Source organism: Pelodiscus sinensis, unplaced genomic scaffold, assembly GCF_049634645.1.
Source record: "Pelodiscus sinensis isolate JC-2024 unplaced genomic scaffold, ASM4963464v1 ctg34, whole genome shotgun sequence".
Lineage (NCBI taxonomy): Eukaryota > Metazoa > Chordata > Testudines > Trionychidae > Pelodiscus > Pelodiscus sinensis.
Genome location: NW_027465849.1, coordinates 4,112,418 through 4,250,672, shown reverse-complemented (window position 1 = coordinate 4,250,672; position 138,255 = coordinate 4,112,418). Strand labels below are relative to the sequence as shown.

Here is a 138,255-nt window from a genome sequence, read left to right as displayed (position 1 = left end):
CCGACACTCTCTCCCACACACCCACACTCTTTCACACTCAATCTGTCCTCTGCTCTCTCCCCCCAGCAGGGCCAGACAGAGGGACTCCGGCTCCCCCGCAGGGGACAGCTTGTGCTAGGCTAACCAACTTCCCTGAAGCTAACTGCGTGAGTTGTGGGGGGGTTGCTTTACAATAGGTCTGACTGGGAAACTAGCCGCTAGTGCCCAAAGTGACATCCCAGGGCCAAAGAGCCCCTGGGACCCTCTGCTCAGCCTCACCTCCAAAGTCAGTGACCGCCATGCGTCCGGCTCTGGTCCGCCAGGCGGCTCATCCAGCAGCCTTTGCAGGGCCCTGAGAGGCAGGGTGCTGGCCAGGCCAGGCTGGGAGCTGCAGTGTCCCTCTCTGCACCCGTCCATCCCGAGTTATTGTGTTGCTCCCATGTGCCCCAAAGGCATTTCCCCAGCCCAGCAGACAAAGCCTCTTTCAGGCCAGGTGGCCTCCCCTTTGAGCCCTGGACAGATGTTCCGGCTCAGCAGGCGGCCAGCAGAAATCCCATGTCCGGGCCCCTCCCCATGGGGCATCGGAGTCTGTCTTCTGCCGCGTCAGTGTTTGTCACTGTCCTCCCGCTGGCCCCCGGGCCTCGCCCAGAAACCATCGCCTGGATGCTGCTCCACGCAGGGGTGGGGGGAACCGAGTCAGCCACAGCTTTCCTGGGGTGTCCTCAGAAAAACTTGGGGGGAAGCTGTGTCAGCATCTAAACCATGGCATGTGATTATTAGATTGTCGCCAGCTTCGGAGGCAGAGAGCAGTAGTGTAGAGAGGAAGGGGCGAGGGGGGGCAGTTGCCCCCGGGTGCTATGCTAGGTGGGGTGCCAGTTTAGTCCCCCTCTGCTCCCCCTGTCATCCCTCAGCTCGCCTGCTCCTCTTTCGCCTGCTGCCATCTGGAGCGTCCTCCCCGCCTCTCTACCCCCAGCCCGACCTTCCTCCATGTCTGCCGGCAGGTTAGTGCATGTGGGGGGCCAGGCCCCAAACTGGAGGGGGCAAGAGAAGACTCCATACAAGCTCCCCCACCCCCAGGGTTGGGCTTAGCCATGCGCCAGGTTCAGGGCAGTGCGGAGGGGGGCAAATGTTACCTTTTCCCCCAGGTACATAACACCCTCGCTACACCCCTGGCAGGGAGGGGAAGGCAGAATGGGGCCTATGAAACATGGGTGGCTAGCAGGGAGGCAAGAATTGTTCAAATCTCTTTTGAAAATGTCCCGCTGTCCCAGCTGGGTTTTCTTTTTCCAACTGCCTCGATATCATGTTGTAAAAAAGGCAAAACATGGCACATTTGAAATGCTCGCCATTGGACCCAGCCAAGCCTGGCCAACCCTTCCGCACAGGGGGAAGAGAGAGAGAGACCCACTTGCTCACAACCAGCCAGCCGCCAGCCCGACCCGCTTACGGACTTAGCTGGAGAGTGAGCCAGGTGGCATCTGAGCCACAAAGAGGCTACAATCCTTGTGGATTTGCCTTGGTGATGAAGAAGCAGCAGAAAAAAACTTTAAAAATTTTGGTTCCTGAAAAATTTGCAAATTTGGGGGTTTTGTCCCAAATTGGGGTGAATCCCACCCCTACCTCCAGCGCAGTTTGTTTGCAGGACGGACATTCCATTGTCTGGCCAGTTCTCGGCCCCGGGCAGGTGGCAGCATGGGGAACTGCAGATGCCTCTCCCGTCAGTAACGTCTCAATGCATTCCCCCCTTGGGTGTTTCCTCCGCAGGGATGCATCCTGGACGGACATTCACCATCATGGCGCCTCCTGCTGGTAGCACTGGGAATTAGCTTGTTAGTCTGCCGGGTGCCTCCCTCTGGTGGGCATCCCTCCACGTCCTCACGTCATGCTCCGGCTCGGACCTGCGTCACTCTGAGACCGCAGGGCCTTCTTCAGGACTCCAGTGTCTTTCAGGCCCCTTCCGGGGTGTGCGTGTGTGGTGCTGTTTATCAGTCTCTGCGCTCTGAGGTCCTCCCCTCCCAGGGAACCTGCAATTCCCCTACCCACCTTGCCTCAATGACCCACGGCCAGTCTTCATCTACGCCCTGCCTCAGTGGCATGCTGTTAGGGGAGCCTGGACAGCCCCGCCTTGACCACAGTGTGGATCCCTAAAAAGCAAAACCCAGGCCTGTCTCAAGTCTGGGGCACATAAACACACAGGCAAGGTTTGGGTTGGGGAAGCTTTGACAGACAGGAATGTTTTGCATAGCAACGCAGATTAAATGGTACAGCAAGACCACATCAAAAACACATGACAAGCAACCTTGTATTGGTCCGTCTGTTTCTGATAAGCAAACATTACAGATGCAGCCATAAAACTGAGAGAGGCTGTTCTCAGTAGTGACAGATGGCAGAACAAGGAGCAATGGTCTCAAGTTGTGGTGGGAGAGGTCCAGGTTGGATATTAGGAAAAACTATTTCCCTAGGAGGGTGGTGAAGCACTGGAATGGGTTACCTAGGGAAGTAGTGGAGTCTCCATCCCTAGAGGTGTTTAAGTCTCGGCTTGACAAAGCCCTGGCCGGGTTGATTTAGTTGGAATTGGTCCTGCCTAGAGCAGGGGGCTGGATTGATGACCTTCTGAGGTCTCTTCCAGCTCTATGATTCTATGAACTGTCAACTAAGCACATAGTTTTTGCATCATCCTGAGTAGCAGCATGTACCCCAAACAGGGCATTGGGCATTTGAGGTGTCTTATACACTATAGAATCAACTGGGAAATAGTATTAGAGCGACCAAGTCTCACTGGGCTATAACATAGCTTAGTAAGAAGAATCAATAGGAGCGAATGAGCAGGATTAACCCACAGGTCCTGGTCGATGTAACTAGAAGCAAACATCAGAGGGGTAGCCGTGTTAGTCTGAATCTGCAAAAGCGACGAGGAGTCCTGTGGCACCTTATAGACAAACTGAAGTGTAGGAGCATAAGCTTTCGTGGGCAAAGACCCACTTCGTCAGATGCATGTAGTGGAAATTTCCAGAGGCAAACAGACCCTTCACACTGGCTACAGCAGCACATGGCATTCCGACACGTGGGAATCAAAGGAACCACAACCTCCTGCCTGGTACTGTAGGTAGCATACGGGTGACGTGTAAGTGAATTAGGCTTAATTTTGTATTATGATAGATCTTCTATGAATTGCTTTTGCATTGCTTTGCACTGTATTAAGTGCTTTCGAATTGATAGTATTTAAGGTTTAAATTGTATAGTAATTGTTTTTAAGGCTTGTGAAACTTAAACAACTGCAGCATGCTTGGGCTGGGCGTGGCCCCCTTGTGCTGTACCCTCACCTTAGCTAGTCTGCCCTGGCAGGCAGTGTGGCCCCAAGGGGGCGCTGTGCTGCAAGGAGCGGGGTGGAGGTCAGTAGGGGGCGCTCTGCCCTGGCAGGCAGTGTGGCCCCAGTGCAGCGCTAGGGGGTGCTGTGCCGCAGGAGGTGGGGTGGGGGTCAATAGGGGGCGCTCTGCCCTGGCAGTCAGTGTGGCCCCAAGGGGGCACTAGGGAGCGCTGTGCTGCAAGGAGTGGGGTGGAGGTCAGTAGGGGGCGCTCTGCCCTGACAGTCAGTGTGGCCCCAAGGGGGCACTAGGGAGCGCTGTGCTGCAAGGAGTGGGGTGGAGGTCAGTAGGGGGCGCTCTGCCCTGACAGTCAGTGTGGCCCCAAGGGGGCACTAGGGGGCGCTGTGCTGCAAGGAGTGGGGTGGAGGTCAGTAGGGGGCGCTCTGCCCTGACAGTCAGTGTGGCCCCAAGGGGGCACTAGGGAGCGCTGTGCTGCAGGGAGTGGGGTGGAGGTCAGTAGGGGGCGCTCTGCCCTGACAGTCAGTGTGGCCCCAAGGGGGCACTAGGGGGCGCTGTGCTGCAAGGAGCGGGGTGGAGGTAAGTAGGGGGCGCTCTGCCCTGACAGTCAGTGTGGCACCAAGGGGGCACTAGGGAGCGCTGTGCTGCAGGGAGCGGGGTGGAGGTCAGTAGGGGGCGCTCTGCCCTGGCAGTCAGTGTGGCCCCAAGGGGGCACTAGGGAGCGCTGTGCTGCAGGGAGTGGGGTGGAGGTCAGTAGGGGGCGCTCTGCCCTGACAGTCAGTGTGGCCCCAAGGGGGCACTAGGGGGCGCTGTGCTGCAGGGAGTGGGGTGGAGGTCAGTAGGGGGTGCTCTGCCCTGGCAGTCAGTGTGGCCCCAGTGCAGCGCTAGGGGGTGCTGTGCCGCAGGAGGTGGGGTGGAGGTCAGTAGGGGGCGCTCTGCCCTGGCAGTCAGTGCTGGCCCCATGGGGGCGTTAGGGGGCGCTGTGCTGGAGGCAGCAGAGTGGGGGTCAGTAGGGGGCGCTCTACCCTGGCAATCAGGAAATATCGAGGACCAGATGGGCAGGGCTGGAGCACATCAGAGAGAAGGACAGGGGAACAGGAGGGGGTAAATGGTCCCCCTCAGACTCCAGGGGACCCCAAGGTCACGGTCCAGCCACTGGGAATAAACAAGAGCAGTAGGAAAGGATGGGAACCATACTAGCTGCAGCATTCCACTGAGGACCTGGCTGCAGCCCTCCCCCCCTCACACCAGCTGTGAGGGTCATAGACCCCTACTGTGAGGGGAGAAGTGCCAGGATCTGACCAGAATGCAGACCCAGGGCATCATGCCAGCCCCCCACCCGAAAGTTAGCTGCTGGGTTTAGGCTGGGCACACTGGTGTCACCTCCCTTCCTGAGCTCCCCCTCCAGGTCCATGGTCATGCTCCCCTCCCACTGGCTCCCAGAGCCAAGGGTAGAACCCAGGAGACATGGCACCCCAGCCCTGCTCTAACCGCTGCACCCCACTCCCTTCCCTGAGGCTGAAGGAGGAAACCCTGTGCTTCAGGAGTTAGCTGGCAGCCATAGCGGAAGAGATGAAATAGGTGTGCTGCCCCTTTAAGAGAGCCAGGGGGCCCAGGCCTGCTGTTGGCTATTAGCCAGGCCAGCACATGTCTTCAGTGCTGCCGGAAGGGGCCCTAGGGAGGCACAGCTGTTGTGATAGAGTCTCCCCCCCTCACCCCCACCCTGCCTGTTTCTTCATCCTCATGCAAGATAGATAGTGGGAGGGCCAGTGGGGGGGATTAGCTTAGAAACCCCCCCCCCCCGCCAAACCTGGAAGGCTCCCCAATTATCAGCCCCTCCCACTCCCCCATGTGGGCGCCAAGCAGTGCCCAGAGATGCGTGAGGTACCCGTGGCCCTGCCACATCTGGAATCCCATGCAGGGGAAAGTATCTAGCTACAGGGCTGAAGTGGCTCCTAACATCCAGAGGAGGGAGCAGGGCACGCTCCCTGCCCAGAGGTGGGGACAGCACTCCAGCAGCCTGGCTCCCGCCCCTCCCTCCCCTCTTCTCTCCCTGCTTCTAATTCCCCGGAGCTGGATCCGAATCCAGAAGTCCTGATCCCAGCCCTCCCCCGCTCTAACCTACTAGAACCTCCCCCCCCCCCACTCCCCTGCCACAGCTGGACACAGAACCCAGGAGTCCTGGCTCAGAGCTTCTCTTACACCTACTACCCTCTAGGGGTATGTTTACACTACAGAGTGTGTCGAAAAAATGGCCGTTTTTCCAAAAAAAACTTAAATTATGTCCACACTGTAATTGCGTTCTTCCGAAAGAAAATCGGAAGAACAGAGGGGTTTTTCTGTCATTGTTAATCCTCATTCTACAAGGAAGAAGCCATTTTCCGAAAGAGCTCTTTCGGAAAAAGGCATGTGCGGACGGGGAAGAGGGAGTTCTTTCGGAAGAAGAGGAAAGAGGAAAAAGCACAGGTGCCCTGGTGGCCACTCCATCCATAGAAATCACAGCTGAAAGGCGAAAGAGTGTCCATTCAGTGTGGACACTATCTTTCGAAAAAGCAGATGGCTTTTTCGATGCGCTTTGGCAGTGTGGACGCTCTCTTTTGGAAGACGTTTTTCTAGAAGATCGCTTCCAGAAAAGCTTCTTCTGAAAGAAGCCTGCAATCTAGATGTAGCCTAAGTGACTAGTTGAATCACTACTCACCTACTCGCGCCCCCTTTCCTTGCTGCCTCTGTATCAGAGGCAGCAAGAAGGGGAGAAGCAGGAGCCAGTGCTGGGGGGAGCCGGCTTAAAAGCCAGTTCCCCCCAGCACTGTCTCCGTGATACAAGGGGGGAACAGGCGAGGCAGAAGCATAGGGGTCTGGGACCCGGAGGGAGCCAGGACTTAGCAGTGCCAGCTCGCACTGGGTCCCGGACCTACCCCACTGCAGCTCTGCAGTTTAAAGGTAGGAAGAGCCAGGCTGCCTGCGTGCCCAGCTCCTACTACATTTAAACTGCAGAGCCACAGTGGGGCCCCTTATCAACTAATCGTGCAGTCAATGCAAATTGTATCAACAACTTGATTAGTCATATACCCGCTTCTTAACACCCTTACTTCCTTACTTCCCTCCCTCCCATAGAGCCCTGAGTCCCATGTGGACTCTCGTATTCAGTTTAGTTTAAACCTGATCCTGACAGATGGAAGCACGCGGGATGCGGATGCTGGAAGGAGGACACTGAAGAGGGAGGGGAAGGCTCAGAATCCACCCCCGGGGAGGTGGAGGGGTGATTGGTGCAGGTGTCGCTGAAGCTCTGGTAGGAGCCGTTGGGTTCTGCGGTCGAGCTGGGAAGCCCTTTGCTCTAATCAGGAAGTGCCAGAGCATGGCTGGTGCTAACTGCTCTGAAACTCTCTGGGCTCTGAGCCAGACCATGCTCCACCACGCACCCACGGGCCCCAGCGGGCCCCGGAGCTTTGCCATGGTCCTGCTACATCTGCCCAGCAGCTGGAGATGTGTGCGGGGGAAACGCGGAGCTAGGAGTGAGTCCTGGCACTTGTGCCAATCCTACCATGCTCCAGGCAGGGAATGCAAATCCTGCCCTGCAGACCTGGTGTGCAAATCCTGGCACTAGTGACCCGGTGTGCAAGAACTGGTGTGCACATCTGTCTGTATTGTGGGTGTGCAAATCTTGCCCTACTGAACTGGTTTGCAAATCGCCTGCACTGGAGATGTACATATCCTGGCACTAGAGTCAGATGTGCAAATCCTGCCCTGGTGAACTGGTGTGCAAATCCACCTGCACAGTGCGCATGCAAATCCTGCCCTACTGATCTGGTGTGCAAATCTGTCTGCACTGTGGATGTGCAAATCCTGGCACCAGTGACATTGTGTGGGTGCACAAATCCTGCACTACTGACCTGATATCCAAATCCACCCGCACTGTAGAGCTGCACATCCTGGGGTTAGTGAGTTGCTGTGCAAAACATTCCTCGTTCCAGGGCTGGGAATGCAAATCCTGCCCTGCAGACGTGATGTGCAAATCCACCATCGTGTGCAAACAGTAACACTGCTGTGCAATCAGCACTAGCACACTGCACTTGTCGGGAGTGAAACCCCGGTGCTAGTGCACTGGTGTGCAAATGCCTCCATGCCCATGAAGCTGAGCATGGGGATCCCAAGCACTGGGAGCATGCACCTTGCAGCACACAGACCAGCGCGAGCAAACACGCAATGCACCCCCAAGACTGGGTTAACCGCTGCAGCTCTGCCCCAGCACGTGCTCTCGCTGCACACCCTCCAAGACCTGCTTGTGCACGTGCATGGCTAGCAGCTCAGCCCCGCTGGTGGCCATCAGGCTGGTGGGGGAAGCGCAGGAGAGACAGGATTATGACATGCTGTTTACATGTAGCCAGTTCTTAGCCCCTCCTTCCCCCCACTACTTTTGGGGTGCCTAGGAGCTGCACCAGGCTCTGGGAATTTGCGTGGGTCACCCCCTAGCTATGAGACTTGGATTGAGTGGACAAGAGAGGCAGGGACACTGGGTCCATCTAGCTTAGCACTCCTGAATCCAGATCAACAGGCCCATCAGTCTGGTATCAGCCCTTTCCTGCTGCCCCGGCTCCTACTAGAGAGGCATCTGCTTCACAGTCACACCCAAAGGGTGCCAGGAAGAGGGGCTCGGGGGAGGGGCAAGCCCTGGATAAAGGACTTGAATGTTGGTGGTAGCAGAGGTTCAAATAATCTCTGGGTAAAGCATGGATTGGGACTGGGTTGCTTGTGGCTCTGGGAAGGAAGTGGAGCTGAACGGGTTCAAGCTAGAGGACCACAAGGCATGAGGGTCCTGTTCCCAGCTCTGGGAGAACAGTGGGCCTAGTGGTCAGAGCTAGGCTGAGCGCTAGAACTCCTGGGTTCTATTCCTAACTCTAGGAGGAGTGTGGGGTTAGAGCAAGAGATTATCTAGACAAGGGGTTTGCAACCTATGGCTCTTGACCCAAATGGGGCTCTTTGGTCATTCCCAAAATACATGCAACTTTTAGAATTAAAATGGAATGGTCAAAATTTAAAAAGCGTGTCATTACTCATGATGTTTGCATTCCTGCGTGGACCTGGATTTGACCAGTGATGATGTAAACATCAAAGAAATGTGCAAAAGATGCAGCAGCAGAAATCCCATTACATAAAGTCTGCGAGTACAAAGTTTCGTTGATGCTCTTATTAATCCTCATGTCAATGATCAATAATATTATGTTGGATATTTTCAGCCCTGCAAATGGGCGTTCTTCTCCGGCTCTTTGCTGACTGCTTGTTCTGAGTTTGGATGTAGTTTGGCTCTTCGGTTTGAAGAAGTTGCCAACCCTGACCCAGACTCTCCCAAGGCGGGGTATCGGGGGAGGTCATGGGGGGGTGGAACCCAAGAGCTCTGCCTCCAGATGCCTGCTCCAACCACGCTGCCTCCCAAGACTTTCTCCTCAACCCTCAGCCGCAGCTGCCTGGGGACGTGGCGGGGCTGGGGGCTTGAACGTTATACAACTGTGGGTGCCAGGCGCCGCAGAGTCATGGCAAGGGACTAGCTGAGCCTGCAGCTGTTAGCCAGGAGGGGAAGCGGTGGGGAAGGAGGGGCAGAGGGGTTGGGGTGGGGGAGATGCTACATGGAGGGGGATGTGGGGTTGGTGGCAGAGATGGCAGAGGGCTCTGGGGTTTGCCTCATCAACTGTATTTTCAGAGTAGCGGTGAATGAGCTCTTGAGAAAGAGCTGGGTGGGGCACATGTGCGTGCATGTGCATGTGCATGCGCTCACGCGTGTGCTTACCCCTCCCAGCAGCCCCACAGCCGTGTCCCCTTTCCTGCTTTTTTTGCCAGACAGGCAAGATGGCCCATCGTTCGAGGTGCCAGCCGGGGACTTAGAAGACCCAGATTCAGTCAGACTCCACCACAGACTCCTTCCATGCCTTTAAGCAAGTCATTTAGCTGCCGTGTGCCTCAGTTTCCCCCAGCTGTACAAAGGAGGTTTTGGCATGGCTCTGCTGCAGAGGGAGACTAAAAACCATGACACTTCCACATAGGACAGTGACCAGAGGAGGGGAGGCAGGTTATACAGAATTTCATCACCTGGTGCACAGCAAAATTGACCCCTCCACAACCAACCATGGTGGGATGCAATTTACTCCTGCTCTGCCCCCTCATGCCCCTGCTGGCACTGCTAGAAAGTCGGCACCAAATGCTTCTTGCCCTGGCCCTGAAGTGTTTTGCGCTCGCTTTGCCCTGGTGTACATGTCTGCTCCAGGCATAGAGGCTCAGGTCCGAGACCCAGGAAAGGGGGAGCGCGCCATGGTGTGAAAATACCTGATTTCCTGATCCCTGGCTCACCCTTGGAGTCACTGGCATTTCTCCATTGCAATTAGACCCTGCAACTGGACTGTGTCCTTCCACTTCCTAGAGTCCCTGTCCTGGAGCCTGGTATCCATCCCCAGCCAATGTCTACACCACAATTGAGCCATAACACAGGCCAGCCCTGGGCTTTCTCTGGCACTAACTGAACCCATGGCCAGATCCCTGGTTGGTGTCAATTGGCCTTGGAGTCAATGGGGCCAGAGCCCAGTTGCATAAGCCAGCATAGACATCCGACCCATGGAGGAATTGGCTCATGACTCTGCCCTGTGTTTTCAAATATGAGCAGGACAACCCCATACAGGGCCCATACAATGCTCTCTATTGGGGGCGCTGCCGTCCTGCATATCCATGACTCCCACGCTGCCCCCACATTCTCCACTACTCACCCTCAATTTCCCGAGCGACAGTGGGCTTAGTCCCCACCACCCCTAGGGAGCCCCATGGCTCTGGCTGAATGGGACTCTCCGTTGGCAGTACAGGGGGCCTGGCACAGCTGTGGTTCCACCAGGTAGATGGCAGCAGTCCACAGGCGTGCCAGCCAGTGGTGGCGAGCTGCTGCCTATCCGAGGAGCCTAAACTGCTTTGCAAAGACTGGGAACCCATCCCATTTACAGGTGGGCAAACTGAGGCACAGCGCAGGGGGACAAGACTGCAGCTCCAGGGAGAAAACCTAGGAGTTTTCCTGCGCCCCTGCCTAACCAGCAAGACCCGCTCCCCTCCCAGCCCTTGGAACAGACCCCAGGAGTCCTGGCTCCCGCCCCGCTGCTCTAACCACTAGGTCCCTTCCCCAGCCCTGGGAAAAGAACGTGCGGGCTGCATGCATGGGAATGTGGCTGCGTGGGAATCCCCCCCCCCCTGAATCCCCCCCCCCGCTCTGCTCCATTGACCCCGCCCCCACTTTGGCCACGCCCCCCCGGGGCGGGGCGGGGCTCCAGGGCCGCCGGGCTGCACGAGAGGCTCTTTAAAAGTCCTGCAGCGGGGGCATGGCCCGGCGCAGCCCCGCCGAGACGCGGCAGTCGGGGCCGGCGGAGGAGACGATGCCCTTGGCGCTGCTGACCCCCTTTGGGGAGCTGGACGAGCCCCTGTGCCAGGTGGGGGTCACTTTCGCGGGAGGCTTCCCTGCCCCTCCCTCCCGTTTTCCCGCCCTGCGGCTACGGGGGGGGGGGGGCGATTTCTCGGGGGGAGGCAGGACCCGCAAGAGGCTGGAGGGGGCAGAAGACCCAGACGCGGGGAACTTTTGGGGGAAGTTTCTCGTGGCTCACCACGTGCGCCCCTGGGGGGCTGGCAGAGCGACGTGTGCCTGGTCGGGTTTGAGTTCGTGCCTGGCTTTCCCTGCCCGGGGGGGCGGGCAAACCTCTCCTCTTCCAGCCCCTCTCCGCGGGCAGGCCTCGCCTGCCCCCCCCCCCCACCCTGGTAGGGTTCCCGCGGGAGGCGTGACACGGCCGCTCACCCGCTTCGCTTTCAGTTTTACTCTGGGTTGCTGCTTCTTGGGGAGGGGGGGGGGTGAAAGCGACCCCCCTCCCCCCCGAGCAGGAATCGGGAAGGGTTTGCATCTAGGCTCTCAGGCTGCAAGAAGATCCCCAGCTGGAGGGGGCCTGCCCCCCCCGAAGGAGTTTCCTCCTATCCAGGGTCTGCAGCCTGGTTCAGTGTCTTTAGCACCCCGGTGCCCCTATCTCCGGTTGTCTGCAGCTGCTCTGCGCTGGGGTAGTTTTTGGGGTCCTTTGAGTCTTTCCTCTCCAATGCTCCAGCCAAAGGCTGGGTCCTGAGTGGGTGTATCTGGCTCAGCACCCTATGGGAAGACTATGTTGATTTACACCTGCTGAGGATCTGACCCTGCCTTTCTGTTTCTCTGGCTTTTTGCCTGGCTTCCCCTCACCATTCAGGCCCCTCTGTGTGGAGCCATTTCAGTTTTGGGGTGTGCATGGGGTTGAGCATTTGCTTGGCTTGGAGGAGAGCAGCAACATACCAGAGCTGTGTGTTCAATGCCCATACTGAAGTTGGCCTGTTAAGAGGCTTTGCATCCGAGCCAGGCTGGTCATGGCGTAGGTGGGTCTGGAGCATGGGAACTGTGCTGGAGCTGTGGGGCTCCTCTTCTTCAAACCATCTCCCTGCTTCAGGGGCAAGTAGGTGTGACACCCCCTGACTTTGATTCAGGCCATGCCTGGCCAGATGAGCTGAAATCTGGCCTCCCCTCTGGACGAAGTCCTGGCAGAAGTGAGGTTGTGTACACCTGGCCCTCGCAGAGACCTAGAATGCTTCATGCAAGCAGCTCAACCTTTGCGTCTGTGGCACTTCCCGAGGAGGTAGAAAGGGGACTCAAACTCCCCTGTTTAGATACAGAGTGGGTTGGGAAACTGAGGCACAGAGCAGTGTCTTGCTCAAGATGGCCCAGCAGCAGAACTGAGACTAGAACCCAGGTGGCTTAACTCCCAGCCTGGTGGGTACCCCCCCCCCCCCCACCTGGACTCAAACTGAGCACTGCGGGGCGGGGGAGACTTCCCTCCAACACATGCCCCTAGATCCAGGGTAGGCAATAATTTTTGATGGGGAGGGGCACTCTAAGATTTTGTAAAGTGGCCGAGGGCTGCACTCTTCCATGATATTAATGGAGATGCAGGCTCTGGTATGGAGGGTGGGTGCAGAAGGGAGCTTGGGGTAAGGGACTTGGGTGCAGGGTTTGGCATGTGACCTAGGGCAGGAGGGGATTGTGATCTGGGGCAAGAGATGGGGGGGGGGGTGTAAGACAGAGGGTTTGGGTATGTTGAGTTGTGGTAGGAAAGGGCTGGGGTGCCAGAAGCAGGCTGTGGCCAAGAAACTTACTTGCCAGCTGCCAAAGGAACCTGCCCGCCTGCAGAGCTTAAAAATGTTTCTTAGCCCGCCAGCCTGCTTGCCTGGCCATGTGCTTCAACTGAGCTCAGGAGAGGGGGCGTGATTCTTCTTAGCTGCCTGTTAATCTAATAAACTGGCCAATGGGAGTGTGCTGAGGGCGGGGTGGCTCCTAATCTCTCCCCCCCCCCCCCCCCCTTCCAGTTTCAAAACAGAAACTGAGCCCTGCTGCTGCTTTTCTGCACAGGGCTGTGGGGTAACACCTGGGGCTCCCTGCTGGATCCAAGGGCTGGGCGGGCTGTACTTTGCACAGGCCTGCCCTAGATGGTCAAGCTTCCCGCGGCAGCTGCTTGCTCCCGCTCCAGTGAATGGTTATTCCCAGCTTCTAAGGGAGCTGCAGTTCCACTAGCCCTCCCCAGGCCCGCCAGCCTAGCAGGCCCTGGACAGAGTAACTGGCTAATGGCACAAGCCCGCCGGGAGCCCCTGAGCTGGAGGCAGGTGGCTCCGTTTCCTCTCCTGGGCTTGGGCGTGACTTGCGGTGCTGTCTGATCCAACCCTAAACTGTTTGGCTGCTGAGGTCTTGTGTAGCTGGCTCCCTGCCATAGCACAGGGCCTGCTAAGGGCTCCTCCAGCAATTGCCTGGCTACATTCCTCTCCCCCCCCCCCCCCCCCCGCTTTCAAAACCCCTTGGAAATCCCTCCCAGCTGCGTAGGGGGGGTCTAGGCACACAGCTGAGCAGTTGAGATTCCATCCAGCAGAGGGCAGTGTGCTATCTTCCCATGCCCTGCAAGCATCTGGATCAACGCTGCCCTTTGCTACCTGACATCCCTGCAGTGAAGGGAAACAGAGGCACGGAGCGGAAAGGAAACAGCTTGCCTTCTGTGAGTTGGGTGGGGGAGGGAACCCATGAATCCTAATGCTGCTTCTGTGCTGTAACCACTAGGCCATCCAGTCTCATGCTTTACAGTCCCCTATCCCTTGCAGCTCACCATGGAAACTTAAACTAGCAGATGGCATGCTTAGGGGGTCCTCTGATTTCCCCCCATGGCTCCCAAACAGGGTTTTGGTTACTGATGCCCAGGAATGTGTGTATTCAGCATCCCCTTTCTCAGCCTGTCTGCTGATGGCTGTTCCTTGCCTCATGGGCACCTGGCTGCTGGGCTGCCTTCTTTCTAACCAACCCCCCTCTCTGCCCTTACAGGCCTTCCTGAAGTTAAGTTTGGGGCAGGAGCCTGGCACCATGGCGAGGAGCCGGGGGGGTTACCAGCGTGCCTTCTCCGCCTGCCCGGTGGTGCTGTCTGATGGTGCCGAGCCCCTGGAGGAGGATGCTGGTGGCACAGAGGTCCTGTGGTCCCTCCACAGCCAGTGGGGCTGGGCACCAGCGCTGCCCCGCACCAGCCTGCAGCGCATCCCATTCCAGGCAGAGCGCTCGGCCAGCATGATTGAGAGCTGCTGGGAGGGTGCGCACACCTCGTCCCGCTACAAGACCGAGCTGTGCCGTACTTACGAGGAGAGCGGGGCCTGCAAGTACGGGGCCAAGTGCCAGTTTGCCCACGGGGTCAGGGAGCTGCGAGGCCTGAGCCGCCACCCCAAGTACAAGACGGAGCTGTGCCGGACCTTCCACTCGGCCGGCTTCTGCCCCTACGGCTCCCGCTGCCACTTCATCCACAACGCGGAGGAACAGCGCCAGCCCCTGCGCCTGGGGGGTGGCTCCCCCGCCCACTGCGGCTTCTCCCTGTCGCCCCCACCCTCCGCCTCCCATAGCCCCTTGCTGCCCGTCCCAGTAGGGCTGGCTGGGCCCTGCTGCTGCCACCACCCAGCTGGGGATTCCCCCTGTCTGGCCTTTCAAGCTAGTGCTGCCACCACCACCGTGAGCCAAGATGGAGCAGGAGGGACCCTGGCTGCCCCCAGTGCCTTTGCCTTTCCTGGGCAGCTGTTACAAAGAAGCTTGTCGTGTGACTCCCTCTCCGATCAGGAGGACTCGGGAGGCAGCAGCGGGTCTGAGTCGCCGGGTCTGAGGCCCGGCGGGCACCGGCTCCCCATCTTCAGTCGCCTGTCTGTCTCTGACTAGCAGGTGCTCAGTGAGCCTTTGGCACTGTGGTCCTTGCTTCCCCCTCCTCTGCCCCCTTTCCTGGGGGTAATGTTTAAATTGCGGCTCCCAGCCTGGACTCGGGGACCTGTGGGTGGGTTGGAGGCTATCGGGTCAGAGCAGAAAGGGTTAATAGACTCCCAGGCTGTGAGATTAACTGGGTGGGGGGCCAAACCTAAGCCCCGCCTTTCCCTCTGGGATCAGTGATCACTAAGCCATGGGCTGGACCACCTCCCTCTGGTGTAAATGCGTTCCACTCCTGGCGGAACTCACCAGTGCGGCAGAAGAGAGGAGAACAAGGCAGGGGAAAGGGAGTGTGCTTTCCCCATCACCATGTGCCACAGACCGTTGCTTATACCAGTGCATGTTGCTGCTCCATCTGATCCAGCAGCACCTTGCGCTGGTATAAACAGCCAGGCCAGGTGGGGGAAAAAACCCCTCTCCTGGGTGGCGAACAGAGTCTGGCTATTCCCACTTCTGTGCGGGGAAGCGGAGGTGGGGTGAGGTGCTGACAGCTGCATCTCCTGCTGGGGGTGGATTCTGGGTCAGATGTGACCCGCAGGGCGCCTCTGGGAACTCGGCTGGGTGACTTCTGAAAAGACAGCTGACCGTGAACAAGCCCAGTTGCTGGGATTAAGGGTTTGTGGGGGGGGCCAAGTCTGTTGCTCTGCAGAAGGGGCGGTGAGACGTGAAATAGATGAGGTGCCGAAACTGACTGGTGACCAGTCACATGAGGCGGCCTGGGGCAGGGGAGGTGGGGAACAGAAAGGAAACTGCTTTCCAAAGACTTTCCCGCTTCTCTTGGGCAGGCGGGCTGCAGGAAGAGGAAGAGGGTTGTAAACAGATGATTGTGATCTCTGCCCTGGAGCCCTTGTGAGTGTCATGAGCAACCCCTGTGGCCTTGCTGCCTGCCTGCTAGGTGCTGCTTCTCCCTCAGGCTCAAACATCCAACTGCTGTTGATCCTGCCACCCTGTGCTGCCAGCTGTGACTTCAACTTGCTGCTCAAACTCTATACAGCCGGGCTGGGCCGTAGGACTCCCCCTCCAGCAGGGGTGCTAGCTGGACACCCCTCTCCCCTTTCTGGAAGCCTGATCAGACCCCTCCCTGGGTGCTAAAATGAAAGCAAACTCCCCTCCTCCTTTGCTCGTGAAATCCCAGTTTGGGAGGCTTTGGCAGGCAATTCCTGGCTTTCCTGCCGGCTTTCTGCCCCCGCCCTCTCCTCTCAAGTCCTCTGGATCCCCCACAGGGAGGAGCTAGAGGCTGCCTCTTGGCATAGCAATCAGGTGGAATATGATAGCAAATTAACTAGCATTTTGGGCAGGGGGTCCAGCATCTGGCAAGCAAATAGAGCTGGTGTTCCCCAGCTCCACCACTGTACCCCAGGCTAGATTTCTCCAGGTAGCTGTCCCTGTCCAGGCTCGAGCTCCTGGGCAAAACCTGCCTGTTCTTAAAGGCCTCAGCTCCCTACAGCAAAACTGACCCTGATCTTTGGGGCTGAATCACACCAGGGCCAGATTCTGTAAGAGGATTTAGATTTAAATTGGGGCTGCTGACTTTCTTCCTCCTCCTGTTTCAAATCCACCTGCTATTCTCTGCCCCCGTTGGGCTGGGAATGGCGCAATATTCGGCTAGGGATTAATTTCAGTCTGTCCCTATAAGAAGGGTGGACCCTCACCTCTGCAGGATCCGTATGCTGGCTGGCTGCTCTAGATGTCTTTCCCTCTTTCAACCATCTTCTGCTCTTTTGAAGAAAGCTATTCCTCTTTAAAGGTAGCAGGAGTTCTCTGTTAGCAGGGCTAGTGGTTAAGGTAAGGAGTTTTTAGGGAATAATGTAAACTCCATGGAACTCATCAAACCCGTGCATCTAAGGGCTATTTTAGGGAATAGTGTAAATTCCATGGAACTGCTCAAACCTGTGCATCTAAGGGTTAATCTATGTGGGAAGGAGATGGACTAGAATCTCTTCTTTGGAAGCTCACAAATTATTCCAGCATGACAATTCTGGAATAAAGTTTGCTCTGGAATGGAGCAGGGATGTAGGGAGCCCATCCCCAGACAAGCCTGTGGTCAAATGTAAGATTGTGAGAGCCTCAGTCTGAGGGGCTTTTATTATTTTAAACTATTTATTATCTTTAAATCTATTTCTAATATTTGGAACCAAATTCTTTTAGAGGAGCTTAAACTTATTTTAGTTTATCCTGTGCACTGAAATCTCAGGACCAGTGCTTGCCTTGTGTTTCTGACTAAGCATTCTGACTGTAAGCATGCTGAATCTAACTTATTGTAAAGCTGTATTTGGTTTATTTATAGTGGTTTCACTCTGCTTTTTTGTATGGTTCTATAAAATTAATATAATGAGTGACTCTTATCTATTGTACCTATTACCTGACTGGAATAAAACTGTCTTTTTTGTGCATCTGGCACTCTGCTTAATCTTTGAGGTTGTAATGGACAGGGGGAGTGCTGTCCAGGACCCAGTAACTAAGGGGTTAAACTCGGGTAGCTAGCAAAGGGGTTGGCAGGGAGCCAGAGAATCAAGGGGCATATGGTGTTGAATTTTGAGTTGTAGAAGATTCCTTGCCTGCTTTCTTTTGGGGGGAGGTTTAAGCCAGGGGTTGAGACAGGATGATTTAAACTCAGGCAGGAATACCCTGCCTCCCAGGAATTCAGGGCATGGAAGTGGTCTGAACAAAGAGGACTATAAGTAAGGGGCGGGGGGGAGTTAATTTAGTTGCATTCAAGGTAATTTTTTCTTTATTTTTGTGGCTTGGTTTGAGCTGCTCTGTGAATCGCTGTATCTCCTCTCCCCATTTACCATCTAGCATTGTTTCCAGCGACTTTTTTTCCCTCTGTTTTAATATGTTTTCCTTAGTTGCTCTGTAACATCTAGCAACCAACTATACTTTATCCAGTATCTTTTATTTTTGTAATAAAAATCACTTGGGTGGTTTGATTCTTGTGCCCTGGAAGGTCGGTCTGTCTGCATGCCTCAGACTAAGTGGTCAGCTACCCGAGACTGCAGCTTGTTTTCCTCTTTCCTTTTTTCAAGCTCTTCTAGGACAAAAGAGCTTGGGGTACCCCCGGGGGCAGGTTCAAGTGTTCACCCCTGGCTTTTAGGGATAAAAATCACTTGCTGGTGGCAGCAGTCCCCCAAAATCTGGTGTGATTCTGGGGGGGAAGACTTGTGTAACCAGTGCCTGTAAGGTTTGAAGCTCTTGCTGGCCCTCCCCTTCTACACTTGGAGTGCCGGGGTGGGGGACAGCCCTGACGGAGGCAAAGGCTGGATTTATTTATTGGCAATGGTTTAGTATTTTAGTAGCAACTTGCAGAGGAAGAATATCAATTTTGGCCCTGATCTTGCACATGCATAATGGGAAGCTTCTACAGCTAAACCCATGTTGAATTTTAAGCGAGAGTGGGTGTCCAGTTCCATGTTTCAGGGGCCAATCTCCAATCCACTGACCCTTGGATTCTCCAGACTTTACCGAGCAACAGCTATTTAAACACCAAGCAGCAAACGTTACAGGGATGTTGGCCTGTCATCTGGAAAAAGGGTAGCAATTCTCACTTGGGCTGGCCGGCTGAATCTGGCCTTCTGAGACTGGGTGCTGCTCCTTGCACCACAACCGGCCCTGCTGCATGACCTTGGGCAAGCCAAGTCACGGCTCTACCTCGGTGTCCCAAACTGGCGATGCTGCCATATGTTGAAAACTTCTTTTGACAAACATCTGGTCTTGGGGTTATCTTCCACTGTCGTGGGGGCACACCTGTGCCCCACCCCCTCAACAACTAATTTGCTTAACACTTCACCCCTACTCTAGAATTTTCTTTGATGGGTGGACCCCCGTGCTCTAGAATTTCCCCCAACTTATAAACAATGGCTATTTAGCCCATGCTGGGACTAAAGCAACCCCCTGTGGGGCTATAAGAGTGTCCGCTGCACAATGCTGTGCTGTTTTGTCTTGTCCTCACCACACTGCCTCAGGCAGGGCTGCCTGTCCTGTTTTCTCTCCAACACATTTTGGTGACAGCTCTCCTCTAGCCACTGGTTTGACCAACGCTATTGCCAATGTAACTTGTCTGGCCTGGTAGCATGAGTACTGGAATCAAAGTTGTTCTGTGATCAACTGGCAGCATGGCCATAAACATAAGAGCTGCCAGGCCGGCTCAGACCAGTCTTGCCGATATCCTATCTCTGCCAGAGCTTCTGGGGGAGTGTACAGAGCAAGGCATGTCCCGCTCCTGGCTCTTAGCACTCAGAGCTGTAGGGTCATACCAAGCAGGGGTATTAGCTGTTGATACAGCTGTTCTCCAGGAGCTTAGCCAGAAGTCCTACCCAATTACTGGATATCACAACATCCTGTGGCAATGAGTTCCACAGGTTAGTCAGGCATGTGGAAAATTTTGCTCTTGTTTATATTAACCTACAGCTTCAGGTGATTCTTTCTGCCCCCCCCATGATTTATTTTTTTAATAGCTGTCTATCCTCATCCCTCCTTTCCCAGCTGAACAGCCCTGATCCTTGTAGCCTCCACACCTGGAAGCTGTTCCATATCATTGGGGCTGATCAGCTGGCTGGTATTTGAATCTTTCCTCCGGGTGTCCCAAGCGCTCGGTTTACTGGTAACACTGCTGGGGTTTCGATAATTGTGTGCTCTTCCCAGTTTCCAGATGACGGAGAGTTCTGCCCTATGACTAGACTTGCTTTCCAAACACCCTCAGCTGGCTGCCCCGGGCAGCTAACCTCCATTTAACCCCTGCTGGGTGGGGTTGGGTCTGACCTTGAGGGTGGTGAGTGGCTTAGAGGAGCCGGGCAGTTTCCAGTCACATGGAGTTGCCTGTAGGGTTTGGCCAGCCACAGCCCATGCTGCTGTGTGACACACGTCACTCCTTGTGCAGGGCAGCTCCCTGGGGTGAGGGTTCAGAGGGGCTCTTGTGAACAGACACGGCATTGTTCCTGTGCCAAGGAGCACTGTTGGCAAGGGAGCAGGAACCGAGCCTTCAACGTAACAGGCCAAGCGTCTCTCCCCCCAGGCCGGGGGTTACAGTCGTGCAAAGTGAACTAAACTGGGAGCGCTCCTGTTTGTGCTGTCAGGTGCTGCACTGCCTCTAGGGTACGGGGGCAGAGGTGGAGGGATTATTCTGTGGAAGCGGCTAGTTCCTAGAGGCCACATCAAAGAGGACCCTACTAGGCCAACCCCTGCCTAGAGACAGGCGGTGCCCTGAAGAGCTTGCAATTAAAATAGATGAGGGGAAACTGAGGCATGGGATGGGGACATGAATGGCTCATGGTCACTGGGGACACCGAGGCTGCCTTCACTACAAATTAAAGGGATGGTATTAGCAGGCACAAAGTCCCAGGAAAGCTACAACTTTCCTCGTCTTCATTTCAGTTTTGTCCTGGATTGGGTGACAGTGAGGGAACAACACCCCCAGCAGAACCCAGGAGTCCTGGGGTTTGCCCTAAGGCCGTGGAGGAGCACAGGCCCAAGGGCCCTGTCTTGTTTGAAAACCAGGTGGCTAAGGGCTGCTCAAAGCCCCCTCCCCAATTGATCTTAAAAAAAAAAAAAAATCTTTCAACACCAAGTGCTTGTGCCTGAAATTTCAAGGTCCTGAGCCTATTCAGAGCATCCCGGCCAAGCTAGCGGATAGAATTGACCCGCTGCCCAAGAGGGGAGGTCTCCACTAGCCTTCAGTGAACCCCATCTCCCCCTCCTCCCTCAGCAGAGATTAGGGGTGGGCCAGCTGGGAAGGGGGATGGGTTTGGGCCCCATATGTCCCTGTGATGTGCCGAACCAAGCCATCCGCGCCCAGTCACCTCCCCTCAGTCCCTGACCCCATGGCTCAGTTTTAAAGAGCTTATGTGGCAGCCTCTCTGGAGAGGGGGAGGCAGCTGTTCTGTTTACATAGTGGGGTGGGGATGGGGGGGAGCCCTCTTAGCTGTTTGCACCAGTGTCTTGGGCCCTCTGGAGATTGGGCAGGATCGGGGTTTGCCCCCGCAGAAGGGGTAGGGCAGGGTTCTGCTCGGAGCCAGCCAAAGGCTGGCGTGTTCACACCTTTGAGTCTGGTTTCTGCACCCCCCTACAGCCAGCCCCCTTCACCCATCTGCTCGCAGCCCCTGCGGACGTGCCAATGGAGGCTGTCCCCTTCCACTGGCAGGTGGGAGCATAGCTGGGGACACTTCCAGCCAGCTTTTGGGATCTGCCAGCCTTTGAAAGGCCCCACTTCCATCCGCTTCGGCCTGGCCCCCCTCTGTACTCGGGCCTTGACTGCTCCAGCTGGTCCCCTGGTTGCAGCCAGTCCCAGAGGTCTGACACAAAGGGGTCCACTGTTACCATAATACAGCTAATAACCCTAAAAGTGTACAGCACCTAGCACAATCGGGCCATGACAGGCCTCTTAGGTACTACCATAATACACCTAATTTTAACACAACTGTACAGCTCTTGATACAAGACAGGCCTGGTGTATGATGTGTGCCTAGATGCTACCGTAATACACCCAGTAGCAATAAAAATGTACAGTGCTTGGCACAAGAGAGACCTAGGCCTGACCAGGGGCTGCTGTGGTAGAAAAGCACCATGGGACTGATTAAAAGGCCAGGAAACCTATCTTCTGGCAAAAGGCAACAGGTCCTTTGTGAGGCCTAATAGATCATGCATGGTGTGGGGCTGGGCTCTGTTGCTGGATGACGCTGGGCACATCATGGCCCTGTTCCGTGCCTCAGTTTCCCTACCTTTAAAATGAAGATAATTCTACCAACCTCTTTGGGAGCAGCAGGTGAAAAGTGCCAGATGAGCTAGGACCAGTGTTCCCTCTAAGCTGGGGGGGAGCCCAGCTTCATAGGTGGTTAATCAGCCCCGCTCTAGAACCCTGAGCCTCTGACTGGGAAGAGCTGATTAATCACCTGGGATGCTTAGTGGGCCACTGGCTAGGACCCTGAATAATTTGAGGAACTTCATGGCTGTTACTGGTTAAGCAGCAATTGGATCCTGGCCTAGAGGAGGAGATTTCTAGCTGAGTTCATCAGCCGTCTAGCAGCCCAATGAGAGCCTGGACATGGGGGTGGGAGCACGTGTTTCACAGAGAAGGAGTTTAACCAACAGAGCAGCTCCCCAAGGGACAGGGTGGATTCTCCACCTCTCAGGGTCTTTAACTCAAGATGGGGTGCCTCTCAGTGACAGCCACTCTAGCTCACCCACAAGATAAGGGCTGGCATGAGGAGGCGGGATGAGCTGGCTTAGTCCCCAGGCAGCAAGGAGCCGCCTTTTCTACTATGTTGGAACTCTGGTGCTGGTTTTGCTGCAGTGGAGGGGTTAGTAAAGTTATGTGCTTGTTCCCGTAATGTAAGAACTAGGGGTCACCACATAAAGTGAACAGGTAGCAGGTTCAAACTAACAAAAGGAAGTTTTTCTTCATGCAGCGCACAGTCAACCTGTGGAACTCCTTGCCAGAGGATGTTGTGAAGACCAGGACTTTAAGTCTATGTCTACACTCGCGGCTTCTTGCGTGAGAAATATGCAAATGAGGCTAGGCGTGGAATATCGCCACGCCTCATTTGCATACCTAATGAGCTGCCATTTTTGCAAAAGAGGCTCTTGCACCAGAAGGAGCTGTCTACACTGCCCCTTCTTGCGCAAGAAAAACCCTCTTGCGCAATGCCGCTACGCCGATTATTTTCAGGAAGAACGGCATTGCGCAAGAGGGTTTTTCTTGCGCAAAAAGGGGCAGTGTAGACAGCTCCTTCTGGCGCAAGAGCCTCTTTTGCAAAATGGTGGCTCATTAGGTATGCAAATGAGGCTCAGCAATATTCCACGCTTAGCCTCATTTGCATATTTCTCGCACAAGAAGCCGCGAGTGTAGACATAGCCTAACAGGGTTCAAGAAAGAACTAGATAAATTCATGGAGGTCAGATCCACCAACGGCTACTACCCAAGACGGGTAGGAATGGTGTCTCTAGCCTCTGTCAGAAGCTAGAAATGGATGACAGGGGAGGGATCACGTGAGGGTTACCTGTTGTGATCCCTCCCTCTGGGGCATCTGGTATTGGCCCCTGTCGGCAGTGAGGACGCTGGGCCAGATGGACCTTTGCTCTGACCCCGTATGGCTGTTCTGATGTTCTTATGGTACTGGGGTGAAATATGTTGCCCAAGCAACTGTTGCCACTAGTCCCATGGTGGGTCTGATACAGGTTCTAGCCAGGACCCAAAATGACCTTCCAATCGTTGAAGAGTCAGAGGGGACCAGCCTGATCCAGGACTGGGATGCTCTTCCGCCTGACTGCTTTTATGCTAGCCTCCTTGTGCCAGGAGGGGAAACGGAAGCACAGAACGGCAGCGCCATGGGGGGGGTTTCAGTAGGCAATCAGTTTTATGTGCGTCTATGGGTGCGTGTGTCTCTCTGAAGCTCCGCAAATCAGAGAGAGAGAGAGTGCTTCTTCCAGCAGCAGACCACTTGTGTGTGTGTTTTCAGTAGATGATCAGGTGTGTGTGTGTGTGTGTGTGTAGGCACCATCAGCATGTGTGGAGTGTGCATGTCCATGGAGGGCACAGGGGCAGATCAGCTTTGTGTGTGTGTGTGGGCGCCAGCAGCAGACCAGCTGCATGAGTGGAGTGTGGGTCCCAGCCGCAGATCAGGCCTGTGCTGTGGGGTTGGTCTCCCCTTCTCCCTGCCCCAGGGGTGGGCAGAAGTGTCTTAGTTGGGGGAGGGGAGCTGAGGCCCACTGGAGGGCCCTGCTCCCATTGCAGACAGAAGGCTGAACCCCAGGATGCGTTCCTCAGCCCTCCACCTGGTAGTGCCCCTGGAGGCAGTGGGGCCGATTTCCTGTGTCAACCAGCAGGTGTTCCCCTGACACCCAAACAAGGGGAACTGCCGCCACCCCCCAGGCTCCACCGCCGACAATGCTCGTGACCCTCCCTTCCTCCAGCAGGGGGCGCCCTCGGCCCACTTTGCCATCAGGCGGTTTCTGCACCCTGCAGGCGCCTCCATAGCTTCGCTTGAGGGTTGATTGGCGCCAGGCCAGGAACGCGTTCACACCAGCCTGGCTCAGGGCACGTTTCCTCCGGGCCCGCCCACCGGCGGAGCTGCTCTCACAGCCCAGCCGCTGGCGTGCAGCCCGTGACGGTGAGTCACGCCCGTGTTCCCCCGCCTCGTGCGTCTTCCTTGGAAACAAAGCAGAGGTCCCTGGGTTCAGTGGCGGCGGCCCAGCCCCACGGCCTGGGACGTATGCAGCCCGGGGCACAGGGAGCAATGGGAGATGCTGGCTCCGGCGCTTCATGGGCAGAGGGAAACCGCAACCAGCCAGCAGGGCTCTAGCATGGCCACGAGTGGGCGTGGCCCAAATGCGGCGCATCAGGATCCCAGCGGGGATCAGAGCTAGATTGGGTGGGGCACAGACAGATGCTAACTGAGATGACGGGTGCTGCTCAGACCCCCACCGAGATCTGGACCCCATGGTGCCAAGCACTGCTTAGACTGAGATCTGGGCCCTGTTGGGTCGGGCACTGCGCAGACCCCAACAGAGATCAAGACCCCGTCGTGCCGGGCACTGCACAGGCCCCCGGCCGAGATCAGGGCCTGTTGTGGCAGATGCTGGCTAAACACATAGGCTGTGTCTAGACTGGCAAGTTTTTCCGCAAAATCATCTGCTTTTGCGGAAAAACTTGCCAGCTGTCTACACTGGCCGCTTGACTTTCCACAACAACACTGACGATCTCATGTAAGATCGTCAGTGTCCTTGCGGAAATACTGTTCTGCTCCCGTTCGGGCAAAAGCCCTCTTGCGCAAATCATTTGCTCAAGAGGGCCAGTGTAAACAGCACAGTACAGTTTTGTGCAAAAAAGCTCCCATGGCTAAAATGGCGATCGGGGCTTTTTTGCGCAAAACCGCGTCTAGATTGGCCACGGACGCTTTTCCGCAAAAGTGCTTTTGCGGAAAAGCGTCCTGCCAATCTAGACGCCCTTTTCCGAAAATGCTTTTAATGGAAAACTTTTGACTTTAGTAAGGCATTTGATACGGTCTCGCATGATATTCTTATTGATAAACTAGGCAAATATAACTTAGATAGGGCCACGATAAGGTGGGTGCATAATTGGCTGGATAACCGTAGTCAGAGAGTTGTTGTTAACGGTTCTAAATCCTGCTGGAAAGGGATAACAAGTGGAGTTCCTCAAGGGTCTGTTTTGGGACCCGTACTGTTCAATATCTTCATCAATGATGTAGATATTGGGATAGAGAGTACTCTTATTAAGTTTGCAGATGATACCAAACTGGGTGGGGTTGCAACTTCTTTGGAGGATAGGGACATAATTCAAAATGACCTTAGCAAGTTAGAGAAATGGTCAGAGGTAAACAGGATGAGGTTTAATAAAGAGAAATGCAAAGTGCTCCACTTAGGAAGGAACAATCAGTTCCATACATACAAGATGGGAAGCGACTGTCTAGGAAGGAGCATGGCGGAAAGGGATCTAGGGGTCATAGTGGACCACAAGATGAATATGAGTCAACAGTGTGATGCTGTTGCAAAAAAAGCAAATATGATTCTAGGTTGTATCAACAGGTGTGTTGTAAGCAAAACTCGTGAAGTCATTCTGCCGCTCTACTCTGCACTAGTTAGGCCTCAGCTGGAGTACTGTGTCCAGTTCTGGGCGCCACATTTCAAGAAAGATGTGGAGAAATTGGAAAGGGTACAGAGAAGAGCGACAAGAATGATTAAAGGTCTAGAGAACATGACCTATGAAGCCAGGCTTCATGAACTGGGCTTGTTTAGTTTGGAAAAAAGAAGATTAAGGGGGGACATGATAGCGGTTTTCAAATATCTAAAAGGGTGTCACAAGGAGGAAGGCGAAAATTTGTTCCTCTTGGTTTCTGAGAACAGGACAAGGAGTAATGGGCTTAAAGTGCAGCAGGGGAGGTTTAGATTGGACATTAGGAAAAAATTCCTAACTGTCAGGGTGGTCAAATATTGGAATAAATTGCCAAGGGAGGTGGTGGAATCTCCCTCTCTGGAGATATTTAAGAACAGGTTAGATAGACATCTGTCAGGGATGGTGTAGACGGAGCTTGATCCTGCCTTGAGGGCGGGGGGCTGGACTCGATGACCTCTCGAGGTCCCTTCCAGTCCTATTATTCTATGATTCTATGATTCTATGATTCTATGATTTCTGGAAAATCATGCCAGTGTAGACGTAGCCATAGTGAGCAAGATCAGGGCCCTGTTGGGCCAGGCACTGCACAGACCTAGGGTTGCCAGATGGTTGAATCAAAAATACCAAACACTCTCCCCTCCCACCCACCCCCAAAAAAACGGGAAAAAATTCTGTTGAAGGGGAAAAAAAAGGGGGGGAGACCAAAGTTGTGCAAAAAAAAAAAAAAAAAAAAGGACTTCAAGGACTTATTAAGCCTAAAAATTTTTTTTTAAATAAAACAACTTTAAAACAGCATGTCTCCTTTAAGAGTGAGTGCAGGGATAGGAACGGTGGGGGGGGGGGGGAGATGTTGAGCCCTAAGATCCAGGGGAAGCATTGCTTCCCCTAGGTCTTTTGGCCAGCAGCCACTTTGTGCTGGCAGCCTTGGGGAACCAGGTAAGCATGGGGGCTGGGGGTGTTGGAGGCCGGGTGCTGAGTGTTTGTAAGCTTGCCAGGTGCCCGGCATTTTCGCCTTCTGGCCGGGGAAAAATTCAGAAAATACCGGACATCTTAGGTGTCAGATATTCTCTGAATTTTTTTACCGGACAGGAGGCAAAAATACCGGACTGTCCGGGTGAATACTGGACCCTGGCAACCCTACACAGACCCCGGCCGAGATCAGGGCCCTGTCGGGCCGGGCACTGCACAGACCCTGACCAAGGTTTTGGATCTAGTCAGTTTGAAAGCGAAGAGCCTTCTACACCGTCTGGACCTGAATTTGTGTTTCCACCAGCCCAGAGTTCAAAGCAGTGTCAGGCTGGGCCCCCACACGCTGACGGGAAAAACCAGGCTGCAAACCAGGCTGGGCTTTGATGGGCAAGGGTGCAGCTAGAGTAGCGGGGGAGGGAGGGAACCAGGAAACAGCCAAGGGAGCGCTGCTGCAGCTAAGCTGCAGGCTGGCCTTGTGGTGACAGCGCGGGCCTGTGACTCAGGTGATCTGGTTTTTAGTTCTGCCCTTGCCTCCCTGTGCGACTTGGGCCAGATCACGTTTCCTCTCTTTCCCCCGATCTTTGCTCAACCCATGTAGCTGGTGACCTCTTGGGGCAGGGACCTTTGTGGCTTTGTGAGGCTCAATCCTGGGGTTTTCCCCTTAGCGCCCTCCGCTTCCCCCTGCCTCTAGGTAGGGAAACGCTCCCTAAGCTAGCGTTCCCTGCGAGGCAGCGGCAGCGTGTATTGGACAGGCCTTGTGTCCACTCGGGGTTCGACGTCCATGTCGGAGCAGTGTGGCAGCGGAACTACACCCGTGCTCAGGGCTTCCACCAGGTCTGCTCGGCCCAGCCCTGCCCCACGCCGGCAGCCCTGACTCTAGATCTCCGCAAGCCCCCCTTGCTCAGGGACTGGGCCAGCTGCAGGCGGGTTTTCAGTAAGAGACGGTAACCTCGTTCTTCACCTCCCCTGCCAGTGACTCATCAGAGCCTTGCAGGCCGGAGCTCGGTTCACTTCTTGTTTTCGTTTGACTCATTCGCCGCTGCCTGGAGCGTGCTGACTTTAATAAAATCTCGTGCTTCGGGGTTTCACCAGCTCCCCTCTGTCAGGCCTGGTGACTTCAGTTCCACCAGAGAATTTCAGGCCCCCGGAGATCAAATTATTCTGTACTGTGGGCAGACAGCAGGCGAGATCCTGGAGCTGCCAACACCCAAAGCCCCTGCAATGATAATCCCGCCTGGTGCCTTGCAGAGGAAGGTACAACCTTCCATCTCCCAAGGCCTTTGCCAGTCTGACTCGCAGGAAAATGCCCTACTGAGATGACCCCAATCCTGGGATCACTTGGATGCTGAGAACATGAACAAGACCCACCAGCCGGGCATCTGTGAAAGAGAATTCTCTGCCTCACCCTAACCCGCCTTGCCCCATGTCCCATCTCCTGCACGGCCTGATCTCTGCTACTTTAAAGAAAAGCCTCCAGGTTACAATTGTACATTGGGGACTGATGGGGGGGCGGGGGAGAAAATCCTTCCTGACCCAATGTGGTTGAAGCCCTGACTCTATCAGCATACACATCAGCAGAAAACAATGAATTACAGAAACCCTGGATCTTATGCACTCAGCAGTCTGGGCAGCAAGCAAAGTGGGGCAAGAGGAAAGGATTTTAAAGCCTCGTTCTTTTCCACCTGCCCCAGTTTGAGAGGTTTGGATGAGTCATACCTTGGCGTTCCGGTCTGCAAGGCATGAGAAGTGATTGCAGCCCATGCAGCCATACCTGAGCAAGCTTTGATCTAACTAGACTGCTTGACTGGCAGTCAGGACTCCTGGTACCACCCTAGCAGTAGGAGGGAGTGGTGTCTAGTGGTTAGAGCAGGGGGGCCTGGCAGCTAGGACTCCTGGGCTCTTGCCCCAGCTCTGGGAGGGTGGTGACTGGTGCTGGAAATCAGGTCTCCTGATGTCTCACTAGCTCAAAGCCAGGTGGGGTAGCATTGCCCCCCCCCACCCGCACCCCCAGCAGCTGCTCGTGGACCCAGGCTCTGGGGTGGGCAGAGCTAGGCTGTGGCTCTGCCTCCATATGCTGCCCCGGCTTCCCTGCTGCTGTTACTTGTGCCCGCTTTGCTCCAGCGCCAAAGGGGAGCCCTTCCAGAGGGGTGTGGGGGCTGCAGGGCTTGGCCTGTCCACTCGCCGCTGGATGAGAGACAGGGACCCCAGACAGGAAAGGCTCCCCTGTCCTGTCCCTTGCCTCCCTGCGCCAGCCAGTACCCTGCCCTGGGGCCTGATCAGAGCTGGCGCCCGCCCCATGTCCTGTTGCCTGCCCTGTGAGCTGCCAGCACCCCCGACTGCCCGTGGGGGGCCTTGTGACCTCCCATGGGATGTCCCCAGCAGCAGAGCACGGGGCAGTGGCAGGGGACGGTGCTGTTCGCCTGTTTCCCCGATATTTGACGCGGGTTTACGAAGGCTGGTTGAGATGGCGATCGGGTGTCACTGAGCAACGGGCCCCAGTTACCAGGCAACAGGAACCTGTAGCCTGGGAGACCAGCAGAGCCCTCTGCAGCTGGCTGAGCTCGGGGACTGGTTCAGCGACTTCCCTGCCTCAGCCTCTGGGCCCTGCCTTGTCTTGCCCCTGCTCCCTGTGAGTGCAGGATACGGCCAGGACAGGGTTAACTCTGGGGACAGGGGGTGTTTCTATCCCAGGTTCTAGTCCCAGCTCTGGGAGGGGAGTGAGGCCTAGCGGTTAGAGCAGGGAGCCAGGCCTCCTGCGCTCTAGTCCCAGCTCTGGGAGGGGAGTGAGGCTTAGCGGTTAGAGCAGGGAGCCAGGCCTCCTGCGCTCTAGTCCCAGCTCTGGGAGGGGAGCGAGGCCTAGCGGTTAGAGCAGGGAGCCAGGCCTCCTGCGCTCTAGTCCCAGCTCTGGGAGGGGAGCGAGGCCTAGAGGTTAGAGCAGGGAGCCAGGCCTCCTGCGCTCTAGTCCCAGCTCTGGGAGGGGAGCGAGGCCTAGCGGTTAGAGCAGGGAGCCAGGCCTCCTGCGCTCTAGTCCCAGCTCTGGGAGGGGAGCGAGGCCTAGCGGTTAGAGCAGGGAGCCAGGCCTCCTGCGCTCTAGCCCCAGCTCTGGGAGGGGAGCGAGGCCTAGCGGTTAGAGCAGGGAGCCAGGCCTCCTGCGCTCTAGTCCCAGCTCTGGGAGGGGAGTGAGGCCTAGCGGTTAGAGCAGGGAGCCAGGCCTCCTGCGCTCTAGCCCCAGCTCTGGGAGGGGAGCGAGGCCTAGCGGTTAGAGCAGGGAGCCAGGCCTCCTGCGCTCTAGCCCCAGCTCTGGGAGGGGAGCGAGGCCTAGCGGTTACAGCAGGGAGCCAGGGCTCCTGCGCTCTAGCCCCAGCTCTGGGAGGGGAGTGAGGCTTAGCGGTTAGAGCAGGGAGCCAGGCCTCCTGCGCTCTAGTCCCAGCTCTGGGAGGGGAGCGAGGCCTAGCGGTTAGAGCAGGGAGCCAGGCCTCCTGCGCTCTAGTCCCAGCTCTGGGAGGGGAGTGAGGCCTAGCGGTTAGAGCAGGGAGCCAGGCCTCCTGCGCTCTAGTCCCAGCTCTGGGAGGGGAGTGAGGTCTAGCGGTTAGAGCAGGGAGCCAGGCCTCCTGCGCTCTAGCCCCAGCTCTGGGAGGGGAGCGAGGCCTAGCGGTTAGAGCAGGGAGCCAGGCCTCCTGCGCTCTAGTCCCAGCTCTGGGAGGGGAGCGAGGCCTAGCGGTTAGAGCAGGGAGCCAGGCCTCCTGCGCTCTAGTCCCAGCTCTGGGAGGGGAGCGAGGCCTAGCGGTTACAGCAGGGAGCCAGGCCTCCTGCGCTCTAGCCCCAGCTCTGGGAGGGGAGCGAGGCTTAGTGGTTAGAGCAGGGAGCCAGGCCTCCTGCGCTGTAGCCCCAGCTCTGGGAGGGGAGCGAGGCTTAGCGGTTAGAGCAGGGAGCCAGGCCTCCTGCGCTCTAGTCCCAGCTCTGGGAGGGGAGCGAGGTCTAGCGGTTAGAGCAGGGAGCCAGGCTTCCTGCGCTCTAGCCCCAGCTCTGGGAGGGGAATGGGACTGGAAGCCAGGGCATCCCTTCTCTGTGCCCCACTTTCCACCTCCTGTGGACGGGTGCATTCCCAAGCCCCAGCCAGCGGCTCCACCCTGTTCAGCTGAGGGCGGGTGGCCAGGGCCTGGACTCCATGCCAGCTCAGGCCTGTGTGGGGAGACAGAGGCCAGGCGGGGTCGACCGCTCCCCGCAGGGCTGCTGCCGACGGTGGCGTCAGCGCCCCAGCTGCTTGCCTGCCCAAAGAGCTGAGTCCTGCGCCACTCCAGCTGCCCTTGACTCCTGGCCGCATTCCACAGGCGCGTGGCCGTGACGCAAGAGTGGGGAGGCTGTTCCCTGCCAGGGGCTTGGTGCCAGCAACCGGCAGGGGTGGCCGCCACTTTTGGATAACAACCCCCCGCTCCCTGCGGCCTCCTGACTTCCTGCCTGGCCTGTTCCCCCTTCTCCTGCCTGCCGTTCGCCACACCCTGCCCCCTGGGCCTCGCCCTGGCGCGATCCAACAGGAAGTGCCATTCAGGGGTGCTCCTGTCGGCATTCAGGGTGAGGTCCCCGCTGGGCTTGGATGGAGGGAGCGGGGTGGGTGGCTCCAACGGGAGGGGTCTCTCTGCCTTCAGAATCGCTCCTGACCCAGCTCCTTGGTGCGCGCTTGGCGTCCAGCCACTTCCAGAGCTGTTTGTTCGAGTCTCGTGCTCGGTGCACAGTGCCCTATAAGTGGAATACTGCGTTCTCCTTCACTTCCTGTCCTAAACTTGTCTGCCACATTGCGGGGCAGCCACTAACCCGCTGCTGCGTTCCACCCCAGAGCTGGCTGCATTTCAGCCCTGAAGTTATTCCCAGGGCTGCGCAGGCCACACGGCATTTTAACAAGCCCCCACTCCAAAGGGGTTGGGCTTTTTAACCAAATTGTGGGGCTGTACCTCAGTGTCTTTCATTACTTAGTGTCCTTTTGTAACTCCAGGACATGCAGAGACAAATTCCTTGCTTGGTTGGAACCAGCAGAGAACTTGACCCACTTCTTTTTTTTAATTAAACGTGGTGGAATTTAGCTGCTGGAACTCACTGCCACAGGATACCAAGTGAGGCTCAGACTTCAGCAGAGTGTAGCAGCTGTATGGCGAATTCGCATCTCCACAGGTAACTACAGACCAGGGAAGAATTTCTACAGCCCATGACCTTCAGAACCTGGGCCAACGTACAACTTAGCTGGTGATCCATGCAGCTCATTGGACTTTGGCACCAGGTCATGTTCCCTTCGTTGCTGCAGCCTTTATCGAGCTCAGAACCCCTGTCGCAGTGGCGGCTCCCATGCTCCCGCTCCAGCAAGACAAAGGGAGGAGAAACTGAGGCAGAGAATAAATGGCTTGCCTGCAGGTCAGGCAGCGCACCAGGCGCCCTGACTTGTTACGGCTCTGGGTGCGAGGGCAGGCTGGCTCTGTGGCTGGGGCGGGGAGGCACCCCGCTGGCTGTGAGCTGTGGAGCGCCCCCTCCTCGCCCCCACCCAGCCACTCTGCTGGTGTCAGTTCCTCAAATTGCCTTATATGGCTGGCCAGCCGGAGTTGCGCGGGAGGGCGGGCAGAGGAGCCGGAATGGGGAATGTGTGTGGATGGGAGGGAAATCCTACTCAGCCGTCCCAGTGGGCCAGGGGTGGGGGAGCCTGCAGTTGCGTCACATCGCGGGGGATGGGTTTATTTGGGACAGGGGCCCCGCTGCAGGTTCGGGGCAGAAAGACACAATTTGTTGTGACCCCCCTCCCCATCCTAGACCTCCACCCTTGTGCAGAACAGCACTGAGCCCCCCACCAGCCATGCTTGTGCAATCCAGTGGGGGGAGGCTTATCACCTTGTGTGGGCTGTAGAGCCCCCCCCCAACACCCCCGTGTGGCTGTATGGCCCCTGTGTCCTCCAACTTCCCCTTGCATAGTGCCTGCACAGCACCGCCCCAGTGCTTGCCGAATTCCCCCACACACTGTGGTTGCATCCCCCCCCCCCACAGACCCCCCTCCAACTTCCTCTATGCACCATCTCCACAGCCACCCCAGTGCCCCCAGCCTTGACCACATGGCGCTTGCGTCGCAACACCCCCTCCCCGCCCCCCCCCGCACACACAGAGTCTTGTGAGTTTCCTACCTGGGACGTCACTCGCTCAGCTGCAGTAGAAAAACCACCGGTCAGAGCCACAGACAGACAACGTGAGGCGCTGGGCTAGGGAGGGGGAGCACCACAGGGAGGGGATTTCTGATGGGGTTGTGACAGCCCCCAGCCTGCCCTGGAGGACTGGGGGGGGGGGCAGCATTTTCAGTGCGAGCTGACACGTGGGTATTGATACATTACAAGCCTAGAGGGGCTCACTGTGACCCTCTCCTCTGACCCTCCTCCCTGACAACACAAGCCGGAGAGGATGTGGGGAAGGCCAGGACTTGACCAGGGTTCAGAAAAGAGCTGGATAGGTTCATGGAGGTTAGGTCCATCCATGGCTGGGTAGGAATGGTGTCCCGAGCTTCTTTCTCTGGAGGGGGGTGACGGGAGGGATCGGGTGAGGATGCCCTGTTGCGTTCCCTCCCTCTGGGGTACCTGGCATTGGCCCCTGTCAGGGCTGGATGGGCCGTCGGTCTGACCCCCTCTGGCCGTTCTCTTCGGAAAGCGGCCCCCCACTAATGCCGGGGCAGATCTGTTAGGAAAAACCAACCACTTGATTTAACAGTCGCCAGGCGTGTGGAGCCTCTGCTCTCAGCCACTTGTTCCAGTGGGTAATTCCGCTCCGCACTCAGACTGACACCTGTTTCCACTCTGACACTGTCCCAGTGTCAGCTCAGGTTAGACTCGGTCTGCTCCATTCCCCCCGAGTTCTTTCTCCAGTTCTTGGAAGCCAACGGGGATCGGGCGTGGGGGTCCGAAGCCAGGCACTCAGCTGGGGCTCCCAATGGCTTGTACCTGGCTGAGAGGCTGCCTTCTCCCCAGCCTCCCAGACCAGCCGCAGCCGAAACTTGCAGCCTGTCATCTGGCTCAGACTGAGACCCTTGGCGCCTCAGTTTCCCACCTGGCCAATGGGACGACCGGCCCTGCCCTCCCACAGAAGTGGTGGGAGGAGGAACCCACTCCAAATTCGGAGGCACCAGATAAGAGTGTTGTGGGGGCTGTGGAAGTAACGAGGAGGGGGGAGGTCAGCGACTGTGGCCTGTTTACTCCTCGCCTCGGGCAACCCTCCTTGAGGCTATTACCCTGTGTGCAGCAGGGACACTCGGCACCATGCTGAGCCCCGCTGGACTCGTCTCACCCAATGGGCCTGGGTCGAGTTTGAACCGGCAACGGAGAGGTGTCCCATGGAGACGGGAGAGGGTGCTGAACAACTTCCAGAAGCACACAGGCTGAGGCAGGGTAGGACTGGCGGGGGGAGGGGCAGTTTAAAGGCCCCCAGCTGTGAAGTAGGGTCCCTAACAGACAGGCTGGCTTGGGACAAGAGCCCTGAGACAGAGAAGGTCCCTTCCTGCCCCCCACTCCCACCCCACTGGCCTGGCTGGTCTCTAGCAGGCCCAGAGTCATTCTCCCAGGCCCAGCCATCTCTGGGTGCCCCCCGCCCCAGGCCCAGCCAGTCCCTGCATTTCCTCTCCCTCGCCAGGCCCTGACTGGTGCTGTGGTTTCCCACCTCAGCCCATCCTCTAGCAGGGAGCAGTGCCGTGGGCTGGCTGCCCCACCAGCCTCCTTCCCTTGCCAAGGCAACGGAACCGCCCTCCCCCCCAACAAGCCTGGCTCCCCAGAGGCAAACGGAAGCCCCCCCCCCCCCCGCCCTCGCCGGCCGTAGCCAGGCCCCCACAGTTGCACCACTGCAGGAACTGACTGTGCGGAGCTGCTGCAAAGAGCAAGGGACCACTTCCCCTTTCCATTACGCCGGGGAGGCCGCCGGGGGGGCCAGCAGATGTCTCTGCACCGGGCACTTCCACGCGGTCACGTCACTTTCTCTGCTTGGAAAGAGTCAGCAGGTGGTAAACACGAGACCCACAGGCCTCCGGGTGCCCGGGTTCCATTGCTGAAGCTAGGGGGAGGGAGCAGGGGCTAGTGGTTAGAACGGGGTGGGGGAGCCAGAACTCAGTGGTTTCTGTCCCTGGGTCTAGCAGGGGAGCAGAGGTTAGTGGTGAAAGTCGGGTGGGAACCAGCACTCCTGGGTTCAGTCGCTAGCTCTGGGAGGAGAGCAGGGGCTAGTGACTAGAACATGAGGTCTGGGAGCCAGGACTTGGTGGGTTTTTTCCATGCTCTCGGAGGGCAGTGGGGGCTAGGAACAAGGGGGCCGAGAGCCAAGACTCCTGGGTTCTGTTCCCAGCTTTGGGAGGAGAGTGGGAGGTAGTGGTTAGAGCAGTGGGGTTGAGCGCCAGGATTCCTGGGTTCTGTTCCCAGCTCTGGGAGGGGGTGTTCAGTGGATATAACAGAGTGATGGGAGTGGGCGAGGTAGACGCCCATCAGTCACCGGCACAGGTCGACCGGAGCAGCACAAACTGCCACGCCTCCTCTCCAGGCCCCATCCCTTGTCAGGCAGGCAGAGAGAAAAGCCCTCAGCCTGCAAGCTGAGAAAGGGGCCGAACTGTCCTGAGAGAGGGGACCAGGGCAGGAGGAGAAGCCCTGTCTCGGCCAGCCTGCCTAGAGGGGGCGCAGGGATGGGCCAGAGCGGGCAGGACTTTGATCGTGGCTCAGCTGTGCTAGCTGCACAGGTGTTCTTGACAGCTACAGGCAGTGCTTTGGCTGATACAATAGTCACGTTAATACTTGCTCTGTGAAATACAAATTACTTATCTGAAGCAAGGCAGAGGCCAAGGACATGGGGGAGGGGGGATTGATCCCCAGCTGGAAGGAAGCAAGAACACAGGGGGGGCCAGGGTCAGCCTCTGGAGTGAGGGAGGGGCTGGGGGTAAGCACAGCAGGGCTGGGTAGGGGGCAAGCAGGATTCCCCACACACTGGTCCTACCCAGTTGCCTCCTCCAGCAGTAGCTTCCTGCCCTCGGGCTGGGAGTAAGTGTGAGGGTGGGGGTGGGAGAAGGCAAACTGCACTTTATTCCTTTTCGTTTCCGGCCAGCGCTGCTAACTCGACCAGGCACTGCCAGGTCCCTTTGCTAATGGAGTTTACGACTGAAACCTGGATACCTGGCAACAGCCAGAAAAGCTGGCCTGAGGGGGGAGGGAAGAGAAGTGGACCATCATTTTCAAAGTGTGTGTGGGGGGGCGGGAAGCAAGTGGGGGGGGAGGTCTGCTGTGCTGCCCAGGTAAATGGGAACCCTTGGGATCAGCTGACAGTGTCCCCAGCCCATACTAGTCAGCACAGGGATCCCCGGTCACAGCACATTGCCTAGGTGGGTCCCCCAAAATCAGTGGGGAGGAATAGTTCAGGTTTGAGCATTGGCCTGCTAAACCCAGGGTTGTGAGTTCAATCCTTGCGGAGACCATTTAGGGATTTGGGGCAAACATTTGTCAGGGATGGTTCTTGGTCCTGCTGAGAAGGCAGGGACTGGACTCAATGACCTTTCAAGGTCCCTTCCAGTTCTAGGAGATAGGCAATCTCCATTAATTTAGTGCTTCCCCAGCCTCCCGGTCTAGCACCTGGTACCAACAACGGGCAAGTGGCTCTGGGCCTCAGCACCCCACCCCCCACTGCAGAGCTGGTGGCAGCAGGGACCACCCACCCATCAGCACAGGCTACCTGCTTCCTCTCCAGGCCCCCTCCCTTGTCAAGCAGGCTGCCTGAGCTGGAGGGCCAAACTGACCTGAGAGAGGGGATCAGGGTGAGAGGAGAAGCCCTGACTCAGCCAGCCTGCCTAGAGGGGGCGCAGGGATGGGCCAGAGAGAAGAACCGGTGCTGCAGCTGGGTCTGGCCATGCGTGGGCCCAGCCCCATTGCACCTTCGGAGTCATGATTATGAGGGTTAGCCAGCAGCCTGGGGACTAAGGGGTTAACTACACCTAGCCAGGTGGAGTGGCCAATAGGAATGTAGGTTGGACTTTCAAACTAGGACAAAGGAATTTGGTTTTGGTTTTTTTCCTCTTTTGTCTCTGTGTGGGTTCCTCTACAGCTAGAGAGAGAGGCAGACAGGCATGCCTCTCTCCCCAAGAAACAGTCGCTAGCTCTGGGAGGAGCGCAGGGAGCGCAGGGGATAAAATAAAGCACAGCACGGCCTGGGGAACATTCAACAGGGGTCACTAAAGCAGCAACAGCAAGTTCACCCCCAAGACTGTTATGGTCCCAAGCACCTGACAAGTGTCCAGGTGACAAGTCAGTTTCTAAAAGGGATCCTCAAACCTGCTGCTGGGTCCCAAATGGGCCAGGTCCTCTAGTCCCCACGGCCGGTCTGTTCTGGTGCAGTTTGCCCAACTCAGCAAGCGTTAGCCAGGCAGGGAAATGGCCAATTTCAAGCGCTGAATCGCAATTTGCAAAGAGCTGGCAAGCTGCTGGGATAAAAAGAGGAATTGGGCCACACAATGCAGGAGACAAAAATGAACCACAGACACAGGCGAGAAAGGGAACCTCGCACAGATGCCTCTGAGGGGAGAGGAACCCGCAGAGACAGGGCGCTGCCATGTTAGGCAGAAACGCCACTGCATCTTAGTACAATATCCCCCAGCAAAAATGGGTGAAAGTCAAAACTTCCCCTCCCTGCAGCGTGAGCGAGGAGAGGGCAGGCAGGGACTTCTAGAGACAAACCCAGCAACTGCTGAACAGACCAGCGACCAGTGCCTGCCAGCTCCTGCCCACGCCGGTGTCAGGGCAGGGTGTAGCCAGTGGTAACTATTTAAAAATATGGTTGAATATTCCCCTGATCTGGTGTGAAAGGCCCAGGGGAGGTTCCGGCCACACTAGCCAGTGCCTTGAAAGGAGAATCCAGGCAGCAGGAGATCCTATTTCTCTGCAGGCTGCCTTGCATAGGGGTGGCATCTCCTGGCATTCCAAATTAATCTTCCGTTACAGATTAGGTCCTGTAGTACAATCTCCAGGAACATGTCCCACCAAAACCGGTGACCCCATCTGGCACTCAAGAGAACAGACAGATGGCTTCTGAGCAGTCCAAACAAAGAGCAGACAGCTTCCCGGAGTGGGAACTGGGAGGTTAATCTATAGGCCGCTCCCAATGTTCTGGTCCAATAAAGGAATATTGGAGGAGAACCCTGGCCCGATTCCCCAAAGCATCTAACAGCTGCAAAGGACAATGATGCCCGCGGTCAAAGGCCTTCTGGCCCTCTGAGACAAGCCCCCCCTCCAGATTATCACTTAAGACATCCCATATGAAAAACAAATGATCAGACAGGCAGCAGCTAGCCGTGCAATGTCGTGGATCGAGGCATGTCAGGCATTTGACGAAGGCTCTGGATAAAATCTTACCCTCAAGGCAGAGGAATGCTCTAGTGCTCTAACCACTAGACCTTGCTCCCCTCCCAGAGCATGCCAGGAGTTACAGAGATTCCCCTTTTTGTATGGCAGGGAAACAGACGGCAGCCCTTTCAGACACGCTGCTATGGCAAGATAAGATGCCTGTAGGGTTGCCAGGTGTCCAGTATTGGCCTGGACAGTCTGGTATTTGTGGCCTCTGTCCAGTAAAAAAAAACCAGAAAATACCGGACATTTTACATGTCCGGTATTTTCTGTTTTTCTCGGACGGAAGGAGCATGGGGATTTAAAGGCGCAGTGTCCCTTTTTTTGGCACTGTTGAGTTTTTTTTTTTTTTGCTCAACAAGTTTGGTCCCCCGTTTTTGTTTTTTTTGTTCAACAACTTTGGTCCTTTTTTTTTCTTCCCCCGCCCCCCACCATGTTCGGTATTTTTTGTGAAAGTATCTGATAACCCTAGATGCCCGAGGCTTGTAGAATTCAGGGCCTGGGGCTTGGTCTGCAGAAAGCTGGATCAGAACACTCCTGGCATGCCAGCGGGGCACCTAAGCATCCCTGGTCCTCGCCAGTGAGACAGGGTAACCCCAAGCACCGCACCCCCATTGCCAGCTTATCCCAGCTGCACGGACAGTGCTGAAAAAGGGAACAGCTGCTTCCCTAGATCTCAGCTGCTTCCCTAGATCTCAGCAGGGTCACCCAGCAGCCAGGAGCGGAAAAACACCTGCAGACGGCCTGTAGGCTTTGTCTCCAACCCAGAAACCCTCGTAGGAGCCTCGGTTTCATGCAGCAACACAGTAAACTGGGCTGGGCCTCCTTGTGTCTTCTCTTCCAGGCAGCTCTTCTGGGGCTACGACACCTCCCCAATGGCGTGGGGGGGGGTCTGCACTGGGCTTCACACATCAGGGTCACCACAAAGGCCTAAGAGCTCTCGTTCCAGGGCCTGAGGGCCGTATGGATATGCAGCTGGCCAAACTGTGGCTCTGGACTTTGCCGCTATCCCCCCGCTGACTCAGGGACTCCTATGGGGGCCTGTGCGGCTCCCGCCACCCCCAAATACAGCAAATGCCTGGCTGAAATTCATGCCCTGTAACAGCTGGGTATTATGGCTCCAGCCGGGGACACACAGACACATTCACATGATGCCTTCGTGGTATAAAAGTGAGCCAGCCTTGTTGCTAAGACCTAGCTGGGAAGCTGAGAAGCCGCACCTGCCTGATCTGGCTCACCCTGCCGTTCGCCCCCCGCCTCTCAACCTCCAGGACATGCCTCCGTCCCAGCCCAAATGATGGGGGGCCCATCAGAGGGTTCCTGTGCGGGGCTGCTCGCTGGACAACAGCAGCCCACAGGCAGCAAAGAGGATAGAAGCTGGAAACCCGGTCTTCTGTTCGCCTCAACACTGTAGCCCTGCCTCCTGATCTTGGGGTCCCACATACTCAGTGGAGGCCCCCAAGCCAGAAGTGCATGAGCAGGAACCCACAAACGGCCAGGGGCACCCCACAACTAACATTTCCTGTTTTCAACGGGAGCAGCCACCATGTCATCTGCCCCATCTATGCCTGCAGGATTATTCGAAACCACCTCAACCCGGTGCCATAGCCTGCCTCCCAGCACAGGTCTTGCAACCCACGGGAGTCCTCTTACCCGCAGAAACCACCTTCCCATAGTGGGCAAAATCAGCCGCTAGCTCTCATTGGAGGAAATCACTGTCAGCCACAGAGTCCCTCCCCCGCCAGCTGACTTCCAAACCGCTCCTGGGCCAGGAAACCTTCCTGAAGATTTGTTCACCCAAGAGGAAGATTTTTAGTAGCACTCAGCAACTCCCCAGCAATCGGCAGGCCCGCCCCCAGCAATCCAGCTGCAGTGACCCCATGGAGACCCCCCCCCAGAAAAAGAGGCACCAACACCACAAAGCAAGTCACACCAAACCCAGCAGAACCGAACCCCAAATCTCAGCCCTTCCCCCCCCCCCAGCCTCCGAAGCTCCTGCAGTCCTTAGCAAGAGTGAGATCTCTGCCGTCAGCCTGCAGCCACAAACCCAGCCCCTCCTCCCCAAATGTCAGAAGTAGGAGCCCCAGCCTGGCTGCCCAGCCCAAGCCTCCCCCCTAGGATAGCCAGCTGTGTGAGGGTCAGGCACAATACGCCTTTGAACGGTGCTGGGGCCTCTCTGTGCTCCCTTTACACCACTTGTTTCCCATCAATATGCAGGTGAGCAGCCCATCGCGGGGAGGTAAAGCAGATGAGCCAGCGTTCCCCGGGCTCTCAGCATGGCCTTGGCCCATCAAACACCGGCCAGAGCAGATGAGATTCAGCAACCGCCCCGTGGGATGAAACTGACAGGGAGGGACTCGGCTGCCTGGTGCCACAGTGGTTGGGGCCCCACCTTGGATGGATTTTGATGGAGGCCCAACCACTCAGAGCTTCTCCCTGGCGCTGGCAGCTGAGTTTCCAAAGCTGGCTTGTTTACTGGAAGCATTGGGCGGGGGCAACTCAACTGGCTGGTTCCTCCAGTCTGGGCGGGGACAGGCCTTGCGCAAAGAGCCTTGATATGTCCTTGGCAGGGACGGGCCGCACCCCGCCCGCGTCAGCCATGACGAGAGCAGCCGGTCTGAGCTCAGCCAGCGGGGTGGGAAGGGAAGGCACCTGGCCTGCGAACGTGTTGCTGCTCACGGCTGCCACCCAGACGTGATCAAGCTTCACCTGAGCGGGGAGGGGGGAGCAGGATTGCAGCAGGCAGTACCTGTTCTAGCTTTACCCTAGGCAGCCCAGAGCAGCAACCCGATGGCTTGAGGGAAAACCTGTCCAGGCCCTGCGTTAATTACTCAGCACCTTCAGTGCTGTAGGGCAGTGGCCCCCACTGTGGTGCCTGTGGGTGCCATGGCGCCCGGCAGGGCATTTATGTGCACCCGCCACATGATCTGAGCCCCCCACAAGCGCGCAGCACGGGCATGACCCTTGCCCCGGGCGCGTGGCGTATGGGCAGCGCCAGCCCCAGGCTCCTGCCAGCCCCAAAAGATTGGGGACCACTGCTCTAGGACCTCAGGCAGCTACACTGAAGCTCTCACAGCAGGTCAAACCATGACAGCAGTCCAAGCGGACAGGAATGCAGAGATGCCCTTCCCCAAGCCAGGCATGCTAGACAGTCTGGTGGTGCAGTTCAATCCCACTACTGCCACCTGTAAAATAGGAGCTGTACTTTCCTTGCCCCCACAGGCAGCTGGGAAGATTAACTCCCTCAGTTTGCCAGACTGGAGCAAAACAATGGGGCTACAGGGCAGGTAACTTACCAGCTCTGGCTGCTTCAGACACAGGTGGTCACGAGTCCCCCCTGCACCTATAGAAAAATACCTTCTCCCAAAGCTTAGTTATGAAATGTTCACCCCTAGCCTTGCATCCTAAAGGAGTTGGTACCAACCACAGTTCCTCAAAGGAATCTGGGCACTTAATGTTATGGAGCCATGCTTCTGTTCCCCTCTGGCAGTTTGGACAGTATGCTCTTTGGGGGGCAGAGACCATCTCCCACTCAGCCTCTGCACAGTTCCATGCTCAATGTAAGTTAGGCCTACGGAGACTTCCCCCTACCCTCCCCCCAAGTTCTTAAAATCCCACCAGCTTTGAGGTGGGGGGGAGGGGGAGGAGACAGAAAAAAAGGACAGGAGGCCCATGAAGACATGAGGATGTGCCATAATAGAATTTCAGCCTCTGTGTCTGGGAACTCACAGTAGGAGTTGCAAAGAACATCAGGGTCTGGTGTGACACACACACACACACACACACACACACACACACACACACACACACACACACACACACACACACACACACACACACACACACACACACACACACACACACACTTTCTACCATCTTTCTTTTAAATCCTCAAGATTCAGCAATAAAAACACCACAATGATGATTAAAAAAAAAAAAAGCATTTGTCACTGATAAACATCGTGCTTCTTGGTTACATCAGGCTGGGTTTCTTTTTTAATTAATTTTAATAACATGGAAAATATATATTATTTCAGCATATTACAAAAAAGATAAATACAATATAAAATTCTGTCGAATAAATAAGATTTGTATAAATAATTTTGGTTTCTGTTCTCTCATCGCCACCACAGTAAACAGCTTGTTTGGTTTTGCTTTCAACAGCAACAGAGTTAAAAAGCAGGGAATTGTTAGCACGCAAGCGGAACATGAAAAATCTCCACCGGGCCTGAGCTGGAAAGAAAGGGCCAAGAGGGCAGCCAGGAGATCCCAGCAGCATACCAATGTTGCTGAAATATTTAGTGCAGGTCCCAAAAGCCCAAGCTGCAGGTGTCATGTGACCAGACCCATAGCTTGCCTTTAAGAAAAAGTATGTTTTTAGCCTGGGGGATTGGGGGGGGGGGGGGGGGGAAACGGAGGCAAAGGGGAACCCTGAAGGTGGTTCTAAAGAGCTGCAGCCTCTTTAAGACTTTGGGGAGGGGTCCGGAGTTTGACCACATGCCGGCAAGCAAGAGGGGAGCACTCTGCAGGCTCACTTTGTGCAAGAGGTAGGCAACGCAAACTCGGCATCCCCTCCCCCCACCGCCGCGGAGTCGGTCCCTGGCACAGGCAGACCAGCACACTGTGACTTTAGAGACCGACCCGACCCGCCCATACAGCCAGGCGAGTCTGAGTGAGCTTCACATGGGGAAGTGGCACAGAAGCCCCGCCCTCCCGACCCGCGTGGATACTGGGGGAGAGCCACACCTAGATTGCAAACTGCCAGCTCTCAGTGCTGCCTTACTCCCCACTTCCGGGCTGGTGGTCCGATTGTTATCCCTTTAAGGCCTCAGACCTTTCCTGCTCTAAGTAATTCCCCTTCCCCCCTTTTGCAACAGAGCTATCACCCCCTCGCTAAAATAAATACTCCACATATGCCACAGCCTTACGTACTGCACTAACTCGGTCGGCTGTCTTGGGGACTAGTGCATTCCCCTCCCCCAACTTAAAGAGCTGTTTCATACAAGCCAAGTCCAGCAGTTTTCACAGGCCCCAGGATGACGGCAGACTGCGTAAGATTCCCAAAGGGATCTGCACCACCAGTCAATCGGAGGGGTCCGGAAGCCAGGGTTACTCTGTCCCAGCCTGGGGGAAGTTCTCCAGTAACACATACAACGCCCCTTGCTTGTTAAACGTTACAGTCGGGGTGGGCTGTTACTGGAGTATCTTTGTGATGCAGAAGCTAGGTTGTATATGTGGCTACTTAGCATCCAGGCTTCCCACTGCACAAGGCTACAGCTCTATCCGTTTACTCCATTATTTCAAAGATACTGGAGGATGCTTTGGCTGTTGGGCTGGGACACTACCCCCACCGCTCACCCTGCTCAGCTCCTCCCGAAAGGGGATTAAAAAAGAGGATGGATCTGAGCCAAGAAAACAATCACCAGATCAGGGAGCCCTTTCTGAAATATTCACAGCATGAAATCAGGGCTCCCCATAAAGGTGGGGGAGCAAAGCAGCACCATGAGAGCCAAATGTTCCCCCCCAGAAACCCCATTTGCTGAGGCAGTCCTCCCCCAAATCTGCTACATACAGCACATACAAGGGCACCCCCCACTCCGCTTGCCCCAGAGTCAGTCTGTTTGAGGATGCACACTGGCCCCGAGGGGCTCCCCTTCACCCTCCGTACTGAAGGCAAGTCCAGAGGAAAGACTGAAGTGGGGGAGGCATGGGGAGCAGCAGGTGAGCACTCCCGACGGATTTTGGGGAAGGCACTTCGGCAGCATCAGCTGGCACTTGTAGGACAATCAGTGGGAGGAAGGCAGGCAGGATGACGGTCTGTAGACGGAAGGGGCACGTGGCCAGGGCATTTAGGGCCCCTCCCCAGGCACAAGCAGAGCCATCAGTGCTAATGCTCGGCAGCAGAGACAAGTTCCTTTAAGCATGGCTACAGCCAGCCAGGCAGGGAGCTAGCCTTGCCTGGCAGGCATCTGGGTGCTTGTCCTACCCCCACTGTGGGGAGCTCATGTCCCACACTGGGGGAGGCCACCCCAACCCCCTTCCACCACCTGCAGACAGGAGTAGCTCATGCCAACATGTGGCTGGACAGTTGTGCCCAATGGGCACCCACTCCCCTAATATCTGGGCCAGCAGCCAGAGGGGTTGGGTTGTCCAGAAGGTGTCTTGGAGGCAAGCCCAGAGGGTCACCCAGGAGCAGATCGCAAACTTGCCCCATCAATGCATCTAATAACGCCCCCAGTCTCTTGTCCTGCCCCCCCCTCCTGGGCCTTTATCCGATTCCGCCCTCCCCTGCTGGGCAGCAGGGCCACTCACTCCGACACGGAGATGCGGTTGAAGATGGGCAGACGGTGGGCACTATTCCGGGTCCCAGCAGTGGGCAGCAGCTCGAAGACAGGCGATTCGGAGCCACTCAGGCTACCCGAGCTGCTGTAGCAATCCTGGTCGGAGAGCGAGTTGGACGAGGGGGTCCTGGGGAGGCTGGAGGCAATCAGCGTCCCCGGGGCGGCAGAAAAATAGTCCCGGGAACTCTCGAAGATGCTCTGCCTGGTGCTGCCCCCACAGCGGCAGGTGCAGCACCCTCCAGAGTGGGAGGTGGCCACGGTTTCTCCCAGAGTGGCCATGCGAAACACGGGCTCCGAGCTGAGATGGGTGAGCGAGGATGCAAGGAGCTCGCTGGCGGGAGGCGGGGAGATGGACGGAGCCCGGGTGAAAGAGGCCGGGTCGGGGATGCTGGGCGGCGGGGAGCCCTGGCGGGCTGTGGGCACCCCGGTATAGCTCAGACTCTGTCGCAGAATCTGCGGGGAGGCGGACAGCCCTCGCTCTTCCGGGTAGTGGACAAAGTGGCAGCGGGAGCCGTAGGGGCACTCGCCGTTGAGGTAGAATTTGTGACACAGCTCGGTCTTGTACTTGGGGTGGCGGCTCAGGCTCCGCAGCTCCGCAGCCCCATGGGCAAACTGGCACTTGGCCCCGTAGCGGCAGCGGCCCGTCTCGCTGAAGGTCCGGCACAACTCCGTCTTGTAGCGGGACGAGAGGGCGGGGGCCGGCGGGGGCTGCAGTGGGGGGAAGCCGGGGGGCGGGGGTGGGAGGGCTTTGCCCTCGATCATGCTGAGGGAGCGGTCGGTGCGGAAGGGCGGGCGCGGGGCTGCTGGCTCAGGCAGGGAGAGCAATTGCTCGGTGCTGGGGCTCCAGAGGGTGCGCAGGGGCCAGATGTGGGTGTCGCTGCCCCCCAGGTGCTCCGAGCTGGCAGAATGGCGGCGCTGAAAGGACTCATCCCGCTCCTCACCCAGATTCAGGTTGCGGAGGTTCTGTGGGGCAGAAGGAGAGGAAAAAGGGGGCATTAATGCCCAGCTCAGATACCCCAATCCTGGAGGCTAGGGACACACGGCTCTGCCATGCCCTCCACCCCCCCCCCCACAGGACACAGACACCCATGGGGCTGGGTGAGAGGCCCCTGGGCACGGCCCTGTGGCCTACATCGAACTGAGCACCTGGCTCTGCTCAGTGCCAGGCCCCCTCCCAGGAGGCCAAGCTCTGTGGTGACTCAGCCCCTGAATGGCACCGTGCCAGGGTTATTTATAAGCATCCAGGCCTGGCCACAACTAGGCCTTTTATACTGGCAGGCCCCCCCCCCCCCGCCCCAAGCAAGGGGCCTTCTGCCAGCCTAGTATAAGGGGCCAGCCCCCAGGAGTGCTGGGGCACTGGGAGCAGAGAGTGAGGTGCCCCAAGAAGTCCGCGGGGGGGGAGAAATACAGAACTGGTGGAGGCAGACTCCCAGCCTCTGTGTATGCACCATCCCGGGGAAACCGCCCTCTCTCCCTGACTCTTTCCACTCCCCCCACGGCTTCCCCACTGCCCCCCCCCACTCCAAGGGGGGGGGCGCACCACTGATCCAGAGAGGAGCCCTGTTCAAACACCGCCCCCACGCACAGCCTGCTAGATGCACCCCTCCCTCACTTTCCACTGCTTCCCGTAGTTGCCAAATCCCCCCCCCCCCCCGCGCCCCTCCCCAGCCCCTCCGTCTGCCATGGGGGCGGGGAGGAACACCATTCTAGGTCACTGTAACCCCTCCCTAGCCGCTGGGAAAGTCTCGGCCCCCCCCCAACAGGGGCGAGGGGCACCTTCCCTGGAGCCCCACCCCAGCAAGGCGCAGGGGTCGCTCCCGGCGCGAGGAGCTGGGGACGGGCATGGAGTTCACACGGCCACACCCCGCTTCACTACGCTTCGTTTACCGAAAGCGGAGTAGTGGGGAAGCGGCGGGTGAGTCGCACAAACATCGGGGGGGGGGGGGGACGGGACAAGTTCTGATTCCGCCCCGGGGGTGGCTCGCGAGGGTCCTTCGGTCCCCGAGCCAGCCGCCAGCCAAGCGGCGTCACTTCGGGAGGAGCTGGCATTAGAAACAAGGGACCGCGCCAGCGGGCGGGCCGGGCGCTGCTCCGGATCAGAGTCCCTCGCCTCCCGCCCGCGCGAAAACTCGCCCGTGGAGACGCAAATCGCGCCGAATTGGCAGCTCCGGAGTAGAGCCGGTTTGGCAGCTGCCTGGGCCTTTTCCCAGGGGAGGGATAAGGGGGGAAAGGAGTTTCTTTTAGAGGAGGGGGCTGCTTCCTAGCCCCCCCCCCGATTTTGGGCAATCGGGTCGCCCAGCCCGCGAGCAATTGGGGGCAGCGCAGCGCTGCCAAGTCCCGCCCGGTCCGCAGCCGCTTACCTCGTACAAGGCTTTTACATCCATGATCGAGCTCATCGCGATGCTGAAGAGGCGGCGGGACGACGGGCGGGCGGCGGCTCCTTCTTGCCTTCCTTCCCCGGGTGGGAGTCCGCGAATACCCCCCAGGGCTCAGCCGAGCTTTGTGGCAGGCGGGCGGGCTGCAGGGCCTTATATAAGGCGGCCGCGGACCCGCCTCCCATGACTTCATCTCGTTACAATGGGAAGCGAGAAACCCGCCCTCCGGGGGCCCGGGGCCCCGCGCCCGGCGTGGGAAAAGACCAACCCGGGCGCTCGGGGGCGGGCGAAGCCGGGGGGGGGGAAAGGGGGGGGTGGAGTGAATTGCTGGGGGGGGGAAGGGAGTGAACTGCTGGGGGGGGGGGGGCTAGGAACGGGCCTGGGAGGCCACCGTCCTGATACTGGGGGCTTTGTCTCTGCTCCCCCCCAACAAGCTGCTACCCGCTCACCCTGGGAACGGGGGTCGGCCCTGCTGGGAATCCCCCCCCCCCCGGCTGAAGGGGGCTGCGTCTTTTCTGCGGGGGCACCAACTTTGGGGGGGTTCTGAGGCCGGGAAACAAACTTTTCCGCAGTTTCCATTCCTCCCAGCAGAGGCCGCTCTGTCCGCGGCCCAGGCCGCCACCCCCTCCTGCAGGCTCCAGGGCCGGGGGGCCGCAGGGCGAGCGCCCGGGAGCGGGCGGACTCGCTCCTGCAGCCCTGCCGCCCAGCCCAGGCAGCGGGGCACCGCGCGCCCAGCCGCTGGCGCACACGGCAGCGAGGCCTCTGGGCTGCTCTAATGCGTGTCCGGGCCCTGCACAATGGGAGCGGCGAGTCCTGTCCCCGGCCAGCCAGAATGGGCTGGCGACGCTCCCTGTCCTGTGGCACAACTCTCTGCCATGGGCCCTGGGGGGCAGAGAACAGCCACAGCGCAGGGCGCTCCAGGCATGGCCCCGATCTGCGCCCTATGGGCCCTGGGGGGCAGAGAACAGCCACAGCGCAGGGCGCTCCAGCCATGGCCCTGATCTGCGCCCTATGGGCCCTGGGGGGCAGAGAACAGCCACAGTGCAGGGCGCTCCAGGCATGGCCCCGATCTGCGCCCTATGGGCCCTGGGGGGCAGAGAACAGCCACAGCGCAGGGCGCTCCAGGCATGGCCCCGATCTGCGCCCTATGGGCCCTGGGGGGCGGAGAACAGCCACAGTGCAGGGTGCTCCAGCCATGGCCCTGATCTGCCCCCCTATGGGCCCTGGGGGGCGGAGAACAGCCACAGCGCAGGGCGCTCCAGCCATGGCCCTGATCTGTGCCCTATGGGTCCTGGGGGGCAGAGAACAGCCACAGCGCAGGGCGCTCCAGCCATGGCCCTGATCTGCGCCCTATGGGCCCTGGGGGGCGGAGAACAGCCACAGCGCAGGGCGCTCCAGGCATGGCCCCGATCTGCGCCCTATGGGCCCTCGGGGGCAGAGAACAGCCACAGCGCAGGGTGCTCCAGCCATGGCCCTGATCTGCACCCTATGGGCCCTGGGGGGCAGAGAACAGCCACAGCGCAGGGCGCTCCAGGCATGGCCCCGATCTGCGCCCTATGGGCCCTGGGGGGCAGAGAACAGCCCCAGCGCAGGGTGCTCCAGGCATGGCCCCGATCTGCACCCTATGGGCCCCGGGGGGCGGAGAACAGCCACAGCGCAGGGCGCTCCAGGCATGGCCCTGATCTGTGCCCTATGGGTCCTGGAGGGCAGAGAACAGCCACAGCGCAGAGTGCTCCAGGCATGGCCCGGATCTGCCCCCTATGGGCCCTGGGGGGCAGAGAACAGCCACAGCGCAGGGCGCTCCAGCCATGGCCCAGATCTGCGCCCTATGGGCCCTGGGGGGCGGAGAACAGCCACAGTGCAGGGTGCTCCAGCCATGGCCCTGATCTGCCCCCTATGGGCCCTGGGGGGCAGAGAACAGCCACAGTGCAGGGTGCTCCAGCCATGGCCCTGATCTGCCCCCTATGGGCCCTGGGGGGCGGAGAACAGCCACAGCGCAGGGCGCTCCAGCCATGGCCCTGATCTGCCCCCTATGGGCCCTGGGAGGCGGAGAACAGCCACATCACAGGGCGCTCCAGCCATGGCCCTAATCTGCCCCCTATGGGCCCTGGGGGGCAGAGAACAGCCACAGCGCAGGGCGCTCCAGCCATGGCCCTGATCTGCCCCCTATGGGCCCTGGGGGGCGGAGAACAGCCACAGCGCAGGGCGCTTCAGCAATGGCCCTGATCTGTGCCCTATGGGTCCTGGGGGGCAGAGAACAGCCACAGCGCAGGGCGCTCCAGCCATGGCCCTGATCTGCGCCCTATGGGCCCTGGGGGGCAGAGAACAGCCACAGCGCAGGGCGCTCCAGCCATGGCCCTGATCTGCGCCCTATGGGCCCTGGGGGGCAGAGAACAGCCACAGCACAGGGCGCTCCAGGCACGGCCCAGATCTGTGCCCTATGGGCCCTGGGGGGGCAGAGAACAGCCAGAGCACCGTGGGGACTAGGAGAAGGTGGGAATTTTCCCCAGGTCTCCAACACCCATGTCCCTATGTTGAATCCACCTTTCGGCCCTCAGTTTGCTAGCCAAGGACTGTTTCCAGCGCCCATGAAGCAGGTGGTTTCCGGAAGCAGCGAATTCGGCTCCGGGTTCCCCTTTCTTGCAGCAAGGTGCATGGTCAACATTACCGCTTTTGGAAACAAACAAACGAGCAAGTGGGGAAGTCCCTCCCTCCCTGTCACGGGTGGTGGGTATAAGAGTCAAGGGAAGACATGGCTTTCCCTGGGTCTTAGTGTCCACTGTCTAGGGTTGATCCTTCTTGCAGGCTTCCACATCTGGCTGCTGCCTGGGGAATCTTCAAATTTAAAAGTGAAAAACCTTTCAGCTTACCGGACTTATGAGCAGAACATTTATATTGTTGAAGAGCCGTTCAAATGGCAGTGGAACCATTTAACAGGCAGTTGTGCATTACAAGTCCAAGATACGTTCCAAAAAACTTGGATTTATAGTGAAACAAAGCGGGGAATTTTTTTCCCCGTGGCTGACTTCCATTTAAGCAAATTGGAGGAAAGTGTTTCGCATGACTTGTAGCAGGGAATGAGAGGACTTATAGCGCATCAGTTCCTTCAATCGTCAACGACTTCAGTGTGGAACGGATGTATACTAGGGTGACATAGTGGGGATGCCCTGTATTGTAATATTTACTCAGACCATGTTAGTCTATAAGACCTTAGTTTAAAATTTGCTTTAAAATATTTCATTAGTGTATTTCTGATGATTATAAAAGTCACATCTCTAAAAAGTCCTTGCATAGATATTTTGGGATGAAATCGGAATATTCATCTTTAGCCTTACATTCGTTGATCATTAGACATGTAAATTTTTAAATACACCATTCAAAAGACCACCCTTATCTAAAATACACATTTTAGTTTTAATTACTATAGTACAAAAAGCTTGCTTCTAAAGTCTCCCTTCTTTTCTGTCCACCCCTGTAAATTGACATGGGCATTTGATGGCCTTGTCTACGCTGGCATGTTTTGTCACCAAAATCTGCCATTTGGCGACAAAACAGTGAGCGCATTTACACTACAATGCAACTTTTGTCAGTAAGAACACCCAGTTTTGGCAACACAAAGCTGCCACCCCCAGGAGAGACTTTTGTCTTTTCCCTCCCTTTATTGTCAGCGAAGACCCAGCGTGGCCTCTGCTGTTTGTTTTGTGGAGAGAACTGGTTTCTGCCAGGAGCCCACAGTGCCTGCCGTGATGGATGTGCTCAGTGGTTTGTGAGCGCTGCTGCCCTGCAGACGTTAGCCCCTCCCCTTTCAAAGCTCCAGGAAGTATCTGACAGCTGAGTGAGCTGCTCCCTTTGGGGAACAAAGTGCAAATGATTTAAATGCTCCTGTTCTGCAGCTGATGGGGGGCTGGAGAGAGGGCTGTGCTGCCTTGACATTCCTTAGCACAGATTGCTCACAGAGCTAGGAGGAAATCCCAAGAAGCACAGGGATCAGCTCTGCCTTCCTGCAGGACTGCGCTGTGGGATGCTTACCCACAATGCTTTGCTCTATCTGTCCACAGGGTGCTAGCCACATGGTCATAAAATGTTGACAATGGGAGGCAGAAAAACCTGTCTGAGTGGTTTTCACACTTTTGTCACCCAACCTTTCTTCACCCCTGCTCCCATGCCCTTTTAAGACAGCTTTTAAAGTAGGGGTGGGGAACCTTTTTTGGATAGGGGGCCACTGATCCACAGAAAAATCAGTTGGGGGCCACACACAAGTGAAAAGTTAAAAGCAAACAAGCAAACAAATGCAACCCACCTGGCCCCCAAGAGAAGGAGGAAAAAACTCCCCTGAAGTTCCCTGGGGGCTGGGGAATAGTAGATTTTGTGGGGCTGCTTTTGGCTCCAAGGTAGGGCCCAAAAGGAGGGGTTTAGTGTGTGAGGGGGGCTGCCAGGGACCAGTATGGGTGGGAGGTAGGGGTCAGGAGTGGTGTGGGAGTGCAGGGTCTGGGTGAGAGAGAGGGTGCAGGAGTATGCTAGGGGAGTGCAGGTTCTGGGTGGGAGGCATAAACAAGGCAGAATCTAGCTTCCTGTGTATACCAGAAGCCGTCCTGTCAGTGTTACAGTGCAGCTGCCTCTCAGGTGGAATGCAGCAGAGGTGAATAACAGCCAGGGAGCAAGAGATGAAGACAGGATGTGGCCAGCAAAGCAGGTTTCGCTGGCTCCCCAGGAATCCCCAGCGGCACGTTCTAAACCTGTGTTTATGTTGTCTGCACCGCAGCTCTTCCTCTTTTCCGGGAAAGCCCCTGGGACCATTTGCAACTGGGCCTCGAGCAGAGTAGCCACTGTGCTGCTCTATTTTAGGGAGAGGCAGTGGGGAGAGCCCCACACAGCTAAGCCATTCTTGTGAGATGACACATCTGAGGAGCCGTCTCAGCTGGAGATGTCGCTAGAGGAGGGTTTGGAAGACATAAACAATCGTAAGTCGCTGGGACCCGTTGGCACTTACCCAACAGCCTGGGAAGGACTCCGATAGGAATTACTAGCTGCGGTTTGCACCCTGTTGCGGAAATCAGCCACTGTGCTGGGTTCTCTAAAAAGGCTCCCCCAGGTGATCCCAGCAGTTACAGGCTGGTGAGCCTGACTTTAACACCAGGCAATTTGGTTGAAAGTAACCCACAGAAGGCCCAGACACCTAGAGGAACCCCCTCAGCTGGGGAAGAGTCCGCCTAGTTTTTGTAAAGGGAAATCATGCCTCACCAATCTACTAGAATTCTCTAAGGGGGGCAAAAAGCATGTTAAAAGACAGGCACCAAATGGGGAGTTTAGAGTGGAGAGAGGTAAATAGAGGCACTTCCAGGAATCTGTACTGGAAGCTGGCACTTTGCATAGGCATCGATGATAGCGGGGTGTAGAGGAGATCAGTCAGGGGAAGGTGTCAAGCTAGGCTGGGAGGGAACCCCGATGCATCCCTGGGAAGATGGAGAGCCCCAATGGGCTTCCGGTTAGGCTCTGCCTCAGGGCCCCGGGTTTCCAGGGAATGAATCACTGGCAACATGCCCTGATGATGAGTTGGGAAATCCCTCTGAATCAGCTATGAAAGTCCATGGATCAACAACAACAGCCGGGACCGGGGAGTGCCAGCCCCGTCCCTGGAGGGGATGTCCCAGCTCTGCGAGAGGGGTCGAGACAGGAACAGCCTAGAGGTGGTAAGGAGATGGGAAGAGCTGGGGTTACACGGCGGAAGTGGAGTTAAGCTGGCTGTGAAAAGGGATGGGGATTTCCTGGCTCAGAGAGGCATCGGATGGAATGGGGGGATGGGGACCGTGCCTGGTCTAAGAGGTCCAGGATGGGGAAGAGGGATTTCCTGGCTCAGAGAGGCCCAGGATGGGATAGAGGGTGAGGAATAGGGACTGTCTCAGCTCTCAGAGGTCCAGGCTGGGGTGGCCAGGGCAGAGTATCTGGGTTTCACAGCTGTGGTCTTCTCACAGGAGCCAGCAGGTGCCTTTGCCCCTGCTCAGATCCAGCCCACCCTGGAGTCTGACCCACCCAAACAATCCCCCCAGGGGCAGAAAGATAGCAGGGACCAGAGGTTCTGGGTTCTAGTCACAGCTCTGTTGAGACCTTACACATGGCTGGTTCCCTGCCTCAGTTTCTCCTCCCACGCAGCTGTAAGCTTGCTGGTGCTGGTGCTGTCTGAATGTTCTATTTCAAGCCACGAAGTGCAGAAATAAGCTGAAATCTTGTGTTTAACTTCCCCAGATTCCTGGAAGCCTCGGCTCTATCAGTTCTTATTCATTTGGGAGGAGGTTCAGATCCTCTGTTCTATGGGTTCTGATTTGTCTTTCTGGTTCTCTGGATCAGTGTTCCCCCTAATTTTTGCCATCCATGCGTGGAATAATTTTGTTCTGTGCACCAAGGCATGTGAAGATGTGTACCACCTGTAGAAACACCTACTGCCGGCTGTGGGCACTCTGCTTATCAGCTGGGCGGCGTTTGAATCTCTCCTAGGTGGCTGCCCAAGTGCTCAGCTTGCAGGGAATACCCTGGATCCTCTGTTCTGTGGGGTTTGATCCATTGCTTTGGGGGCTCCAGTCCTCAGTTCTGAGCTATTTTTTGGAAGGAGGTTTCAGATCCTCTCTTCTGAAGTGCGGTGCAAGAAATTGGCTTGTCTGGCGTGAAATGGGCAGCCTGGCCCAGTGTGACTGCGCTCAATCAGGGATGTTTTCTAACCGCACTTTCTTGCTCCCAGCAGCTGGCCAGACTGGGAGGAAGGTCTGCCTCCCTTTCCAGGGAACTATGGGGTCATCCTGGCCTGCTGCCCATGCACGTTTCCTCTGCGTGCTGGAAACAGAGCTGTCCCAGGCTGTTGCACAATGGGCCTGCCTTTCCAGGAATCTCCCCGTGTCAGGAGGCGATGGGGACGGCCTCAGGCTGGGGATGAGCAGTCTGAGCAGGCTGGGGAATTTACCCCTTTGGAGATGGGTTGCACAAGGCTTCACTAGCTTAAGGCAGGATTCCAACGATCAGGAGAGAAGCCAGGTCAGCCCCCCAGCCTTTAACCACTCAACTCCACTTCCCTCCCAGGGCTAGGAAGAAAACCCAGGAGTCTTGACTCCAGAGCACTCCCACACCTTCTAGCCATTAGCTCACATTCCCCTCACTTCATGTGCCCTGGCTTTACACGTGTGTCACTTTAGTAACACTGGTAAGAATAAACTATGCGGAGGAAAATCAATGGAATCCGGTAACCCTGCACATGGGGAACAGTGAACAATGTCTCGAGGGGACACATAGACCCCCTACTAGGCCACAGGTGACCCTCAGGCTGCCCACCACTGCTGTAGGATGAAAGACACACACACACACACACACACACACACACACACACACACACACACACACACACACACACACACACACACACAAAGCCAATTCCCAAGTCTCCCCTCCTTTAGCTGTAACTTATTGCAAGATGTGTTTCTTGGACCCTTCTGTAATAAATACACATGGCAATAAGTCTGGTTAACAGCCAGCCAAAACGACAACCCTACCAAAATAAGACCCTCCACCATGCCACATGCGTCTCCCTCTGGGGAGTGCATGAGAGAACAGCTGCCTGTGCTCCCCATGTGTAACGCCTGGTTGGAGGGCACTCATACAATAGGCTGAGGAGCAGGGTATCAAAGGCCTCCAATCAGCTGACTCCAGCATGCAAAGGGGGGGCTGAGAATTGCAGGGGAGACGGAGCCATAGAGTTAAAGGACAGGGAGGATCAGCAGGTTGTCTACTCCAACCTCCTGTGCAATGCAAGCTCTGTGTTGATCTCAGTAACTCGTGTCTGCACCACATACCAGGCCTCTAAGAGGGTGATGGCAAGACCCAAGGTTCCAACCCTTGTGTTTTACAGACTACCACAGCCCCCACAGGACTCATGCTCTGGGAAGTTCCCCAAAGTGTCTCACGGACCAAATGGTCCTCTGCAATGTTCCCTCTAACGTCTTCCCTCTGAGTGCGGAATATGTTGTATTAGGTGCACCAAGGCATGTGCGGATGTGCACCACCAGTGAAAACACATACTGCCAGCTGTGGGCACAGAAGGCACCATGCTAATCAGCTGGGCAACATTGGAATCTCTTACTGGGGACGCTGGTGCTCCAGTCAGTCAAGTTTGGTGGACAGTCGGATTTCCCCACATGGCAGCACCAGCCAAGGGCTGGAGCGGCCACGTTTTAGGAAGGTGCTAGGCAGTCTGGGAACTGAGGGGAGGGGGAACTCAGGCCTGCATAATGCCAGGCAGCTGCTGCAGCCCCAGACTGGGCCCCAGCGTTTGACAATTCCTATCTTGGGGGTTCAAATGAATGTAGACCAGTGGTGAGCAGCCCATGGCCACTTGCAGCCCCTCGTGGTTCTCTCTGTGACCCAGAAGGCACTTTGCTACCTTTACCCATGCAGGGGGTTGCAGATCCTGCTGGTTTCTGTCCGCATCGGTTTTTCCCACCCGTGTTACTCAAGTGACACGCACGTAAAGCCGAGGCCCGGGCCGGGAGGTGTGTGCTGACACAGCACTGCCTGTGAGAGCCAGGCGCCCGCTGCAGCCAATCACAGCGCTGCCACGGTCCCGTGGACACCCCCTCCACTGCACATTGCCTGTGAGAGCTGGGCGCCCGCTGCAGCCAATCACAGCGCTGCCACGGTCCCGTGGACACCCCCTCCACTGCACATTGCCTGTGAGAGCCGGGTGCCCGCTGCAGCCAATCACAGCACTGCCACGGTCCCGTGGACACCCCCTCCACTGCACATTGCCTGTGAGAGCTGGGCGCCCGCTGCAGCCAATCACAGCGCTGCCACGGTCCCGTGGACACCCCCTCCACTGCACATTGCCTGTGAGAGCTGGGCGCCCGCTGCAGCCAATCACAGCGCTGCCACGGTCCTGTGGACACCCCCTCCACTGCACATTGCCTGTGAGAGCCGGGCGCCCGCTGCAGCCAATCACAGCACTGCCACGGTCCCGTGGACACCCCCTCCACTGCACATTGCCTGTGAGAGCTGGGCGCCCGCTGCAGCCAATCACAGCGCTGCCACGGTCCCGTGGACACCCCCTCCACTGCACATTGCCTGTGAGAGCTGGGCGCCCGCTGCAGCCAATCACAGCGCTGCCACGGTCCCGTGGACACCCCCTCCACTGCACATTGCCTGTGAGAGCTGGGCGCCCGCTGCAGCCAATCACAGCGCCGCCACGGTCCCGTGGACACCCCCTCCACTGCACATTGCCTGTGAGAGCCGGGCGCCCGCTGCAGCCAATCACAGCGCTGCCACGGTCCCGTGGACACCCCCTCCACTGCACATTGCCTGTGAGAGCTGGGCGCCCGCTGCAGCCAATCACAGCGCTGGCCGGTCCCATCGGCACCTCCGCACATTCTAGCTACGCCAGCACGGTGAGCGGACAGCCCAGTCCTGGGAGATCACCAGGGTTCCCACAATCTTGTGGCCCACGGAGATGAAGGAGGGTCACTCTTGCGGCCCACTCACTAGTGTAGACGCTTAGGTACTAGGTAACAAGCCCAGATCTGTACATTCTGGCTGTGTCTACATTGGCTTTTGCGCAAAATCTTGCCTCCTGTCTACACTGGCCGCGAGTATTTGCACAAGAACACTGACGTTGTAATGTACAAAATCAGGGCTTCTTGCGCAAATACTCTGACGCTCCCGCTCAGGGATAAGCCCTCGTGCGCAAGTGTTCTTGTGCAAGAGACCAGTGTAGACAGGCAACGTGAATTTCTTGCACAAGAAAGCCCGATGGTTAAAATGGCCATCAGAGCTTTCTTGTGCAAGAGAGTGTCTACACTGGCACGGATGCTTTTGCGCAAAAGCAAATCTTTTGTGCAAAGGCACATGCCAGTGTAGACGCTCTCTTGTGCAAATACTTTTAACAGAAAAACTCTTCCATTAAAAGTATTTGCGCAAAATCATGCCAGTGTAGACTCAGCCTCTGGGTCTACTAACCCTGGCTTGCATTGCTGTGTAGACATGGCTAGGCCTGCCCCATCTTCCTCGGGATTTAGATTCCAACTAGGGTTGCCAGGTGTCTGGTTTTGAACTGGACCGTCCCATATTTGAGCTTTCTGTTTGGGAAACAAATTGAGAAAATATAAATGAGAAAATATCAATGGTCTGTATTTTCTAAATAAGATGTCGTGTAGATTGTGATGTAATGTCAAGTGTGTCTGGTATTTTTGTTGAAACCACTGGCAACCCTATTTCCGACAATCTTTGGTTTTCAAATTTGATTGCACATGATTTTATACTTACTTCCGGATTGCTACTGAAAATACTGACTCAAGTCAGACCTGGTGCCAGGTCTGAGGGAATCCTGCTAAAAACACCCCCATGGCCAACTGCATTTTGAGATCTGTCTTCACCCATTCTTCAGCCCTTTCACATGGGTTTCACCAATACCAAGAGTGTCTGAAACTTAATTGTGCAAGGCGCTGTTTTTGTTTCAGATGGTTTCTCTAGCTGCTCTTGCTTGAAGTTCAGAGTATACAGCATCCGGTCCCCACTCGATACCTGACCTGTCCCCACTTCCCCTTGTTAGTTTGATGGCTTTGTTGCCTGTTACATAAATGTCCCTTCATTGTCAGAACGTTTAGTCCAGTCCCTGTCACGTTACTGAATTTGAGGGAAGCAGACAGATCACTGCTGCACCCATAGGTGGGGGTGTCAGCCCCAAAAATTGTATAAAAGGGGGCCATGTGGGGTGTAGAATAGAAGCTTACTGTCTGCTAATCCTATGTTCGCTATTCATGTGATTGTATAATGTCTATATGTGAAATTATAAGCATGTACTTTGTATGGATATTGAATATTTCTCTGCATGTGGTTGAGCATTGGGAAGAGCCTGGCCTATGGACATGCTAATTAGCAAGGCTATGTGGGACAATAGCACTCAATGGGCCAAGGACACACCTTGGGGATGAGGCCTGACACCTAAGGGCTACCAGCAGGGAACACAGGGATAGGCCGCTGGCCAGGTGACCTGCTGCAGCCAAGAAGAGATCAGGAAGGAAGTATAAATATGCCATGTGGTCGACTCCATCTTGGTACTCAGCTCAGCACTTCATCCCAGAGTCAGCAGTGCAGGGATCGAAGAGCCGGAAAGAACTGTGGACCCATCCTAACCTAGGATGTGCAACAAGGACTTTTGAGCCCGCAGCTATAACATCTCTGCTAGAGCCTGCATCGAGAACTGGGAGATTCGATGCATGTAATGTATGATTCTTTAGCAACCTTACTCCCATGCTTTTCTTTCTGGTAGCAATAAACCTTTAGATGTTAAGATGCTAAAGGATTGGCTCAGCGTGATTTGTGGGTAAGATCCGGAGGGTAAATTGACTTGAGATCTGTGGCTGGTTTCTTGGAACCGGACAGAACTTGTTCGGGGTAGGTGGGATTGGGTGCTAGGACTCCCCACCGGTGTATGAGGCCCGGGGCCATCTGGGGCATGGATATGGCTGGAGTGTAGGAGGGGTTTTGCTCGTGAGGCTTCAGGCAGGCAGCTGAAGCGCTCTGGGGGACTGGTTTGTGGCCTGTTTGGGAAGGTCTCCAGTCTGGGGGCTGTAAGGAGCCCCGGATTTGAGCAATTTGCCCTGAGTGGACGCCCTCAGCTGTGCCCAGTCCAGCCCGGTCCATCACGGTCCCCTCCTCTGCAGCAGGCCGAAATAGACTCTCTAGAGCAGAGGGTCCCAAACTGTGCTCTGTGGACCACCACTGGCCTGCGAGCTCCGTTCAAGTACTCTGTGGATAGTTCCCTCTACGGAGCGCACCTAGGCAAACTCACATGGGAGAACGAAGGGCGGCTCACCTAATTAGTGGCTCACAGGACTGGCTCCACTAGTTAGGTGGCTGGACCCTGGACCCTCACATGTCACGTGGGGTAGGTGGGAGGGGTGGAGTGAGGGAAATAGGAGGTAGGTGGTGGGCAGTGATGTGAAAAGAGGCAATGTGGGAATTTGGGACGTGCAGGGTTGTGGTGGCCAGAGAAAGAGACCTCCTGCCCAGCTTCAGCTCTGCAGCAGGGGAGATGCTGACTGCTATTAAAATAGGAGTGGTCAGTTTTTATTTGTAGATCCAAAAAGCATTAATTATTGAGGAGGGGGGGAAGTTAGATAGCACATTTGTAAAGTGCATCAGCAGGTGGAATTGAACTTGTGACTTCCAAAGCTTAGAGCAGTGGTCCCCAACACGGTGCCCACAGGCCATTTCCGTGCGCCTGCCAAGTGATCGGGGCCAGCCCCGCGCCCCGGTGCACGGCACGAGGGCTGTGCTGGCCCCAGGCGCGCGGCGTATGGGCAGCACTGGTCCCGGGCATGCGGCGTATGGGTGGCCCCACCCCCGGGTGTGTGTGCAGCCCTGCCTCCAGGTGTGTGTGCAGCCCTGCCCCCAGGGGCCCGGCACGTGAGTGGCACCACCCCCGGGCGCCCGGCATCCCCAAAAGGTTGGGGACCACTGGCTTAGGGCATGAGCCACTACCACAGGGCGGCTGAAAGCCAGCTGCCTGCTAGGTAAGGCCCTAGAGCAGACTCATTGCTTTTTCTGACAGTTGCTTCGGTGCCACTAACCGGGCCAGTTCACCACACTCAGGCTATGTCTAGTCTGCAGTGCTTTTCGGTATCCCGGAAAAGCTCTGCCATGTCCAAGGAACGTGTCCGCTTTTTCGGAAAAGATTTCGAAAAAGCGGACGCGCTCTTTCGCCATCCCTGTCAACCTTGTTCTACGGGGCATAAAGGGTGTGTCGAAAGAGCACTTTTTTCCCAAAATTTGGTGCCATGTAGATGCGCCAAATTTCGAAAAAGCCTCTTTCGAAAGTAAATCGGGAAAAGCTACACAATTTGCATACTAACTGTATCTTTTTCCGATTTAACCCTGCAGTCTAGACGTAGCCTTAGATAGAGTGAGGGCTGCACTTTTATCCAAAGCACTTTACAATTGCTAACATCTGGGAGGTTCATTACGTGATCCGCCGAGACCCTCAGCAATTTTTAAGGGATCTGAGAAAAACATTTGAGAATCTCTGCTCTAGACCATCCCTGACAGGTGTGTGACCTGTGCTTAAAACTTCCAGTGATGGCGATTCCACCACCTCTCTCGGGCTACGTCTACACAGCTTCTCTCTTCCGCAAAATCCTATGCAAATGAAGCACAGATTAGCATATTTCTGCAGTTCATTTGCATAACGAATTAGGGGCCATTTTTGCACAAGAGGTTTTTGTGCAAAAAGGCCCTATCTACACAGAGCCTTTTGGAGCAAAAACCGCCTCTTGCGCAAGAGTCATTCTTCCTAATTTTTTCAGGAAGAACGGCTCTTGCGCACGAGAGGGGGTTTGCGCAAAAAGGCGCTGTGTAGATGGTGCCTTTTCGCGCAAAAACCTCTTGTGCAAAAACGGCACCTAATTCATTATGCAAATGAAGCATGGCAATATGCTAATCTGCACTTCATTTGCATAGGCTTTTGCGGAAGAGGGAAGCTGTGTAGAGACATAGCCTAGGTGATCTGCTGCCAGGGTTTAACTACCCTGACAGTTAGGAAGACTTTTTCCAATGTCCAGTCTACGTCTCCCTTGCTACAATTGGAGTCCCTTATGTCATGTGTTGGTCTGGGTGGTTAAGGAGAACAATGTCTCAGGCCCCGCCAGCACTGAGCAGTGTGGAAGTGACATCACCTGCCTTGCTCACCACACGCCTGCTAAAGCAGGCCACAATCACGTTCGGCTTTTTTTTCCCCTTGCAGAGGGATTACAATGTTGACTCAGACGTTGCCTATGACCCAGTTGCGAGTTTCGATGGGGCGTCTTACTGCAGAGGTACAGGGCAATGTCACCGGCTGCTCTGCTGCCTTTGGCTTCACGAACCGGACAGCACTGCTCCCTACGTTGCTCAAATACAGCCACCAGCAGAGGACAGCCAGCCCCCCACGCCTGCCACGTTGTCACCTTACAGCCGCTGTGAGATTATTAACCACAGGTAGTTTTCAGATGCTGCCTCACAAAGCCTGGTTGGTATAAAAAACTCAGCAGCGGTGTGTCGGGTGTGAATACAGGCGTGTGTAGAGTCACAAGCACCCTGACCCCCCACCCCGATCCCCGCAGCCCAGCGCCCCCTGCAGGGACCTCCCCGCTCCCTGCAGTCCAGCGCCCCCTGCGGGACCCCCCTGCTCCCTGCAGCCCAGCACCCCCTGCGGGACCCCCCCTGCTTCCTGCAGCCCAGCACCCCCTGCTAAACCCCGCCCTGCTCCCTACAGCCCAGTGCCCCCTGCTGGATCCCGCCCTGCTCCCTGCAGCCCAGAGCCCCCTGCTGGATCCCGCCCTGCTCCCTGCAGCCCAGCGCCCCCTGCTAAACCGCGCCCTGCTCCGTACAGCCCAGCGCCCCCTGCTAAACCCCGCCCCGCTCCCTGCAGCCCAGCACCCCCTGCTGGACCCCCCACCCCGCTCCCTGCAGCCCAGCGCCCCCTGCTAAACCCCGCCCTGCTCCGTACAGCCCAGCGCTCCCTGCTAAACCCCGCCGTGCTCCCTGCAGCCCAGCGCCCCCTGCTAAACCCCGCCCTGCTCCCTGCAGCCCAGCGCCCCCTGCTATACACCGCCCTGCTCCCTGCAGCCCAGCGCCCCCTGCTGGATCCTGCCCTGCTCCCTGCAGCCCAGCGCCCCCTCCTAAACCCCGCCCTGCTCCCTACAGCCCAGTGCCCCCTGCTAAACCCCGCCCTGCTCCCTGCAGCCCAGCGCCCCCTGCTAAACCCCGCCCTGCTCCCTGCAGCCCAGCGCCCCCTGCTATACACCGCCCTGCTCCCTGCAGCCCAGCGCCCCCTGCTAAACCCCGCTCTGCTCCCTGCAGCCCAGCACCCCCTGCTGGATCCTGCCCTGCTCCCTGCAGCCCAGCGCCCCCTGCTAAACCCCGCCCTGCTCCCTACAGCCCAGCACCCCCTGCTGGATCCTGCCCTGCTCCCTGCAGCCCAGCGCCCCCTGCTAAACCCCGCCCTGCTCCCTGCAGCCCAGCACCCCCTGCTGGATCCTGCCCTGCTCCCTGCAGCCCAGCGCCCCCTGCTAAACCCCGCCCTGCTCCCTACAGCCCAGCACCCCCTGCTGGATCCTGCCCTGCTCCCTGCAGCCCAGCGCCCCCTCCTAAACCCCGCCCTGCTCCCTACAGCCCAGTGCCCCCTGCTGGACCCAACCCCGCTCCCTGCAGCCCAGCACCCCCTGCTGGACCCCGCCCCGCTCCCCGCAGCCCAGTGCCCTCTGCTAAACCCCACCCCACTCCCTGCAGCCCAGCACCCCCTGCTGGACCCCACCCCGCTCCCTGCAGCCCAGCGCCCCCTGCTGGACACCCCTCTCTCCTGCTCCCTGCAGCCCAGCGCCCCCTGCTGGACACACCCCCCCCTGCTCCCTGCAGCCCAGTGCCCCCTGCTGGACACCCCTCTCCCCTGCTCCCTGCAGCCCAGCACCCCCTGCTGGACACACCCCCCCCCTGCTCCCTGCAGCCCAGTGCCCCCTGCTAAACCCCACCCTGCTCCCTGCAGCCCAGTGCCCCCTGCTGGACCCCGCCCCACTCCCTGCAGCCCAGTGCCCCCTGCTAAACCCCGCCCTACTCCCTGCAGCCCAGTGCCCCCTGCTGGACCCCGCCCCACTCCCTGCAGCCCAGTGCCCCCTGCTGGACCCCGCCCCACTCCCTGCAGCCCAGTGCCCCCTGCTGGACCCCGCCCCACTCCCTGCAGCCCTGCACCCCCTGCTGGACCCCGCCCCTCTCCCTGCCACCCAGCACCTTCTAGTGCTGCACTGGGGCACTGAGGCCAGCACTGATTGCGGCGAGCGCTCTCTACTGCCTCCCAGTGGCTGGACAGGCCCAGTCATGGCTGTAGCTGCGTGAGGAATGGGCCATGTCAGTCCCACCATGGCACGGGCCCTTCCTTGGCAGCAGTGTGCACGTGTGTGTGTGGGGGGGGGGATGCAGCTCAGGCCCCAGGGGTGAGCAGCAAGCCGAGAGGCGATGCAGTTGCAGCTAGGGCAATGCATGGGTGGGGGGAGGGCTGGTAACCTGAGGGGCGTAAACAGGGTGGCCAGGAAAGTGAGCGTCAGCTCAGCTAAAAACAGCAGAGCCGGCGAGAGCTTGGACTAGCCACATCCAGACTAAGGTGGGGAGGAGGGTGAGCAGGCCTGAGTGCAGGGGGGAGGGTGGAGGAGAGGTGCAAAAGCATCCAGGTTTGCAGGCAGGTGGCTCTGCATGTGCAGGGCTGTTTGACTGCAGCCCCCAGGCCTGATCACTTCCCACCCACCCGTCCCTTGGCAACCTCTATGCCCTGATCCCTGCCCTACCCAGTACAGGCTCCCAGCCCTCAGCTCCTCCTCCCCAAGGTGGAAGGCTAATTTTATTCCGGTATGGCAGGAGTGTGCTGATAAGGAGAGGCAGCTGGGGGGCAGGGTGAGGGGGACATGGTGGATTGATTGCCATGCTCCCCGAGCCCTGGCTGGCTTCCCCATGCTCAAAGCCGCCCAGGGCTGAGTCAGCATCCGGCTGATCACACAGCTGGCTGCCAGATGTGCATGGCTATCGGCAAGAGAGCGGGGGAAATTACCCACCCCCTTCCCAAGCCCCAGCTTACGCCCTCTGCCTGGGGTCTCACATTGTAACAGACGCTAACTGGTACAGCCCGGCTAGCATCACTGTGCCCCTCTCTCGCAGAGGGGATCCAAGCCACAGAGAAAGCCAGGGACTCCTCCCTTCCCTGGTTACCCTGGATCCCACGCGACTAGTCCACGGGCCATTAGATCCCACTCCCGTCGCTGAGCTGGCCAAGTGCCCAGTGCTCCCTTCGCTACCCACTAGCACCACTGACCCACGGACAGAACAGAGCCAAGACCGTGGTCAGGACTCCCGGGTTCTACGCCCCAGCTCTGGGAGGGGGGTGGGGCCTGGGAGTCCAGGACTCCTGGGGTCCATTCTCGGCTGTTCCACTCACTCACGGGGTCGCCCCCGTTGTGACACGCAGAGGAGGCGGGGAGGGGTTCTCAGGTGAGCCAGTTCTCAAGTCCAGCTTCGTCCACATTCCATGGACCCCCCCCCCCACTGGCCATCCCCCCCCCGCCCAGCAAGCAAAGGAGAAAGTTGTTTCCTTGTCAATGTCAGATCTCTCAGTGACAGTACAAGCGTGTGTGTGTGTGTGTGTGTGCGCGCGCGTTTGTGAGAGAGTGAGAGTGTCACATCAGTAGTGGGGTTTGTGGGTGTTACGTGGGGTGGGGCGTATATGGGCAATGGTATCGGGGGGGGGGGGTGTTACACTAATAGTCAGATGTTGTGCATGTCTGACATTACCAGTGTAGTGTTGTGTGGGCGTTATGTGACTAGTGTGGTAGGGGAGGGGTGACATTAACAGTGGGTGTTTAGTACATTAGAAAGTGAGTGGGTATATTAACAGTTGTGGGGGGGGTGACATTTATAGTGGGGATTACACCCGTCTGGACCTGGCCTGCATGCGTCTAGCTGTCTGTTTGGGCGCGTGTGTCCGCGCAGGCTGGTGCTTGTGCGACTGTGTGTCTGTCTGCGCCCGTGCGCCGTGCCACCTTCTCCCGGCTGGACTCGGAGCAGCTCGGCTGCATTTCCAACTCTCTTCTCCTGCTCCCCAGCGAGATTCCCGGGGCCGGTGCAGCGTGGAGCTGGCAGGAGCCCTCAGCCCTGAACCGCTGCGACCTGCAACCTCCCTCCTGCCCCGGGACCGGCTGCTGGTGCTGACCAGTCACTGCTGCAACCCTGTTCTCAGGTCTGGGGAAGGGGCAGGTGGGATGAGGTCAGGCCAGCTAGCTCAGTCCGAAGCCACATCGCCCACTCACACACAGCTGTGCCGGTGCCCCATAGCTCTGACGCAGCCTCTGCCAGTGCCCCTCACGCCTGACCCACAGCCCCTGACAGCCCAGCCCAGCCCAGCCCTGCCGGTGCCCCTCACACCTGACCCACAGCGCCTGACAGCCCAGCCCTGCCCAGCCCTGCCGGTGCCCCTCACACCTGACCCACAGCCCCTGACAACCGAGCCCAGCCCTGCCCCCCTGCTGGTGCCCCTCACGCCTGACCCACAGCCCCTGCCAGCCCAGCCCCCCTGCCAGTGCCCCTCACGCCTGACCCGCAGCCCCTGACAGCCCAGCCCTGAGCTCCCACAGCTCTGCCAGTGCCCCTCACTCCTGCCCCACAGCCCCTGCTAGCCTAGCCCTGCAGGGCCCCTCACACCTGACCCACAGTGCCCTGCTAGCCCAGCTCTAAGCTCTCCCCAGCTCTGCTGGTGCCCTGATTCCTGAGCCCAGCCCTGTGCACTCCCCTTTGCTGCAAACCCTCCATTATTCAAGCTCTGCGCTACCCAGAATGCACCTTCTCCCACGAGTGGCCCATACTTATGGGGGCAGGATCCTCCCCCTCGTCCAGGGACAGCGGGCTGGGTGGGACGTGGGGCAGGGCTGTGCAGATCTTCCCACGGGCCGCCTGGGAGGGAGCCCAGAGGGCCGGCAGGAGCCACGGGTGATGGGGGCCCAAACCCAAGCTGCCCAGGGTGCCAGTTTCCCTACAGTCCAGCTGTTTGGAGCTGCCCCATAGGTTACAGGCGCAAGGAGGCCTTGTCCCTGCTGGAGCTCTGTGAGATGAACCGGAAAAGTTGCACAAGTTAGAACAGGGCCAGGCCCTGGCACACAATGTGTGTGTACGTGTGGGGAAAACAACAGGGAAACTGAAAGCTCAGCAGTGCTCATCTGCCCAGCTAAATCTCTTCCCCCGCCCCAGACTGACAGTTGCTTGAGGAGCCCTGGCTGGGAGCTGTCTTTCGCAAGAGTTTGATGCAGTTCTTTGAGTCAGACGGGGGTGGGGAGCCGTTTAGGCACTCAGTTTCCTGCTCTGTTGAGAAATGCCTGGGCCATATCCCTCTCCTGAAGAGGTCTGGTGCTGGGGCGGGGGGTTTGTTCCCAGCTCTGGAAGGGGAGTAGGGCCTAGGGGTTAGAGGGGGGCTGAGTTTGGGAGCCAAGACTCCTGAGTTCTGTCCTTGGTTCTGGCTCTATTGGGTGAGAGCACGGGGGTTGGGAGCCAGGAGGCCTGGGTTCTATTCCCAGCTCTAGGAGGGGTGAGCGGAGTAGTGGCTTGAACAGTAGGAGGCTGAGTGGGTTTTGTTCCCAGCTCTGGGAGTGAGAGGAGCCAGCTGGAACTTGCCTGGACCCCTCCAAGGTTCTCAGCTTTTGTTCATAACAAACAGGAAGCCTCCAGCTGTTACAGCTGAAAAAAAACCTGAGTGCAGCAGAGGAAGTGCCATGCACTTGAGTTTGCAGAGAGCCTGAAATAGCAGAGCCCTTCAGGGTGGACTGTACGTCTCTCCCGCTGATCTGGGCTGGCAGAGGGTAAAGGAAGGAAAATACAGGATCTGAATTGTCCATTCCCGTGAGGCCCTTTGCAGGTATCAGACTCTGGTGCAGTGAGAGTCACATCATGGAAAATCCCTGAGCCTCTCGACTGTTTGGCACCTGTCCCTGGCACAGTTCCTGGGGCCAGTCATTCTATCCAGGTGTGACAAAGCAGGATTTCCTGTAATATTCTTCAGGTGCCTGTGTGTGCCTCAGTTTCCCCTTGCCCTATGCATGGCTCCCTGCGGTTGCAAAAAGAATTAAAAAACCAGTTCTTGGCCACAGCAGGAGACAGGAAACGTGAGTCCCCCAGAAACTGAGCCAGGGCAGCAGAGAGTCTGGAGAGGCAAGGACCCAAGTGCCAACTAACGCAGGTGAAAGGTGTGAGCTCGGGGGCGGCAGCTCTCCCGTGGGACTGAGAAAGGATGTGGGAGCAGGCCACACGTGGACTCCCCCGCAACTTGGCTGGCCAGAGCACTGGACCATAGCGGAGCCTTTGCTTCTCTCTGCTGTCAGAGCAAGAGTCATCTCAGTCAGACCCACTAGGAAGAGCTTGGGGGGAGGAGAGGCCTGGAGGGGTGTTGAGGCTGTGTGCCCAGCCCTTAAGATCTGGCATCAAGAAGGGAGCGTTTCCATGCTGGGGGCATAGCATGATGCAGGACGGAGACTCATACTCATAGACTCATAGACTTTAAGGTCAGAAGGGACCATTATGATCATCTAGTCTGACCCCCTGCACAGTGCAGGCCACAGAATCTCACCCACCCCTCCCAGAATAATCCTCTCACCTATATCTCAGATATTGAAGCCTTCACATACTTTGAAGACCCCAAGATGCAGAGAATCCTCCAGCTGTGATCTGTGCCCCATGCTACAGAGGAAGACGAAAAACCTCCAGGGTCTCTGCCAATCTACCTGGAGGAAAATTCCTTCCCGACCCCAAATATGGCGATCAGCTAAACCCTGAGCATGTGGGCAAGACTCCCAGCCAGACACCCAGAAATTCTCTATAGTAACTCCTATCATCCCTCCATTGACCTATTCCCACTGATAATGAATGGTCAATTAGTTACCAAGATCATGTTCTCAAACCATCCCCTTATCATAGAACCATAGAGCTGGAAGAGACATCAGAAGGTCATCAAGTCCAGCCCCCTGCTCTAGACGGGGAGGGAGACGGGGAGGGAGAGGATCACTGGCCCATCAGCAACACTTATTGAGAAGTTACCCAATGTCCTTTCCCCCTCCCCCCCACCCCTCCTTCCCTTATGTCTGAGTAACATACGAGGAGTCATTCTTCCGCTCTACCCTGCGCTGATCAGGCCTGAGTTGGAGTCTTGTGTCCAGTTCTGGGCACGAGTTTCAAGAAAGATGTGGAGAAACTGAAGGTCAGAGAAGGGGAACAAGAATGATTAAAGGTCTAGGGAACATAAGCTATGAGGGACGACTGAAAGAACTGGGCTTGTTTAGTTTGGAAAGGAGAAGACTGAGAGGGGACATGAGAGCGTTAGAAGGAAGAGTGGGAAAAATTGTTCATCTTGGCCTCCGGGGACAGGACAAGAAGCAATGGGCTTAACCTGCAGCAAGGGAGGTTTAGGTTGGACATTAGGGCTATGTCTACACTGGTGGCTTCTTGCACAAGAACATCTTGCACAAGGGTTCTTGTGCAAGAACTATTAAACGTCCACACTGCCATGTGTAAGCTGTGCTTTGGCGCAAGAGCATCCATGGCTGTGTGGATGCTCTGTTGCGCAAGAAAGCTCTGATGGCCATTTTAGCCATAGGGCTTTCTCGCGCAAGAAATCCCAGCCGAGCGTCCACACTGCCCTCGTGCGCAAGAGCTCCTGCACAAGAGGGTTGACACCTGTTAAAAAAGAGCATAGCTCTTGTGCAAGAAGCCCTCCCTTACCACGCCGTCCTGTACGTCTTCTTGTGCAAGAACGGGTGGGCGGTGTGGACGCTTTCCAGAAGAACGGCCGTTCTTGCACAATAACCCGCCAGTGTAGACATAGCCTAGTGTGTCCCGGCACTTTGCGGCTTGGCCAAACCCTCTTGTTCAGTCCAGACACTGGCTGACAGGTTTCCCCATGCAGATGCCAAGCTCCGTTCCCAGGGCAAGGTTGTTTGCGAGAACTCGTTCACTGCTTCAAGTTAGTGGATCTCGCTGGAGCCTCCTCAGCTCCCTGGCGTGGTGGGTTGGTGTTGAGGCTTATCGTTCGCCTGAAGACTTGGCAGGCGTTGGAGAAACAGTCCATTCGGCTTTGAAGAGGAGCGTTTGCGTGGGTTCTCACTGCTGCACCCTCAGCAAAGGAGGTGTTGAGTAAGGCCCTCCCGAGTCTTGGGTTTAGAACCGAGTCGGGCACGACCGAACAGCTTCCCATCGGAGCTTGTGTGCAAGTCGGTTCCTGCAGCTGAAGAACAAAAGCCTGTTTCAGTAGCAGGGAGAAGAAAATCCCAAACAGAGAGGGGGCAAATACACGACCTTGCTTAACTCCACTGGGTACGTCTACACTACAGCGCTAATTCAAACTAACTTAGTTCAAATTAGTTAATTCGAACTAAGCTAATTCGAGCTAACGGATCCAGAACTAAAAACTAGTTCGAATTAGCATTTTGCTAATTCGAACTAGCATGTCCACATTAAGTGGACCCTGAACCGGGCTTAAGGATGGCCGGAAGCAGTGCCGGCAGGGCATCAGAGGAGGACTTAGAGCGTGGAGCTGCTGTCTCAGGCTAGCCGAGGGCTGCACTTAAAGGGTCCCGACCCCCACCCCGGACAGACAGTTCTCAGGGGTGCCCCGCTTGCAAAGCAGTCCTGGCTTGGATTGCCCGGACTACCCACACTGGGCACATCACAGCACTCGGCCATCAGCCCGACTGCACTTGCCGCAGGCTGCCATCTGGGGAGAGGTGGCAATTGGGGGGCTGCATGAGAGCTTCCAGCCCCAGAAGCCCGCAGAGCCAGCCCAGTCCTCCCCATCAGGGGCTCGTACCCCATTCCTCCCTCACCTCCTTCCACTTACCCTTCCCTAGCCCCTTTTCTTGATGTACAAAATAAAGGACAATTGTGTTCAAAAATGGAATCTGTCTTTATTGAACAAAACTGGGGGAGACTGGGAAAAGGAGGTGGGAGAGGGGAAGAGAGAGGCTGGGAGAGGGGAGGGCAACTACAATGATCAGGGGTTGGGAACAGGTCCCATATGAAGAGAGGCTAAAGAGACTGGGACTTTTCAGCTTAGAAAAGAGGAGAGGGAGGGGGGACAGGATAGAGGTCTCTAAAAGCAGGAGTTGGGTGGAGATGGTGCATACAGAAAAGTTCTTCATTAGTTCCCATAAAGAAGGACTAGAGGACACCAAAGGAAAGGAATGGGTAGCAGGCTTCAAACTAGTAACAGAAAGTTGTTCTTCACAAAGCAAAGAGTCAACCTGTGGAACTCCTTGCTGCAGGAGGCTGTGAAGGCTAGAACTAGAATAGAGTTTAAAGGGAAGTGAGATCAAGTCATGGAGGTTGGGTCCATGGAGTGGTATTAGCCAGGGGGTAGGAGTGGTGTCCCTGCCCAAAGTTTGTGGAAGGCTGGAGAGGGATGGCACGAGACAAATGGCTTGGTCACTGTCTTCGGTCCATCCCCTCCAGGGTCCCTAGGGTTGGCCGCTGTTGGCAGTCAGGCTACTGGGCTAGATGGACCTTTGTTCTGACCCAGTACGGCCATTGTATGCTCAGGGCTCAGGGTCAGGTGACTCACTGGACCAACTTGATTTTCATGCACACCTGCTCCTGGGTGGCCAGGCTGGCAGCTCTCCTGCCCTAGCCGGCCACTTTCCTGTGCCTAGTGCGGAGATCGTGGACAAGGTTCACGATGTCCGCACTAGCCCAGGCGGGTGCCCGCCTCTTGCGGTCCCGGGCAAGCTCCCGGGAGCCGCTAGCCTGGTCCCGGGAAGAGGAGGAGGGCTGGGGGGCATCAGGTGGGTGGCTCGTGCCGTGCCAGGTGCAGGGTCTGCTGGCTGGGTTCTGGCAGGCTTGCACCTGGCACGGGCACCGTAGCCAGCCCGTGCCCCTTTAAGGGGTCCGGGGCCGGGAGGGGGGCAGACGAGTTTCCCTGGTGCAGGCCAGAGTGGCCACCAGGGAAACCTGGGGAGGGCTAGCCTCCCACTAGTTCGAATTAAGGGTCTACACAGCCCTTAATTCGAACTAGTAAGTTCGAACTAGGCTTAATCCTCGTGGAATGAGGATTACCTAGTTCGAACTAAGCGCTCCGTTAGTTCGAATTAAATTCAAACTAACGGAGCGCTAGTGTAGCGCCTATAAAAGTTAGTTTGAACTAACGTCCGTTAGTTGGAACTAACTTTGTAGTGTAGACATACCCACTGTGAATCTGGAAAGCCTCAGAGACGGAGCCATCCTTGTGGACCATGACAGACATGTTTTCACAGAAGGAATGAATCAGGCACAAGAGCCTGACGGAGAATTAGGGGGACATTTTTTCGAAAAGTGCGTAGAGTTCTCTTCTACTGACGGAGTCCAAAGCCTTTGTAAGACGGTGTAGGCTGCGTCGAGTGGTTTTTCTTGTGCCCTGCATTTCTCTGCAGTGAGACTTAATCCATGGCAGGCCCACATCTGGAATACTGTGCGCAGATGTGGTTGCCTCATCTCAGAAAAGATCTTGGCGTTAGAGAAAAAGTTCAGAAAAGCGCAACAAACTGATGAGGGGTATGGAATAGCTGCCCTATGAAAAGAGATGAATAAGACTGGGACTTTTCAGCTTAGAAAAGAGAAGACTAAGGGAGGATATGATAGAAGGCTATAAAACCATGACTGGCGGAGAGAAAGTCCATAAGGAAAAGGTATGTACTCCCTCCCATAACGCAAAAACGAGGAAAAACTTAAAAAACAACAAATAGTCTCTCAGCACCTTAAAGACTAACAAAACAGGGAGATGGCATCATGAGCTTTCGTAGGCACAACCCACTTCTTCAGATGACCGGCGTATGAAAGGTCCAGTTCCAAAATAAATAGGAGCTGGGGGGAGGGGGAGGAAGGGGAAATAGTGAATTAGAGTGCTCATGTTACATGAAGCTGATAGAGAAGGTGCACCAAATGACAAGTAGCAGGTTTAAAACAAACAAAAGGGAGTATTTCTTCACACAGCGCACAACCTGTGGAACTCCCTGCCAGAGGATGTTGTGAAGGCCAAGCCTTTAACAAAGGTTAAAAAAGAACTAGATACATTCATGGAGGATAGGCCCATCAGAGGCTATTTGCCAGGGATGGTGTCCCTCACCTCTGTTTGCCAGAGGCTGGGAACGGGATGGATCATTGATGATTCCCTGTTCTGTTCATTCCTCTGTCTTTGGCCATTATTGGACGTCAGGACACTGGGCTAGATGGACCTTTGGTCTGACCCAGTCTGGCCGTTCTTATGCTCTCATGACAAGGCCATATGGCTTGTAGCCCTTTCGGCCCTGAAGCTGCCCTGCGATTCACAACAGATTCGGTGGGTGAGGATCTGGGTCCGTGGCCCCTTGTTTTTAGACAGTGATGATCTTGGTGTCTCTCCCATCTTGCGGCACTTGGCCTTCACTCCAGCATGGGCAGAGCAGCTGGTGATGCTGTCACAGTAGAACTGGTCTGCAGGCTCTTCCGGGGGCCTTTCCCTGGCAGGTTTAGCCCTCGACGCTTGGCCAGTGCATTCCCAAGAACCAGGCGTCCAGGGCGTGAACGGCTGCGTCTGCAGCATGCTCCTGAGAGTAAAGCTGGGGGTAGTGTGCTACCCAGCTCCCCTTGCAGACCAGCTCCCACCTGGCCCCCTGCGCTGCTGCCTCTGAGACAGAGGCAGGGGGCTCCTTAGTCCTTGCCCGGCTCCGCTCTTGCTGATTTCCATGGAGCTGTCTTCTCTGAGGTCGGGTCCAAGAGATCTTTGAGCCCAGCACACGTGATCCTGACGCTGCCTCCCTCCGCAGCGCCTTGGACTCCTGCCCATAGGGGAAGTGCAAAGCCCTGGGTGAGGCTGCCGGCGGGGGTGGGCAAAGGGGGCAGTTGCTCTGGGGGAGGGCTCCTGGCTGCTGCCGCTGCTTCTACAGCGATGGTGGCAGCTGGAGCCCCGGGCCTTTTGCCGCCCCACATTGCTCCAGGCCCTCCCCAGGAGTGGGGATCTAGGCCCCTCCTCTTGCCCAGGGCCCACAGAGGCAGTTGGCTCCCATCATGTGCACAGCACTGAGCACTGGAGTCAATGCACTGGAACTGGGGATGTTAAATATCGGTTCACTGAGCAGGCGATTCACCTCGTGAATTCCTATCGGCGCCTCAATTATTCGACAGTCCCCAGAGGTGGGGCCGGCAGCCAGTGAGCTCCGGCCCCGCTCCTAAGGAGCCCCCTGGCACTCCGCGCTGCTGCCTGTCTCAGGCGTGGGGTGCCAGGTGGGAGCTGGTCTGCAGGGGAGCCAGTTTAAAAGGACCTGCTGGCTCTGTCACCCTGCGCCGCTGCCTCTGATACAGTGCAGGGTGGCAGCAGCCCCTGTCCAGAGGCAGGGCTGAGCTCCTAGACCCGGTGTGAGCCGGAACTGAGCCAGGCTGCCTGTCCATTTGAGTCCTAATACACCTTAAATCAGTGGTCTCCAACCTTTTTTCACCCAAGATCACTTTTTAAGTCTCAGAACAGGCGAAGATCTACTGCCCCGCCCCTTCCTTGAAGCCCCGCCTACATTACATGAGGAAATCTAATGTAAATGTCCTGCGCAGGTGCGCAGTTCAGAGAGGGCTCAAGAGCTACTCTTAGAGCCCCTGAGATCTACCGGTAGCTCGCGATCTACTGGTTGGTGACCATGGCCTTAAATGTAGAGCCGCAGTTGGGGAAGGTCCTGGACCCAGCATGAGCCAGGACTGAGCTGGGCTGCTGGCCAGCCTGCTATAAAATTCACTGGGGGCGGTAATGCATGTAGTCTATAGCATTAACATATACGCTTTTGCTTATCAGTGAATTGGTTAATCGACTACCCGATTACATCCCTCGCTGGAACACGCCTCACACCAACCATTGGGGTTGTTTTGCCAAGACGACAGCGCTGCCTCACAGATCGCCTTCTGCAGTTTGCTCCCACTTCCGCTGGGCGCTTGGCGATCAGGTCGGCGCGCCTTGTCAGGAGACGATCCCGTTGGTGCCACTGGGCAGGTCTGCAGTGCGGCCGAGACACTGTGTTGCGGCTGTGTGCGGAAGAACAAGTGTGTTACACAGAGCTCGTCATCCGAACAAAACTCCAGCAGCCTCTAACGGTTTCCATTCATCTTGTTGACTGAGATATTTGTCAGTGAAGCCGCCTGGCAGGAAAACACATCTGTGGGTTGGAGTGGTGCTGACGGGGTCGTAGGACTGGTCTTTGGCGTCAGAGGAGGAGGAGTGCGTTGGGCCTCCATGCTGGGCCCTGGGAAGTGAACAGGCATGGTGCCGAAACTCCCCCATCCATTGGAAGGTGGCTCGCTCATCCCCGGAGGTGAGCTCGGGAAGGCACGCCCCACTCCGGGTCCCTTCTGCGCTTTTCTCCGCCAGAGAAACGTGTCGTCTTTTTCTCCAAGGGAGCCGCGTGGTGTGAGCTGCGTTTCGGAGGGAATCATTTCAGCTCGTCCTCGATCTCAGCCATTGGTCAGGGGAAGGCCCTCAGAGAGTCCAGCTGTCCTGGTGGGAATGTCCCAGTCCCCATCTCAGGGTGTTTTACTTTTCCGTGGTTTGCCAGGCGCGTTGGTCATAGTACACAGACCCAGTTCTAAACCTCTAAGCAGCCATTGAAGCAGGCAGGCTGTGGCAGGACAGCACCCCATTGTCTGGGGGCGGCCCAGTTTTACGACAGGCAGTAGTTGCCCAGTGAGATACGATGGTCACGCCCACCATTGGAGGCAGCTTCTGGTGCTCAAGTTACACCAATCGAGAAGGAGCTTAGAACCAATGACCTATGTCCCCTTGAATGTTCTCTTCCATGTGCGGAATGAATTTTGTTCTGTGCACTGAGGCATATGTGGACATGCACATGCATATGCTGCCGGCTTTGGATGCTCTGTTAATTGGGTGGGCAGTTTTGGAGTCGGGCCTGCCCAGGCGCTCAGCTCAGAGGGAACATTGCTGGTGAATGCTGCCTCCTGTGTGGTGTCAAGCTTCGGGCAAAGCTGGAGAATTTTCCAGGCGCAAGGACGGCCGAGGCCTGAATTGCTCTGGCATCAGGGCCCCCTCTTAGCATCCCTGGCAAAATCCAGAGAGAGGAAGAAGCAAGGAGCCGGCCGAGCTGACGTAGGAGTTGCTGGAAAGAGACTAAGAAGTTACGGTCCTGACAGTCCTTGTGGCTCCATTCTGGACTTTTTGTCTGGGTTTACTCACAGCTGCTCCCACAGTGGCTGAGATGCCCCAACTACTCTCATTGTGGCAGCTGGAAGAGCCAGACCTGCCCCGGGCTTACGAAGCCGAGATCCATCAGCACTGGTGTGATCCTGTGGGCTGTGGCCCCCCTGAGTTAGCAACTCCCCCCGCACCTCTACTGTCCCCCCCAAGCCCCTCGCCTAGCCCATGTGGGTAGCTGCAGCAGCCCCCCTTGTCCCCCGGTGCAGCCCTGTGGTTTGTCTTTGCTGGGAAGATGCTGACGTGGTCAGGCCAGCAAATGCATTTTTGATGATCCAGCAGGCTCCCAGCCTGGCTTCCTTGGAAAAGCAGAAGCGGATGAATTGCACAAGCTGAAGGATCGTAAACCCAGCGCACAGCTCCGAGCTGCAGCCCTGCCATGCATGGCTCAGTGCTCCCCACCCTGTGGTGCTGGGAACGTCTCACCAGGACACGCACGCTGGCTAAGCCCTCTGAGCCCCACACCACTCCTGAGAGACCCTGGCAATTCCTGCCTCAGCTACAACTGCCTTTGGCTTTGATCCCATCCACTCGTTTTCTTCAAAGGGCCCCATTGTGCCGGGCGCTGCCCAGGCCATGACTGAGATCAGGGCCCCATCGGGCTGGGCGCTGCCCAGATGCCAACCAAGACAGGGCTGTTGTTCTGGGCGCTATGCAGAAACCAAGCGACAGAGTCACCAGCATTAAAAATCACACACCAGCTCTTCAGAAGTTCGTAACACCTACCCCACCATGAATTCCTGTCGGGGAGGGGGAGTGGGGCAAACGGCTGGATAGCCATCTGCCTATGGAGATGGGGGTCAGGACAAAGGTTGTGTAGGGGAATAGATGGTGGGGTGGGGTGGGGTGGGGACAGACCCGTGGATAGAGGTATGTTTATGGAGATGGATAGTTCACCCCAGAGCTGTGCCCACGGAAGCTCATGGCACCATCTATATATCTTGTTAGTCTCTCAGGGTATGTCTACACTACAACGTTAATTCGAACTAACAGACGTTAGTTCGAATTAACTTTGATAGGCGCTACACACGCGAACTGCTAGTTCGAACTTAATTCAAACTAGCGGAGCGCTTAATTTGAACTAGGTAAACCTCATTCTACGAGGTTCGAATTAACTAGTTTGAATTAAGGGGTGTGTAGCCCCTTAATTCGAACTAGTGGGAGGCTAGCCCTCCCCAGCTTTCCCTGGTGGCCACTCTGGCCAACACCAGGGAAACTCTACTGCCCCCCTCCCGGCCCCGGAGCCCTTAAAGCGGCATGGGCTGGCTACGGTGTCCGTGCCAGGTGCAAGCCTGCCAACACCCAACTAGCAGACCCTGCACCTGGCACGGCACGAGCCAGCCACCCGCTGCCACCCAGCCCTCCGCCTCTTCCCGGGACCAGGCTGGCGGCTCCCGGGAGCTTGCCTGGGTCCGCAAGAGGTGGGCACCCGCCTGGTCTAGTGCAGACATCGTGGACCTCGTCCACGACCTCCGCACTAGGCACAGGAAAGCGGCCGTCTAGGGCAGGAGAGCTGCCAGCCTGGCCACCCAGGAGCAGGTTTGCATGTACACCTCATTTTAAAATGGCGCCTGCCGGCATCATGCAAATGAAGCCCGGGAAATTCAAATCCCGGGCTTCATTTGCAACTCCGAATGACTACATTACCCCCCTAGTTCGAACTAGGGGGGTAGTGTAGACATACCCCCTGAGTTTTGTTCAATAAAGAGAGTTTCTATTTTTGAACACACGTGTCCTTTATTTTGTACATCAGGAAGGGGGGGCTTGGGAGGGGTAAGTGGAAGGAGGTGAGGGAGGAATGGGGTACGAGCCCCCGATGGGGAGGACTGGGCTGGCTCTGTGGGCCCCTCGGGGTGGAAGCTCTCCTGAAGCCCCTTGATTGACCCCCCCCTCCGGATGGCAGCCTGCGGCAAGTGCAGCCAGGCTGATGTCCGAGTGCTGTGATGTGCCGAGTGTGGGCACTCAGGGCACTCCAAGACAGGACTGCTTTGCAAGCGGGGAACCCCTGAGAACTGTCTGTCTGGGGTGGGAGTCGGGTCCCTTTAAGCACAGCTCTCGGCTAGCCTGAGACAGCAGCTCCATGCTCTAAGTCCTCCTCTGATGCCCTGCGGGCACTGCTTCCAGCCAGCCTTAACCCCGGTTCAGGGTCCACTCAGTGTGGACATGCAAGTTCGAATTAGCAAAACGCTAATTTGAACTAGTTTTTAAGTCTGGATGCGCTAATTCGAATTATTTTAGTTCGAATGAACTAATTCGAACTAAGTTCAAATTAGCGCTGTAGTGTAGACATACCCTCAGGTGCTGCAAGACTATTGGTCGTTTTTTACGTTTTTTCAGCACTAAGATGCAGCCACTTCTGGGGCAGGGCGCAGCAGCTGTCTATACATGGATCCAGCAGAGCCTAGCCTGGAATGGGCACCCAAGAGGGCCCATCTCCCCTTTCTGAGCCAGCTGCGTGCTGTGGGGTCACGCTGTCTGTCACCCTGCACTGGCATGGCAGTAGCCACCCCCCATGCCCCAGTGAGCCACCCTCGCCCAGACTTAGCCTTCCTTGTGTCAATGCCTCTGCCTCTCACCCTCCTTTCCGAGCAGCATCAGGGCCAGAGCCGGCATGACCACCAGGAAGTGTGGCAAGCAGCTGGCAAGAGCCATGTGGGTGACTCTGCAGGGTTTCCTGGCACATGCCAGGCCCCGGTTCTTCCCCTGGCTCCTGCTCGCCCTGTCCCCTGGCAGCGGAGGACTGGAGGGGGTGGTGGGAACACAGATGCAGGTTGCAGAGCTTGCACTCCCCATGCCAGGCTGCCCCCTGGACCTCATGGCTTCATGAGCGAGGGCCCCAAGGCAGCGGTGGCATCGCACCCTCTCTTTTACAGAGCGACAGAACCTAGAGCACGGAAGGGCCTGCTTGAGGTCAGAGTCAATTGGAGGCAGAGATAGGAACAACCCTGGTCCCCAGTCCCACACTCTCCTCCCCCCCCCCCCGCATCTAACCACTAGACCTCACTTCTGTTCCAGCGACAGGGCAGAACACAGGAGTTCTGACTGCCAGCCTGCCTTTGTCTAACCACTAGCCCACACGCCCTTCCCAGAGCCAGGGGAAGAACCCCGGAGTTGTGCCACCCAGTCTCCGGTCCTAAACTCACCCCTCCCTGTGAGAAGCCAGGCCCCCTGCCAGGTGTACAGAAGCACCTGGGGGGCGGGGGAAGCAGTGCAGACAGCGTGCAGCGAGCATGCACGAGGGGGGGGGAGAGAGGGGGGTGGTGCCGGGAATGGATGACAGGGTTTCCCTATGGTTACATAAGAGCCTGCAAGGGTGACCTCAGAGTCACGCGCTTCCCCTCCCCCCCTAGTCCCCCGCCCAGCCTGCTGAGTCACCTCCTGGCCAGGCAAGGGGCTGAGCCAGGCCAGGTGATCAAAGACGGGCGCCATGAGCTCATTGTTTTTCCCTGGCACCCAGAGCCGTGAGCCAGCCACGTGACCCGTTCTCAGCCTGGCACCCGCTCCTCCTCAGACTGGAGCGCATTACCCTCCCCCACTCACGCAGAGGGGGCATTGAGGTGCAGAGCTGCTAAGTGACTTGCCCAGGGGCATACAGGAAGTCAGGAGCAGAGCTGGGTCTCATCCCACCGCTGCCCGGCCGTTGCTGATTAGTTATAGCAAGCCAGCCCCTAGGAGCCCCAACGTAACCACAGGCCCATTGGGCCAAGCGCTGCCCCTCCCTGACTGAGATCAGGGCCCTGACTGCGCCGCGAGCTGCAGGTGCAGAGTGAGAGACAGGCTGCACCCCAACAAACGCACAAAGGCCAGGCCGGTCTCCCACTGTACAGAGAGGGGCACCTGGCCCCTCCTGAGCTGCTCTAAGGCTTGCTCTGTATGGACACTGTTCAGTGCTCCCCAGCCACGCCCCCGATCTGCACCCTATGGACCCCGGGGGGCAGAGAACAGCCACAGCGCAGTGTGCTCTGGCCACGCCCCCGATCTGCACCCTATGGACCCCGGGGGGCAGAGAACAGCCACAGCGCAGTGTGCTCTGGCCACGCCCCCGATCTGCACCCTATGGACCCCGGGGGGCAGAGAACAGCCACAGCGCAGTGTGCTCCGGCCACGCCCTCCCCATTCTGCCCCCTATGGGCCCTGGGGGGCAGAGAACAGCCACAGCGCAGTGTGCTCCGGCCACGCCCTCCCCATTCTGCCCCCATGGGCCCTGGGGGGCAGAGAACAGCCACAGCGCAGTGTGCTCCGGCCACGCCCTCCCCATTCTGCCCCTATGGGCCCTGGGGGTCAGAGAACAGCCACAGCGCAGTGTGCTCTGGCCACGCCCTCCCCATTCTGCCCCTATGGGCCCTGGGGGTCAGAGAACAGCCACAGCGCAGTGTGCTCTGGCCATGCCCCCCCATTCTGCCCCCTATGAGCCCTGGGAGGCAGAGAATAGCCACAGCGCAGTGTGCTCCGGCCACACCCCATAAACCCCCTATAGCTCTGGGGAGCAGAGAACAGCCACACTGCAGGAACCGTCCTTTGCACGTGGCAGGGTGGGGAATAAATGTCAGGGGCTTGTTTGCAGCCCAGGAGGGCTGGAGAAGCAGGGGGCCCTCTGGCTGGCTGCCCCAGGATCCCCTCACCTGTCTCAGGGTCCCAGGTGGGCAGCGCGGGGGCCTGGGGCAGGAGGGGGTTAAGGAATCAGCAGCCGGCAGAGGAGCTCAGGAGGGGCAGAGAGAACAATGGGCCCATTGTAGGCCGAGGCTCAGACAGTTCAGGGCTGGCTGGTTACCTGCCGGTGGAGCAGGCCCAGGCATGGAGTTATAGATGGAGCAATATTATGGTAATTATGATAGCGCCCTAGAGACCCCAGTGGAGCTCAGGACCCCCAACTGCCAGGCACTACAGACCCCAAGCACAAGCCAGTCCCTGCCCCAAAGAGCTTCTCGTTCCACTAGACTAAAGCAGAAATATTCACCTTGTTGTACAGGTGGGGAAACTGAGGCACAGCGCACTGAAATGACATGCCCATGGTGCCACATGGAGTCAACGGCACAGCCAGAATAGAACCCAGCTCAGCTATGTTCAGTGAGCACAGAGCAATCCAGCCACATGGCTCATCTGTGGAACTCAAATGACTCAGGAAATGAATCATTGGAGCAGCAGGGTCAATCAGATCGTCTGGCCTTCCATTGGCTATAGCCACAACTGCAGATTAGTGTCACCAGATTAGTCCACCCAACTGTGCCCTGTCTCTGGGATATTTCCCGCTGGGCTAGAACTTAGGGCTTGGTGAGGTGTGAAGATATGGGGCAGATTTATAAAGGGGATTTACTGCATATGGCAACTCAATGAGTGTGTCAATATCTTCGTTACCTTTCATGTCAGAGCCCTTGTAGACTATGCATGGAGAGCACTTTGCTACTGCTAAAATGCAGCCACAGCTGTTTCTACAGCTCGCTCAGTGACGAAATGCAGCCTCCTCTGAGGTGGGGCACAACAGCTGTTTGTACAGGGATCTCCCATGCGGCACTGAAATGCAACCACCTCTGGGGTGGGACCTAGTAGCTATTTATACAGGATTGCTCAGCTTGTTCTGAGACGCAGGCCCTGCCTTCACTAAGGCATGGCCCCCATAGCACAAGGGAGAGCCGTGTATTTGACTGGACGTGTGGAGGGGTCTGAGGTCGTTTGGACAGGGCGACGGCTCAGGACGGATCACACCAGCTCTGTAATAGCAATGGTAATTTTATCCATTTCACTGGTGCGATGGCACCTAACAGGGCACTGACTCTGCAGGAAGAGCGCCCCCTACTGAACCACATGGCTTGCCCACCCTAGGAGCCAGGCATGGCCAGGTCAGCCGCCCCTGAATGATTTCTAGCCTTGCCTCCGGCAACCAGGGGAATTTTTCAGAGACACTGGTTGCCTGCCTCACCTGCAGAGCCGCCACCCTGGCAGCTGCCTCTTGCATCAGCCTCTGGTAGTGCAGCAGGTTTCCCAGCTGATAAGGGGACCTGGAGGGAAGGTCTAGCCTGGAGACCTGTCAGCTGATGATGGCTCATGCCCTCAGGCAAACCTGGGACGTGAGCATCTGTGAATCAACACAAGAACAAATGGATAGAAGCTGGCTAGTAGGAAGTTTAGATTTGAGATTAGACGAAGGTTTCTAACCATTAGAGGAGTGAGGTTCTGGAACGGCCTTCCAAGGGAAGTAGTGGGGGCAAAAGATCTATCTGGCTTCAAGATTAAACTAGATGGGTTTATGAAGGGGATGGTTGGATGAAATAACATGATCTTGGTAACTAATTGACCATTTATTATCAGTGGGAAATAGGTCAATGGAGGGATGATAGGAGTTACTATAGAGAACTTCCTTTGTGTCTGGCTGGTGAGTCTTGCCCACATGCTCAGGGTTTAGCTGATCACCATATTTGGGGTCGGGAAGGAATTTTCCTCCAGGGTAGATTGGCAGAGGCCCTGGAGGTTTTTCGTCTTCCTCTGTAGCATGGGGTACAGATCACAGCTGGAGGATTCTCTGCATCTTGGGGTCTTCAAAGTATTTGAAGGTTTCCGTATCTGAGATATAGGTGAGAGGATTATTCTAGGAGGGGTGGGTGAGATTCTGTGGCCTGCACTGTGCAGGGGGTCAGACTAGATGATCATAAACTCTATGAGTCATGGGGGTGGACAGATCCTTCTGACCTTAAAGTCTGAGTCTATGAGACATGGGGGTGGACAGATCCACCCCTTCTGCCCTCTACCCCTAGATCAGAACCAAGCTAGAATTGGCCTCCCTAATAGGCGAGATTCAGGATTCCTGGGTTCTGTCCCCAGATCTGCCTGGGCTTGGGGGAAAGTTACTAAACTTCCTGGAGCTCTGAAGTAGGTAGGTCACCCTGCCTTCCCCTGATCCCCTGCAGCCACAGTCAAAAAAGCAAACATGAGGTGGAGAACCATTTGAAAGGGAGCAGTAATAAAACCGACAGTTTATATGGCCTCCATACAAATCCATGACTCATAGACTTTAAGGTCAGAAGGGACCATTATGATCATCTAGTCTGACCCACTGCACAGTGCAGGCCACAAAATCTCACCCACCCCTCCTAGAATAATCCTCTCACCTATATCTCAGATATTGAAGCCTTCAAATACTTGGAAGACCCCAAGATGCAGAGAATCCTTCAGCTGTGATCTGTGCCTCATGCTACAGAGGAAGGCGAAAAACCTCCAGGGTCTCTGCCAATCTACCCTGGAGGAAAATTCCTTCCTGACCCAAATATGACGATCAGCTAAACCCTGAGCATGTGGGCAAGACTCACCAGCCAGACACCCAGAAAGTTCTCTGTAGTAACTCCTATCATCCCTCCATTGACCTATTTCCCACTGATAATGAAAGGCCCATAGCTTGAATTCGGCCTGCAGATGTGGGCGCCTCATCTCAAAAAAGGATATGTTGGAAAAGGTTCCCAAAAGGCCCACAAAAATGATTAAGAACAATGTTCTCTGTAAGCTGTGTGCTTGTGGCACCCACAGAGGAGAGATTCAAATGCCACCCAGCTAATTGGCAGAGTGTCTGATTGGCCTGTGTGTCTACTATGGTGCACATCTGCTCATGCTTTGGTGCATATAACACAATTTATTCCACACACAGGTGGAAAAAAATTACAGGGCACATTCAGGGCCGGCCTGAGCCCTTTTGGCGCCCTAGGCCTGAGCGTGCGGTGTCGCCCCCAGGAGCAGGGCGCATGCGCAGGCCCGCCCCCCCCCAGGGTGCGCGGGCCTGCCCCCGGGGCACACAGTGCATTGCTCACCGGCCATGGCCGGCGGCACGAAGCCCGGGGCCCGCCCCCGGAGCACACGGCACATACGCTGCCCAGTCCGGCCCAGCCAGCGCTGCTGGTGCACGCGCCGGGCCGTGCAGGGCCCTGCAGCCGTGGGGGCAAGGGCGCTGCTGTCCGGTGCCGCGGGGCCGGCGTGGTGGGAGCCAGGCGCGCAGCTCCTGATGGCAGCTGTAAGGGATGCCGCGCACCCCTTACAGCTGCCATCAGGCGCCCCTGCCTCCGTCCGGCCCTGGGCACATTGATTAGAAGTATAGAATGGCTTCTGGATAAGGAGAGATTAACGAGATGGGGCCTTTTCAGCTTCGAAAGGAGGTCTGTAAAATATATAAAATCATGACGTGTGGAGAAAGCAAATAAGGAAACATTATTTACTCCTGTGCATAATATCAGAGAGCTACGAGTCACCAAACGAAATGAATAGGCAGCACATTTAAAGCAAACAAAAGGAAGTATTTTTTTCATATCACACACAGTCACCCTGTGGAACGCCCTGCCAGTGACTGTTGTGGAGTTCAAAAAAGAACTGGATACGTTCACGGAGGTTAGGTCGATCAATGCTTATTAGCCAGGGTGGGTGGGAATGGGGTCCCGAGCCTCTGTTTGTCAGGGCTGAGAATGGGTGACAGGAGTGGGATTATGGGGCACCTGGAGGACAGAACCCTGGGCCCTTTACTCTGACCCAGTCTGGCCATTCTTACGTGCTTATGATTAGACTTGAGAGCAAGGTCTCTCTTGTCTGATCGCCATGTCACAACGGGGCCCCAGTTTTGTCTGGGGGCACTGATGTACCAGCCTAATAACAACAAGGGGGGTTGCTGACCCTTAGTCTGTACCAGGCAGCGTTCAGGGCTTTGGACAGAGGCAAATCTCCCAGGCATAGAGCGAGAACTTTCCCTCCTGACCCGGGGGGAGGATTAAATGGAGGACCCGGAGCATGACTGTGATCTGTCCTCATGTTGGCATCTCAGTTCAGAGCTGCCGAGTTAACGAGGCTTCTCTAAAACCCTGTATTAGCCATGCTGTCCCCCGGCTGATACAGGCGAGGACGGGGTGTCCGTGCCTCAAGGCAAGGATTTGCACAAGCAGCCACCAGCCCTTGGCATGCGTGGAGCGGCTGTACGGCTTGGCTGATCCTCATGCTGCCAGTTGTACTGGCCGTGGAGCCATTGCCCCAGCGGCAGTAGGTCACCGACTGTAGGGGCAGGTGATGGTATTTGTGGGGCAGGTCTTAGCTGGGGCCCAATCCCATGCCTCTCCTCATGTCACCCGCTCTAGGGCGCCTGTAGACAGTTAACAAGATCAGCCAGGTTGGCCCCGGAAGCCAGGCTGGGCTGATTTCTCCAGCACGGGTGGGCACAGAGACGGAGAAGAAGCTACAGGCAGGGTCGGGCTGGCTTGAGGGGGATCCCAGAACACAGGGGAAACCACTCAAGTGGGAATAGAGGTGCCACACACAGACCCCCTGAGAAAAGCCACAATTAGGTGCACAACACAGTGACACCCAGATAGCTGCACAATAACACCCTTGACATCCAGGGTGGGGAACCTCCGGCCCTGAGCTGCCCCCCAGAATTGGAGCTCACAAAATCCAGGCTCGGGTGTGTGAGGGGGATGTGGGGAGGGGCTTTCGCCTTCTCAGCTGGGGGCCACGACAGTGGGGTTGGTTTTTATTTTTGTTTCTCATTCGTGTGCAGAAACCCCAACTCATTTTCCTGTGGGTCAGCGGCCCCTCACCCAAAACAGGTTCCCTCGCCTGCTGTGTCTGCACACGCACACAGAGACACAACAAGCACCACATTTTTAGAGCTGCGCCTTGACAGATGTATTATTACAGAGGCCCAGTGACACACCCGCACACATGCAGGCGCAACAACTGAAGTTATGCTCACGTGCACACAATGGCTTGCATGAACTGCGCCACCATTCTGCATGCAAACAGTCTCACAACATGAACCTACACAATCTGGCACACAAACACAATAATTGCACACACATATGAACCCACTCAATCCTGTGCACCTCATTGCACACGTAAACCCAAGCTGTGGCACACACAAATCTACACAATTCTACACAATTCTGCAAATCTACACACATACCATACACACATACATGAGCCTAACCCAGCTTTGCACACACACGCAGTTTCACACGCCCATGAACAGACACACCCGCGTGCATTGCATGCTCTGTCTTTCACCAGCTTACTCGGCTTTTGGCCTTGCCAGTAGCGGATTCAGTGACAGCGCAGAGCGCTGCTGTTTCACGGTGCTTTTCGCCAGGGCTGCGTTTGCACCGTCACACAAAACTCACGCCAATCCCTTTTCACTAGTGTGCACTATGAATGGTGCCTGCTCCCCCTTTCTCACTAGCATGTCCCCTCAGCGCTACACACGCCCACACGACACGTCGCTTAGACCGTGTACCAGGCCACACGTCTTGCTGCACCCTCCCTCCTCACCTCTCACACTCGCTGTCTCCATGCCTGGTTTTGCACACACACAAGTGCTGTGGGCACCACCAGCTCTGCCCAGCACCCCGCACCCTCCCAGCCACTGCCTGAAGCCCTGACACAGGCCCCTGTGTCCTTTGGCAGCTCCTGATTCCAAGAACTGTTGCGTTCCCCTCCCCCTTACGCAACCCAACAAACAGCCCTTTGACAGAGAGCAAAGGGCACATGCCTCCGTCTCTCTCCAGGCCAGCCAGCCGGGGGAGGCGCCGCGTCGCTGGGGCCCTCGGGGGCCCTCCATTGCCCCGGCGCTCCCCCCTGCTCCTCAGGGGGCGGGGGCTTTGCCTTCTGGCCTGGCAATCCTTGCATGGTGTTGCACAAGCCAGAGTGGAGATGGGCAGCCACTCGTGCCTTGCATGGCAGGCGGGGCCCGGGCCGGCGAGCGGGAAGGAACAACCGTGCCCCCGGCGAACGCAGGACTCCCATGGCAAGGCTGGGAGCAGGGGCAGCCGGAGAGCCCGGGTTATTACTGGTGGGTGGCGCCCGTGCATCCACGCACAGGGCCAGTTCTCAGCTCCCAGCAGCGTTGCACGGGGGCCTACACACTCCCCCACCCCCGATGCGGGCAGGCCCCACTTCCCTCTGACCTCCTCTCCCCCCGCCCCTCCGCCTCGTTCAAGTGAGTCATCCTGCAGCAGCTCAGCAAAAGGACTCATCTGGCGGCAGCTGGCGCGTCCTGCGGATGCCAGGGCTGCCCTGCAAGGGCGGCGGGGGGGAGGCGGCTGTTGAGAGAATCCAGCCACGGCACAAAAGATCCGGCAGAAACCCCCCACCCTGAACTGCCCCCATGGAAAGCCAGCCTCCCGGCGAGCTGCCAGAGCCACTGCCCCAAGGCAGGACGCCTGGGCTCCGGCACGGGACCGGGGAGTAGCGATCCCACAATGCTCTCTCTTCTGCCTCTCCCACACTCAGGTGTGCCAGAGGCTCGGGCAGCGGGGCGGAGGGGGCACAGGAAAGGCTGCCGGGACCTGGCTAGGGGAGGGGGTTAAACTGCACAACGCGTTCTGAGGAGCAGCTCTTGTGCAAGGAGGCTGGTGGGCCAGGATCCATGGGCTCTGGGCTCCGTGATTGGCTCTGCCGCGCCCCGCTAGCGCCGTGCCTCAGTTTCCCCATCCAAATGAGTGTCTCTCGGCTTGCTTGGACTGAGAGCAATTTGGAGGAGGAGCTGCCTCTCGCACAAAATCTGTACAGCACACAGTATGATGGGGCCCCAATACTGGTCGAAATCCATGCAGTGCCTGGCACGACGGGGCTCTGATCTCTGTTGGGGTCCGTGCAGCGCCTGGCACGACGGGGCTCTGATCTCGGTTGGGGTCTGTGCAGCGCCTGGCACGACGGGGCTCTGATCTCGGTTGGGGTCTGGGCAGCGCCTAGCACGACGGGGCTCTGATCTCTGTTGGGGTCTGGGCAGCGCCTGGCACGACGGGGCTCTGATCTCGGTTGGGGTCCGTGCAGCGCCTGGCACGACGGGGCTCTGATCTCTGTTGGGGTCTGGGCAGCGCCTGGCACGACGGGGCTCTGATCTTGGTTGGGGTCCGTGCAGCGCCTGGCACGACGGGGCTCTGATCTCGGTTGGGGTCTGGGCAGCGCCTGGCACGACGGGGCTCTGATCTCGGTTGGGGTCCGTGCAGCGCCTGGCATGATGGGGCTCTGATCTCGGTTGGGGTCTGGGCAGCGCCTGGCACGACGGGGCTCTGATCTCGGTTGGGGTCCGTGCAGCGCCTGGCACGACGGGGCTCTGATCTCGGTTGGGGTCTGGGCAGCGCCTGGCACGACGGGGCTCTGATCTCGGTTGGGGTCTGGGCAGCGCCTGGCACGACGGGGCTCTGATCTCGGTTGGGGTCTGGGCAGCGCCTGGCACGACGGGGCTCTGATCTCGGTTGGGGTCTGGGCAGCGCCTGGCACGACGGGGCTCTGATCTCTGTTGGGGTCCGTGCAGCGCCTGGCACGACGGGGCTCTGATCTCAGTTGGGGTCCGTGCAGCGCCTGGCACGACGGGGCTCTGATCTCTGTTGGGGTCCGTGCAGCACCTGGCACGACGGGGCTCTGATCTCGGTTGGGGTCTGGGCAGCGCCTGGCATGACGGGGCTCTGATCTCTGTTGGGGTCCGTGCAGCGCCTGGCACGACGGGGCTCTGATCTCGGTTGGGGTCTGTGCAGCGCCTGGCACGACGGGGCTCTGATCTCGGTTGGGGTCCGTGCAGAGCGTGGCACGACGGGGCTCTGATCTCGGTTGGGGTCTGGGCAGCGCCTGGCACGATGGGGCTCTGATCTCTGTTGGGGTCTGTGCAGCGCCTGGCACGACGGGGCTCTGATCTCGGTTGGGGTCTGGGCAGCGCCTGGCACGACGGGGCTCTGATCTCAGTTGGGGTCTGTGCAGTGCCTGGCACAATGGTCCTGGTGCAAGGGGAGTTGGGAACAGAACAGGAGAAAGACCCTGGGTCTTGGCATCACGGGACAGGAAGCCAGGGATGGTCTAGACAGTTTTTGGTTCTGCCGTGGGGGCAGGGGACTGGACTCGATGACTCTCGAGGTCCCTTCCAGCCCTAGTATTCTCTGATTCTAGGGATTCCCCAGGTCTCTTGGATTCTTGGCCAGGATCCCTCTAGGACTTGGGAACAATGTGTTTCCGGGAAGGAAGGGGTGGGGCAGTGGGGGCGGACTAGAGCCTGTTCCGTTGGCAGGACAGAGGCTTCGGAGTGCTGGGGAGCCTGCTGAGAAGACAGGCGGAGCCGTGGGTGGAGGTGGATAGTGCGGGGGTATTTCCCGACCCTCTACCACCCTTCCAGGAATCCAGAGGAACCCAGCTTTCCTTCCCCTTCCGCGGAGGAGGAAGGACCAGGCCTGGCTGGTTCCTCCAATAAGCATATAAATATCTGCTCCTCCGGTGGGGAAATTCCTCCTGGTCCCGCACAGCCTGGCAGGGAGCCATGCACGGCGCGGGGCTGGAAATACCCCTCCAAAACCAGCCCCGCTAGCCTGGGGGAGGGGAAGCAGGGTTCTGTCCATCCCGCAGTTGATCCTGCGGGAAGCAACCCACAGCACGTGTCCCCCGGTACGCCCTCCCGCCCAGATATCTGACAGGAGATCCCACACCCACGGCCCCCTGCCCCAGAATCGCACACTCCTGGTGGATTTCAAAGCACACATATGAAGACACAGTGACCGAGATCAGGGCCCCGTCGGGCCGGGCGCCGCCCAGACACACAGTGACCGAGATCAGGGCCCCGTCGGGCCGGGCGCCGCCCAGACACACAGTGACCGAGATCAGGGCCCCGTCGGGCCGGGCACTGCCCAGACACAGTCACAGAGATCAACCCTGTTCAGAATAAGCCATGTAAACAAATGGTAAAGATATGCAAATTCTGTGTGTGTTTATGCTTGTTTGTGTCATGAGTTTGCTGCTGCGTGTGTGTTTGTCCCTGTCCATGACTCTGTAGTGTCTGTGTCCCTGCATCGTGGGCAGGTACGTGGTTGTGCATGTTTGTAGTGTCTCATGGGTGTGTACACAGTGAGTGTCTGTAGCAAGCGGGAGTCTATAGTGAGCGGGTGTATTTGCAGTGTGCATAGCAGAGGTTATAGTGAGCTGGGTGTATCTATGGAGTGCATGGGGGGGTTATAGTGAGTGGAAGTGTCCGCAGTTTTGCAGCGAGTATGCGTGTAGTGAGCTGGGGTGTGTGCAGTGTGCACAGAGATTGTTTGTAGTGAGCAGGTGTGTGTACCAGCAGGGGTTTGTAGGGTTTGCGCAGGGGGTGTCTGTAGTGTGCACAACAGGGGTTTGTAGTGAGCAGGTGTGTCTGGCAGCAGGGGTTTGTAGGGTGTGTGCCGGCGGTGGTTTGTAGCGAGGTGTGTGTGCCAGCGGGGGTTGTAGTGAAGGGGGTGTCAGTGGGAGGTCTGTCACTGTGTGCCAACAGGGTTTGTAGTAAGAGGTGTGTGCCGGGGGGGGGGTTGTAGTGAGGGGTGTGTGCCAGCGAGGGTTGTAATGAAGGGTGTGTGTCAGCGGGGTCTGTCAGTGTGTGCCAGCGGGGGTTGTAGTGAGGGGTGTGTGCCAGCGGGGATCTGTCAGTGTGTGCCAGCGGGGGTTGTAGTGAGGGGTGTGTGCCGGGGGATTGTAGTGATGGGTGTGTGCCGGGGGGTTACAGTGATGGGTGTGTGCCAACAGGGGTTGTAGTGAGGGGTGTGTGCCAGGGGGGTTGTAGTGATGGGTGTGTGCCAGGGGGGTTATAGTGACGGGTGTGTGCCAACAGGGGTTGTAGTGAGGGGTGTGTGCCAGGGAGGTTGTAGTGAGGGGTGTGTGCCAGCAGGGGTTGTAGTGATGGGTGTGTGCCAGGGGGGTTATAGTGACGGGTGTGTGCCAGCAGGGGTTGTAGTGATGGGTGTGTGCCAGGGGGGTTATAGTGACGGGTGTGTGCCAGCGGGGGTTGTAGTGAGGGGTGTGCGCCAGGGAGGTTGTAGTGAGGGGTGTGTGCCAGCAGGGGTCTGTCGGTGTGTGCCAGCGGGGGTTGTAGTGAGGGGTGTGTGCCAGCGGGGGTTGTAGTGAGGGGGACATGCCGGGGGGGTCGTAGGGTGTGCACAGCGGGTGTCTGCAGTGGGAGCTCCACATCCCAGGCAGTTGGGTTGGGCAGCCAGGGTGGGGGCGCAGAGGTGTCATGTCCCATTGCGCAGGGCCCAGCCCCTGCTCGCTCCTTGTGTGCCAAGCACAGCAGCCCCCCTTCCCACCTGCCCCCAGCGCGCCCGGCTCCCCCACTGCGGCCGCTGCCTGCAAAGATTCCGGTGCCCATCACCGGTGCGTCTGGCCGGCGCTAACCAGCCCCAACGCGGGGGAGGGGGAAAACTTGTGCCACAAAGAAGAAGGACGTGGCCCCGCCCTCGCTTCTCGTGGGGCTGTTTTTCCAGGCCCCGCTGGCTGACGCAGCCGCCTCGCGTGTGAGGCCTGCGGCTCGCCCGGCCTGGGAAGCTGCTGAATGCAGGAAGCTCCGTTTCTCTCCCACCGGGGGAGGGGGTAGGCCGGGCCAGGCTCGCATCTTGGCCAGGCCCGGCAGCCCGTGTGCTCCGGCAGAGCCCCCGCCCCGAGCAGGGTGCGAGCTGCCACTGCTGCCGGGGCGCAGGCTTCTCTGAGCGCCACCCCACCCCACCCCACCGCGCCCGCCGCTCGCTCGGAAACAGTGACGCGTGTGCTGCACGGGAGCGGGCACTGTTTGTAAATAGGCGTGGTGGGGATGGGGAGGGAGCTGTGCGCACTGCGTGGGCCCGGAAACCCCCTTCCTCAGGCCACCAAGACGTTTCTCTCCATGGGCAGGCACAGGCACAGGCGTGCAAAGACACGAGCACAGCATGTATGTACACACGTGTGTAACACACACGCGCACATCCCCGAACAAACACCACATGCATGTACACCCAGGTTGGGCGCACACCGGATCTTGCACACATGCCAGCACACACCGGATCATGCACACAACCAACAGATGTACACATGTGTATACACACATAGGCATGAACACAAATGCACATGCGTAAACAACCCTTCCCCCCACCCCCTCCATACTTAGACATTTAATCCCCCCATCCTCCCATTGGTCTCTCTCAGACCAACACATCCCCTGACGGCCCCGCTGGACTCGTGTTGCTCTCATGTTGAACACTGGGAGGATCCAGTCTGCACTCAGCCCTCAGCCCTAGTGCAGCATCAAGGCCTGTTCACTCGGTTGGTTCTGCTGATCCTGTGAGTGCAGCCTGCCCCCATGCTTCAGGGCCCCAGGGGATTACACTGGTGCGGTCAGGAAGGAATTAGGGATGTTAAGAAGCATGTAACTCATTAATGGTGTCATCAAATATTTTGTCAATTACACAATTAATCAATTGTGGTTAGCACTCCAAGCACTCAGTCCCGGCTCGTGCCGGGTCCCGGCAGCTGCCGCTCTGCGGCTCTGCATAGAGAGGATTTTCAGAGCCAGCAGGCAGGCACCCTGGCTCAGTCCTAGCTCATGCTGGGTCCCGGCAGCTGCTCCTCTGTGGCTCTGCATAGAGAGGATTTGCCCAGGATATGTCCCAGGCTGGAGCTGGCCTTCGGCATGGAAAACAGGAGAATCCCCGTCTGAGGGGCTGTCTGGCGGAGCCCTACCTGGGGGGCTTTCCCGGGCTGCAGCCTGCCACAGAACTGAGTCAGCAGGAGCCAAGCCCAGCTCTGAGCTCACCAAGGCGCCTGACCTCAGCCACTCCTGGAGGTGAACGGGAAGTCCCAGGGGGCCCGGGGCCACCATAACAGCAAGGGGAGGTCAGGACTGAGGCTCTGAGGAAGCTTTGATGCTCCACTCAAGGGGGAGACAATCCCTCCCTGCCCGACTCCCCTCGCACCCCAGATTCTATGGGGGGGCAGCCAAGTAGATTCTGTGTGCGCCGGCCCTGTGGTGGGGCAGTGGGGGGACTGGAGTGCCAGCGCTGGGGGGGGAGGGGGCTGAGCGTCAGGGGCTGGATCCAGGCAAGCTGGGGGCTGCATCCAGCCCCCCAGTCCTGAGGTTCCCCACCCTTACTATAGAGGCTCATGAACTAAGCTTCAGAGGTCCCAGGTTCGGTTCTGCTGTGGGTGTTATACTATGGCCATGGGTGTGTATGTATGTGTCTGCATGTTTGCCCATGTGTCTTCATGTCTGCGCAGGCATTAATGTGTGGCTGTGGGCGCGCATATGGGTGTATGCATATGTCTGTGTTAGTTTGCATACGTGTGTGCATAGGTGTGTGTGAATGCTTGTGTATGTGTACAAGTATGTGAGTGAATGTGCGTGTGTTTGCATGTGTGCAATTGTTTGTTTGTGAATGCATTTGGTTGCACACATGCATGTTTTGCACATGTGTGCATGTATGTTTGTATATGCATGTCCATGTGTACACATACATGTACACGGGATTTCAGCTTTGCCAAACCTGAGCATTCAAAAAAAAAAGGGGGAACTCAAAGCAGAGCGTGCACAGGTGTGCGTGTGGAAAGCACCCAATACGCCAGAAGGGCTGATGCCCCTTGGGCCCCCAGAAGGGGCCAGGGAGGGTTCCCATGGAAGTTTCAGACTTGCTTTGGGGGTGGGTCCCTTCTAGGAAACCCGTGGGGGGGAATGGGGAGGTGGAGGGGCTTTCTTGCTACTGCTGGGGTGATTCATCTGCCAGAAGGCAAAGCAAAACAAACGGCCATGGTGCGGTGGGGTCTTGCCCCCTGCGGTAAATAGCTCTGCTAGGTTCCTACGCCAACCGGCAGGTCCAACCTCCTGTGCAGAGCTGGGAATAGAACCCAGGGTACGTCTACACTACAGCGCTAGTTCGAACTAACTTAGTTCGAATTAGTTAATTCGAACTAAGCTAGTTCGAACTAGCGCATCTAGAACTAAAAACTAGTTCGAACTAGCGTTTTGCTAGTTCGAACTAGCGCGTCCACACTGATTGGACGCAGGGGGGCATTTAAGGGCAGCTGAAACCGGTTCTGGCAGGGCATCAGGTCAGCAGTTGCTTTGTGTGGCTGCTGTCTGAGGCTATCTGAGGCTCGTGCTTAAAGGGACCCCCCTGGACAGCCAGTTCTCAGCTTTTCCTGCTTGCTTGCCAACCTCGCCGAGGGACAGCAAAGCGTCGGTCTCTGTGCCCGTCTGTGTCGGTGCTTCCCTTCGGGGGGGCCGCCGCAGGTGGCAACATGGAGCCACGGCTCGCCCTGCACCTTCTGGTGCACGTTCTGGACTTGCTGCTGCAAGCCTGCCAGCAATGGCTCGAGGCTGCCTGGCACCACCTGGGGAACGTCAGCCCCCTGCCTCTCCGCCTGGCCGCCCTGGGGGCCGTGGAGGAGCCGCGGCGGCGCCCCGGCACCGGCGTGCCCCGCCGCATCTGGCGTCTGGACACCAGCAGCGACTGGTGGGACCGCATCGTCCTGGAGCGCTGGGACGACCGACAGTGGACCCAGAACTTTAGGATGAGGAGGGACACCTTCCTGGAGCTCTGCGAGTGGCTCGCCCCTGCCCTGCAAAGAAGGGACACTCGCATGAGGCCCGCCATCCCCCTCCAGAAGCGGGTGGCCATCGCCCTCTGGAAGCTCTCCACGCCGGACAGCTACCGATCCGTCGGGAACCAGTTCGGCGTGGGGAGATCCACTGTCGGAGCAGTGCTCATGCAGGTACGGCGCTCGTCGGCCACCGAGCCGGGGGGGAGGGGGGCTGCGAGGAGGGGATGGGCCGCCCCAGGGACAAAGGGGGGGGCGGGAGGAGGCGAAAGCGCCCCGCACCGGAGGGGTCGGGCTGTCCCGGCCGTACTACACGCCGCCAGGGGGGTTGCTTCCGGGAGTGGGGCGCGGGGCACTGCCAGGGCACGCACGCTCCCAGCCACCCGGGCGCCCCACTGATTGACGCTTTGCTGTGTCTCTCTCCGCAGGTGGTCAAGGCCATCAACCGGGTGCTGCTCCGCAGGGTGGTCCGCCTCGCCAACCCGGATGCCGTCATCCGGGGATTCGGCGCCCTCGGCTTCCCCAACTGCGGGGGGGCCATCGACGGGACGCACATCCCCATCCGTGCCCCGGAACACCAGGCGTCCCGGTACGTGAACCGCAAGGGGTACTTCTCCGTCATCCTGCAGGCCGTATGTGACCACCGGGGACAGTTGACGGACATAAATGTGGGCTGGTCCGGCAAAGCACACGACGCCCGGGTGTACCGGAACTCCTCCGTGTGCCAGCGGCTGCAGGACGGGACCTTCTTCCCCGACCGCCACATCAGGGTCGGGGACGTGGACATGCCCGTCTGCCTGGTGGGGGATGCCGCCTACCCACTGCAGCCCTGGCTCATGAAGCCCTACACGGGACACCTCAATCCCTCCCGCCAGGCCTTCAATAACAGGCTGAGCAGGGCCCGCATCGTGGTGGAGGGGGCCTTCGGGCGACTGAAAGCCCGCTTTCGATGCCTCCTCACCCGTCTGGACCTGGCCGAGCACAACATCCCTCCCGTGGTGGCGGCATGTTGTGTGCTCCACAATTTGTGTGAGCGGAAGGGGGAGGCTTTCTTGCCAGCCTGGATGGCTGAGGCTGACCGCATGGCTGGACACTACGGTCAGCCCCGCACCGCCGCCGTCCGGGAAGCCCAGCGGGGGGCCATCCGGATCCGGGAAGCCCTGCGGGAGAGCTTCCAGGTGGAGGAGGAGGAGGACTGACCTCTCCCTGCATGCCCCACCGGGGCCTTCTTCCACCCTACCCCCCCCTTCCCCTTTCCCCTCCCTACCTACTGTCAAATAAAGACACCTGTTTTTCCAACAAAAACGTCTGTTTATTTCACAGAACTGGGGTGGGGGAGGGAGGAATGAAGGTGGGAGAAGGGAGGGGGAAACCTGGGACGAGGGAGCTGGAAGGGGAGGGGAGGGAAGGGAGGAAGGGAAAGGAAAGCTCAGGGGTGGGAGTCTGGGTGCCTCTCCCGTCTCGCCACACTGCGGGTCCGGGGGCGTCGGTGGGGAATGGTTGTGGAGGGGGGGGCAGAGAGGACAGGGGGTGTGGAGGAAGCAGGAGCGGAAGCAGGAGGAGCAGGAGGAGCAGGGGGAGCAAGAGGGGGAGCAAGAGGGGGAGCAGGGGGAGCAAGAGGGGGAGCAAGAGGGGGAGCAGGGGGAGGAGGAAATGGAAAGCGGTCTAGCAGGCTCTGGAGGTGGCCTCGCAGGGCACGGCCCTGCTCCTCCAGGGCCTCCAGACTCCTCTGGCGCAGCCTGAGGTCCTCCTGGACCCAGTGGTCCTGGAGACGGAGCTGTCGGTCCAGGAACCGGAGATGCCGCCTCTGGTAGTCCTCCTGGTTCCTGGCTGTCCTGCTTGCCCGGGCGCGGGCGGCTGCTGCAGGCGGGGTGGTGCGCCCTGCAGTCCCCGGTGCTGCAGCTGTGGTGCAAGAAGACCAGCGGTCAATTACCCCAGGGGCCCAGGTGTGTGAAACCCAGCTCCCCTCTGCAAGGCCAGGGCCCCTGCAGGATCCCCAGCTGCTGCTCCGTAGTGGGCAAGGCCCAGGCGCACGGTCCCGGGGCTCCCTCTCGCCCCAGCCCCCCGTACACATAAGGGGAACACGAGGGTACTCACAGGTGGATGCCTCCCCGGCCTCTGATGATGCAGGCGAGCGGCTCTGTGGGGTGCCTCGGGGGTCCCGGGTCCTGGGAAGGCTGGCAGCAGGCTCCTGGCTCTCAGAGCCCTCTTCCTCCTCCTCGGTGTCCAGGAGCGGTCCCTCTGCCCCGGGGTCAATCACGTCCCGGGGGGCAGGGACGGCATGAGGCCCCAGGATGCGGTCCAGGGCATGGAAGTGGGGGCAGGCCTCCGGGTCAGCCCCTGGCAGGCAGGCCCGGGAGTAGGACTGCCGCAAGTCTTTAATCTTGCAGCGCACCTGCTCCCGGCTGCGCTGGTGGCCCCTGGCGGCCAGGCTGGCAGCCATGCGTCCATAGACGGCCGCGTTCCGGTGGCTAGTGCGGAGATCGTGGACATTTGAGGCTTCCCCCCAAACCTCGATGAGGTCCACGATCTCCGCACTTGACCAGGCGGGCGCCCGCCTTTTGCGCCCCCGGGCAGGCTCCCGGGAGCCGCCAGGCTGGTCGTGGGGAGCAGTGGAGGGCTGGGAGCCCTCGGATGGCTGGCTCATAGTGTGGCAGGTGCAGGCTGTGCAGGCACGGGTGCTTGCAGCCTTGCAACTGGCACAAAGTGAGTAGCCAGCCCGTGGCCCTTTAAGGGCTCCGGGGCCGGGAGGGGGGCAATAGAGTTTCCCTGGTGTTGGCCAGAGTGGCCACCAGGGAAACCTGGGAAGCCTTAGCCTCCCACTAGTTCGAACTAAAGGGCTACACAGCCCTTAGTTCGAACTAGCTAGTTCGAACTAGGCGTTAGTCCTCGTAAAATGAGGTTTACCTAGTTCGAACTAAGCGCTCCGTTAGTTCGAATTAAGTTCGAACTAACGGAGCGCTAGTGTAGCGCATAGGAAAGTTAGTTCGAACTAACGTCCGTTAGTTCGAACTAACTTTCTAGTGTAGACATACCCTCAGGAGTTCTAGCTCGCCCCCGGCCCCACCATAATAGCCTGGCTGGCCAATTTCTGGATGAGCGGCAGGGGCTGCAGTGCGGAGGCCCTCACACCTTGCTCCAGTGTGAGACAGACAGGTGTCTATGCCTGAAAATGCACAGTCAGCCCTCGCTGCACACCCCAGCCTATCCTCCATCCCCCGCTATCCTCTCACACCCACCTATCCCCTCGGGAACCCAGCCTGCCCCCACGCATCCACCTGTCACCCCCATGCACCCACCAATCTCCAGCCAAACAGCTAAAATATCACTGCTAATAATTAGCTGCTAATTGGGAATTATCTCCATGCACTCCAATTCCTCTCTCGCTTCTGACACACACGCACAGTCGACCGTCCATTCACGTGTCCCCATCAAACCCCCGCCCCCAACATGGTGGCTGGAAGAACCTTCCCCCAAAGGCAGGTCAGTTCATCTTTGCCCTCAGAGGTGTCCTCTGCAGCTCCCTTCCTCCTAGGGGTGCCAGTTGCTGGAGGAGATGGGAGACTTCGGGCAGATGAGCCCCCGTCTCTAACAGTCCCTATGGCCCCTGCCAGGTGGCTAGACAAGCCCCAGGTCGGCAAGCAATGTGCATTGAGTGAGCTGGAGGATAAATGGTTCCTAAGACCAGCACACATGTACCGCTCCTTGCACGATGGAGGCTAGCCAGGGTCCCTTGAGTCTACCATATTACACCTAATAGCAATGCAAATGTACCACACCTAACACAACGGGGGCTGGTCCATTACTGTGGTGCCTAGATTCTACCACAATACACCTACTAGCAATGCAAATGTACAGTGCCTACCACAATGGAGGCCAATCCGTTGCCACGGTGTCTAGATTAAACGGTAAGACAACAAATCACAATACAAACGTACAGCACCTGGCACAATGGAGCCCTCGTGTGTGGCCAACAAGTCTAGATTCTACCGTAATACACCTAATAGCCATCAAAATGTACATGTCTTGCACAGCCCGTACCTCTGAGATGCCTAACACCACCACCAGTAAATGATCATCATGAATAATCACCACAGTCATCGCTGTCTGACGAGAATGCTGTCGCCAGCAAGAAACCACCACGGAAACGAGGAGAACAAAACGTGCCTCCTGTCAAGGTCACTGGGTTTGCAGTCACTGCTGTGCCCCGCCCGTGACAATATTACCCATTTAGAAAAAGAAAGAGAAAGAACAGGCCACCCTCAGATCCTACCTGCCACCCTCCCCAAGCCCCAGCCGTCGGGCGCCCTTTCCCCCCAGCCCCGGGGCAAAGTCTCCGAATTTCCCCATGTGGCTGCTGCTGGGGGAAGATTCCAGGCGGAAGGGGGCATGCATCCTGAAGGACACAGTGGCAGCTTTCTGGGACAAGCACCACTGTTTGGGGATTAAAACCTGACTCCTGGGTTAGGGATAGGAATGAGTCCGAATGGCTGGAACAGAGGCTGAGTTCTAACCCCAGCTCCAGCCGGAGAGTGGGGTGTAGTGGTTAGAGCAGGCGACTGGGCGACAAGACTCCTACCTTTCGCTCCCATCTCTGAAGCGAAACGGGCGGGCGTGGCATCTCACAGCTTATAGATAAGACTTGTTAATGCGGCCTCTTGGGTTCTGCTTCTGGCTTGGAGCACAACCAGACACCTGGGTTCTACAGTTGTCTTTGCCCTCAGTGACGGAGGGCAAATCCCCCCCACCTGTCTGTTTGTGCCTCTGTTTCCCTCCCCCTTATGAAATGTGGGGGTGAGCCCGACACCAGCCTCACTCATGCTCCGAGGGGGTTTTGGAGTCCTGCGGAAGGTGCCAAGGACACACAGCACATTACCATCACCATGGCGATAGCCATGTGTTTTGCAAATACTCATTAAGCCTGCGAGCTGGAGTAATTACCCTGACTTGACAGACGGGGAAACCAAGGCACAGGCTGAGTCAGTGGCAGGGCTGGGATTTCTGGTTCTGTTTGAAGTCACTAGAGCAGGCTGCCTCCCTGAGCCAGGGATAAAACCCAGGCATGCAGGCTCTCAGTCCCGTGATGTAACCACTAGACCTCACTCCCCTCTCAGAGCTGGGATGGGAACCCAGGAGTTCTGGCCCTCTGCCCTCTCTCTAACGCCTCTCTCTAACTCTCCTGCCTCTATCCTTCCACATCCCCTTGCTTGGGAGACCTTCTGTCAGATGCTCCAACATCTCCCAAAAGTCAAGGAGCATTCAGCTGCGTCTCTGTCCATTTTCCTCCTGGGAGCTAGAAGGAAACTGGGGTTCGAGGCGTTGCAAGGAGACGAGGCTGAGTCCACCACCGCCATGCATGTGCCTATACATACATGTGTGCATGTGCACGCACACATGCCTACATGCACCCCAGCTCAGTCTGTAGCACTTAGTCTGGGCCGTGTCTGGTGCTCCTAGGAGACTGTCATAAGAGTGCTAAAATAATAGCAAATAAAATGTACAGCCTCCCCGCACATGACTACCGCAATACATGTAATAGCTCCAGCCTCCAAGTGTCTGAGCCAAAGCACATCTGCCCCCTTTGCTCCCGTCAGCCACAGAGTCCCCTCGGCCCAGCTCTGACTCTGCGCCCTGCAGTTGTCCATGTGCATGTCCCGGGAGGCGGTACCCAGCTCTGGTACAAGTCTCCAGGACTGCAGGGACTCAGCTCGGCCTAAGCCCCCTTCACTCTCTGACCCAATCTCAAAAGCTCACAAGGAGCTGAAATGTGAATGGAGTCTAGTGGTTAGAGCACGGGGCTGGGAGCCAGGACTCCTGGCCTCTAACCCCAGCTGTGTGTGTGAGTGTGTGTGTGTGTGAGTGTGTGTGTGTGGAGAGTCTGGTTAGAGCAAGAATTGGCGCCACACTCACAATTGCTCCCTTTCCTGTTTACACCGTTTCTGGTGTGCCTTGGGCACATTCCCAGTTCTCATGCTGCCCCCTGCAGACTGCTAGGGGCATTCTCCTTCGTCATGCAGCAGCCGCCCTAGACGCCGGGGAGGGGGATATGTGCCTGGGCTGGTTTTGGAGCTGAACATGCTGATCTGCAAAAAGCCTGCACCTGGCACAACCAGGATGTGGATCAGGCCTCAGCCCAGCCCGCCCTGCCAAGGAATAGGCCTCGCTGACGCACACCGAGGGCAGCAACACCCACGCAGAGCTCACAACCGCACAGAGCTACCACAGCCCACATCACAAACACAGCCAGCTCACAAACACACAAACAAGTACACACAGCCCTGGAGACACACAAAAAGGTAACACACACACACACAGGTCTAACCTCCCCGCTCGACTCGCACACCAGACACAGCTCTCTCTCTCGCATTCCCCACCACCAAGCACAACACAACCCTTCCCCAAGGACAGGCAGGGCTCACACCTCACCCACAGCTACCGCACACACCCCTCTCCCCCGGCACCCCGCCACACACACACGCCAACCCACTAACTCTCTGTGATGCGCCATCCTGAAACTTACCCACTGCCACACCTGTTCTCACAGGCACACCCCGCCGTGTGCATGCACACCCAGTGTGTTGCTCACACACCTGGTGCATTCACATTCTATGGTGCCTGCCTCTCCCTCCCACACCTCTCCAGGGTGCACCCCTGCCCCACTCCCACTCAGTCTACTGTGCACACCCCCTCACACCCACACATGGACAGCACACACACATGCTACAGTGCATGGCCCCTTGCATGCACGTTACACAGTGCAGCCCTCTCAGACATTGTCCCACACATCTCACCAATGCACGTTAGTTACCTTGCACACACTCGTGTCCTCCCCACCCCCACACCACCACCGATGGTCACTCCACATGCTGCCACAACCCCAGCCCCAGGGGGAGCCCCTCATGGTGCCCCACCAAGGAGGGTTGCTGGCCCAGCTCCTGTTTCCTTGGGGCTCCGAGGGAGCATGGCTCCTGCCCCAGTGCTGCCCCCAATGCTTGCAGGGAGGGGCGCAAGGCAAGGGGAGTAACAGGGATGTAGCATGGGGTGCGCCGGTGCTAATAGGGGGGGTCCCCTTTTCCCTTTGCTCCAGGGCAGATCCGGGCCCTGCTCCCTTCTCCCCTGCCCCTGCCCCTCTCTGCCCTCCTTTTCCCAAGGGTTCCCCTGCCACTAGGGGAAGTCCTGGGGCTGGGGGCTGGCTCCAGGAGGGCTCTATCCCAGCCCTGTCAGTCACGGGTTAGCCACAAAAGGGCCTTGGGGGAGGATGCGGAGGGGTAGAGGGCTGGGCTGCAGGGTCAAGAGTAGGGGGCTGGGAGGCTGGGGATAATCTAGGGTCTTCGCCCCTCCATTTCCAGTCCCTAGAGCCCTCCTCCCACCTGTGGCCAGTCAGCCGTGCAGCGGGGCTACCAGGATGGGAAGAGGTTGCGTAAATCAGAAACAATGCAGAGAATTCCCCTCCTGCTGCACAAAGAACAGGCTGTTCTCTGTGAGTTCATCCCTCAGCCTAGATCAGCCACTCCCCCGCCTTGCCACATGCCCAGCCTCCGCCCCCCCCTCCCCACTTCCTTTCCACCCCCACTCTCAGCTGGAGGGCTGAAAATCCAAACCAGGAAATGAGCACAGGGGTCCACGCAGGAGCTTGGGAAGGGATTGGGCAAACAGCCCCACACCGGATAATGCGGGACGCTGTGGGGGTCCCAGCACAAGGCCAGTTGCAGCCAGTGGCACAGTTAGGGCAGAGGGCTGGGAGCCAGGACTCCTGGGTTCTAGACCCAACGCTAGCAGGTGAGTGAATCTTGTGGGTAGAGCCAGGAGGTGGGCCGGGCCTTGGTTCTGCTCTCAGTTCTGGGAACTAAAGAGTGGTCTAGAGGTGAGAGGCAGGACTCCTGAGTTCTTCTGGCTCTGTGATCTTTTACAGTCCGTGCCTCAGTTTCCCCAATTATAAACTGCGGCAAATGTGACAGGCCTTGTTAGTTATTAACATACAGCAAAGTTTGCAACCCAGGGGGAAGGTACGTGACCAAGTTCAGTACCTGGCCTTTGCTCCAATGGAGTCCCTCTAGGTTTACACACAGGTACACCTCAAATCAGAATCTGCCCTGGTGGAGTTACTCTAACTTTCACACTGATGGGTAAACAGGATCAGAAGCTACAGTCACGTCACTGGCATCAGCGGAGTGACTCCGGTTTACTCCCGGGTGCCAATGAGATCAGAATCTGGCCCATGCGGCACTGAAGTCCCTTGGGGAATGACTCCAGATTTACATCACTGACAGTGATGTGAATCTGTCCCATGGTGCCCTGAAGCCAGTCACGGAGTGACACTGCTGGGGAGGATCAGAATCTGGCCTGGGCGCTCTCGGAAGCAATTTGTTTCCTTGGGTCACTGCTGCTGTTTTGGGCTTGGCAGCTGATGGCTGTTTCCAAGAACTCATTGCTGTTCCCACCCGGGTTGGGAGGGACGGGAGGCCACGCTGGCTGAGGACAGAGCGTTCCCTCCCTGGGAGGGGCTCGGCTGTCCCACCCCCTCTCCCAGCCTCAGGATGCAGCTTCCCTCGCCAGACCACCACAAGCGGGAGCCTCCATTCCCAGCCCTCAGCCCTAAAAATTCTGCTGTGATGCAACCCGCCTTTTCCAGCCACAGGAACCTGCCGAGAACAGGACGTTTCTTTCCTAGCCCTGCCGCTGCCGCACAGTGGAACCCCCCGCTCGTTGGCAGGGACAGCTCTGGCAACAGAACGGCTTGAACTCCCCTCCCAGCTGCCGCAGGAGGCTCTCCATGGTCTGCTAGCAGCAAAGGGGCTAGGCCACACAACTGAGCAGTCCCAATCCCAACCAACAGGGAGCAGCAGAGCACCCACCCGGGTGCCAGGCACTGTACAGTTCAGTGCTATTAGGTGTATTACAGCAGCATGTTACTCAGGGATTTTCAGACTTGGGTTCACGACGACTCCAGCTTAGCTAATGAAACTCTGGCCCCAATGCTGGCTTGTCCCTAGGACACGCTCGGCCCCGCCCAGGCAGAGTAGCCGCGGATTTTCAGGTGCCGAACAGGAGCGGCTCTGGGGCAGATTCCCGGAAAGCATAAGCTGCAGCGGAGCCTGGCAGGTGGGTTTTTCCCAAGCCTGCATGACTAAGAGAGACGCATTCCTCCCTCGTGAAGAGCACCGGGCCTGGGTCCTTTTGAAACACGCAGGCTTGGCTGGCTGCCCAAGAGGCCTGCCAAGCAAGGAGCATGGGTGAAACCCTCCACAGGTATTTCAGCACCCAACTCCCGCTGAACACAGCAACCGTTGATCCTTCTAGTGATCCTTCTCTCCCTCTAGCTCGGTGGCCTCCAACCTTTTTACTCCAACCCAAATGTCAGGGCAAGCCAAGATCTACCCCACCCCTTCCCTGAGATCCTACCCTCTCCAGTCCCCTCCTCTCCATCATTTGCATTCCCCAGACCTTACTCACGCTCACTGGGTTGAGACAGGATATCGGCTACGTCTACACTGGCATGATTTTCTGGAAATGCTTTTAACGGAAAAGTTTTCCGTTAACAGCATTTTCGGAATAGCACGTCTAGATTTTTGCAGAAAAGCGTCCGTGGCCAATCTAGACGCAGTTTTCCGCAAAAAAGCCCCGATTGTCATTTTCGCGATCGGGGCTTTTTTGTGGAAAACAGTACTGTGCTGTCTACACTGGCCCTTTTCCGGCACAGTTTTCAGGAAAAAGACTTTTGCCCGAACGGGAGCAGCATAGTTTTTCCAGAAAAGCACTGATGATTTTACATGAGATCATGAGTGCTTTTCCGGAAATTCAAGCGGCCAGTGTAGACAGCTGGCAAGTTTTTCCGGAAAAGCGGCTGATTTTCCGGAATAACTTGCCAGTGTAGACACAGCCGATGTGTGGGTTCTGGGGTAGGAATGAAGGATTGAAGCAGCTCTAGAGAAGTGATTATTCCCTTTTAGTCAGCTCTGGTGAGGCCACGTCTGGAGTATTGCGTCCAGTTCTGGGCCCCCCCACTATAGAAAGGACGTGGACGCAAAGCATGTGGGCAACCAAAATGATTCAGGGGCTGGAGCACTTGACCTACGAGGAGAGGCTGAGAGATCTGGGCTTATTTCGACTGCAGAAGAGTGAGGGGGGATTTGATAGCAGCCTTCAACTTCCTGAAGGGAGGTTCCAAAGAGGATGGAGAGAGGCTGTTCTCAGTAGTGACAGATGCAGAACAAGGAGCAATGGGCTCAAGTTGCGGTGGGAGAGATCCAGGTTGGATATTAGGAAAAACTATTTCACTAGGAAGGGGGTGAAGCACTGGGATAGGTTCCCTAGGGAGGGGGTGGAATCTCCATCCCCGGAGGTGTTTAAATCTTGGCTTGACAAAGCCCTGGCTGGGTTATAGAATCATAGAATACTAGGACTGGAAGGGACCTCGAGAGGTCATCGAGTCCAGCCCCCGCCCTCAAGGCAGGACCAAGCTCCGTCTACACCATCCCTGACAGATGTCTATCTAACCTGTTCTTAAATATCTCCAGAGAGGGAGATTCCACCACCTCCCTTGGCAATTTATTCCAATATTTGACCACCCTGACAGTTAGGAATTTTTTCCTAATGTCCAATCTAAACCTCCCCTGCTGCACTTTAAGCCCATTACTCCTTGTCCTGTCCTCAGAAACCAAGAGGAACAAATTTTCTCCTTCCCCCTTGTGACACCCTTTTAGATATTTGAAAACCGCTATCATGTCCCCCCTTAATCTTCTTTTTTCCAAACTAAACAAGCCCAGTTCATGAAGCCTGGCTTCATAGGTCATGTTCTCTAGACCTTTAATCATTCTTGTCGCTCTTCTCTGTACCCTTGATTTAGTTGGGATTGATCCTGCCTTGGGCAGGACTTGATGACTCCTGAGGTCTCTTCCAGCTCTAGGATCTATGATTTGGGTGTGGGAAGGGGTGAGAGGCGCAAGCTCTGGGAGGGAATATGGGTGCAGAAGGAGGAGGAGAAGGAGATGCTGGCTCAGGGAGGGGGATCCAGGCTGAAGAGTGTTGGGTTAGGCGGAGGGTTGAGGTGCTGGAACAAGCTGCAGGCTTGTGGATGTGGGGCTGCAGGAGTTTGGGTTGGGGTGCATGAGGGGCTCAGGGCAGGGGGTGTATGATGGGCTCAGGGCACAGGTTTGTGGTATGTGGGTGGTGCAGGCGTTTGTGGCTCAAGACTGGGAATGTGGGAGGTGCGGGAGTTTGGGCAGAGGGTTCAGGTGTATGACGGGCTCAGGGTTGGGGTCTGTGGGGGGTGCAGGAGTGTTCTGATGCTGTGGCCAGATGGGGGCTTGGCCCCAATTGGGGGCTTGTTGGCCAGGCTTCATTTTTAAATAAAATATTATGGCCAACCCAAAATGTTTCAGCGTTGTCTTTATTTATGGGAGGCTGTAGCCAGACACAAAACCCCATCTTGTTTTTCCACGAGCCCCATCTTGTTTTCCCCCGCCCCAGAGAGCAAGAGAAAGGCAGTCAGCCTTTGATGCCCTGGGAACACAGGTTTGCTGCCTGTCCCTGACTCTACCATAAACAGAAACCAGACAGTAAATGGGCTAGCTGACGACCCGGGGCCTCCTGTCGCCCTGATGGCTAGTACCAGTAATTGACACGCCTGCACTGTCCCAGGAGAGGAATCTTCACCCATCACATACCAGAGGTGCCCATTGTCTGCATTTTCCCAGGTGTAAATTATGCTTTGCACCCTGCGTGGGAAACTTGGCATTCAAAGCCATTTTTCCTTAATGGCCACTTGAGCCCAGGAAGAAGCCTACATGACCCAAGGGGTATAAAAGAGGTTCAGCAGCCCACCCTATTTGAGCTCCAATCATCTATACCTGCTGGCAGGTATTGATTGTCTCCCGAGGTCTGTGGGACGCCCAACCTCGCCCTACTTCTTCCCGAGGGATTGAGAGAAAGACGCTGGCCACGCCAAGTCTGGAACGCAGGGGTGAGAATATATACCTGCTATGTGTCTATTTTGCATGCATTTAATAAGAGCTCAGAGAACCAAAGGGTTTCATGGTACCTGTAAGTGACTTATTAGTGTAATTTCTGTCCTGTCCTTTGTAGTGTCTGTGTTATCTGTAACACAGTAGTAGCATTTAACAACTAAGTTTACCCCTTATCAATAAATAGTAACTGTTTAAGCTTTAACCTGACTCCTTCACTTGCTGTAACAGAACCAAGCACAATTTAAAAGAACTTCAGCCGGTCATAAGGGACTCACTGCCCTGACCGTCGGCTGACAGAGGGGTGAGGAACATTTTTTGGGTCAGGGGCCACTGACCCACAGAAAAATCAGTCGGGGACCCCACAAGTGAGAAACAAAAAAGAATCCCTCCAAAATCCCCCCAACCCTCACTGATGTGGCCCCAACTGAGTACACCTCCCTCCCTGGCACTCCAGCCCCATGGTGGCAGGGGAGGATAGGTAGGACTGAAGTTCAAGGCCTCAGGCCAGATTAATTCTTCTGGAGTTGCAGGCTCTGGGGTAGGGCAAAATACGAGGGGCCCAGTGTGTGGCACAGAGCTGCCAGTGAGTGGGATAGGTATGGGGGTGAGGAATTTGGGTGGAGAGTAGGGTACAGGAGCAAGCTTGGGCTAGGTGTCTGGCCAGGAGGGAGGGGACAGGAACAGGGTGCTGGTGAGTTCCTGGCCAGGGGAGAGGAGGCAGGGATAGTTCGACCAGTACCTGGAGGATCTTCAGGGACTGTCACGTTAATGGATTTTAAAGGGAGAAGCCAGATCACTGCTGCACCCATGGGGGGTGGGGATGTTTGCCCCAAAGTATGTACAAAGGGGGGCATGTGAGGTGTCAAATGAAAGTTTATGTTCTACTGATTCTGCATATGCTATTCATGTACATGTATGATATCTGTATGTGGAGTTATAAATACATACTTTGTGCTTATGCTGCAAGATTCTCTGTCTGGCAGTGTGTCTTTCCCTCCTCCCCCACCGGAGGAAGCTGTCTTTGGCTCCAATTTTGCGAGTGGCAGAAGTGCCCGTGCAGGCTCCTTGTTGCGGGTGGAAGGGAGCAAAGGGTGCGCAGGGGGGACGACACTGCAACAAGATCAACTGGCAGTGCCTTTGCGATCGACTGGTTGGTGACCGCTGCTCTAGCTCTATGCTTGTCTCTCTGCTTGTGGCTTCTAAGCCTCTGCAGGCGCCTGCCCTCTGGCACTAGCTTAAGTCGGCTTTTGGCACAGTCTACACAGCAGGAAGTCGAAGAAAGAAAACTCTTCCTTTGACTTCCCTTACTCCTCATGAAATGAGGGTTACAGGAGTCGGAGTAAGAAGTCCTCCAGCTCGACATTCTTTTAAAATAAAGGCTGGCAGTGTAGACATGCACTATTATTTCGGAATAACGTCAGTTATTCTGAAATAACGCTGCTGTGCAGACATCGCCCAAGGGGTCACCGGGAACCAAAGCACGCTAGGGTGGAACTGTAGGGGAGCATGGATGGAAAAGTTCACCCCTGGTTTTTCAAGGCCAAGGGCGGCTAGACTACAGTCCCGCATCTGACCAGGCCGAAGGTACCAGGCCAGGGCTCTACTCCCTGCAACAGCAGAACAGAATGAGAAACAACTTTACATAGCAGCTTTGTGCAACTAAAAATTATACCAGTGAAAAGCAAGGGGTCAGAGCTTTTATTAGAAGAATGTTAAGAAACCTGCAGGCTCGGTTCTGATCTGTTAAGTGCCAGAATAAATCCACGGTGGAGTTAGGAGGTAGACTGCTGCCAAACACACTTCAGGGTTTAATACAAAACCTTTTAGAAAACCCCAAATATGAAAAGTTTATTATTTAAAAAAAAAACAAAATCAGACCAATGTCTAAGAAATTCATTGTCCTTCTGCATTTAAGCCACACTTGTAATCTGGAAACCCCAAATTCTCCTCTGGGGGAATTCTGCCCTAAAATAATTCAAAATGACGCACACAGTATTTTAAAATTCTATACAATTCTGCATGCTTTATTTGTTAAAACAACAATATAATCAGGCCAGTTTCGATTACTTTGGAAATGTTATTTCAAAATCCCTTTCAGCAAATGTGTGTAAGGACACACAAAAATAATTCCCTTAGGAGTTGAATATTCAACACCCCACCACACCCATGGACACTCCTTGCAGGGTCAGGTCTAAGACACACAGTGGCAGGAGTGATGGGGAGGAAGGCGGAGTTTAGTCAGCAGAGAGTGCATTAGCTGAGTGGCATCTGTCCCCGGTCCCTCCCTAGAGAGAGGTGAGGGGGCTCCCTGCTTCTTTGAGGGCAAATGGACCTCAGGACCCACTTAGCTGCTTTTAGCCCCCTCTTCAGCTCTCTTCCACTCCCCATCCTTGCCAGAGACTGTGCCCCCTCAGCTCTCCTCCCACATTCCCTTCCCCCTAGGGATTAACTCCTTTCCCATGCCACTGGCCCCGGCTCCAACACCCCACTCTGCACTGGTAGCCCAGCGCACCCCGTGTCTCCCCCTCCCACCCTGCCCCAGCCTCAAAGGCCTAGTGCAGCAGAGGAAACTGACTGCAGGAACCAGAGCCGGTGGACTCCGGCTCCTGGAGGACTCCTGCCTGTGTGGCACACCAGGGAAGAGCTCTTCCTGGGGCTGGGGGTGTGCTGCAAGCACATCTCTGGTGTAAAATTCAGGGAGATGGGTGCCCCAGCAGAGCTGCTTGTATTAGCCCCACATCTCTGCAGTAGGGACAAGAGATGCACATGGGGACTGAACAGAGGTGGGGAGGATCACCCTGCAGCCTTCCCCCCAAACCCTGACACAATGCAAGGGCCAAGCCTGCCCCATAAATACCCCAGTGGTCTGCCCTCCCGCACTGGGTACATCACAATAGTGAGTAACACGGGCACAGTGTTACAACCCCTCCTGCCGCTTCCATTTCAGAATTGATTCTTCTGCAGGGAAATAAATAAATAAATACAAATCCGTGGAGAACAGGAATCATGCTCAGTGGTGCAGAATCCCCCTGGAGTAAAAGCTTCCTGGAGCAAATAGAGAATGGGGAAAGAGAGGAGACAAAGCCAATTAGGAATGGAAAGCGAAACTGAGCAGGCCAGTTACAAAGAGAGGGAAACAAACCAATTCAGTTCTTGGACCGGATTCTCCTTTGGATTTGATTTCAGTGCCAGAGAGAATTCTGCTAGTCACAGGCATTAGTGAGCCGGAGGGCAACTTCTCTCTCGCTTCATGGTGCTGGGGAGAGATGTTTCCAAGAAAGAAGACAGAGGCAAAGTCAGTGTGATGGTAGGAGAACATTCCCACCCGGGCTTGTTTGAATCGGATAGCATGTCTCTGAAACGGTTACGGTTTCAGAAAAATAAACAATACACCCTCCAATCCTGCTCATTCACCTGTGTTGGGGGGAGTTTTAATTTGAGAAACAGAGGAAGATTCTGAGGCTCCTCAGCTTCATTAGTGTAACAATCTCAGGCCTCCCTGACCCCTCCGGAGATCAAAGGGGAGTGGAGGCGGCTTAGGCCCTGGCATGGGAGACTTCAGCAAGCAGATCCTGAGCTGGGTGAGAAAGTTTCAATGGGCTAATGTGTTCTGAACGTGTGCGGGCCAAGCCGCCAGGCGGTATAGGTTAGTGTAGCAACAGTGAGTTCAGCCATGGTCTCAAGGGGCCGATCTAGGATAGGTGAAGGGGAAAGGAGTAAGACCAGAGGAGTCAGATGAGAATGAAGATGGAGGAGAGACCATCCACCCACCCAGGGAATGCAGAGGCCACGAGACAGGCTGTGGACCAAATGCGAGTCTGTAAAGGTTTCGCCAGCTGACACAGCACAGTCCAGAAACAATTCAAATCTCCTTCAGACCATGCTGGCTGCAGAGCAGGAGCACCAACTGTTCCACACCGCAGCCTACGGCCCGCCCTGGGCAGGGACCTTGCCGGTGATCTTGTTTGAGCACTCCAGCAGGGCATTGTGGATGTCCTTGGCGCAGGAGATCTGGGATTTGATCATGCTCAGGTACTGGGTGTAAGGCAGGCTCTCGGTCTGTACCGCATCGGGTTTGGTGGCCGTTGGCACGAGGTTGGGAGAATGCTTGGTGCTGTCGAAGCTCTGGGACAGGCACTCATAGGCAAGCCGCTGGAGGGGGAGAGAACCCATTAACACATGGAGTACAGTTCTTGGCCCTCCCTTGGCCTCTGGCCTTTATCAGGGCAATCTTTGTTCTAGCCTCTAATTGTCCCTGGCCAGGTCAAGGTCTCAGGCCCTCTCCCCTCTTTCAATTCACTCTCTTGCCTGCCCGCACTGTACATCTGTGCTCATTTGTTCAAGCCCCACTGCTCCCACCCCTCCCTTCTGCCCTCTCATCACCCCACTCCCTTTGCATAGCACAGGGGCGGCCATAAGTGGCATGAACGGCAGGAGCTCAGCCCACCTCCCACACAGCAGGGAGCCCGTGCTGCCTCAGGAGCCTCAGGGCACAGCACCAGCTCCAGGGGGCAGGCAGGGAGGCTGCAGATGGGGTTGCGCACAAGCAGCCAGTGATCTCCCCCTTCTCCGCCCACCCAGCCTCACTGACTGGCAGGGCTGCATGGTGGGCAGCTGCTTCGGGGGCCGGGGCTGCTCTGGGGGCAGCCAGCCCGCCGGGAGGAGCTGGGCTACTCCAGAGGCAGGCGGGGCGCCCCCAAGCCAGCTGCCGGCTGGAGCCAAGCTGGGGGCAGGGGCCACGGGGAGGAAGGGGGGTTCATTCTGTAGTGCTGTTTTTCTGCTGGGGGTGGGAAGTGCGGAACTGCCTTCCAAGCCGTCTACCACCTTCACCTGAGAGTCCCGCTCCCACCTCCTCCAGCCCACCACTCTCCGCCCTCTTTTGCAGCCCCAGTCCTGCAGCCTCGGTGCTCCCCGCTCTGCTTGCCTCCCTTTCTGCCTTGCAGTGCCCCCGTCAGGCAGGCTAAAGATAGCGCTGAAGCCATGCCCGACCACCAGCACCATCACCAGAGGGTGAGTGCTGCCTGGGCTCCAGCTCCGGGTGGTGGTGGGGGCAGCTGTGGGGACAGGAAAACACATGGAGGGGGTCCCCCTGACCCAAAGCTGCATTGGTCCCTGGGCATCTAGGTCCATGGCAGGAAAGCATTGCATACCACGGACTGGACCCTCATGAAACCCCGCCCCCAGCAGGGCAGGGCACCCCGGGGTCACCTACCTGCCTTGACCATTTCCCTGACCTTCCCACCCCCCGAACCATCCGGACCCCAGCATCCAGCATCACACCCTGCACAAGACTGGAGCCAGTGTCGGCTTCCAGGGGGTGGGGGTGGCGGGGGGGGGGGTGGAAGGAATGTGCAGCAACACCCATGGCTGGGTGCCACGTACGGACCAACCGTATGATGCTGAGATCCAATAGTGGAAAACTCCCCTGCTGAAACTAAAAGGCCTGTTTGAGCTATTGTCTCCAGGCTACCGGCTATGGCTGACCAAGCCTCGGAGGGCAACAAAGCCAGAGTAGGGCAAATAATGCAATTCCAAGAAGTCAAAAATAGCTTTTTTATGTCAAACAGGAAACAACTTTTCCTTTTTAAATTTCGTCAAATCAAGAACTAAAAAAAGTTAGTTTGGGGTTGAACACAGCAGTTTTGAATACTGAATTTTACTAAAACCAATCAAAGTTAAAGGGAATTTTCACGCCACCATTTTGAATAAAATCAACTGAAACATTTCAGAGGGATGAGACTACATCTCTCCTGAGCCACCATGTCTCATGGTGCGAGGCGGCTGCAGTGGCTGGTAACATGGGAGATGGTTTTGATGCTTCATAGCCTTGTTCTTTATAAGCTGAACAGACTCCATTTCCCATGATGCTCCACAACCAGCAACAGCAGTGATGCACCTCTTGGGTGCATCATGGGACAGAGTCCCGCTGGAGATCCTGGCCTGTGGAGGAGAATGGGGACATGAAGCAACCAAACTACAACTCCCATGAAGCTCTGCTGACAAGGGGCTAGCTCACCAGGCACAACTCCAGCTGGTCGCACAGGGCGTAGAACTCCTCCAGGCTCTTGTCGAAGCGCTGCACCACCCCATCGTTGCTCTTCCTGAAATGACAGGCACTCTAACAGTATGGCCATGGTAATGCAGTCATGGCTGTGCTCCGAGTCATCTGCTCCAGGAAAGGCAGCCAGATCCAAACCCCAGCACTACCCCGGTCAGGGATCTAGCCCCACAAGGGAGGGCAAAGGACTGGGCTAATCCTCTGATAGGCCTCCCCTCAGTGGCTTGTGGGGAACTGCAAAAAGCATCCAACAGGAAGAGAAAGACATCGGGGGAAGGAACATATATCGTGGATTCACAGAAAGGGATTGCTTGACTATCTCTGGGGGCACAGAGACCTTCACGAAGGAGGTAAAAGCACAGCACTCCACAAAAGGGGCCTTTCCTGGTGGCTTGATTGAGAATGCTGCAGGGAACTTCAGAGGAGATAAAACTTCTGCAGACAGAAGGTTTAACCTCTGAAGTTTAAACTCTATGAAGTGCTTGGAGATTTTGCTTGATTCCATTTGTTACTCCCATCACTAGAACCTCTGATCTTTGTTCATAAACTTCTTATATTGGAGTGGTGGTGGTGAGCCAAACGTCGGGTCGGAGCTGCACCTTACAAGCTGCTGTGCACGTTGCCTGCAGGGACAGCAGGTCTGGAATTCTGCAAGTGTTCAGCGGAACAGGGGACTCCAGGGGACGCACTAAGAACTTGTGAGGCCTGAAGGGCAGGGCAGGGCTTGTGCTGCCAGAGGCTGGTGGACTCAGGGAGCTGAATCACAACAGGGCCAGACAGGCTGCTTTGTGCTAAGGACGGGTGGTGCTGATGTGCCTCACCCCTACATATCCCAATGGAGGGTCACCTAAAGCACAGAAAGATGATGGGGATCACAACTGAGATGGGGAAAGGCCTCCAGATTCCACAAGTGGACATGGAAGTGGCAGTCTCCAAGTGGCAGGGAGAGCAATGGGCCAGCAGGCTGGGAAAAGCATGCGTAACCCATATCTTCTTTAAAGGGGGCATGCTAATGAGGCTTGGGGTGAACCCTACAAAGGGTCTTTCTTGGGGGGGCAAGAACACTGGGAGACCCCCTACCTCATCTCTCCATGTTCCTGCTCCACCCCTGAACCATCCCTTCCTCCAAGTTCCCCCATCCATACTCCCCCCGAACCCCTTTCCCTGAAGCCCCCAGTTACATGATCTGGGGGCATAACCAGGGGGCTTGGTGCTAGGTGAAAGCAGGAGTCAGGTGCTGCACTCACTGCGGAAGAGGGAGCCCAGAGCAATCCATGCAGCAGCCTGCACAGCTCTACCTCCATCTCCCAACCAGGTCTCTGTGCTCCCTGAGACTCTGTCACTCTGGGGAGCAGAGCAGAGTGAGCCAGGGCCAGGCCACTCCGCTTCCTGCCACCCTGGCAACACGGAACGACCAGGCTGGGAAATGGTGGTCGAGCTGCACAGGCTGCTAGGTCACTCCACTTCCCAGTCTCCTGCCACTACGGTATGTATGTGGGGGGAGGGCGACCCCTGCTGCCAGGCCCCCCAGCCATTCCAGGCCCCGCGGACTCCCATCAATATAGGGGACCATCTCGTCCATAGGACGGTCGGGGTGCCCCCGAAGCACGGGGCTTAAAGCAGCTGCCTTGAACCATCCTATGGAAAGGACGGCTCTGCTGCAAAGAGAGACAGTTGCAGGGCAAACTTTCCCCTTTTCCACACCCTGTCTCCTACCCTAACCTTTAGTAGCGGAAGTTCAGGGGAATGATTCCCATTCAGCCCAGTCTGCTCTCCTGCCCTCAATGGGGCTGGAGTGCCCAGTGGGTAGAGTGGGCTTTGTCCAATGTGTGCCAGCCCAATTAGACCCAGCCAGCCCCTTTCACAAGCAGCTGTCAGGCAGGGGTGCTGCTTGGTGGTTACTAAGCTGCACTGGGCGCAAATCAACACTGATTTAAGGTGACTTGTTCAAGCCACCCAGGGCTTTGTTCTTTCAAAACAATGTCAGTGGGAGCCATCTTGTACCCATGGTGGGTGCCTGCCATCCAAGGCCATGAAGGGAAATTCAGCTGCTAGACACCAGAACAACATGGGCTCCAGAAACGCACCCAATGCAGGCCTGACTCTGCTCTCACTGATACAACAGAGCTGGGGTGAATGATTAGCTCTCAAGATGGCCCCATGAACTCCTGCTTTGTACAAGGAAGCCACAGTGTCCTTTGAAATTGAGAAGTTTAAAGACATGGTCCTTCTGGCTCCTGAGTTAGAAAATAGCCCCACCCAAGGCAGGAGGGAAAGACTACTCACTGCCCGTTATCGATGTTTGTATTCTGGACGAGATTCTGAGCAGCGATTTTCATCAGGTTCTGGAGTGTGGGAGAAAGCAAGTGTCAGATAGTGCAAGGTAAACAACAGACTTTGACATTCCCTCCTCTGCTTGCTAGCTAGCTTTGAGAATGGAGTTTGGACTTGATGCCACCTCTGCTGCACCTGGAGAAGCCGCATTTGGGACTCATGCAGCTGTCACAAGAACCCTGGCTTTGGCAGGAAACTGCCATTAATATTACACACAACACTGCACTGCAATCCTCTAGGATTTCAAAGCAAATTACAACAGTGGGCTGGCGCTAAGCTTCCAGTCATACAGATGGGGAAACTGAGACACAGATTCATGACACCATTCAAAAGGTCATCCATGTCACAGCTGTGAAAAAGACTGAACTACCAAAGTCCTCTGCTTTTACCACTAACCATCACTCCCCCATCCAAAGCCAGAAATAAAAGACTCCTGATCCCTAGCTGTGTGTTCTAACCACTAAATGCCAATCAAAGCATTTTACAAGTAAAAACCTCTCCTCCCCATCCAGGTGGTTAGTATCAGTTTCCTTGTTTGAAAAAGCAAGATACAGTTAAGAAGGGAATACACTTACAATGCTATTCTGGTGGATTTGTTAACGCCATTTACATCTACAAACCCTTTCAGTCATGTCAAGAATGGGAACCGGACCCAAACTTAATCCTGGAATTTGCGGAGTTAAATCAGGTCAGTGAGGTATTGACAAGAATCCGGGCCAAAGTTCTGTTCCGTTTTATTTGAACGTTGCAATTTCTGGCATGTTGACATTACAATCTAACCCAGCAATGAGTCATTTACCAGAATCTCAGTCACACATTGCTTATGACATGACACACAGATTCTGGAGTGGTTTCATTCTCCACAAATAGACACAGGAGAATGATGACTCACTTGTTTCAGAAGTAAATATTTTGTTTTAAATTGTTTTTAATTGAACCCATTTTAAAAAGTCCCGTGACTCTGGCCAATAAATTCCTTGACTCAGACTGGGGCTGAGAAATAGATGTGAAATCTCCCGGTAGGTTGTTTTTTTTTTTTAAGCCACTCTCAGAATGTAAGCCTGGAACTGAAACGTGACATACAGCATTCTCCCATGCAAAGGCTCTGCTCAGGCAAATAAAAGCTGCCTCAACCTTCCCCTTTTAATCTCGCTGTTCAATGTCAATACACAAGTTACAGCTTTAGAAAATGAACTTCCATTTCTTGCTCAAAGCATGAGAAATTGCGATAGGCCATTTTAAGGTACATCCACTAGCACCAGAGATGGTAGCCACTGATATAAACAGGGCAGATCACCCACATAAGAATGGCCAGACAAATGGTCCAGCTAGCCCAGTGTCCAATCTACTGACAGTGGCCAACGCCAGGTGCTCAATGAACAGAACAGGGCAATCATCGAGTTATCTGTCCCGTCATTCAATCCCATCTTCTGGCCATTAGGAACACCCTGAGTATGGGGTTGTGTCCCTGACCATTTCAGCTAACGGCCATTGATGGACTGATCCTCCAGGAACTTGTCTAATTTCTTTTTCACACCAGTTACATTTACAGCCTTCCCAGGATCCCATGGCAACAAGTTCCATGTATGGTTCTTGTGTGTTGGGGGGGAAGTATTTGCTTTTGTTTGTTTAAAACCTGCTGCCTATTACTTTCACTGGGTGACTCCTAGTTGTTGTGTTGCAAGAGGGGACAAATAACCCTGTCCTAGCACTTTCTTTACACCATTCATTCGCTCAAACCACCCCCACCCCGCAGCAGTTGACTGAGGCAGACATCACTATACTGGCTGCATTTGCTTCCTTTTCTGAAGGTTTTCTCAACAACCATAACAGCTTTGCTTTGCTCAATTAAACTGAGGAGCTGGAAAAAAATCTGAGAGAGATTTCAGAGGCCCAACCTGAGCTAGTCCTTCATACTCCTCCAGAGGGGCCCACCCAGCTCCCTGGGAAACAATGCAGTAAGAATCAGGCTGTTTTCAGTGTCAATATTTAGGAGAGGCAGGCTGGCCTGGAACCTTGCCAACTGCCTGGACCCATGGTATTGTGATCTCACTTTATGAGGGCAAGGGCTTGTGCAGTTAATGTAAGAGCAAGAGGTCAATCGCTTTGTTGTCTGTGCCCAGGAAAGTGTTTGTGCATGTTCTGCTGGTATGTTTAGAGCCCCTCTACATTGAGAGAGTTGGCCCAAACAGCCAGCTCTTGCTATATTTAAAATGCAGAGCCACAGTGGTCCAGAACCGGCGTGAGCTGGGACTGCTCAGTCCTGGTTTGCACAGGCTCCGGGAGCTACCCTTGCTACTGCTCTGCAGAGCAGCCCCCTTATCAACTAATTGTGTAGTTGATACAAATTATATTGACTACATGATTAGCCAAACTGCTCTTTAACATCCTTACTGGGGAGCACACTTTTTTTTCTTGCTACATGCAGGTTAAGGTAATCGGGTGTGATGAACCTATGTCTACACAGTGCAGGGGGTCCAGAACAGCTTGTTAAGGTGTGTAGATATGGAGCAGGACACATCTCCATGAAGCTCTCAGAGGAACTCTCTGATCCTTCTCACAAGGTTGCTGGGAAGGCCTGCTGTCTTATTCCGTCCTCCACAGGAGGACACCTTCCCACGCCAAGCTACCAGTAAGCGGTCTGGCATCAATGCAGCATAAGGCCCAGGTTTCTGGCCACATTCAGTCAGCATCAGCTTCCTGTCACTGTGGGTGTCTACAGTGCATTCCTCTTTCAAGAGAGAAATGCAAATGCAGCCTTTATTTGCATAATCGCGTCCGGCCGCTACTTCGAAATACCCTATTTCGAGATAAAAGACGCCATGTAGACACGGTTATTTTGAAAGAAACCCCTTCTTTCGAAATAACCATTAAACCTCATTTTTTAAGGAGTAAGGGTTATTTCGAAAGAAGGGGTTTCTTTCAAAATAACCGCATCTATATGGCATTTTTTCATCTCAAAATAGGGTATTTCGAAATAGCGGCCAGATGCGATTATGCAAATGAAGCTCAGGAAATTCAAGTCGGCACTTCATTTGCAATTTCATTTGTCTGCGTTTGCATTCCTCTCTCGAAGGAGGAATGTAATGTAGACATACCCTGTGTGATATGGAGAAGACTGATATCTGGCATAGCAACCTGGGTGAAGGAAGGGAAGCTATTAGCTGCTACCTCTGCTGCTCACCTCCATGTGCCCATCCCGTTAAGCATGGCTTCAGCCTCTGGCACCTCCTCCCTCCCTTCTGCCTCCCCCATGGTCCCATCAGCTGTCCAGCTTGTACAAATCCGAAAGCAAAAATGGACAAGGGAAGACACGTTCAAGGAGCAAACGCAGTCCGCCCACTTGCAATATGTAGATGAGTGCGGGAAGACACTACTGGAGGAGACGAGAGTGGCATGTGAGGAAAGGAAAGCATGCAGAGAACTGCAAGTGAAGCACAAAGATCATGTTTCATCTTTGACATCTGTGATGGATGCTTTCCAAGACACATACCTAGATAGGCTCCCACCCACCCCTCGGGGAACAACTTTCCCTCCTCACCCAGTTCCGTGGCCTCCTCTACCAGGGTGCATCTACACAGCAGAGCAAAAGACGAATTAAGCTGCGCAACTTTGGCAATGTCAATTGTGTAGCTGAAGTTGAAATAGCTTAATTCGGCTTTTGGTGCTGTCTGCACAGCAGGAAATCCAAGGAAGAACACTCTTCCTCCAACTTCCCTTACTCCTTATGAAATGAGGGTTACAGGAGTTGGAGTAAGTCCTCCACAGCAAGCCATTATTTCGAAATAATGGCTTGCTGTGTAGACGCACTCTTCGTTATTTCGGAATAACATTAGTTATTCTGAAATAATGCTGCTGTGTGGACATATCCCAAGGGGCCCTAGGAGATGGGGGGGGGGGGGGGAAGACCCTCAAGGGCAGCCTCACACTCAAAATCCAGGGTGTCACAAAGTAAAAGGTTGTCCTCGCATTTCTAATACACCCCCCCCCCCCACGGGTCACACCATGGACTCTTTTTCTGTCCCTTCTGTGTTCCCAAAAAACAAACAAACAAAAAACACCACATGATTTCTGAACAACAGTCTCTTTACTGTGTGCATTGCAAGAGTGAGGGAGGGGGAGTACAGGCAAACACCGAATGCAGGGGCACCTCATTGAGAGCAATGGGCATGACTCTCAAAACTGGCCAATCATAAAACTTTCTTTCAAAGCCTCTCTGATTTGTGCTGCCCTGCACTTTCCTATCCTTATTGTCCTGGCGGCTGGCTGTTCTGCCTATTGCTCTCACAAATATTATGGAGGACACAGCAGGCTGCCACCACAAAAGGAATGTTGCATTTGTTGAGGTCTAACCTAGTCAGTAAACTCCTAAACTTGCTGTTAACTGCCCCAAATCACATTCAACCACCATTCTGCACTTGCTCAGTTTGTAGTTGAACTGCTCTTTTCTGGAGTTCAGGTTGCCCACGAATAGCTTCATGAGCCATTGGAACAAGGGGTAAGCTGGGTTGCCAAGGATCACTATTTCAAACTCTCCAATTCTAATTTTCTGGTCTGGGAAATAAGTTCCAACTTGCAGCTTTCTGAAGTGGCAGGAGTTCCTCAAGATGCATGCATCATGCACCTTTCCCAACCATCCCATGTTGATGTCAGTGAAATGACTCTTGTGATCCACAAATGCATATATGACCATCAAGTAGTACCCCTTGCGGTTTATATACTCCTTGGTAACGTGGTCAAGTGCCAAGATGAGGACGTGTGTTCCATCTATCGCCCCACAGCAGCTAGGGAATCCCATAATGGCAAAGCCCTCCACTGTGGCATCCATGTTTCCTAGAGTCATTACCCTCTGTAACAGAATGGTAGTGATTTCTTTGGCTATCTGTATAACAGCAGCCCCCATGGTAGATTTCCCCACTCTGAATTGATTCCCAACTGACCGGTAGCTGTCTGGCACTGCAAGCTTCCACAAGGCAATTGCCACATACTTCTCCACTGTCAAGCTACAGCCTTCTTCTGGAAAAGCTTATACGGAAGAACTGCTCTTACACAAGGGGGGGGAGGGGGGGTTGTGCAAAAATCTTCTGCACAAAAGCGGCTGCTAATTAATTGTGAAAATGAAGAGTGGCGATATTCCACGCTGCACTTCATTTAAATAAGCTTTTCCAGAAGAAGACTACAGTGTAGCTGTAGCCTCAGAGTGGGTCTCATTTTGGTGTTCCTGTGCTTCAGAGCAGGATTGTTTGTGAAAACAATTCACAAAGTTCCATGAAAGAGGCTTTGCATATTTGGAAATTTGCAGGCACTGCTAATCATCCCATGCCTCCAGCACTACATGGTCCATCCAGTCTATACTTGTCTGACTGCACCACAACCAACATTCTACTATTTCCAGAAAACTGAATGCCTACAGTATTTCCAATTCACTCAACTTAAGGGCTTGGATGAACTGAATGTCCATGACATCCCAAGAGTTGTTCTCTTCCTGGAATGCCATGCATATGCTCTCTTGATGTACCATTAAGTGCACCAAGGTTAAACATCATCACAATGCTTTGATTGACAACGGGATCCACAAGCAAGAGGGTCAATGGCACTGTTCTGGCATCTGCATGGGTAACTGGGCCAAAAAAGGGATGAAAAGACTGTCTTCTGTTGATCTCAAGAAGTGGGGAAAGAGTAGTTAAGCACATTATGGGACGCTGATGACATGAACCCAAAAATACCTGCTGCAGTTTTGGTCCCAACGTACACCAGGAGCCTAACCCAGAATGCAAAGCAGCACAGGCACTGTGGGATTTCTACGCAGAGTGCATTGTTCTCAAAGTCAACAGCAGTCTCCCTAATGGGGGATGTATTACTTCGAATGACGTTGAATTCTTGCACACAGAGGGGGCATTGACCGTCACAAGTATCGGGTGGCAGGAAATCAACCTTAATACATTTGACATTATCGCATAATGTAGATGTGGCCTAAGAAACTTATTTCATGCAGATTCTTACCCTAAAGAGCTGCTCTTATTTCAGGCATAAACTTCAAGTCAGAGCCAAACTCTTGAACTCCGACTTGGGTCTCCAGCCCTCTCTGTATCCTTTTAGCGCATGCTAGACCATTTCCCGGGACAGCTGAAGATAAGGGCCAGTTACTTCCCATTGCTTAAATAGACTCTCCTCCATGGCAGGAATTTTTTTTTACAGCCTCCCCTTTTCCACTGAAATTTACCAGGTTCAAGATGGCTCTCAGCAGTGGGTGGTATGGTCACGTTTTACTAGTCCGGAAACCTTAGACCCATGGTCACCAACCAGTAGATCGCGATCTACCGATAGATCTCAGGGGCTCTAAGAGGAGCTCTTCAGCCCTCTCTGAACTGCGTGCCTGCGCAGTACATTTACATTAGATTTCCTCATTTGAGGAACAGCTACTCTCCGAGCAATAGCACAGGTGAGTAGCTGCGAGGAATGGTGGGAATTTTCTTTTAAAGTAGCAGTATAAGCTCTAGGGATAGCAAGTGATGGAGAGGAGGAGGAGAATAGAGAGGGCGGGGCTTCAAGGAAGGGGCAGGGCGGTAGATCTTGGCTTGGTCTGTCATTTTAAAAAGTGATCTTGGGTGTAAAAAGGTTGGAGACCACTGCCTTAGACTTAGAAGACAAACAAGGGTGTTTTACAAGGCGTTATGCTTCAGGGACAGTAGTAACGGCTGTCATTAGCACATTCAAAATGATAAACAGAGCGACACCTTGTATTTCTAACTTCGTATTCGAGAACGATACAGGTACTAAAATACGGAGGTAGCGATCCAGCGGACAGGTCACATGACGTACGTGGTCTCAAGCAGGGATGCGACTGTCTAATCGGTTCGCCGCACCCTTAACAGGTGAGGTTTGCCAGTGACGGTTACCGGGGGGGAGGGGGGGCTCCCCAGAGGCGGGGGGGGGGGGGGGTCAAAGGATGCCACAGCTGCTAGTCCGCGAACGCTCCCATCCAACAGCATTAACTCTCCCCCCCCCCCCGGGGCTCTCAGGCAGACCCCGCCTCTTGCCCCTCAGCCCCCCCCCCCCACTGAGACCTTCCCGCCCGGCTCCAGAGGGGCCCCTCCCCCACCTGCAGACTCTCCTTCAGCTGCGGGATCAACATCTTGTAGCGCTGCACGGGGTCGAAATCCTGCGCAGCGGCCTGGGCCTGCAGCTGGGGCGCCTGCCCCGGGACCGCCTGGAGCGAGAGCTGCGGCCCGGGCGCCGGGGCCTGAGGCGGGGCCGGCGGCTGCTGTTGAGGGGTCGCCATGGTCGGCCCTAGCAACGGCCGCTGCTTCCCGGCATACCCCGCGCTCCGGAACCCCTCCCGTCAGCCACCGCGCCCACCATAGCGACGGCGGCTCCCAACATGCACTGCGCCACAGAGCGTCTCCCGTCAGCCACCGCGCCCACCATAGCGACGGCGGCTCCCACCATGCACTGCGCCGCAGAGCTTCTCCCGTCAGCCACCGCGCCCACCACAGCGACGGCGGCTCCCAACATGCACTGCGCCGCAGAGCGTCTCCCGTCAGCCACCGCGCCCACCATAGCGACGGCGGCTCCCACCATGCACTGCGCCGCAGAGCTTCTCCCGTCAGCCACCGCGCCCACCATAGCGACGGCGGCTCCCAACATGCATTGCGCCGCAGAGCTTCTCCCGTCAGCCACCGCGCCCACCATAGCGACGGCGGCTCCCAACATGCACTGCGCCGCAGAGCTTCTCCCGTCAGCCACCGCGCCCACCACAGAGACAGCGGCTCTCGACATGCGGCTGCGCCTCAGCGCCGCTCCCGGCAATACAGCGCGCCCTGCACAGGGACTGCGGCTCCCGGCATGCACCGCGCAACTCTCTTCCCTCTCCCCCCCATCATTAACTACGAATCCCAGCGTGCACCACGCGCCCTAGACCATCAGTGACTAAGATTCATGCGTCGCCCCCTCACCATTGTTAGGACTACGGTTCCCGGCATGCATTGCTCCCCCCCCCCCCCCCGAATGAGGCGCTGCACGAGATAGGGACTGCAATTCCCGTCATGCACACCTACAAGGGGGCATTCTCGTTCTGGGAACTACAACTCCCAGCGTGCCCCGCTCTCTCCCCGGAAATGCTCCTCTCCGAGCCGTGTTTCCTGTGAGGCCGCCCGGCAGCAGGCCCTGTGTAGGTGGCTGTCTCAGTGCCTGTCTCCAGCGCAGCGCTCCTGCCGGTCCGGGCTCTCGCAGACTCGCCTCCCCGCCTCATCGCGCTCCTGCTCCCGCAGCTCTTCGGCAGGAGGCGGGCGCCTTCCCCGCCAGGCGGGGCGCGGCCACCCTTGCCGCCCTCAGGCCCCGCGCGAGGGCAGCGAACGGGGCAGCGGCGCCGCCATGGCCCCGACCATCCAGACCCAGGCGCAGCGGGAGGAGCCGGGACACAGGTAGGCCCGCCCCGGCCACGTCACCGCCGTGACGTCACACCCCCGTGACGTCACGGGGCCCTGCACTTCGGGGTCCCTCCCCCCCCGCCAGGGGTTAATGGGGGGGGCTGAGAGCCCGGACTCCTGGGTCCCCCCCCCGCCAGGGGTTAATGGGGGGGGCTGAGAGCCCGGACTCCTGGGTCCCCCCCCCCGCCAGGGGTTAATGGGGGGGCTGAGAGCCCGGACTCCTGGGTCCCCCCCCGCCAGGGGTTAATGGGGGGGCTGAGAGCCCGGACTCCTGGGTCCCCCCCCCCGCCAGGGGTTAATGGGGGGGCTGAGAGCCCGGACTCCTGGGTCCCCCCCCGCCAGGGGTTAATGGGGGGGGCTGAGAGCCCGGACTCCTGGGTCCCCCCCCCGCCAGGGGTTAATGGGGGGGGCTGAGAGCCCGGACTCCTGGGTCCCCCCCCCCGCCAGGGGTTAATGGGGGGGCTGAGAGCCCGGACTCCTGGGTCCCCCCCCCCGCCAGGGGTTAATGGGGGGGCTGAGAGCCCGGACTCCTGGGTCCCCCCCCGCCAGGGGTTAATGGGGGGGGGCTGAGAGCCCGGACTCCTGGGTCCCCCCCCCCCCGCCAGGGGTTAATGGGGGGGCTGAGAGCCCGGACTCCTGGGTCCCCCCCTGCCAGGGGTTAATGGGGGGGGGCTGAGAGCCCGGACTCCTGGGTCCCCCCCCCGCCAGGGGTTAATGGGGGGGGGCTGAGAGCCCGGACTCCTGGGTCCCCCCCCCCGCCAGGGGTTAATGGGGGGGCTGAGAGCCCGGACTCCTGGGTCCCCCCCCCCGCCAGGGGTTAATGGGGGGGCTGAGAGCCCGGACTCCTGGGTCCCCCCCCGCCAGGGGTTAATGGGGGGGGCTGAGAGCCCGGACTCCTGGGTCCCCCCCCCCGCCAGGGGTTAATGGGGGGGGCTGAGAGCCCGGACTCCTGGGTCCCCCCCCCCCGCCAGGGGTTAATGGGGGGGGCTGAGAGCCCGGACTCCTGGGTCCCCCCCCGCCAGGGGTTAATGGGGGGGGCTGAGAGCCTGGACTCCTGGGTCCCCCCCCCGCCAGGGGTTAATGGGGGGGGCTGAGAGCCCGGACTCCTGGGTCCCCCCCCCGCCAGGGGTTAATGGGGGGGGCTGAGAGCCCGGACTCCTGGGTCCCCCCCCGCAAGGGGTTAATGGGGGGGCTGAGAGCCCGGACTCCTGGGTCCCCCCCCCCGCCAGGGGTTAATGGGGGGGGCTGAGAGCCCGGACTCCTGGGTCCCCCCCCCCCCGCCAGGGGTTAATGGGGGGGGCTGAGAGCCCGGACTCCTGGGTCCCCCCCCCGCCAGGGGTTAATGGGGGGGGCTGAGAGCCCGGACTCCTGGGTCCCCCCCCGCCAGGGGTTAATGGGGGGGGGCTGAGAGCCCGGACTCCTGGGTCCCCCCCCCCCCGCCAGGGGTTAATGGGGGGGGCTGAGAGCCCGGACTCCTGGGTCCCCCCCCCCCGCCAGGGGTTAATGGGGGGGGCTGAGAGCCCGGACTCCTGGGTCCCCCCCCCCCCGCCAGGGGTTAATGGGGGGGCTGAGAGCCCGGACTCCTGGGTCCCCCCCCGCCAGGGGTTAATGGGGGGGGCTGAGAGCCCGGACTCCTGGGTCCCCCCCCCCCCCCGCCAGGGGTTAATGGGGGGGGCTGAGAGCCCGGACTCCTGGGTCCCCCCCCGCCAGGGGTTAATGGGGGGGGGCTGAGAGCCCGGACTCCTGGGTCCCCCCCCCGCCAGGGGTTAATGGGGGGGCTGAGAGCCCGGACTCCTGGGTCCCCCCCCCGCCAGGGGTTAATGGGGGGGGCTGAGAGCCCGGACTCCTGGGTCCCCCCCCCCCCGCCAGGGGTTAATGGGGGGGGCTGAGAGCCCGGACTCCTGGGTCCCCCCCCGCCAGGGGTTAATGGGGGGGGCTGAGAGCCCGGACTCCTGGGTCCCCCCCCCGCCAGGGGTTAATGGGGGGGGCTGAGAGCCCGGACTCCTGGGTCCCCCCCCCCGCCAGGGGTTAATGGGGGGGCTGAGAGCCCGGACTCCTGGGTCCCCCCCCCCGCCAGGGGTTAATGGGGGGGGCTGAGAGCCCGGACTCCTGGGTCCCCCCCCCGCCAGGGGTTAATGGGGGGGCTGAGAGCCCGGACTCGTGGGTCCCCCCCCGCCAGGGGTTAATGGGGGGGCTGAGAGCCCGGACTCCTGGGTCCCCCCCCCCGCCAGGGGCTAATGGGGGGGGCTGAGAGCCCGGACTCCTGGGTCCCCCCCCCCGCCAGGGGTTAATGGGGGGGGCTGAGAGCCCAGACTCCTGGGTCCCCCCCCCCGCCAGGGGTTAATGGGGGGGGCTGAGAGCCCGGACTCCTGGGTCCCCCCCCCCCCCGCCAGGGGTTAATGGGGGGGGCTGAGAGCCCGGACTCCTGGCCCCCCCCCCCCCCCGCCAGGGGTTAATGGGGGGGGCTGAGAGCCCGGACTCCTGGGTCCCCCCCCGCCAGGGGTTAATGGGGGGGGCTGAGAGCCCGGACTCCTGGGTCCCCCCCCCCGCCAGGGGTTAATGGGGGGGGGCTGAGAGCCCGGACTCCTGGGTCCCCCCCCGCCAGGGGTTAATGGGGGGGGGCTGATTGCCCGGACTCCTGGGTCCCCCCCCCCCCGCCAGGGGTTAATGGGGGGGCTGAGAGCCCGGACTCCTGGGTCCCCCCCCCCGCCAGGGGTTAATGGGGGGGGGCTGAGAGCCCGGACTCCTGGGTCCCCCCCCCCCGCCAGGGGTTAATGGGGGGGGCTGAGAGCCCGGACTCCTGGGTCCCCCCCCCCCCCCGCCAGGGGTTAATGGGGGGGGCTGAGAGCCCGGACTCCTGGGTCCCCCCCCGCCAGGGGTTAATGGGGGGGGCTGAGAGCCCGGACTCCTGGGTCCCCCCCCCGCCAGGGGTTAATGGGGGGGGGGGCTGAGAGCCCGGACTCCTGGGTCCCCCCCCGCCAGGGGTTAATGGGGGGGGCTGAGAGCCCGGACTCCTGGGTCCCCCCCCGCCACGGGTTAATGGGGGGGGCTGAGAGCCCGGACTCCTGGGTCCCCCCCCGCCACGGGTTAATGGGGGGGGCTGAGAGCCCGGACTCCTGGGTCCCCCCCCGCCAGGGGTTAATGGGGGGGCTGAGAGCCCGGACTCCTGGGTCCCCCCCCGCCAGGCGTTAATGGGGGGGGCTGAGAGCCCGGACTCCTGGGTCCCCCCCCCCGCCAGGGGTTAATGGGGGGGCTGAGAGCCCGGACTCCTGGGTCCCCCCCCGCCAGGGGTTAATGGGGGGGCTGAGAGCCCGGACTCCTGGGTCCCCCCCCCCGCCAGGGGTTAATGGGGGGGCTGAGAGCCCGGACTCCTGGGTCCCCCCCCCCCGCCAGGGGTTAATGGGGGGGCTGAGAGCCCGGACTCCTGGGTCCCCCCCCCCCGCCAGGGGTTAATGGGGGGGGCTGAGAGCCCGGACTCCTGGGTTCCCCCCCCCGCCAGGGGTTAATGGGGGGGGGCTGAGAGCCCGGACTCCTGGGTCCCCCCTCCGCCAGGGGTTAATGGGGGGGGCTGAGAGCCCGGACTCCTGGGTCCCCCCCCCCGCCAGGGGTTAATGGGGGGGCTGAGAGCCCGGACTCCTGGGTCCCCCCCCCGCCAGGGGTTAATGGGGGGGGGCTGAGAGCCCGGACTTCTGGGTCTCCGCCCCCCCCCCGCCAGGGGTTAATGGGGGGGCTGAGAGCCCGGACTCCTGGGTCCCCCCCCCGCCAGGGGTTAATGGGGGGACTGAGAGCCCGGACTCCTGGGTCCCCCCCCCGCCAGGGGTTAATGGGGGGACTGAGAGCCCGGACTCCTGGGTCCCCCCCCCCCGCCAGGGGTTAATGGGGGGGCTGAGAGCCCGGACTCCTGGGTCCCCCCCCCCGCCAGGGGTTAATGGGGGGGGCTGAGAGCCCGGACTCCTGGGTCCCCCCTCCGCCAGGGGTTAATGGGGGGGGTTGAGAGCCCGGACTTCTGGGTCTCCCCCCCCCCCCGCCAGGGGTTAATGGGGGGGCTGAGAGCCCGGACTCCTGGGTCCCCCCTCCCACGCCAGGGGTAAATGGGGGGGGCTGAGAGCCCAGACTCCTGGGTCCCCCCCGCCAGGGATGATGGGGGGGCTGGGAGGAGGGAGCTTGGACTCCTGGGTTCCTTATTCCTATGTGTGGTGGGTAGGGCTGGCTCCCAATCTCCTGAGAGGCCTGACCTCACCCCCACTTTACTCCTGCACAGCCGTGGCCCACCTCAGAAGTGGCTGCACCTAGGCAGCAGCAGCAGCAGTTTCACTCGTTAGAGCCTGGCCCTGGTGCTGTTCTTGGCCTCAGTTCCCCCACGTGCCCAGTAGAGTTGATGCTGCTGACTTGACTCCTGTGGATAGGGGAAGGGGTTTCACTCTTTGTGGGGAGAAGCAGCCAGGTTTCTCTGGAGAGGCTGGACAGGGTTTCTCTGGAGAGGCTGGGGTGGGCTCCCAGGACCAGACCTATAGGCAGCTCCTGCCCCCTGACGTTGGCCATCATTCTGCTGTTCCTTGCCTCAGTTTCCCCATCTGCAGAATGCGGTAATGCTATCGAGATGCTGGGTAAAGGGCAGAAGGGAAAGTAGTGTGGTGGTGGTGTGATTATTTACTGCTATATATTTCTGTCTCACAGGCCCAATGCTCACCGGACCCTGCCTGAGAGGTATGGCCCCTCCTTGTCCTGCAGCTCACAATTACCGACCCCCACTGCCATGCCCTGGGAGAAGGGAGGGGCCAGGCCAGTCTTTTCAGCTTCCTCACCAAGACCTTGGATTGGCTGGCAAAGGCCTGGGGGGAACAACTACTTTGGCTGCTTGTGTCCTGCCCCACTTGGTGACCTGACTAGGGATGTTGAATATTGGTTAACTGAATAGTCAATTAACCTCATGAATTCTGATCGGTTGTTTGACTATTCTGTATTACCCAGGGTTGGGTTTGGCAGCCTGTGAGGGTTTCGGGGTGCGATCACCCCCTCCCGGTCCGAGAGGGGGGGTCTGCGGACCCCTTTTGGTCCTCCTTTTGTCCTGTGTCGTCCCTGGGCCGCCGGTGGGGAGTCCGGGCCCCCGGGGTGCGATCACCCCCTCCCAGCCAGAAGGGGGGGTCAGCGAACCCCAGGCCGTGAGTACCTGCCGAGCGGGATGGGGCCGGAGCCCCTAGCCTTAGGTCCTCCTCCCCCAGTCCGGGGTTCTAGTTTGGTCCCAGTCGGTTAGTGTGGCTGTCGGGTGCTGGACGCTCCCCGTGTGGAGGGAGGGGGACCCGGTCCTGCCCTCTCTCCGGGTCCCAGCCCGGGGCCCTGAGCGCCGGGGCCGCTAGCGCCCCGGCACGGTGGACGAGGGAGGTGAGGATTCTCCCCCCTGTGGCCCGTCCACCCACGGCCGCCAGAAGCGCCCTGCCCTGGGCTCCTTCCTCCCTCCCGTTGGGTCCGCCTGCCGATCCCCGTCGCCCTGGCGCCTACCTCGACTCCGCGGTCTGTGGCGTCTCACGTTCCGATGGAGTCTCGGGGGTGAGCTCTCCGGCCCTGGCGCGCTCCTGGCCGTCCCGGTCCCTCCTGACTCGGCGCGGTGGGGTCCTCCTGCCGTCTGGCGAGGGGCTGAGTGCTCGCCAGGGGCAGTGGCTGTCCCGGAGGCCCCGGGACCAGCGCCGGGCCGGCAGCCGGGCTGTGGGGCGCTCACGCTCCGTCCTGCGGTGGGGGCTGCTCCTCCGCCGCCGCGAGGAGCCTGCGCCCCGCTTCTCCGGCGGCGGGCACTTTTAAACTGGCCCGCCGCACCAGCCGCCGCCCGGGGCCCCGCCCCTTCCGGGCACGCCCCCGCTGGCGGCCCTCGCCAGTTGCCGTGCGCCCCGGCCCCGCCTTCCCTGCGTGGGCCGGCGGGGGGGGGAGCCACCCATCAGCTGCCGGCGCAAGCGCGGGGGAAGCGCCCCCGCCTGCCGCCCCCGGCGGCTGGAGTTGCGGGGTTGCTGGGGGGTCTGGGGCCGGCCGGCAGAGCCCCGCCGGTGAGGACTCCGCTCGCCCCGCCCCCGGGAGAGTGACGGCCGGCGGGGGCTCCGCTCCCCTCGCCCCTGGTCAGGGGCCGGCCCGTCACACAGCCATTGCGTTCTGACCCTGCTCTTGAGGAGCCCTCTGCCATTCCATGCTGCTGCCCCTGTGTCAGAGGCAGCAGTGCAGGGTGTCAGGCGGGAGCTGGTCCATGTGGGGATCCAGTTTAAAAACCAACTCCCCTCATGGACCGGCTGCCTGTCACCCTGCTCTGCTGCCTCTGATTCTGAGGCAGCAGCATGGGGTGGCCGTATCCCCTGTCCGGAAGGGGGGGGCGGGTTTGAGCTCCCAGACCTGGTGTGTACCTGAACTGAGCTGGGCTGCCTGCCCACCTGGCTCCTAATACACTTTAAATGCAGAGCCGCAGCAGGGGTAGGTCCAGAATCTGGTATGAGCCAGCCTGCTAAAAGATGTAGTGTGGGGGGAAACGCACGTAGTCTATAACGTTAACCGAAAAGCTTTTGCTTATCAGTTAATCGACCTCACTGTTACATACCTAGACCTGGCAAACTCAGTTCATGGCAGCTAGGCACAATCGTAGAGCACTGCTGATGTGGGGCGTTGGGGATTCTGGCTGGGCTCCAGCCATGGCACAGGACCCCTTCCTCCACCCTCTGCCCATTGCACCTCCTGCCTGCACCCTTTCCACCACCCTGGCTGGCAGAAGATCAGGTATCCAGGAGTTCGGGATTCAGTCGTGTGTGTGGGTCTCTCCCTGTGCTTCCAGGTCGGGTGTGGTGTGTCGAGTGAAATACTGCAACAGTCTCCCAGATATTCCCTTCGACCCCAAATTCATCACATACCCCTTCGACCAGAACAGGTGAGGGGGTGGCAGCCGCTGAGTGGGGCTGGGATCGGGGCCTGCCTGGCTGACCCATGCCAGTGCTGCCATGGGGAAGGAGGACAGGTTCTCTTGGGCTGGCCTTTCACCTGTCCCTCCCCCAGGTTTGTGCAATACAAAGCCACCTCTCTGGAGAAACAGCACAAGCACGACCTCCTCACCGAGCCTGACCTGGGTGTGACCATCGACCTCATCAACCCTGACACGTATCGCATCGACCCAAATGGTGAGCGTCAGGGCAGGGCGCCCGTGCAGGCGTCACCGACAGATCCAAGGGCACCACCTGTGTCTCAGGCTGACGGGGGGTGGAGCGGGCTGTGTCTCATGCGTGTCCATGCTGGGGAAGGGCATCTTGTGCATTGCAAGGGTCCCTCTTGTACCATGAATCCTGGGATCGGGTTTCATAGTGCCCCTCCAAAGCATCTTGCTCACAGAAAGGTCTCCATGGTTTCCGAGCCCAGAGCTTTGGGGGTGATGTGATTGGGGTTGGGGGGGGAGGTACCGGTCCCATCCCATTCTGCTCTGCCTCTTTCAGTTCTCCTGGATCCAGCAGATGAGAAACTGCTGGAGGAGGAGATCCAGGCTCCCACCAGCTCCAAGAGGTAACTCTTCCCTCTGCTCCCAAACCATACGGTGCCCCCCGGCTGCAGATCCCACCCCCTCCAGTCCCCAGGCTAACCAGTACGCCTAGCCCTGCTCTGCAGCCTGCGGTTCCCTTTGCTCAGACATACCCGAGGAGAGACACACACCCCCAGCCATACGCCCTCCATCAAGAGGGGGCAGTCAGTTCTGCCCTCCAAGGCTATGACACTCCTGCTCTCCTCTGCCTAGATCCCAGCAGCATGCCAAAGTGGTGCCATGGATGAGGAAGACAGAATACATCTCCACCGAATTCAACCGCTACGGCGTGTCCAACGAGAAGCCAGAGGTCAAGTGAGTCGGGGCAGGGGGGAGCTGGCCAGGATTGGGGGGCCTCCTGGCTGAACATGCCCCAAGGGCCCTGCTGCTTCAACACATCTATTCCCCCAGGAGCTGCAAAAGGGTTCGAAGCTACCACACTGGGGCACAAGAGGGTGCCTCAGCTGCCGCACTGGGGGTTTCCTCTTGTAACGTGCCGTGCCCCCTGCCATAAGGCGCAACCACCCTCTCCAGGGAGACACAGCCTGGCACAAGACTGGTTGCATCCAGCAGGGGGAGCATGGGCCTTGCGCTTGTGGGCCTGGCTGAGGGGGGAGAATTGCAGGACAGGTTGCATCCAGTGTGGGGCAGTGTCTTCCCAGCAGGCCTCACTCTGCTCGTCTCCCCTGTCCATCAGGATTGGTGTGTCTGTCAAGCAGCAGTTCACCGAGGAGGAGATCTACAAGGACCGGGACAGCCAGATCTCTGCCATCGAGAAGACGTTCGAAGATGCCCAGAAATCAGTGAGTTGCCTCTTTAAATATCTCCCCGAGCCCCACAACGCACTGTGCTGTGAAGGGCCCATCGAAAGCCCCCCAGTCGAGTGGCTGGGAGGCCCAGGGGGCATGGGGAGAATGGGTGTTTCAGGTTACCTCTGCCAGCCTCTCAGTCTCTGTGCTTCCTCCCTCCCCAGATCGCCCAGCACTACAGCAAGCCTCGCGTCACCCCCATGGAGGTCATGCCCGTGTTCCCAGACTTCAAGGTAAGGCAGAAGCTGGGTGGGGCTGGGATTGACGCCGGCATTGGCGTTCTGAGGCCCACGGCAGCCAGCTGGTGCTGTGCGGGCACCTCCGAGGCGTCTCGCCATGACACTGTCTGCTCCTTTGCAGCCCTGAGTGGCTGAACTGGTCCTGAGTGCCCCATCTGGGCTCAGTGAGCATTTGGGCAGGCAACACTGCCTAGTGGTTAGCACGCCAGGTCACAGGGCAGGAGACCTGGCTTCTAATCCCAGCCCTGGGGCCGACCTGCAGCGCATGTCCTGTCACCCCACCGTGCCTCGATTTCCCCGTGGGGGGGGGGATCGAGTGGGGGAGCTGCTGTCCAGGCAGGAGGGATCCTTCCTGATGGAGGGGCCATGATTGTAATGCCATAGCAGGGGAGTAGGAAGGTGTTTGGGGAGAGGGTGGTTGATGTCTGCATCCACCAACTGACTCCTTCCCCCCCAGATGTGGATCAATCCCTGCGCCCAGGTCATCTTCGACTCAGACCCGGCTCCCAAGGACACCAGTGGGGCCGCAGCGCTCGAGATGATGTCTCAGGCGATGATCAGGTGTAACACTGAGCCCCCCAGCCTTGGGGGGACATGCGGGCTCACTCTTCCCTTTCCTAGACTGCCCCTCCCTCCCAGAATTCCTCCCCCTCCACTAGGCAAGGCCCTTCCCGTGGCCCCAAGAGCAGGACGTCTGCCGTCCCTGCATGGGGCTGGGTTCGGGTGCCCCCAGAACCCCCGCCCATCATAGAGAGCGGCGCTCCAGCGTGTTCGGAGACACAGCATTGCATTGCCAAGCATTCTGGGAGGATGGGTTGCTCCCCCCCGACCCCTGCCCTCTGGGCTCAGCCCTCACAAAACTCCTGTTGTCGGGCCCTGGTTTGGAAGGGAGGCCCAAGAGTCAGTGCCAACCCCAGTGTGGCACTAGGGGGTGCTGTGCTGCAGGGGGGGGGGAGAGGAAGCAGGGGATACTTTCACTGGCACACGTGTGTCACTCATTAACTCTTCCCTCCTCCCTCCCCCCAGGGGAATGATGGACGAGGAAGGGAACCAGTTTGTGGCCTATTTCCTGCCTGTGGAAGAAACGCTGCGGAAACGGAAGCGGGACCAGGAGGAGGAGATGGACTATGCGCCTGAAGACATGTATGTGGCCAGTGTGGGAGGGGGCGGGGAGAGGTGGAGGGTAGGGCCGGGGAAGTGGAGGTGTGCAGGGGAAGTAGGACAGGGCCTGTACTGGGGAATGGGGGGCATGGGAGACAGTTGGGAGGGTCCTATGCTGGAGAGCGGTAGGGTTAGGGGAGGGGCTGTGCTGGGCAGTGGGGAGGAGAGATGGTTGGGAGATCATGGGGTGGGGTGGGGAATATCCTGTGCTGGGGAGCGGTGGGGCTAGGGGAGGGGCTGTACTGGGGAATGTTGGGGGGGGGGGTATTGTTCTGCCTGGGAGGGGAGCAGCAGGGCTGTGGGATGCTGACGACCCCTCTCCCCAGATATGACTACAAGATTGCCCGGGAGTACAATTGGAACGTGAAGAATAAAGCCAGCAAGGGCTATGAGGAGAACTACTTCTTCATCTTCCGCGAGGGCGATGGCGTCTACTACAACGAACTGGAGACCAGGTGAGGGGGGCGCGTTGGATCTTTTTCCGGGGCCAGGCAACACGCCCCGTTTGTTAAAAATACAGGCTGAAAAGCAGCGCGCGCACGTCCAGCAACCTGCTTGTCGTGGCTCAAGTCAATCTTATCGGCCAAGACTGAGCATGAGCGAGGAGTTGGGGTTTATTGGTCGCGATTCGAGGCTCCTCTGAGGCTTGGCTTGCAGGACAAACAAAACCCAGTCTAAGGTCTAATGGCAAAAGCCCCCCACTTGATACGTATAAATTCCCGTTGGCGTCTATGGGTTTTGCAGTGTGATGCTGCAAACCTTCACCCTTACCGGGTGTTAATCTCCGGGTTTCCCAGTTCTCCTTTGATGGCTCTTGTCAGGTTTCCCGTTGTTCTCTCTTGTTTGTGTCTCGCTCTTGAGGGTCCCTGTCTCCCGGGTTCTGTCAATTCTGCCAATTTAAGTCAGCCTTGGGCACAGTCTCGGTGTTTCCTGGTTATCTTCAAGGTTCCCATTTCTTGACCATCTGGGCCTTGGTGAAGACTTTCACACTCGTTCTTCGCTCCCATGGGACGATTTCCAGAGCATTCCAAAGTCACATCTTTCTCTGTTTAAAAAAAACCTTTTCCTGCAGGACACCAGAGTGATGTCATGCGCCACCCTGCGTCCCGCAGCCCCTCCCTCTGCCATACGCCACGTGGCTTCCCCTCTCCCACATGCTCAGCAGGAGCTGCCACTCATGCAGCCTCTCCCATGATGGTGGCAGGAGCCGTGTGGCCTCTAGCCGGGCCTGTCGTGGCTTTGGCCCGGCCCAATCCCTCAGCAGCTGGAGGGAGAGAACCGGGCCTGCCTCAGTGAGCCCTGGGGTGGGGGGTGAGGGGGGGCGGTGAGCAGCTTTTCCCCCTCCCCAGTGCTGCAGGGAGAGGCCATGCGGCTTGCCTGTTTTGTTCCCAAAGTGGGGCTACGGGCAGCCGGGGGTGGGAGGGGGCAGAGGGTGCTCTGTGTCCTGTGGTGCCTCAGGCCACTTTGGAGCAGGCAGAGGCGGGAGCAAGCAGCCAGGGACCAGGGCAGCCTGACTCCACTCAGTCCTGGGCGCCTCAGGTCACAGCCGGGAGGCAAGGCCTCCGCTTCCCTCTCAGTGAGCCAGGGCGGCACGGCGGGATCGGGCCCTGGGCAGAGACACGCCACGGCCTGGAGCAGCTGGAAGCCTGCAGGGGTGCCCGTGTCCTGCCGCGTGCCCTCGGCTGTGGGTGGGTGATGGAGGTGGGTTGGCCCTCCACCGCTTCCTGCTAATGAGACTCCAAGCCTGGGGCACGCCGGGCTCCCTCAGTGCCTCCTGAATGGATGCTGCCACTGGGTGCGAGAGTCCCCCCACAACTCCCTCCTGACTCCACGCTGCATGGGCTGGGGGTTAACCCCTCCCCCCTCACCGGGGCCTTGTCCCCCCTCGTTGGCTCCACACCACACGGGCAGAGGGGGCCTGGCTGCTGGGGAGGCTCTGTGCCCCTTCTGACATGACACCTTTTCCCCCAGGGTGCGGCTCAGCAAGCGCAGGGCCAAGGCGGGCGTGCAGCCGGGCACCAACGCCGTGCTGGTGGTGAAGCACCGAGACATGAATGAGAAGGAGCTGGAGGCTCAGGTTTGGCAAGAGCTGAGGTTGGGGGGGCGGCAGGGGGCTCTCCTTGGGGAGGGGGGAGGGATAATGCATCTGCCCCCCCCATGTACCTTCTGTGTTCATCCTCTTTGCTGGGATCTGGGAGTAAGACCCAGAGTCCTGGCTCCCAGCCTCCAGCACTCTAACCCACTAGACCCCCGCCCCCCGGTGCTGGGGAGAGAACCCAGAGTCCTGGCTCCCAGCCTCCAGCACTCTAACCCACTAGACCCCCGCCCCACGGTGCTGGGGAGAGAACCCAGAGTCCTGGCTCCCAGCCTCCAGCACTCTAACCCACTAGACCCCCGCCCCCCGGTGCTGGGGAGAGAACCCAGAGTCCTGGCTCCCAGCCTCCAGCACTCTAACCCACTAGACCCCCGCCCCCCGGTGCTGGGGAGAGAACCCAGAGTCCTGGCTCCCAGCCTCCAGCACTCTAACCCACTAGACCCCCGCCCCCCGGTGCTGGGGAGAGAACCCAGAGTCCTGGCTCCCAGCCTCCAGCACTCAAACCCACTAGACCCCCGCCCCCCGGTGCTGGGGAGAGAACCCAGAGTCCTGGCTCCCAGCCTCCAGCACTCAAACCCACTAGACCCCCGCCCCACGGTGCTGGGGAGAGAACCCAGAGTCCTGGCTCCCAGCCTCCAGCACTCAAACCCACTAGACCCCGCCCCCCGGTGCTGGGGAGAGAACCCAGAGTCCTGGCTCCCAGCCTCCAGCACTCAAACCCACTAGACCCCCGCCCCCCGGTGCTGGGGAGAGAACCCAGAGTCCTGGCTCCCAGCCTCCAGCACTCTAACCCACTAGACCCCCGCCCCCCGGTGCTGGGGAGAGAACCCGAAAGCCCTGATACTCTCTCCCTGACTGAGGAGTGGCCCTGTGGGGCGCTGGCGGGGCCCCAGCCTTGGAGGGCTGTGCCATGCCGGCCCATGTCTAATCCGGCTCTCCGCCCTGGCAGGAGGCTCGTAAGGCGCAGCTGGAGAATCACGAGCCGGAGGAGGAAGAGGAGGAGGAGATGGACAAGGAGGCCCAGGGCTCTGGTATGGACGGGGGAAGGGGAGTTGTAGCTCTGAGGGAGAAGGAGCCTGTGCTGTCCCCTTCCCTGCCCTTGGGCTGCACAAGGGCTCGCAGCACCCTCTGGCGGTCGCCCTTGGAACTGCTGCCGGATGCCACCCTCATTCCCTCTGTGACCCCTTCACTCCCACCAGACAACCTCAGCTTGGGGGGGGGGGGGCTTGCTGTTTCACCTACAGGGACAGCCCTGGGTCCTGCCTCCCCCACAGGCTGGTCCTGTTCTCCCCCCACATCCCACCCCCACGGATGGCTCCTGTCCCCCAGGGGTGGGGGGTGGAAGTGGAGGGACCATTGTTTTTCCCTCCTCTTTCGCCCCTTCCCCGGCAGGGCGACACGATCCCCTCTCCTCCGGCACCCCTCCCCCACCGCTCCCCCGGGAAGAGGGTATGGTCTCTTCCCTTCCTTGCCCCCTCCCCCTCCCCACGCTGTCACACCACCTCAGCCGCCCTTCCCTGCTCCGCTCTGAGCCTGCGCCTTGCCCTGCAGATGAGGAGCGGGAGAAGGGCAGCGAGGGCTCGCCGGAGGCCAGCGAGGAGGAGGAGGAGGAGGAGGAGGAGGAAGGGCGCTCGGGCAGTGAGAGCGAGCGGGCGACCAGCGGGCGCAGCGCCAGCGAGGGCTCGCCGGAGGCCAGCGAGGAGGACGAGCGGGCAGCCCGCGACAAGGAGGAGATCTTCGGCAGCGACGACGACGAGGACTCCGACGGCGAGGGGGGCGGGCAGCGCAGCCCCGGCGAGGAGAGTGGCAGCGAGGGGGGCACCCAGCACCGCGGCGGCCACAGCCCTTTCCTCAGTGGCAGCGAGGGCTCCAACGCCGAGGAGGAAGAGGCCAGTGGGAGCGGCAGTGAGGCTGCCTCGGACTCCAGTGAGGAGGCGAGCGACAGCGACTGAGCAGCTTTCCCCTTGGGGGACCTCACCCCACCCAGTGCACACTGAGGGGGGCGCCGCCTGCTGGAATTCCTCCGCCCCCGTTCAGGAGCCATGCTCGGCCCCTTGGAAATGCCCCCCACCCGGGGATCCCCTCGGGGGTCCCTCTCTCGCTGCTGGGGTGGCTTTTTGTTACGACTGTTTGTTTCAGCCCTGCCCCCCGCCCCCTGTACATACCGGTTTGTACCAGAACTCCTCTGCCCTCAATAAACGGGTGTCTCCCCTGCGTGTGGTGCTGCCCCCATCCCTGCCAGGGCAGCCGGGCTCTCCCAAACCTGCTGGCATCGCTCCCTCCGTGTGGCTGTGAGCGGGAGGTCTGGCATCTGCCAGGGGGCTGAGCCAGCAGGCCCCATGCTCCTTGGAGTGCGTGGCAGTGCTGAAGGACTGGGGGGGGGGGATAGGTACCCAAGGGGTGTGGGAACCTTTATCTGTGGCTCTGGGGCAGGAAGGGAGTTTATTCCTAGAGCCTCCCGACTCTGCCCTTTCCCTGCCAGGGTTTGGGCTTGGAGCTGGAATTGGAGAGGGGCTTAGGCAGGCTCTAGATTGGTCACGAGCTTGTGGTTCCCCATCTCTGCGCTGCCAGGTGCCAGCCCTTTCACTGTGAGTGTGGGCAGGGGCAGCCTTGTGCACACGCCGGGAGCACAGTGAGGGGGAGGGGTTCTTTCTCCACTCACTCCCTTGGCACTACAATGAATCCAGCCTCTGGGATTCCAGGCCACTTTCACACCTGCTGGGCCATGCCTGGTGCCTACCACTGCGGGGCTACCACGGCCCGAAGGCGCACCCCCGAGTGGGGATGCCCCAGCCCCTGCTCAAAGTGACCAAGACAAGGTCGGGGCCAAGCCTCCCTCCCAGGGATCCTGGGCCCCAGGAGTTTGCCCCACGGCCAAATCCCAAGCCTATTTTTATAACTGTTCGCTTATTCTGCTGCCTCTGGAGGGGATCTAAGGGCTACGACGACACTGCAGGTTTCTTTCAGAAGAAGCGTTTCCGGAAGAGATCTTCCAAAGCACATCGAAAAAGTGATCTGCTTTTTTGACAGAGAGTGTTCGCACTGAATGGATGCTCTCCCGCATTGAGTACTATGGACGGAGTGGCCACCAGGGCACCTGTGCTTTTTCCTCTTTCCTCTTCTTCCGAAAGAACTCCCTCTTCCCCTTCCACACACGCCTTTTTCTGAAAGAGCTCTTTTGGAAAAAGGCTTCTTCCCCGTAGAAAGAGGTTTACCAATGTCGAAAAAAACCCCCCATCTGTTCTTTCAATTCTTTTTCAAAAGAACGCAATTGCTGTGTGGACGTAAGTGAAGTTCTTTCAGAAAAAGAGCCATTTTTCCGAAAAAAACTCGTGTGGACAGCCTTAGATGTGACACAGCCTGCTAGAGCCATTAGCAGACATCGAACCTCTGTCAGAGCCAGTCGGGTTTAAGAAGGCATTTGCGAAACCCGGTGGCAGACTGTCCCGAGTTTAAAATTTATTTTAAAACAATTTCTTTCGTTTGTCTTGCACGTTATAAAATCACAAGTGTAAAAATTCATCCTCTCACCTCCTTTCGCCTCCAACAGACTGTCTCTGTACAAGTGCGACGAGGAGTCCTGTGGCACCTTATAGACTAACTGAAGTGTTGGAGCATAAGCTTTCGTGGGCAAAGACCCACTTCGTCAGATGCAGGTCAAGTGCTTTGTTAGAGTAGGAAATTAGTGACTAACAACTGGTTTGCTCTGAACAGATTCCATGTGCGGGTTAAGCCAGAGAGGCGTTAGGATGCCCATGTGGCTTGGAACAAAAGATCTGATGATTGTACAGAGGCTCAGCAGTATGTTCCTGGAGTGGACTCCTGGCTTGCCTGTTCTCAGCAGCCCAGCTTGGGGGAAGGCTCACAGGGAGAGGCAGGGGAGGGCTTACACCTCTCCCACCACTCCCAAGGGTGGCCCCAGCCTTGCCACAAGCTCCTACCCCTCCGGTTGGAGGGGTTATTTATTTGAATAGCAATGAGTTCCTCAGACAGGGACTAAGAATTGGCGAGGGACGTATCCTGCCAGTAAAATACAGGCTGGGTGCTCTTATAACCAAGACACAATGAACTGGACTGGCAGACCCGGGGGGGAGCAGCCAGATCCAAGCCCTGTTCTCACCAGGCAAATGGAACCTGTGGAATCCACTGACAAGTGTTGATACCTCTCCTCCTCTCCTCTCTGCCGTAAAGTCCCTCCTTCCCCTTTTTTCCCTCCAGATGCCTCTATTCCTGCTCATGGCCCTCCCCAACCAATCAGTCCCCTGCCACCTAAAGAGAAAAACCTAATTGCGCCGGCACAAAATCACTGCTCATCTGTGGGGAAGCTCAATGGCTCCTCTGGCCCAGGGGGAGGGGGGACTTGGTTCCTCCTTGAGGTATTCCTAGAGTGCTATCATCATAGGGTTGGAAGAGAACTCGGGCAGTCGGAGAGTCCAGCCGCCTGCCTAAAGGCAGGTCCAATCCCAATTAATCGTCCCATGTGGGCTTTGTCAAGCCAGGATTTAAAAACCTCTAGGGATGGAGATTCCACCACCCCAGGGAACCCAGCCCAGGGCTTCCCCACCCTCCTAGGGAAATAGTTTTTCTAATATGCAACCTAGACCTCCCCCACTGCAACTTGAATCGTTGCTGCTTGTTCTGTTGGTAATGGCTCCGTCCTCTTTGGAAGCCCCCCTTTCAGGCAGTTAAAGGTTGCTCTCAAATTCCCCCCTCATTCTTCTGTAGACTAAATAAGCCCAAGTTGCTTGGTCTAGCCTTGTACATCAGGTGCACCAGCATTTCAGCAACTGTAATCCCCAGGTCTTTTTCTGATGAGCTGCTGCTTAGCCAGGTGGCCCCCAGTCGGTAGCCGTGCTACTGGCAGGACTCCCGGAGCTCATCAAGACCAGATTACCCAAAAACTGGCAAATAATGGTGCAGACAAATTCTCTAGCAAGAAAGAGAGAGACCCCAGAAGCTCGGAGAAGGAGCCGATTTTTTCAGACGCTCTGAAAAGGATGAGGAACGCCCAAAGCCTGAGTGTTGCTTTAGCAGGTGTATTGCCGAGTGGGCGTATATGGCAGGGCTTGGGAGTAGGTAAGCAGTAGGCTATGCTGCTGTGGCAGGGCCATTGCTTAATTCTGCATCCAGTTTTGGTTCCTGCGCAAAAATGGTCTGAGGTCGTGTAAAACTGTGTTAGAATGAGAACTTGAACAAGTTAGTTCATCCAGGGCACAGTTAAGCAAGGACTTATACTCATGTTATTAATTAGGCTT

At 57.5% G+C, this 138,255-nt stretch overlaps 5 protein-coding genes and 1 long non-coding RNA gene across 6 annotated transcripts; 2 read left to right on the top strand and 4 right to left on the bottom strand.

Annotated features, from left to right (window-relative positions):
• Positions 1-10,581: 10,581 nt before the first annotated feature.
• LOC102460767 (mRNA decay activator protein ZFP36L2-B) lies at positions 10,582-16,997 on the top strand. The gene is made up of 2 exons (XM_075915325.1): positions 10,582-10,756; positions 13,693-16,997. Exons 1-2 carry the CDS (start codon positions 10,649-10,651, stop codon positions 14,560-14,562), a joined length of 978 nt encoding a protein of 325 aa, XP_075771440.1. The 5' UTR covers positions 10,582-10,648; the 3' UTR covers positions 14,563-16,997.
• Positions 16,998-41,541: 24,544 nt separating this feature from the next.
• ZFP36 (ZFP36 ring finger protein) lies at positions 41,542-46,436 on the bottom strand. Its single transcript, XM_075915317.1, has 2 exons — positions 46,277-46,436; positions 41,542-44,879 (listed from the first exon to the last, which is right to left on the bottom strand). The coding sequence occupies exons 1-2, from the start codon at positions 46,310-46,312 to the stop codon at positions 43,884-43,886; spliced, it is 1,032 nt and encodes a 343-aa protein (XP_075771432.1). The 5' UTR covers positions 46,313-46,436; the 3' UTR covers positions 41,542-43,883.
• A 15,634-nt stretch (positions 46,437-62,070) lies between these two features.
• LOC142823816 (uncharacterized) lies at positions 62,071-84,414 on the bottom strand. Its single transcript, XR_012898929.1, has 3 exons — positions 84,351-84,414; positions 79,984-80,139; positions 62,071-68,099 (listed from the first exon to the last, which is right to left on the bottom strand). It is a non-coding gene; the product is annotated as an uncharacterized LOC142823816 (long non-coding RNA).
• Positions 84,415-93,508: 9,094 nt separating this feature from the next.
• LOC142823813 (uncharacterized) lies at positions 93,509-95,393 on the bottom strand. The gene is made up of 2 exons (XM_075915318.1): positions 94,470-95,393; positions 93,509-94,274 (listed from the first exon to the last, which is right to left on the bottom strand). Exons 1-2 carry the CDS (start codon positions 95,017-95,019, stop codon positions 93,802-93,804), a joined length of 1,023 nt encoding a protein of 340 aa, XP_075771433.1. The 5' UTR covers positions 95,020-95,393; the 3' UTR covers positions 93,509-93,801.
• Positions 95,394-108,138: 12,745 nt separating this feature from the next.
• MED29 (mediator complex subunit 29) lies at positions 108,139-120,172 on the bottom strand. The gene is made up of 4 exons (XM_075915337.1): positions 119,833-120,172; positions 112,683-112,741; positions 110,355-110,439; positions 108,139-108,490 (listed from the first exon to the last, which is right to left on the bottom strand). The coding sequence occupies exons 1-4, from the start codon at positions 120,010-120,012 to the stop codon at positions 108,263-108,265; spliced, it is 552 nt and encodes a 183-aa protein (XP_075771452.1). The 5' UTR covers positions 120,013-120,172; the 3' UTR covers positions 108,139-108,262.
• A 659-nt stretch (positions 120,173-120,831) lies between these two features.
• PAF1 (PAF1 component of Paf1/RNA polymerase II complex) lies at positions 120,832-135,214 on the top strand. The gene is made up of 14 exons (XM_075915308.1): positions 120,832-121,153; positions 125,837-125,866; positions 127,965-128,057; positions 128,183-128,304; positions 128,614-128,680; positions 128,910-129,011; positions 129,394-129,499; positions 129,670-129,738; positions 130,202-130,305; positions 130,771-130,887; positions 131,232-131,360; positions 132,877-132,982; positions 133,950-134,031; positions 134,552-135,214. The coding sequence occupies exons 1-14, from the start codon at positions 121,104-121,106 to the stop codon at positions 134,950-134,952; spliced, it is 1,578 nt and encodes a 525-aa protein (XP_075771423.1). The 5' UTR covers positions 120,832-121,103; the 3' UTR covers positions 134,953-135,214.
• Positions 135,215-138,255: the final 3,041 nt, after the last annotated feature.

Excerpts from the sequence above, each read along its gene's own strand:
- LOC102460767 (XM_075915325.1), top strand. The coding sequence starts at position 10,649 with ATGGCCCGGCGCAGCCCCGCCGAGACGCGGCAGTCGGGGCCGGCGGAG. Across the intron at positions 10,757-13,692 it reads TGGACGAGCCCCTGTGCCAG|GCCTTCCTGAAGTTAAGTTT; the intron begins GTGGGGGTCACT and ends CTGCCCTTACAG.
- ZFP36 (XM_075915317.1), bottom strand. The coding sequence starts at position 46,312 with ATGAGCTCGATCATGGATGTAAAAGCCTTGTACGAG. Across the intron at positions 44,880-46,276 it reads ATGTAAAAGCCTTGTACGAG|AACCTCCGCAACCTGAATCT; the intron begins GTAAGCGGCTGC and ends TCTGCCCCACAG.
- LOC142823813 (XM_075915318.1), bottom strand. The coding sequence starts at position 95,019 with ATGAGCCAGCCATCCGAGGGCTCCCAGCCCTCCACTGCTCCCCACGAC. Across the intron at positions 94,275-94,469 it reads GGCCGGGGAGGCATCCACCT|CTGCAGCACCGGGGACTGCA; the intron begins GTGAGTACCCTC and ends CTTGCACCACAG.
- MED29 (XM_075915337.1), bottom strand. The coding sequence starts at position 120,012 with ATGGCGACCCCTCAACAGCAGCCGCCGGCCCCGCCTCAGGCCCCGGCG. Across the intron at positions 110,440-112,682 it reads ACAAACATCGATAACGGGCA|GAAGAGCAACGATGGGGTGG; the intron begins GTGAGTAGTCTT and ends CTGTCATTTCAG. Across the intron at positions 108,491-110,354 it reads ACCAGCTGGAGTTGTGCCTG|CGGCTTGCCTATGAGTGCCT; the intron begins GTGAGCTAGCCC and ends CTCCCCCTCCAG.
- PAF1 (XM_075915308.1), top strand. The coding sequence starts at position 121,104 with ATGGCCCCGACCATCCAGACCCAGGCGCAGCGGGAGGAGCCGGGACAC. Across the intron at positions 130,888-131,231 it reads GACTATGCGCCTGAAGACAT|ATATGACTACAAGATTGCCC; the intron begins GTATGTGGCCAG and ends CCCTCTCCCCAG. Across the intron at positions 134,032-134,551 it reads CAAGGAGGCCCAGGGCTCTG|ATGAGGAGCGGGAGAAGGGC; the intron begins GTATGGACGGGG and ends CTTGCCCTGCAG.